Genomic DNA, 144179 nt, shown 5'->3' with positions numbered 1-144179 from the left:
TTTATAGCCATTTTTACGCACACACTTTGGGAAGGTGTAATAAAAGTCACTTGTAATTTTCCCAGAAAAGTGTCTACACTGTGCAGCCATGTTTATATATATATATATATATATATATATATATATATATATAATTTTTTTTATATCCCATTGTGCAGCTTTTTATTCTCTTAAAAATTCTTATTTTATTGTCAAAACATGTGTTACATTGCATCATAAATTGCATCTACATTTTTTTTTTATACAATTTACATCCATGAACTTGAAAAAAAACAAACACTCGTGTCGGTATTAAATTGGTTTTAAAATTGCAAAGGAGAAACTCTTGTAATCGCTGTTAAAATGTTATGACGCGTTTATTACTGGGTCGAATGGTGTGTAATCGTTATAATCATAAATAACCGTGACGCTTGTAAAAATTCTGGTGTATACACACGAATAATCCATCATTTATTTCATATGCATTCATACCAAGTAGTAGAAACTATAGCTTTATAAGCAGGTGAAATATATTTCACGGCGAATGTAATACTATGTAGATGAATGTAGTTAGTATTATTCTTTCTTGCACAAAAAACCTGCTTGAACAGTCAATAATCTATAAATATCCATGTATATATATTACATGAAACAGATTTTGACCGTATGGGCTTCCTAGAGGAGGGCTGCAGTAATTCTGAGGATCTAGGTGGAGAATGTGTAGAGATGCACAGATAAATAGGACTATTAGAAATATCAACTGAAGTCATGGTTCTAATCGTGGGGTCTGAGGAACCCTAAAGGGGTTGCAGATGTCTGGAAATCATGTGGTTAAATTGGAGTAAAAAATTGGTGAAAAAACAATCAAACTAATAAAAATAAAAAAAGAAGAAATCTGTACAGAAGTGGCCTTTGAAATGAATTTGGTGTCACTTTATTTTATTGTATTTTGTTTTATTATTTTATAAATTTTCTGTTTGAATTAAAACTTGATTTCTGAATCTGAGTTTCTGATTATACAATTAATTTTCAATTCCATTTGCTGAATAGGTTTTTAGGGAAACCTGGTGAAAATCTTGCTTTTCATAAACCGTCCACAGAGATTTAAAACTCAATTCAAACTCTTATGACCAATATAAAATGTGATTATAATGTATATGTAAAATAGGAATGTGAGAACGGTGCAGTTTGTTGGTATATAAAATGATATTGCATCCTGTTAGGAAAAAAAGTAATGTAGTTTCTAAAAGAGAGACTATTTTTTCTTCCACCTGATCAAGGTTCATGAAGGGTTCATTCCTCAGCACTAAGCCACTGAGAGTTCAGGCTCCTCAGGGCAATAGTGAATATAAACACTCTCGCTCTCACACACATACACACACTCGAATGCACACCCACATTCTGTGAAGCCCACTCACTGTAAGCGATCAAATACATTTTGTTGGGGGGAAAAAAAAATCTGCTACACAGGATGAAAAAAAAAGCTCAAACATTTGCTTTGTTGAGATTATTGTAAGTGCCAGGTCTATATGGACGACTACGGACGTCTATAAATCCACCTCTATCGCTTATTTGACCTTTCATCTGCTTCCAAATAACCAATGTCAACTCGTGCCGGCCAAGACGTCAGATTTTTCCCCCCGCTAGGATCACTCTATCAGCATGCCGGTGTGGAGGGTAAACACGCCGGAGCCAGGCTTCCTCTGCTCTGGATGTAGATGTAATAGACCGAGCGAGCGGCGGATGTGTAAATAGCACGCAGCATAGGCTGTGTTTAAATCAGGCCAGCGTCCCTTTCCCCTGTCTCCTGTCTCTCTTTGCCTCGGTCTGCGTCTTCATCCAAACGTCGAGGCACTAAAGCTGAATCGGATGCTGAAAGGAGCCCGAGTTCAAATCACGAGTCATGTATGAGACACATGCTGTAAAATCGGATTTCATTTAGCAGCCAGAATGGGATTCTCTTTACACACAACATGCACTAAACAACGAGGCCTCTGATTGTCGTGAAAGTCTACAGCATCGTGGTGTCCGATCGTCGTGAAGTCATTTGCGTGATAATTCATCTAATTGTGGGCCGATTTTAATGCCGGACACCAAGATTTATTTTGTAATTAATTAATTAATTTGATTAATAATTAATAAAAAGAGTAAACTTTTAAAAGTTGAAGGCAATTTCCTATTTAATGTTACCTTCAATTTTAATTTGTTAATAAAAATGACAGTTACAAACGACAACAATTACAGAATTTTAGATATATAAAAGAACAAATAATAAATACTATTATAAAATGTAGCGACACAAATAATAAAAATAAATTGCTCTGAAATACATTTCTATATTATTCACTGTGGAATTTTCCAGAACAATTCTTCAGGTGAACACACTCTTCCTGTATGTGTTCATGTTTGTTAGTAGTCACAAAAATACACAACTTGCTTATACTTTGTGTTGAATTGTCTCGATAGGGATTTTCCTAGGGATTGAACGAAACACTTACACGTGTATGTATGCACTCTTTTACACACACACACACACACACACACACACACAAGAAAAGAGTCGCATCATTTAGTTGGATTATTATGTATGTAAAAACTGAAATATATGAGTTATATTAATACCAATAAGAGAATCAATAACAATTCATTAAATGTCATTAAATTATTAAATAGAGTCTTTTTTATAAAGAAGTAATTATATGGGTGAAAAATTATTATCTTGTCACTCAGATGAAAATGATCATGATCACAGAATATTCAATGTAATGAATGTTGGCATCAAATATAAAGTGTTAAAGCTTTTAGTTACTAATCTTTTGCACTAAAATTAAAATAATATTTATTTAAAGATTTGAAAGTACTGTAATAAAAAAAGCAGGACAGACAAAAACTAAAAGCACCTCTATTTATTTATTTTATTATAAAATTTTTTATATATAAATAATAATATAAAATTGTATCAGAATTTATAGATCATTTATATATAGAATTTCTATATAGAATTTATAGGTCACTAGAATATATTTGTATCTATTTATCCCAGACTTTCCCAAAGTAAATGGGAAAAGAATTAGAACAGGACATGGACATAAATGCTTTTAAGACCCCAATTATGTCTGATATACATTACCGTGCTTCCATCAGCACTGAGTGGACATGTGATAGCGTACGCTTGTGATAGCGTTCACTCAAAGAAAGTTCGAATGTGGCCTTGATGAGGAAAAGGGGGAAGAAAAAAAAGAAAAGCAAGCGGCCTTTGATATGCTCTCTGCTTCCTTCTCGTTCCGTTCCCACACGGTCTGACCTTGGAGGCTCTTTAGAAGTTTCTCTCCAGCCGAATGCGCCTCCACTTTTAACTCGTGCTCGGGAGTCTGGCCGTCGTTCATTGCATCACCGAATCCCTAAGCCTTCTGAGACCCCCCGCCTGAAAGATAACACCTGAGTTTAAGGTCGAGAATGGCGAGAAAGAGTGTGAGAGAGCGTGTGAGTGAGAGGCGAGGGGATAGGGCCGGGGGTGTCAGGTTGGAAAGTCGAGGAAAAAAAAGAGAGTGAGAAACAAAGTGAAAGGACAGAAATATAATTTTACCTCCTCTTTAATCTGGCCTGCAGGAGTCCCTTCTCATCTGTAGGACTGTGGTTAGTCAAGCTAAGTGTGGCTTCCCTCTTCCCTCTCGCTCTCTTTCTCTTTCTTTCTCTCTCTCACTCTATCTCTCTCTCTCTAATTCGAGTCTGAGAAAAGGGCGCAAAAGGAAAGGTGCAGAGAAAATGCACTCGGCCATATAAAACACCACATAGAGTCAAAAATGAAGTAAGCAATCATTGTTTACTGCTTAATTTTTTATAAATATACACATAAAATCATTTCTTATTCATGTGTTTAAACACACAGTGACAGAAAAGATGTTTTTCCTCAATTTTCAGATCTTGGAAAATTGTGTGGAGTTTTCAAAATTTTTTAGCTTTAGAGTTTTTGTGTTGTTTAATTATTTGATAACATTTTTATTTTTTAAAGAAGGAATCGAAATTGACCTGCATAGGCTGAAGAACTGTCGAGTTCTACTAGTAGCCTGGAACAACCCACTAGCATATATGTCTGTATGTGTGTCTGTGTCTTTTTTTGTTCTTTAATCTGCATGGGATTTGACTAAGCATTTTTCCCCACATAAATATTAATGCTTAGTCAAATCCCGTGCTGATTTTTTTAAAGACAAAACTCCAGGAAGCGCACAATCGGAAAAAACCATTAACACCGCTAGTCTATACTTGGCCAAATCCATCACTGAAATGTATTTGTGTTCGGTATTTGTACAATAACGTTTTCGGTGGTGAAATAATATATAGCAGGAAACCCAATTCTACAAGAGGGCCTCGTCACGGCAGTGAAGAGTCGAGAAAAGGAAAACACGAGAGCAAAAAAAGAAAAACAAGTGTAAAGTCCTCCAGGGGGAAACTCTGGAGCGCCGTAAGCTAATAACCCGTCTGCAAATCATCGGGACAGACGGACCATCTCTCGCAACTGATCTACAACTTCCTCCCGAGTCGTTTAAGATTCCAGGGAACGGCGTAATAAATGACGGGTGTAAAAATTCATACACAAATTAAGCGCTAGCTCCTTGTGTTAGAAGGCAAAATCGAATTTATTGTGAAGTCGTATCATTTTCAGATCCGAACATCAGATTACAGGACACTGCTGTAACACCAGGTGTGTTCATCATTAGATAAAAACGGATCATTAACGTTTTTTTGAATAGTTCCCGGTTGTCTGACTGGGTTCAAGGTGTAGCTTCCTCTGAGAGGAAAAGTCCTACAAACGAACCTCTTGCTGTGCTTCAACTCTTTTCTCATCTAAATGTAGCTTTATAGACGTATCTAATGTGTGTCGGGACATTTGGACCCAGTTTTGACTTCACTCTTAGTCCCAGGTTCTCCACCCAGGTCAGGCCTAAACCATGGCGAATCCTGCGCATGTGCGTTTATTTGATTGTGTAAGAACGATTTCCGGAAGCAAAGTATTAGAGTGCCAGAAGCTGCCTTGTAACAATTAGGGGGTTAAATGGCGGCTGGCCACACAGGACGCCACCCTCAATGTGTCAAAGGTTGGGGAACTTTTCAGGAAAAGTCAATTTCTCAAGCACCCTAAAGCAGGTGGACTCCAGGTTGGTAGTGTTTATCCAACCTAAATGAAGGAAGTGGAGGAAAATAGGGGAGAGAATAGCTCATAAAGGAACTGAGATGTTAAAAAAGAAAAAAAAGAATATTAGCCTTGTCTTTCACAGATCTCTCACGCTTTGGCACAAAGGTGGGATTCACCAAATTTGTTTGACCATAATGAGAGCAGCTTGAAGATTCTTAGTTATTGCACTTTGTCTGAGGAGCCAGTTGTTTAAGCACACGTTTATTTGAGTCATTATTCAACATTTGTATAAAAAAAAAAGAAGAAGATTTTCACCTCACGCCAAATAAGTTCAACCGTATTTTTCACTGCTACGAACTCTTTTCCTACACTGAAACTCATCAAGTATTTCTCGAATGTTCTTTGTTTTTTCCCATCCCTTTATTTTTCCCTTATTTGAGATCACTGGGAGAACCCCTTAAACCTTGTAGCTATTCATGTGAACCCAACATCACCTTTTTTTAATCAAAGAGTCTTCCCAGTAAACCCATTCTAGCAACCTAAGAACTTTTTACTATTCAAAGAACCTTTGAAGAACCCTCAAGGAACTTTGAGGAGTGTAAATCTATTCTATTCAATGGTGTATTTTCTGAATAATATGTATCGGACAATAGTTTCTGATAGCTCATGAAATCCGAACTTGATCTTGATCGAAATCAAACCCCTGATTAGGAATGCGAGCTGCAGCTTTAGCAAGATGTTAATTCATGGTGCTCGAGTTTACATTCCAGTCGTGTGGATAAACCTACACTGAAGTGTGCACTCCTTCTTTTTTTTTTTTTTTTTTTTTTTTTTTTTTTTTGCTGCTTTACTGAAATCAGGACCTGGAGATGAACCCTAGCGGGAAGGAGTTAGCCATTGGAAAAGGGGATCAGAGCGTTGTTTTTAGAGCCTAGGTCAGATTGTGGAGATTGGAACAGAGGCATGCCCAATCCTCTTGCTGTTTTCCCTGGGACGTAAACAAACATGTGAAAGTTCCCCCCCACTATGTGCACCTGCAGGAAAGGATTGTGGGTAAAGGACAGCTGCCTTAGCCAGCATGGCCCAAGGGCAAGGTCAGCCAGCAGTTTAGAGAGAACAGCTAGCGGATTGTTTTTGCTTCGGCAGGATACACACACACACACACACACACACACACACACACACACACACACACACACACACACATGCACACACACACACACACACACGCACGCACACACACACACACACACACACACACACACACACACACACACACACACACACACACACACACACACACACAGATTCTCGGAGTGAGCCAGCTGTGGTCAAGGCCTTCAGGCCTTACAGCTTGATTCTGAATTAGCACTATAAAGGCAAGCAGCAATGTTGACCTCTAACCCCACCTTTGGCTACCTTTTAGCTCCCTGAAACAAACACATCAACAGTAGATAGATGGTTCCAGTCTCGCAGGTGTGGATTTGATCCAAAGTCTAGCCGATGTCATGGGTAGTTCTGTTTAAATATAAATAATTCCCAGGATTGATCAGATCAAACACTTTTTATTGGGTTATTAATGCCATTCTTAAATACATGTGATTGTTACTGAATTAATGAATGAGTCTGAAAATTAAACTGTACTGTGTTCAAGTGATAATTCATGCTGTAATTATTAAGGTCAATTAAAACTTTATATGTAAAGCAATACACAATTAGGTTGAATTTCTTAGGAGCAATCTGTGGCTCTAAAACAAATGTCCCATTTAATCTTTTAGACACGTGGCATTAGGAATATGTAAACAAAATAAAAATGAGCTTTTTGAAATGCAGAGAATTGTGTTTGGCTGCTGAAAAAAAAGGGAATTGAAAGGTTCCTGAAAGCAGCAGCTATGTGAAGACGAGTGATGGAACTTTTCCGAAGGCCGCCTCAGGCCTGCTTGGTCCGGACAGTCGACTTCAAAGGGACTATAGCAAATGGGATCCGTTCTCTTGCCGCAACACTCGACGACGGTTTCTTTTCCTATTAAGATATTGAAATGAGGGCCATTGTTCCGTTCGGCTTGGTTAGCACATCATCAGCGTGTTACGGAAGTGTAATTAATGCGCCAAAAAAAATGGCCAACAAAATATTTCACGTCAAAGTGCATAAGCACTTGAAATATTCGACTTGCATTTCCAGTAAACATCGTTTTATTTTCAGAGAAAGTTCTAATTGAATTTTCTGATTTTATAAGGAAATAAGGGTGCGCTTCTGATGCATTTGAGACGTTTTCAGAATGCAGATATATGATTTTTTTTTTGCTTTTTAATAAAAACAAAATAGCAACATTTGCAACTTTCCTATAATGAATTCATCATCATCAGGTTCTATTACCACTAATGAATAACTATTCTGGTTATTATATAATAATAATAATAATAATAATAATAATAATAATAATAATATTCATATAGATAGAATAATAGATATATGCAGTACATGAAGAACGTAGACTTGAACACACTCAACTGCTTTTATAAACATAGTCCAAGCCCTCTAGTCCAAATTATAAGGTAGCATTCAGACAGTTAGGTTTCCCCTACGGAAATTCCCACATAGTCAACTAATTATTATCATTTTAGTGGCTGTAATTGTGGAGGTGTTTAGCTAAGAGCTGTCTGTCGCATGCATCGGTATTTATACATAATCTCACCATTTTTAATACAAACCACAATTTTTTGAAACAAAACAGGAAGCCAGGGCACTCGAGCAGTAAGCTAACGTGCTACACACAGGTTTACATCTCGGAGACAGACATGACATGAGCCCTGAAGTTCTGTCTTTTCATTGCTATGAAGTTGAACATGAACTGAAAAGGCCAATCTGAATTGAAGACATCAATAAGTTGTTTAAAGTCACCAATAGCAGTTTCATCCACATTGTTTGTCTAAGTGCAGACTATGCTTTGCTTCTGTATAGCATCAGATCTGTAATCGTATGCTCCAAACCTATAAATCGTTTTTTCTTTTCATGTCACGCTGTTCTTTTTACACACATTACTTTTATTTAAGCTGGAAAAAACAGGTGGAGTCCTCAAGCACTTTCTGCTCAAACTGGCCCAATAAGGAAAGTTGTACATTTCTGAAGTTGCAGGTACTTTTTCTGCTGAGCTTTAGCTTTAAACAACTGTGACTTTAAACAACTTATTGATGTCTTCAATTCAGATTGGCCTTTTCAGTTCATGTTCAACTTCATAGCAATGAAAAGACAGAACTTCAGGGCTCATGTCATGTCTGTCTCCGAGATGTAAACCTGTGTGTAGCACGTTAGCTTACTGCTCGAGTGCCCTGGCTTCCTGTTTTGTTTCGAAAAATTGTGGTTTGTATTAAAAATGGTGAGATTATACACTAAAGCAAGCATGAGTTTTTTTTCGGAAAGGGCAATACTATGTAATTCAGTGGGTTTATTGTTTTTCTATTTGAATGCTAGTTCCTGGAAGATGACCAGGAGGGTAAGAGTGCACAGTTAGAATGACAACGCTATGCCAAGTGAACTTGTTATGTGCTGCTATGTCTAGACTAGCCAGATAAAAAATCTTGAGGGGATCCAATTTGAAAAGGCAAACTAAAAGAACAAGTAGTAGTGATCTAAATAGATCTCTAAAGGGAAGCTAAGCTAGTCAGTCCATAATGCTAATTTGTATGAAGTTATCATGAAGGCTAGTTCCTATTGATTTCTTTTATATATATATATATATATATATATATATATATATATATATATATATATATATATATATATATATATATATATATATATATGACAGTATGTGAATTAAGTTGCATTTATCCCATTATAGTTTATATCCGAAATAGTTTAATCCTAGCTCATTGAACCAATTCCCCACAAGAGGCCAGATGAATGTCAGGACGATGTTTTTGAAACACAATCCCAAATGTTCTGCTAATATGCTACATTGGCAAACACTGGGCCTGTTCGAAGTCCTTCACACTGTCCCTGTTTTAAAATGATTTTCTCCTTTCTGTTATTTTCACTCACTCTTTCTCAGCATCTGGGCTTGACAGTCTCCATATCCAACGTCCCTTAATGCCAAATTAAGCCCCGGGCTCCTTTATTTTAAAATGGGAAAAACCAGAGAGAGGGGGATAATCACAGTTCTGCCAGAGAGAGAGGGAAAATTAAATGGTCCTTAAAAAAAATTTTACAGAACAGCATATTAAAACCCTTCGACCACAATTGCTGCTAATTGGTAGATTATTCAGCCTGAGGGGGTGAGGAAGAGGAGGCTCACCCCCTACTCCCTATTCCTCCCAGCGACTGGCTCAAATTGTGACTGAAAAGAGCGAGGATTAGCGGTGCCATTGTGGCAGAGCGTGACCTTGAGCGTGAGTGAAGTTCAATTTTTTGGCTCCTCCTCTTCCTCTCTACAATTTCCATCAGCACGTTCTCCAGCACAGTGGGTAATTAAACACTTCGGGAGAGCTAACACGCCCACACAGTACTCAGTAACCTCACCAGAACGGGCAGCGTGCCACATCACTTGGCGTTCCATTCAAAGACAGTTAGGTAATATTAGTGAAAGTGAATAATGGGCCTGAGAAATGTGGAACTGAAAGAAAATAAAGGTCCAAAGCAGATGTTTTTTCGAGTTTGGAAAGTCCATGCACTTTTTATAAAATTTTTAAAAAAATGAAGAAAACGTGCTTATCACATGGGATAACTGAGTCGTTTATTAGCAATCAAGGACACTTTGATTGCTTTTATGTATATTTGAAAACTTTGCCTTTCTCACATGACTGTCTCATCTTTTTTTTTTTTTTTACAGTCACAGTGTTCAGTGCTCGATTCTTATTGGTTCGAATGTATTGATTCATTTTATTTATTACAGCAGCTCCCACAGTTGTTCCAGCTAATATTTATAGTAACCACTTACACATGGATATTCATGGTGCTCCACATTATTGTAATGCAACAGATTTGCAAAAAAAGAATTGTTTATATAGTTCAATTGTTTCTATAGTGATGGACTTTCAGGACACTTCCAGGTGCTTGCTAAAAAAAAAAACTTCAGTTAAATTAATAAATTATAAATAATATAATAAATATAATATAATAAAAATAAACATATATAATCAATTATATTAAAAACAACCGTTTACAGTCCACACTGAATTCCTGGGGGATTTGTTTAAACACTTTTACCCCTCATCCACACAGTCTCTCGGCTAGCGAGGCAGGAAGACGTTTATAGCGCTCTGTCGCTCACCACACCTGCACCCAGGCTGCTTTTCAGCACTTTGGGAAAGTGCACTCTTTCCTCAGTCCTTGGCTTGCGAGTTTTTCCCAGGCCGAGCGCGAACCCGTTGTACAGAGAGAGATGTTTTTCGGCGAGCAGCTTTGGACGAGCGACTGCTTTGCATGAAAAAAGGCCTCGGTTTCCGACTGTAACCTGCAAGCTGATCAAAAGACTTAGGGGGGGTGTAGGGGGCATCTTGCTTTCTCCCCCCTGCTTTTGACAGGAGAGAGGCTCTCCAGAGGCTGCCGTGGCCTTGGAGGTTAGCTAAACCAAGCCCTTCAGTCTGGGCCGGCTCAATGGAGAGCTTCACTCACTACATAGTCCTCAAAGCTTTCACTCAAATAGCATGAGAGCAGCTTTCATGTAAAGTGTGTATGTGTGTGTGTGTGTGTGTGTGTGTGTGTGTGTGTGTGTGTGTGTGTGTGTGTGTGTGTGTGTGTACTGGAATGCCGCTTACTATGTGATCATAGATACAAAAATAATGAGTGTATGGGTTTGTAGTCCAGCTGTGCTTGAAGACTAAATAATGGGTTGAATATGTAACATATATATATATATATATATATATATATATATACTTAAATATATATTAATTATAAAATATATTAATACTTATATATAAACTTTTTTGTTAGTAACTCAAAATGGAAGCAATCAATTGTTGGGTTTTTTTCATATTTATTGACATAAAAAATTAATGTTCATTAAACATTTTTTCAAAGTATGTTGATTGTAAAAATCTGATTTTATAAAAAGTACTTATAAAAAGATTATAAAAAATGCCTGATATTGTGATATGAATTTGTATATATTAATATATATGAAAGGTGGTTCATTCGGCAGAAAAATAAATATAGTAAATAAAAATATGATACTCTTGCTATTTAAATACATAACCTGTAAAATCTTATTTCTTTTTTATATTTGACAGCAGAAATATTTTTCTGTTGATACATGACATTTGCTCCAACATAAGACAAGAAGAATAAAAAAATAATTAATAAATAGTGCGAGTTAATACTCATACTGTTACACTACATTCTATTATTATTATTATTATTATTATTATTATTATTATTAACAAGTAGAGGGAGTACCAGCATGTGGCAATGTGGCTTAACATATTCTTTATATCTGCAAGCAGGACAGTGTGTGTGTGTGTGTGTGTTTCTATGAATGGAAAACTGTCTATAGTTTGTGCTGTACACTGACTTTGCAATATTATCCTATTGCGACTGTGTGTGTGTGTGTGTGTGTGTGTGTGTGTGTGTGTGTGTGTGTGTGTGTGTGTATGTGAGTACCAATCTTGCTTATCCTTCCCCAGCTGCTTTCACTTACAGGACGTGGGGCGGAGGTGCACTGCGGGGGGTCACGGGGTCACAGCGTGACCTCATCAAATTAGCCCTAACCGAGCGAGGTGTTTAGCGTGAGTTAACGTGTGTAATCTGAAGGGCAATAAATGCAAATGCAGCGGCCCATATGCCCACTTCAAACGCCACTGCTCTGGAATACCCCCTGTAGGCCCGTCCCTGCTGTGTGTATGTGTGTGTGTGTGTGTGTGTGTGTGTGTGTGTGTGTGTGTGTGTGTGTGTGTGTGTGTGTGTGTGTGTGTGTGCATTGGGGGGGTATGTTTTTTAAATGACAATTCCTTTCTCTCGAGTTGAGAGACCAGGTCGACCAGTATCATAGCTTTAAATAATTTGAAAGAGAAAGTGTGTTAACGCTATCTCTTTCATTCTTTCCTTCTGCCCCTCTGTTTTTTTCTATCTCTCCATTTCATCTCTCGGCAGACCTGTTAGAAGGGAAAAAAAGCACTGAAAACATTTGCAAAATGCCCCCACATTAAACTGAGAGAGAGAGAGAGAGAGAGAGAGAGAGAGAGAGAGAGAGAGAGAGAGAGAGAGAGAGAGAGAGAGAGAGAAGAAAGAGAGAGAGAAACAGGCAGCTGGGGGTGCAGATGATTATGGGTGAAGGCTGATTGGATGCCCTCAGGCTGTGGTGCATGCTGGGACATATGGCAGCTCCTATGTGCTAATAAACACCTGTGGACAGGGTGAGAGAGGGGCCTCCGCCACCTGTGCCCACCTCTAATACTCTTTTTTTTCACCCCCTTTACTACATCTTCACTTCTACACTCCTTATAATGCTTTCCTGTTGTGTTTTATTATCTTTGATTCTTTATGTATATATACACAGACTTAGCGCGTAACAGCAAACTGCTAGACTGGTAATAAAATAGAAGATAGAGTGAGTGTATTATATAAAGTGTATTATTTTTGTTTTATTATATTCTTCCATTCCAGGTTATAGCCACTTTGAACTTACATCATGGAACTTATATATATATATATATATATGTAGGTATGTCTGGTACACAATGAGCAAAACCTCAAAATACTTGTTTTACATCACAAATGTTTGTCTGTCGCATTTGCTTTGGGATTCAGCTCAGTACTGGGTTATTTTGGCTTTATTTTTAAGGTCATTCTTTTGTTCTGGTTACCCAGATTTCATTTCTGTGCATCCCAGGACACAGGAGCATGTAATGTCCCATTGCTAAGGCAGATCATCAGCAGCATATGATGATGCTCCCACCACCATGCTTCACTGTTGGTGTGGTGTTCCTGGGAACATATTCCTCCGAAAGAGTTCTGATTTGACTAAGTGCTCATTTGAATTTGATATGTTTAGCAAGACGCAATTTTTTTCACAAAGTCAAAAGACATTGTGTGATTTGGGTGTTTGCAATTAAAGTGTAACAATAGAAAAAAACAGACTCATAACGAGAACAATGTTCATTGTGTATGTATTAACCAAAACATTTTTTTTTTAAATACACTACATAACGCGCTCTCTTTCTTTTTTCTTCCTTTCTCTCGCTTGTAGTTCTATCAGAAAATGTTGGGGCATTCTAGTCCTGCTCCTTTCACTCAGACTAGTCTACATTGCATTTTTTTTAAGCTGTCAAAGCACATCAGTTATTCCGAAAAACAGACCTGTTTTATATTCTTATAAATGTATTCCTACTTCATTTTATTGATTTAAGCCTGTTTGTGTATATTTATTTTTCTTTATTGAGTCTGATTTTCAGCATTTTTAAACCTCTTTTATGCAGTTCGCAGATAATAAATCTTTTTTTTTCATCCTATATAACAGCAAACTAATACCTTTGGATCATAAGATTCAATTGAAAAGACACTAAATCACTTCTAAATGGCCCGATGTCTTTAGAAAACCGAATCGGGCGCAGCAGTGCAGGCAGGGATGCCCGTTCTGGCCCAGGATGCAGTGCGGTGGCCAGAAAGCACATGTTGGTATGTGTTAGAAATGGCCCGATGTCTCCGTGCAGGGCCTGAAGCACACAGTCGTGCTCCCTTTGACTTTATTGGTGCCTTTACTGTGGGTCCAGTCGGTGAAACCACATTACAAGTGGCACCCTTTAGAAAATATGTAGGCCCTGTAATCTCTGGAAAATATCGCTTTAGCACCATGAGTGATGGCCTGGTGCAGCTTTTTTTTCTTTTCAGCTTCAAGATGGGGCCTGATAATCAAGCGAAAAATAATTTATTGGATTTCATTTTCAAAAACATCTGGTCCTCATTTGAAGACTTATGTGGCCCCATCGGACATTCCGCGTGTTTTTAATGCGGCTCTCGCCACACGTGAGTCCGTCTGTGAAGGGAAATGAAGTTCACAATTCTGTCACGTTGTCCGAGAGAGCAAATTGCATATAAGCCCTGGGTTAGTGATGCCTGTGATGTCAAATAATTTAAGATGAAATATAAAATGATCCCTTTTTAATCAATACATCAATATACTACCAGTATGTGCTATACTGATCTTTATATACTGTAATATAACAAATATGTTGCTGTCATAATATTAGTAACAATTTCGTTCAGTATATTATAAAATAGTGTTAGTTACTTAATTCAGATACCAAAAACATTTGACTTATTGTGTGCTTGTGTGTATGTGTATATATTTTGCCTTTTCTTTTCTTCTAAGTATTTAAAATAATTCAGCAATAAAATACAGATATCAATGGAAATCAATACAAATGCAATAAGAAACCCAAAACTTCACCCCATATATATTACTTCATTGGGTTGCCAGGTCATTACTTGCTAGAAAAAGCAATTATAATGACAATTAATGAGTTATACTGTACATTATTACCAGTACATCTTATGGTATCAATTGCATCTGATCACATGACCAAGAAATAAAAAAAAAAATACGGAAACTTATTTTAAAAACTTTAACCCACTATGATTACCGTACAACTTTTTAAATTCATATCAAACACACACAAAAAAATAACTTAGTACTTTTTTAAATTGAGAGTTGCCTGAAAAACTTAACGATAAATGAATGTTATGTTATATTATCCTACTTGCTTTTTTCTTTCATTTCTCTTTAGAATATTTTATTAATATTCTAAAAGAAAAAATAATTAAAAAGTTTTATTCCCTTCATTTTTAATGCACTTGTCAGTGTTTCGAAAATGAACCACATTTTACTACAGTTCATCAGTTTTGTGGGGTTTTTTCCTAAATGAGAATTGCTTTTAAATATTCTTTCATTTTATTACAAATGTACGGCAAATAATTGAACAATTAATCGATATCATCAGTGAGACGATTCCATATGTTAAAACTGTCCTGAAGCAATAAGTGCTGGAAATAAGTTTAATACGGAACGGGACGTGTAGCAAGTAATGAAATTCCTGGATGATTTGAGTAAAATAATATTCATTCGAATGAAAAGAAAGAGTTGATACTTGAAGCTTTTGAAAGGCTGAAGGAATCCTTTCATTGCGTGCTTTAGTTCATTCGAATTAGAAATGCACGACAAACATGTTGTTTCCTTGCGGATGCGGTTCTACACCAGTGGTTAGAGAACTAATTAAGTTCACAAAAAGACCTGGTCAAGAGTTACAAACTCTACAAAGCGATGCATTCAAAATCCCCACATCAGCACAAAACGTTTGCCGGCACTTTCGCTGCACTCGTTACCGAGGATAATGAAGTGGGAAATGAATCATATACCCTGACACGACAACGATTGGAAAAAACATAAGCCGTCTCGAGACTTCCACTTGAGAGTGGCTATGTGGTACAAACAAAAAAACAAAACAAAACAAAAAACCCCACAGAGCTTCGTCGCATCACGTCATGGTGTAACTCCTTTGCAGTGCCACCTATCTGAAGGCTAAATGCTCCCGACCTCTAATTCCTTTTTCTTCGTCTTTTATTCTCCAATGAGGACCTTTTGACCCATTCAAAGAGCCACTGCCCTTTGATACTGAGTACATGCTGGCAAAGTGGGCACCCCACCTCCACCGCTATCCCTTCTTCTTTTCCTTATAAATAGCTTTAGATGTAAAGCGCAGGGATCGGCTCTTGAGGGCGAGTGCGGGAGAATGAGATCAAGCCTGCTGAAAAACATGCCCACTTCAGGAACTAGCTGCTCGGACAATGCGAGTGGGGTGGAACAGCGTTCGGTTGAAGTGGCGCTCCATTCAGAGGCGCAACAAGTGACAAAAGAGGTTGAATGTGAGCGTAACCTGCTGTTTGGATAAATAAAGCTACTCTATCATCTCTTATAATTGGCCGGGGCCCTTTTCTCCTCTCCTCTGTCTCAGCACCCCTATTGTCCAGTGGCCAGGCCTGTCCGGCCCCCTGAGATTCTCCTAATTGCTGACAGATTTGATTTCTCAGTGACGGCGGGAGCTCTGGTCATGGCCTTTACATCCAATAATTGCTTTCTCTTGTCCCCCTCCCTCCCCTTGCTCTCTCTCCTCCCCTTCCCTTCCCTTCCCTTTCTCTTCCCGTCTCTCCATCACTCTTGTCAACCCGCCCAACCCCCTGCATCTCTTCTCCCCAAACGGAATTCCCCTCTCTCTCTCTCTCTCTCTCTCTCTCTCTCTCTCTCTCTCTCTCTCTCTCTCTCTCTCTCTCTCTCTCTCGGCCCCGTTTTAATGGTTTCCTTCTATGCTAATAAATCCTCGCCATTTAAATCACATTTAGAGATGTTTTGAATAACTGAGTCCAATTACCCTCGTGGCCTGGCACCGCGACGGGAGCCGAGAGATAAAGAGAAACGGAGAAATCCTTGGTCCAGGATGAAGGCACGGCTGTGAAAAGGTGGTCAAAATGGAGTCTCGAGAAAACAAACCTTATAAAACCCTTACAGTTATTAGATTGAGTCATTTGTACAGTCATACATAATGACATACCACTCTGATGTTGTACAATTTCCCAAAACGTCCCAGACAACATTCTAGAGAGAAGCTAAATTCTGTTCAATTCTGTGATTTTTTTTCCTCTCTTATGTAGTAATTGAGGATATAAAACACAGCTTCCATGTTTTCCAAGAATCCAGAAAAAGTTATCCTGATCACTATCCCAATATCTTGAACACCAACTGACTGAAAGCACTGACACTGGAAACTCCGAAAAGTCTCTTTACTATTATTAGTAGTAGTAGTAGAAGTAATAGTAATATTAGTATTAGTATTAGTATTAGTAATATACACAAATTATGTGAGTGGTTTATTATTTAAACACAGATACTTTGTCTAAGCTTTACAGAAAATCTACACATCCTAACCAATCAGATTCAAGAACTGAACCATATATTTTATATAACCATATTTGCCCAGGTATGAGATAAGGGGAAAAGTTCAAACTGAGATTTCTGTGTTGATTTTCTATAATTTGTATAATGAATTTTCGATTGTTTTTATGGAAACTCAGATGCAAAGATCTTGTTCATGTTATTGTATGAATCTAATTTAACATTTTGTGATTAAAACGTAAGAGCTGTCTATTGGTTGTAATGGAAAATGTCAATTTTATTAAACACATGTTCAGCAGGAAGTTGCAGAAAAGTAGGTTCTCAATTCAGTTTCATTTTATTTATTTATTCTTTCCTATATTTTTGACTGACGAGGTCATTTTGAAAGTTCGGACTTCTTTACCTAACTGCAGATTGAAATGAAATGATGGCTTGAAATTATACAATCATTATCTGAAATTCTCATCACTGCTACTCGAGGAAAAAAGATTAGTAAATAATACAAGACTACAGGATGTTGTATTTCTTACATGGAAAAAAAAAACACAATAAACACTGACAGTGCTTTATTTATCAAGACCGCGGTGTGTGTTTTAGTAGCTTATAAAGCGTTGTATAAAATTTGTTTTGGCTTCTCGTATTTCTCTTTTAAAACATTCCTTAAACGCAGTCTCAGTCTCAAGGGGGGGAAAAAGCAATGCAAGTGACAAATTAAAAAGTGTACATGGCTTATTCTTCACTACAAAGAGTTACACACTAATAAATGTACTTCAACTACTGTATCTTCCTCCAGCTTCCTCCTTACGCACACACACACTTGCACTCACACTTCCCTTTGGGAAAGCTAGAGGGCTCACTTGAAAAAAAAAAGAGCCACAATCACTCCAGCAAACATTAAAAGCCTAATTATCCTGGGAACAAAAGTGCCAGTTTATTTTCACTTAACACAATTAGTCATAAACTGCATTCTGAGTTTGCAAATCCAAGCTAGCGCACCATTCTCTGCCAATTATTCATAGTTTCATAGTTTCACATGCCTGCAGTATTCGCAGTTTCAAAGCGATTTGTCGGTTATTTATTTATTTTCTGTCCCCGGCGTCAACTGTGGGAATGCAAATCACACCACCTACACGTTGCACGATATTAGCCGTTCAGCATCGACCCCATTCGCTTTAATGTATGTAACTTTTTTTGTCAGTTTTTTTAGTTTGTTTTTTATAAGTAGCTCTTTGCTACGTTCACCATCAGATTTGTGCTAATCCCTTTAACTAAGTGGGTGGAATAATTAAATGATTAGTAAAATATTAAAATATTGAATGTTTTCTTGCCTTTTTTGTTCACAAAGCCTCCACGTGAAGCGTTTACAGACAGAGGCGTACACTCGCGATCGCTCTGACTTTTGAGGACCGAACGTTTGAAAGTAATTCAAATGGATTCTGTCAACATGTGACCTTAACAACTGTTGACTTGTTGCTTTAGAAACCTCACATTCGTATTCACACATCCTCCTGAATCTGCAAACGGCTCTGCAAATATCTCCAACTGTCCAACAGGGGGAAAACAATGTTTGTGTGTGTGTGTGTGTGTGTGTGTGTGTGTGTGTGTGTGTGTGTGTGTGTGTGTGTATATTGTTCATCTAATATAAAATAAGCACTACTAAGAAATATATTCCAAGCCAACATTAAATATGAACAAATCTGTTACAATTGGATGCTTTTTATCTCTTTTTTTTCCCCTCCAACGCTAAAGGTCACTTTGTCAATCAAAAATGTCCAAGGAGCTTAATGTCATCTATGTAACCTTTTGTCAAGAAAAAAAAAGAGGAAGAAAAAATAAAACGCCTCGACGATATCACATTTTCCAACCGGAGATGAAAGATGCCCTTTTGTGAAGCCGTGAGACCAACATACATAACACATGATTTTAATTAGGCCGCGTTCGAAGTTTTCCTGACATCGTGCGATGTCACTTCCCATCTGTCGAAGTTACAAACTGCCTCCACGACGAGAACGCAAGAGGCAAAGAGCATAATCCAGAGTGCAGATCCATCAGGAGTAACATCTGGTAACCGCATTTGGGCTCCTTTACTCAGTTAGAACCGAGGGCCTTTTTTTTTTCCTCCTTCTCTCTCTAACACGTCTCGTAGAAGACTGATGGTGACAGTAAAGCAAAGCTCCGTCTCGCTGACCCCTTGGTGCTCAGACCCCTGGGACACCTGCACCGAGTGGACTTTTACTGCTCTGGTGCTAATAGTAGTAAAGTCCTGCGGGACTAAATGGCGGCAGAACAACGCCTCGTTCTGTTTTCAGCAACAGCAATGTTTGTTTAACGAAATAAGCCATAATGACGCTCGAGACGTGGAACGGATTTGCACCTTGATGCAAGAAATTATCATTCTAAAAAGCGAAGCTGTATTAGGATTGACTGGGCAAACCTCCGGATTATTAGCAGATTATAGATTTTATATTCAATCATATTATTGATCTGAAACATCAGTAAACATTAGACTGATATCTTTAAAGGTTTTAGGTTATGTTACACACTTATTTGTAAAACGATAAAAAAAAAGAAGAAAGATTGCACTCCTAGGGAAAGTAGTGTAGTACTTGTGGTACCCCAAAACACTCTCCACTGTCCAACACAGAAAAATTCTTTAATATGTAAAAGTAAAATAAAACCTGAAGAAGAAGAAATGCTTCGAATGCCCACCACCAATCGAGCAGTGGAAAAAACCCATAAACGTTTGTGCTGTAAATGAAATTAAATACAACCGTGATGTCTTTATTCCCTTCAAATATTTATTAAATATTTCTACTTTAGTTTCTGGACAGCATTTTAATACGGATATTCATTTAAAATCCACTGAGTAAAAACAAACAAACTGTACACTTCAGCAATCGCACACTATTAGGAGCTGGTACATTTCCATTATAGTGCATGTTCTGTATTTTCCATCCAATTCATCTAATTACCCCATTTGCCTTAATGATTAAGTGGTATATACTTTACCTCTATGGCATATGGCATTTATATTCACACGTCCTCCTGAATATCTTACAGTATATATTGCCCTATATAATACAGTATACTTTGTTCCAGCAAAAGAAAAATGTACAGACATAATAGAAGCACTCCTGAGATATCCCATAACACCGTGATGTGTGTGTGTGTGTGTGTGTGTGTGTGTGTGTGTGTGTGTGTGTGTGTGTGTGTGTGTGTGATGTGAATAGAAGGTCAAATCGACTCTTATCAGCCCAACACACCACTGTGAAGAAGCACGTCGAGCCCCAGGCTCGTGAACTTTGGCACCCGGTGCTCATAAAGGTCATCAGTTTAGCTAAACGCTGCCAATACGTTGTGTATCGCTTCTGTCGTTCGTATTCAGGAAACTGACATATTTTACGTTTTACATTTTCAATGATACAATTTGGATGGACAGACATCATCCTCCGACACACAACGGTGTCACATTTCCACTATTGTATCCTCCATTCAGGGTCACGTTTCTGATTCTCACAGTTGTGCGACAACATGACGGGAACAGGATAAGGAGTGATATTAATAGCTATTAAGCTGCATATCAGTGATGCGATACGGTGTGTTATATGTAGATTTATGATTCAACGTATTTTGCAGATTAAATGTGTGTTGGTATAAAATGGAATGAATGTAGATTTGATAAAAGGACATGATACAATTAAAGGTCAATTTGAAGAAAAAAATATAATGGAATGATTCAAGAATAATAATATAAATATCATTTTTTTATTTAAATAAAAGCATCCATGGCAATCGGTGATCATTTACATAACTTTTTTTGTCTGTGAGTTTTTGTGTGTCTATCGTACTTCTATTGCACCTTTTTTTGTTTGGTGTCTAACCATGTTGCCATCGTGCAACATGTTCATTTTAACCCTGACTGTGAAAGTTTTCCGCAAAAGAAAAACAGGTGCATAAATCATTTAAGGAAAATTGTACATGGATCTAAAACGGAGCTTGCGTGCTAGACAAAACTGTATAAATTATAATATAAACTATATATTTATTCAAAATAACCAATGGAGACTCTCCCTAAAATTGAAGACTTTCAGAACAGCACATTCTGAAGTGTTTATTCTTTTGTTTATATACCACTCCAAACGCAATATTTCTATTTATTACTGTACTATAAAGGAATATATATTGTTCCAGTTGGCTGGAAGTTCAGAACTTATTAATTCATTGCTTTATGAAGCTAAAAAAAAAAAAAAAAAATGAGCTTTTCAGGATTTCTGAAATAAAATAATAAAAAAAATATACTGGACAATAAACAATTTTCCAATTTTCCCATCTTGGCCAGAATAAAATTGTTGCTTCTCAAAGAAAATCCTGGATGTTTTAAAAAGTTTTGTTAGCACAAACAGTGCATCTTTGCTCTGATTTATTTAGAAATATTTTCAAGTAGGTTAAGATTAAAAAAAACTAAAAAAAAACCCATCCTCTGTCAGCTCTTCCTCACAGCTTTCCATGTGGGTGTCTATTCTCTGTTTATGTGATTACCTCAAGAAACGTCTGTTTATATTTATGCGACGTGTTTGTTTAATTTATTCGCTCAATAGGAGCTGTTTATATCTTAAACGGATATGGCGTTATCGCTGAAAGGAGACATGAAAGCAGCGCGGCGTTTAGTGGCGTGTTCAGCTTTGCCGTGGCTGCTAATAGGCTTTCTCAGGCCTGCGTTTGCACTTTGAAGCCGAGCTGACTTAATGATCCCACAGTGCGCGCTGCCATGAGTCTGCTTCTCGCACATTTCTAAACACTTCATCACTTTGGATGTATAGCCGCTTTTCCTCCAACACTTTCCCCTGGCATGTAATACAGCTTAAGACTGTCGCCGGTATGCAAATACAACAACCGAAATCACTCGCAAATGGAATTGTGGGGCCACTTTATTCCTCACTTCAGCCTCTGTGCAGTGGAGTAACCATTTATTTCTAGGGCCGTGATAAAGAACGGCAAAAAAAAATTACTACATGACTACATGAATATATGTACTATATGTAAATACACTGTGTGCGTTTGTTTTTCAAAAGATGTATATGGTGTGTGTGTGTGTGTGTGTGTGTGTGTGTGTGTGTGTGTGTGTGTGTGTGTGTGTGTGTGTGTGTGTGTGTGTGTTGGTGTGCGTGAGAGTGGCAGAGGCCTGTTCAACATCATGACTAGTTTATCAACTGAGTTTACATAACAGTTCAGTGTGTAAAAGCATTTTATATACTGAAAAGGGATGTAGGACTGTAATCACGCCAAGTGACACAAATATAGTTTGCGTTTCATGCTGTATCTTACTTTAATTAGCATCAAACTTCTTATTATTTAGTTTATTATTAGTGTAACCAAACTCAACGTAGAGCATGAAGACATAATATTTTTGTAAATGTAAGAAAGTAATTATGGTGTTTTAAATTACGTAAGTCATCAGGATACCAAGTAGAACTTTTTTATATGTTTCCACATGGACGGTTTTAATTGCCGGATGCGTGCATCATGGCGGATTTTGGTGCTTGATTTGAGACTTGGCGCATCAGTAAAACAAGTGTATAATAATAAACTATTATTATTAGTTGTATTTTTTTTATCAGAGTAAAGAAAGGACGTGTGAATAAATGTGCGTTATTTATATTTTTAATTAAAATGGTCAGACATAAATGCATTAATCGCACGTTAATTGTGACAGTCCTAATTTATATATATATATATATATATATATATATATATATATATATATATATATATATATATATATATATATATATATATATATATATATAGATATTTCTGGGAAAAGGTGCTGTTTAAAGTGAATACACAATACACCTGACATGGGGGCTACAAACCCCATGCTAAATATCATGTCCTCTTTTTGAGAGACTGTTTATCAACAAAGTGTCTCATGTAATTGCATATTCACTTGACGTTTTATTTATGGATTTGTCAAAAGTAGTCAAGTCAAGTCAAGTCAAGTTTATTTGTATAGCGCTTTTCACAACAGACATTGTCTCAAAGCAGCTTTACAGAAAACAACAGTTTCAAAAGTACATACAGAAGCTGTAAAGATTCTGAAATGGTTGATATTGCTGGAATGCTGAGATGCTAGAGGGCACCAGTCTATAAAGAGCAATAAATTTAAGACGGACTGCACACCCACGACACAAATTATACATTGTAAAGTTCCAGTGGAATGTTGTAGCCTGTAAAATAATGCTGTAAAATCAGACTTGTCTGTTTTAGTGGAAGTGGGGACGGGACAGGACAGGACGTGTGAGGTTTAGGAGTGAAACCCTCCCTGCTCGCTCTGAATGTCATCAGTTGCTGGAATCTTGTGAATCACCAAAACACTGTGATTTAACTTTTAAACGAACACAGTTGTGTCGATTCTGCCAAATACTGCGCTTAAGGGAGATCTTTGTCATGCAGCTTCCGGCTGCCGTCGAGAGTGATATGGTGGCACGTCTGAGTTCCTGTCACGTAAGCCGTTTAAGACGAGTGTGATAAAGGGATAGACTTGCATTTGTGTATTCATCACTGGAGCCCAAATAAATCATATCAGCAAATGAGACAGTTTCAAAAGACAGATCGCGTCAAAGGAATGTACTGATGAGTTATTTTGGAAATAAGAGCAGACAACTGAGGAGAGTTGTCTCTTGGTTTGATTTCACTGTCGCAAATGCCACTCCATGAGGGTGTACTGGTCTATGTCAGGGTTTAGTTTAAAGATAAATACTCTCGTAGAGTTTACAATGTCTGTAGCAGAACCTCTGCCAGCCACATCCACAAACATAACAACTTCAGAATTATGTGTCTAATATATCTATAGGCATGATCTTTAGTTTCACTATACGGTTTCACTAATGATAATATATTCCACCCCCACACACACTCATTTACACACACTTTAAACTTTTTCACATTTTGTAATATTACCACTGAAATGGACATATATATAAAAAAAAAAAAAAACATATTTTGGCTATAACTTCCACATACAATAGCGTCATGATTGTAGACGTATGTGGATAGTTAGACAGAAGAGTTTAGATATTGCTGTTATGGTTTGTTTGTTTGTGTGTGTGTGTGTGTGTGTGTGTGTGTGTGTGTGTGTGTGTGTGTGTGTCAGGATGATACGCGCTTCACTACTCTGCCACCTATGCCACATTAGTATGTAATCACTATCTATACATGTATAATCTTTTTTTTTTTCATGTGTCCTTGATCAAAAGAGCTTTAAAGGCATCTCTTCCCTGCTTTCATTCATTCATTCATTCATTCATTCTCTGATTTTTTCTTTTTTTTTCTTCTCCTCTGGGCACATTATCATGCATCTGAACACTGCATACCTCCAATGAACAGTTACAGACGGAGAGAGGAAGAGGTAGAATTAGTGTGTGTGTGTGTGTGTGTGTGTGTGTGTGTGTGTGTGTGTGTGTGTGTGTGTGTGTGTGTGTATGTGTGTGTGTGTGTGAGAGAGAGAGAGAGAGAGAGAGAGAGAGAGAGAGAGAGAGAGAGAGAGAGAGAGACCTCAGGGCACACACATGTGGGTCTTTCTCTTCTCACATGCTAAGAAAGGCAGAGATTTCCTTTAAACTGCATACAGAGACACCTGTCCTGTCTCACCCCCCACTCCCACCCCTGCCTTCTTCCCCTCCTCCAAAGGAAGACTTCAGCTCAATGCTGTCAATCTTTCAGCATCTCAACATGTGGCACAAGCAAAACCGCTCCATGAGGCATTTAGGTAAAAAGCACACGGGTCTGGACTCGTACACAGCCAATAAAAATGAGATGTGGGCTCCAGATCATCTTTCCACTGGTTCTAGACAACACCATCTAGCTCTCCATTTTTTAAAAATAAAAAGATAAGCAGGCAGTTTAAAAATCATACATTGTGATTTCTGGATTTTTTTTTTTAGATTATGTCTCTCACAGTGGACATGCACCTACAATGACAATTTCAGACCCCTCTATGATTTCTAAGTGAGAGAACTTAGAGAGCTTAGCAAAATAGCAGGGTGTTCAAATACTTATTTTCCTCACTGTATATATATATATATATATATATATATATATATATATATATATATATATATATATATATATATATGTATATATAATGGTGACATTTTTCCATTTCTTACTGCATACTGTATGACTACTACATATAATACTACAGATTTTAATGAACTAAAATTTCTGAACTAAGATTATAGATTTTAAATGATCCAAAACGTCAATTCAAAAAGAATGAGCTATATTTTTTTATGCAAACTGACCTGGTAATTGTATAATTGTAAAACTGTGATTGTATAATTACAGTCAAATTATTCAAAAGTTGTAATTTGGTTTTAATTGGTTCAAGCTCCTGTCAGATAAACACCAGAATTCAAGTTTGAATCCTATTAGTACCCAACTAGTAGCATTGGGTAATGTTAAGGGCTCTAGGTTACTTATCAGAAAATCAAAAGTTCTAACACCCTCAAGCTGCCACTGTTGGGCCCTTGAGCATGGCCCTCAGCCCTATTTGCTGCAGGGGCACAGGGCCATATCATGCCTGACCCTGTTGTTCTGACCCCAGCTTCTGAACAAGCAGGGATGTGTGAAGAGAAGAATTTCACTGTGACAAATAAGGCCATCTTAGTCTTCATGAGTTGTAACAAGACTTGACAGTCGCTATTTCTGAGATCGCCTGGTGTCATGGTCTTACGCCCTGCAGCCAAGATCTAATATCAACTCATTTATCATCCATTACACAATTTACCACTTAACCCTAAAATAGTCAATCAGCCAGGCCATGTTTGGTGTCTGGCTTTTGCTTGGTTAGTTTCGCTCTGGACCTATAAGGCTAACGCAATTAGCTCAACCCCAAGCTCATCAAGAAGTAAATAAATGAGATGTTCAACATGTAAATGTTCATCTGCATGCATCTGTAAAGATACACCGTCATTCTGTCATCGCGTAAATGATCTATCCTGGTCACTGTTGCTTTTATTGGATCACATTCTCAGAAAAAAAGCAAACTGTTGTAGGGAGGCATCGGAGTCGGAACTGAACTCCAGCTAGCGAGCATGGAAGTGGATGCGCCGCCTCGCTGCTGCTTTGTATGCTAGTGAGGCTACGCTGGCATGCGGAATACGACAAACAAATTAAACAAATGAGGGTGATTAAAACAGCTGGATCCACAAAATTGCATGACCAATCCGGGCAATTATAGAGCCGACACATGCAATCACGGCAAATGAGATACACCCACTTTGGCAGCGCTCAGATGTTGCATTAATTTGAGCCGTCTGCAGGCAATTTATAGCACATTAAATTAGCAGCCGAGTCCCCGGCGTCCTCCACGCTGTGGAGTGGCTGTCATCAGGTTGATTCTTTCTTCTCGTAACGGGCTCAATTTATTTATTTTTTTGCATGCGATTTTCATTCCAAGTATTTTAGAGTAATCTGGTAAAACACACAGATTGCTCGTTAGATATCATACAAGGCTATTTATCACTGTGTCCTCTTTAGTTTCGGTTATGACAAAAGGCTTTTCTGTAAATATTGGCCTCAAACTGCTTCCAACTCATGTGGGTTAAAGCCCAGTGTGACTTAGTGTACTCTATAAACATGAGCAAAACCTCGTCATGTCACCTGAATGTTGTAATGAAATGGAGGTTAAACAGCTCGAGTATTTAATTAGCACCAGCAGCGTTCCTGAGATTGGCCACAGGACTACGACAGTCCATCTATGGCCATGATAAGGTCCTTGCAGAATGGCCAAATGATTGACAGGTTTGCATAATATAAAAGATGTACAGTGCTGGACTGTACCCTGTATTTACAGCTATGTACAGTATAGTAGTAGCATCAACATGGAAAGTTTAGAACGTGTTCATGATGACAAAACAAACAATAATAACAGAAATGACGTAAAGGTTGCAGGTCCATCAACCGCATTCAAATACATGCCGTTTAGGAAACAGTAGTGAAGGAAAAAAAAACGCTAGAGTTGGCAAAACAAACAACGTTTATCAATGTGACTCGTGTTTGTGTGGGTAGGGGAAAAATATTAACCGTTTAACATATAATATTACACTCGTAGATAATATGACTGGACCGAATATCCTTTTTTACTAATAAATATGTCACATTACTAAAGAAAAATGAGCGATTCATGTTGGATATTATATTGCAAGTGATATTTCCCTTGTGCTTTTGAAGTGAGACGTCCTGGTGTATTTTAATAGTGCATCAAAAGTTTAGGTAGGAGTGAAGAGATTTTATATTTGAAAACAAATATATATCATTAAATTCACTCAAATGCGCTCAAATGAAAACTTCGTTTGTAGCTTTTCGTAAGTATTTACCCCCTTTGAGCCAAATATTTAAGGTGGAGAAATACTTATACAAGACTCTATAAACTGAAGAAAAGAAGAGAACCAAATCAAATCAGAACCAAACAAAAGAATTGGGATAAATTGGAATTATTGTTTGGACTCGCACCTGTATTCACACACCTGCCATTAGCAGGATCCTCAAGCAGGTGAAGGGATTTGTGCTTAGATCCTTAAGCGATGTTACATTCGAATATTTTTATTAGCTGAAGAGACCGGCTTGGTGTTGTTCGGTGAGACATCCGTTGCTAAGTAGTGATCAGAACATGTGGGTTAGGTAATATTCAGATAAAACATCAAACTTGCGTTCCAGACGACTCACCTTTCAGGAGCCACTCGCACATCTGCAGCTCCATATATCAGCAAGGCCTGTGCATTCCACCGAGCCTGAACTCTGTGTGATTTGTGTGCTTCCCTCCTTCTTCTTCTTTCGGGGTTTTTGCCCCCCTTTTTTAATTACATTTTCATCTGAGATCTGAACGGCTAAAAAGCGCCGCCTCTTAAATCAGTCTCGCAGCCACCGGGACGTTACGCCTGTATCCCATCTCTCTCTCTATGCGCACTTGGACGGTGGATATAACGTTCTGTGCTAACAGATGGGCCAGTCCCGCAGCCAGAGATGCATAAAAGTGTTTAATAAATGTAATACAACCTATGTAGTTTGAAAGGAACTGATGTAAAGCAGAACCAGGTGTGTGAGAGAGGATGTTGCAGGCGCACAGGTTCCTGTTGTATATCGGACACTTTACGAGGACCTGACATCATTTCTTTCAGAACGTGGATCGCAGCCATACGTTAGATATGATTCTGTCTTTTTTTTTCCACGTATCGGTGAGGAACAATAAAAAGGAAGCAGGTCATGTTGGAATGTGAGGGTCTTTGTATGTTTTTTTTATCCCACTCCAGAGGCAGAGAAACACATTACGGTCTTCAAAAGGTGGTACATGGAAATGTTTGACAAATTGTCAAATTAGGGATAAGGGTCATGACCCGGTGTGCAGTTTGTTCACGGCAATGAAGCTGTTTTACTTTATTAAACCTGGAAATAGTTGTGATGTTAGAGAGCAGTAGGATGTTTCAGGGGGCAATTTTTCTGTCAGAACAATTTGACACTATGTACCATAACCCTTGTTTGGCCCCACACCTGTTGTTTGGAGGCAGAAAAGTACTAAAAGACTGATAGCCATCAAATCATGGTCTACCCAACTCCCAAAATACCCTAATCATTGGCACCCATGTTTTAAGGTGGTGAATCGCTTGCTTATCACCGGCTAGCTTGTTGCTAACAAAAAGACCAACATGGAAGCGTTCACATTTTTCACTGAACAAATGTCGCGAATCATCTTATAATCTAATAAAATATAAAATTCTACTGCTAGGTGGTCTCTGTTGTTTTTTTGTCTCATTCGCCCTGCAATGTTTGACCTAATGAATGTTTTTTTTTCTCGAACAGTGTACTTATAAAGCTCCACAATGTCCTTTTATTTTAAAGCAAACACTTCCTGTAAGATTACATGTACACGCGCTGGCAGCTGAGAGAAATTGCACGCAGTAAAAGCAGGCGTAATATACTTTAAGATGAATGACTAAATAAAAGTGTCAGAGGGTTTTGCAGAAATGATCATGGGGTGAGATTGACTTCTATTACTTCATGCAAGTTACTCTAGTCTTCTTGCAGCTCCAGTCCAAATATAGAGAAGCAAATACCAGACACCAGCCAGAAACTAGTGGAAAATGGTGTGAATTTGATTTGTTCTATTACCAAAAAAAAAAAGAACCCTGTGAAATACTCTGGGGTACTTGTTTCCCCACAGATGATTAGACTCGGTTGGATTGGATTAGATTGGACTCGGATAAAAGTGTCCCCCGATTGAGTTGACATTACATAAATGTAGATATACCCGTCAACCGCGTAAGAATCTCGCACCAGATACGTGCTCTTTTTTCCGCCTGGTTTCATTCATCATCCTCATCCATTTCTCATAGGAACCTTTTTTTCTGTACACAGACGTTCCTCCAGCTGTTCGGCAGTGCACGAGACAAGGCTTTGACTCAAAATGGCGCAGAGGACGGCTCCTCCTCGTTTTTAAACTGTCCGAAACACATTTTATACGACCTCATATTTCACAGAGCCAAAGCCATTTTCTTGCGCAGATACACTCCAGATAAGAGTTATAATCTACACGTGATGGATGGGCCGAGCTCGTGCCTCTGACTCCGGCATGTACACACGTCACGGCGGAACAAAAGAAAATGAAAGAGCATGTGTGTTTGGTTAACGTGGACGTGTCTGGTGTGTAAAAGTTTGTGTGTATGTGTGTTTGTGTGTGTGTGTGTGTGTGTGTCTATATGCTTATTCAAATGAAGCACTTATCTGCACTCAAGTGTGTCCCCACTTGAGCAGAACATGAGATTCTGTCAACAGCAGTCACTACATCTTCTGACCTGTGTGTGTAACAGCACATCCTGAAGTGTTTTTTTTTTTTTTTACTCTTATACTACAGCAATTTCCCAACAATTACGATGAATGCATTTGCCAGATCTTGGATGGATCTTGCAACAATACACTGACGAAATAAACGAAAATCAGTTTTTGGGGCCCAAAATGAAAAGCCTGAATATACTTCACTTATCACCGGCTAGCTTGTTGCTAACAAAAAGACAAACATTAGAGCGTCCACGTTTTTCTCTGAACCATCGTCACGACTGCATGGTGCGATGAAGTGAGTGAAGATTCTGGAATTATCCAAAAGTTCATTGTGTTCCCATAACATTCTGAAGTGATTTTTCTGCTCTTTTCCCACAACCATTTCAATGATCACCTCTGCTAGGAGGTTAAACCTTGTCCACAGATGATCTTCCAACAATAGACTGACTTGAGATATGAAAAAAGAAAGACGCAGACATAATGAATTAAATATTAGTCTCTGTATTTGAAGTTTATTGAAAACTTGTTGCCAGAAATTAAAAGGCACAGGATGTTCCTTCTTTCTCAGATCCTCTACACATCTACAGGAATATATGGTGCTGTTCCCCATACACTGGTGGGAGGGTGTGAATACTTTTGAAGTAAAGGAGGAAAAAATGACGACAGGTCTGCCAAAACAGTTCAAATCAGTTGGTAAGCTTTTCCTGAACCATTTATTAGTTTGTGTATTCTTTCCTGTAGAATTTGCAAAAAAAAAAAAAACCACAATTTACCATAATTGATGCCCATCATTATGCCCTTAATTGCTATAATACCTGTCTGTGATGCACCTGTCTGTTATAAGGCGTTTCTTTATATTTAGATATCTATATATAGTTAGTTTCTATAGCTGTGGTGTCATAATGATGGAATTAAGAGGTGGATTAATTCAGGTAAGACACCATTGAAGGCCTAGGAGTGAAACCCTGACACTGGCTTTTAAAGAAAATAGAACACAATTTTGTTAATGAGGTTTTTTAATTCATAATTACAAAGAAATAATTTAGAATTATTTTTTTGCTTGGTGCTAATAAATAACTGCATAAACGCATAAAAATTCTATACATTTATTATATAGATTTGGTCCTGGAAGAGAAGACCCCTCAGTTTCCACGGCAACGGAGGAGGCGCTTGAACTCTGGTTCGTGACATCATGGACGGAAATGCGGAACCAGGAAGTTGAATAAGGCGTTTTTTTATATCCCTACCGGTATTCGGGTAAGTTCCGCCTTCTGCGCCAGGCCTTGTCGCGCTCTGATTGGACAATTTTTGCTCATCGCGTGTAGTCGGGGTAGAAGGGAGTTTACAACCAGCCAACCCCAGAGCAGAAGGCGGGGCTTGAATGAATATGGATGGGGAATAATAACGCCTTGTGTTTCGGGCTGTGAAAATTTGGCTGTAAGTTGAATTGTTGTGGGACAAATAAAAACCATTCAGCGGTGTGGAAAAAGACGAGTTTGGAGTGTTTAAAGGAAGGAAAGGACGTGATGCCGATTGTCAAGTCTTTTCCCAGCCTGGAAAAATGATCTAAAGGTAAATGAATGCGTTTGGATTGGTGTATTGATGTATGGACAGAGGTAGAGATTACATTTCTTATGTAATTCAGTCTCCATAGCATTGTACATGTCCGATATATATTTTTATTATTTAGTACATTACGATTTAATACTGTGAATATAATTTCTGGATTGTTTTCTTCTTTTTAGGCAGGTACTTTGCATTCCTTGGAGCTCCATGGAGGTTGGGATGCTTGTGATGCCATGGCCTCCTAAGTGAGAAACTATGCCCATTAATATGGACCTGTATATTTCATTTCCTTTGGTGCACTGGTAAAAGTTTCCCTTTTTGATTTTTTTTTACAATATTATTACGATTCTAAATTATGTAACAGGCATGATCCACCCCTGATCACACCATGAACCTGTGACCATTAAGGTATTTGACAGTATTTAGTTCTGAACACCATTAAATCCCCATCCATCACAATGTCACTGGGCGAGCAGTCGCAGAAATGGTTCCCCACACACGTCCAAGTCACGGTCCTTCAAGCCTCAGAACTCCAGGCGAAGGGCAAGAGCGGCACAAACGATGCTTACACGATCATCCAGCTCGGGAAGGAGAAATACTCTACTTCGGTGGCAGAGAAGACGCTGAGTCCCATGTGGAGAGAGGAGGCTTCGTTTGAGCTGCCGGGGCTGCTGGTGGAGGGCAACCCTGAGGTTTATGAGCTGTGTCTCATAGTCATGCACAGGTCTCTGGTCGGCATGGACAAATTTTTGGGCCAGAAATGTATCAACCTGAACGAGGTGTTTGACAACAAGGAAAGAAAGAAGATCAAGTAAGTCCCACACCTTCCACACAACGTTAATTCATAAGTGCAACTAATACGAGATAAAATGTGTGGTGTAAAAGGAATAAAACATTCAGGACTCCACCAGTCACACTGTCTGTCAAGAGAATGTTTTTAAGGGGTCTTAAGATTAAGAGTTTGGAATAGTATTCAGGACTCCACCAGTCACACTGTCTGTCAAGAGAATGTTTTTAAGGGGTCTTAAGATTAAGAGTTTGGAATAGTAGAAAAGTCTTCTTGGCTTTGCACATTGTTCCTTTCTGTTGAATGAAAAACATAAATCTTATGAGTTTCATAAGAAGCGGAAAAAAAGGAGAAGCTGCTGAGGGAGCAACTTTTTATAGCCGACATACTGAAAGCAATAACAGGAACTAAGTAACAAGAAAATCTTCAGGGCCGTAACACACATCTGACATGTACCTGTATCACTGGTTTGAACTTCTAAGGTGTAAATAATCTACGTTTTAATTTGCCATCCCTCATATCTGGTTGGTCCACTTGTATACTAGATGTTCAGTGTTCTTAATTTCCTTAACTGAGATGTATAAGCTTTAGACGAGCAACAACAAAGTATCTGGGGATTCCTGCATTGGAAAGCATTGACCTAGTTGACTAGAAAAGAAAAGGAAGCCTGCTGATGTGTCAGAATGAAGCTTTCTGTTGAGTCACTGGAACTCCCCGCCCACTCTCCGACCTTTTCTGAAGGCACGCGTCCTGTTGACGGTGATGCTGGCCCTGATTATCTTCATGCACTTTTTACCGCCATTTCTAAATTTACCCCCGCTCAGTCTACCTTAGGAACAGGTATAAACACACAGTTTACCGTCTGCTGAATCGGTGCTTTCCCCACTGTAGTCATTGCAGGTAACATTGCGTAGGCTGCCTATTATGTGATTGTGACAATTCTGTTTCCTGTGTGAATGAGCATTCAAACAAAGCTCAGTGGCAATACTGAAAAAGGTGTGAAAAACGCCACGGTAGGAGATTTCAGTCTCTATCATGGGTCACAACAACAGCCTTAAAGTGTAGTCCATCCATCCATCCATTCGTCCATCCATTTTTTTTCAATACCACTTATATTTGCACAGGGCTGCCTGAGGCCTATCGCCCTATCCCTGTCTACACCAATCACATGGCACAATGGCTCACACCGTAAACAGTTTTGGAAATGTCAGTCAGCCCTCAATGCGGAATAGATTGCGGGAGGAAACCAGAGTACCACAGGGAAACCCCCTAAGCATAGGAGAACATGCAGTGGCAGGATTATCATATGGACAGAGGACACATATCTTCCATTCGGGAGATGGAAACTATGTAAACCATACTTTTAAAAAAGGTTATAAAGGTGCTGTTTGTAGAACTCAGGGATGATTGTTTGTGTACGGATGCACATTTTTTAAATGATACCAAAAATTCTAATCTTTTGTAAACACTGTATGGGCATTATGTGGGCTTCCACAGATCAAGAGGGCAGAGCTTTTTGTACATGGGCAGGATTGATTTGAATATCAAATTCGAATTCTGAAAAAAAAAAAACAAGTAGTAGTTCATCCACATTTCATGTTTAAAAAGATGAATTGGATATGTGAAAAATGGATTGTAATATTTTGCATAATATCAATATTATATCATTAGCAGCTATTTGGAAAATTAATGAAATAAATTTTTCGAAGATTTCATTATATTTCGCAAGCATGCGCTGTTCATCAGAAACAGGACTAAGACAGCGTGTTGCAACGCTATGCTACATCTTGCAATACGTTTTAAAAAGCTGGTCATTTAACATGCGATCAGTCTCCAGCGTCCATGGAAAAACTTGTCAAACGCCGGAAAGTCCTGGCCTTTGCGGTTCCTTAGCAACAAGCTGCAGGCGGAAAAAAGGACGACTGTTGACGGAATGACTGGTTATAGCAGCTATAGCTTGTGTCTTCGTTCTAACTTGTTTTGTGGCAATGACATTGGATGTAGCAATAAATAGATAAGGAGTATGTATTACTAGTTGCATGCTTGTTATTGGACTTTGAGATTGTAACTGTGATCCAGCTGATCTCAGGATCCAAATTTGGTAGCTTGGGGAAAAAAAATCCCAGTTAGAGTTCATGTGTCAGGGTGGAAAATGTGAAGTGAAGGGAAGATAGCGTGAGACACACCTGCTCGTAAGCAGATGAACGAGTTCGGTGAGGATAATTATAAAAACAATACAGATTTCTTACTGGTTTGTCTGGTCTCAGTGAATAGCAGGTGGATTATTGTCAGAGGGCCTGAGTTTCAGAAACAGCCCCAGTCGAGCGCTCACACTCGACTTTCTTACTTCCTGTTTGCTCAGTAGCGGCTATTTCTGTTTGGTTGGATGCACAGGGTTACGTCTATTAATAATCCTCATCTGTAACTCTGGTCTGGTGGGCGGCAAAACTTTTGCACGTTCCCGGACATTGACCTATTTCTACAAGCATGTGAAGTGCGACGGGTTACAGAGCATCTGCACAGCCGCTATGGTCAAATGTCTGAAAAATGCTGAAGTAAGAAATTTAGGAATTTATATAGTGTTTTATAAGAACAATACAACACGCTGTTGGCTTCTTAATTCTGATTGGTCGGGACGTGTTTATTAAAATATCCAATAACAAGCCATGTTTTATTCCTAATTTTATTCCTCATGCTGTTGATGCTGAGATAGTGACTTGGAAGTTCTGTTACAGCAGATACAGGCCCTTTGTCAAGTCACCAGCTACTTCTTTCTTTCTTTTTAAAGATAATGAGACAACTTAGTGTTTTATCGAGAAGACACAAAGCGCCGTCTCTGTCTGGAAGACGGTGACACCGGAGACTCCTTCCAGGAAAGGGGAGATTTTCTGATGTAATGTGGATATTGTGATTGATTTATGTTGCTTTTCTAAAATATTGTGCATTATTTAATAGATTTGTTTTTAAATCCTTTTTTTTTTTTTTTTTAGAACTGACTGAAATCTTAATCTCGCTAATTAAAAAATGGCAAAATATTTTTCCTGTACATTCCAGCGTAATTCTGTAAAATATCTCGATCAGCATCATCCGTATAATAGACTATGACATTACGAAGTGAACTGGGATGTTTATTTGTTTAGTTACCCCCCCCCCCCCCAGCCCCACCCCACCCATAAGATAAAGACGGCTCTGTTCAAAAACAGATTTCTAGTTGGCATGTATGAAGCTATGAAGCATAACATTAGACATTACTACCATCTGTCTTGTAGCTAATTGTTTATAAATGAATAGTATATTATTAGTTTGTAGCCTCTTAAAAAAAACTTTTCCAAGGTTAACTTTATCGTTCATTCTGCAAATTAGCAAATGTGAACCAAATGCAATGTGTGATATTTTGGGCTTAAATTTTAGTACCATGCTGCTTTTTTTTTTCCAGTTTCAAATTTTGCGGTACACCATAATTACTGTTCGATTCTCGAGAGGATAAGAACACTAAGCCTTGTAACATAGAAAACCTGTTTTTATATATAATATAATATAATATAATATAAAATAAAGAAAAAGAAAAAAAAAAATATATATATATATACATACAGTACAGACCAAAAGTTTGGACACACCTGCTCATTCAAAGAGTTTTCTTTATTTTCATGACTATGGAAATTGTAGATTCACACTGAAGGCATCAAAACTATGAATTAACACATGTGGAATTATATATGGAATTATATACATAACAAAAAAGTGTGAAACAACTGAAAAATGTCATATTGTAGGTTCTTCAAAGTAGCCACCTTTTGCTTTGATTACTGCTTTGCACACTCTTGGCATTCTCTTGATGAGCTTCAAGAGGTAGTCACCTGAAATGGTCTTCCAACAGTCTTGAAGGAGTTCCCCCGAGAGATGCTTGGCACTTGTTGGCCCTTTTGCCTTCACTCTGCGGTCCAGCTCACCCCTAAACCATCTCGATTGGGTTCAGGTCCGGTGACTGTGGAGGCCAGGTCATCTGGCGCAGCACCCCATCACTCTCCTTCTTGGTCAAATAGCCCTTGATGCCTTCAGTGTGACTCTACAATTTTAATAGTCATGAGAAAACTCTTTGAATGAGAAGGTGTGTCCAAACTTTTGGTCTGTACTGTATATATATATATATATATTTCCACAGACTTTTTTTGTCTTATTTGTGCTTATTTTCTACTTGTAAATGCTTTTAATATTTTTTTTTCTTGGAAGAATAATACAAAAATATTTCTCAATCCTAATTTTTTTTTAATGGTCTTTTTTAATTGTTTTTATTGTATTATTGTATAGTTATATTATTCTGTTGGGATTGGGATGAGTGTGTGATAAACCTTGGTCTCCATTTTAATAATGTTTTAAATTTTTTGTATAGTTTTTTTAATGGCCAATAATTGTAGCCTTGCTAGCCAGTGTTTAGTTAAAAATTTTTGACAAAATCGGTAACGTTATTATCAAACGCTTAGGTAAATTTTTTGCCAGCAAGCGAGTAATAAAAAACACATTTCGGATGTAAAGTCGAATACAACTGTAGGTCAGTGTTAAATAATCTGAACACAGGGTTACGGTGACACACACTAAAGGAGTCCATTATGGCATCGGCTCTAATTATCACACACCTGCTCTTGTCGAGTGTGAATTTTCCCAGCAGCCCCTGCGGCGTGGGAGGATTGCGGACCCGAGGTTTATCTCGTCCTTGACGCCCAAAACAGGAGAAAAGGACGGCCTCGCCTCATTTTAAAGTAAAACAAAAACAGTTCGGCGTTTGCTATCACTTACAATATCGATATTTAAATACCCGAGTTTAAAAACAATAAGAGATTCGAGATTCTGTGGAATTTGATTACGGTGTCATCTGAAGGCTGACTTGGGTCATGATGAACTCCAGGTCTGTAGATATCACTGGTATTACTGACCTTACAGTGCAACAGAGTGCGACGACGCAATGCAGTTTAAGGAGAATGGGTTTCTAAAATAATCTGCATCGCTCATGCCAACCCCAGGTGTGTGTGTGTTTGTGTGTTCAGGGTTTTCTATTAATGCAGTCAGGTTAATCAGGTTTTGCTTTTAATGCATTTGCATTGCTTCTTTAAGCTCTTAGACAATGTTGCTACTACATACTACAGTCCACATGCGCTCAAATAGAGAATGTCTACTAATAATATATAATCTATCATTTAGATTTAGGCTTTAAACGTTCTAACTCTGACAACATAGAGGTTTGCTTTCAGATAAGTTTTTAAATAGAAAATGTTTAGAACTGTCTGAAGAACCATTAGACTGAGAATGCATAAAAATGATGAAAGTCCTGCATGAATAGGTTCCTCAAAGGTTCTTTGGCCGGTTTCTCATTGTTCTGTTCTACAAGGGATTCGCGCTCTAATTTGAACCTGCATAAGTTCTCCAAAAGTGTCAAACAGATGACTGCAGATTATAATGAACGTATGGAAATGCGGCATCTGCAATGACAATGCATTTAGAGACATTTAGCTTCCAAACAATTTAGTCCGTCTGAAGGCTCTGTGCAGAACCCAGGAACATGTGGTTTTACTTTAAGTTTTGAAGTAGAACACTTTACCAAATCTACTTATAGAAAAGAAAATCCATCTTACAAATAACTCTTCAGGTTGGTAGACGGGACCTTTTTTTTTTTTTTTTTTTTTTGAGTGTATGCTTTATACGTTTTTTTGCGAAATCACTTTTTGATCAAATAGCTAAGACGTAATGCTTTTTTTTTTTTTCCCCCGCCGCTTAAGCTGTCAGTTTGATGGCGCTTTGGCTTGAAACAGTGTATCTCACCATCACAGTGTTTTAAGTGATCCAGCATGCATCTGAATTTGGCGAAAGTCTGCACGAGCTCCTTAAACAAGCTGTTACAGCAACGTAATTTATGTCGCTATCCAGAAATATTCTTCTTTTTTATAATCTCCCGATGCTGGCGTGAGGAGCGAGGGGAACAAAGGCCAGATTTGTGCAAATGTCACCTTCTTTTTGCCGAGTTATAGCATCAATCACATTACTTCCAGGGGAGAAAGCTGGAGAGGTTAAGCAAACAGGATCTGGGGGAATGGGGGGCGTCTTATTTCTCGTTCTTTATGTGCCCCGAACTAACGCAGTTACCAGGGAATTATGTTTATCCCCGCTATAATATGCGTTCTCAGGCATTTCAAATGGACTAGTCTGTAGATTTAGGTGAAGTGAAATTGGGTTTCTCAGCAGACAAACATATTGCCCTTTTGTATTTTTCTTTTTATAAATTATACATTGGCCTTCAGAGAGGCACTTTCCATTGTGGTACTTTTGATGAAAAAGGGGAAATGAAAGTGTGGTGGGCTGTTTCCATTTTATTTCATGAAGCCGGAGTGCTCTTTTGCTCGTATAAGATGAGTAATTCACTGCTCTGTCGCACACAGAGCCTTTTCTTGCACTGATGATCGCTTGTTTCTAACTCTGAAGCTTTTTTGCTTCCAGAAACTACAGTGGTAACGGTGTAATGAAAAGCTTTCGCAGCAGATCTTTAGACCTGCACGGAGTTTGGAGATTGAAATGGTTTTCTCTAGTATCACTAGACACTTATTACGGGTTCATTTAGTCGTGTATATATATATATATATATATATATATATATATATATATATATATATATATATATATATATATATATATATATATATATATACCACAGCACTGTCGAATTTACGAATAATGTAAATGTGACCGACTGATGAAAAGCAAGACACGCCCTCTAAACACTGTGGTATAAGAGGAATAAAACATTCCAGTAAATGCGTCAGAATGGGAAGAGTAACTCTGCGTTATATTGGGCTCCATCGCACCCCATTGTTAGTTTTCCAATTGCAGTTTTCCTGAATTTGTTCACTGTTATATCTTTATAATCATATAATCGAGTTTTGATATAAATAAAAATGGTAACATAAATGATACCTAGATATCTAATATACATGTATAATAGGTTTTCCTCTTCTCCTCAGCTGGTTCACCCTGGATTCTCGTCCTGGCAAAAAGAAAAAAGAGCGGGGAAAGATCCAGGTGAGCATCCAGTTCATGAGGAACAACATGACAGCCAGCATGTTCGATCTGTCCATGCGAGACAAGCCGCGCTCGCCGTTCTCCAAACTCAAGGACAAGATGAAGGGTCGTAAGCATGACTCGGACGCCTCGTCTGCCATCTTGCCTCGTTCGGCGCAGTGCGATGCCGAATCCCAGCTTCCTCAGCGGGTCTCGGGCCAGAAACCTCCGCACACGACTGCTACACTGGAGCCCAAACCCAAACGCTCGCTTCTCACCGGGACTCAGAAACTTTCAGCTGCTCATTCCATGTCCGATCTAGTAGGAACACACTTCAGGCCCAAGACGGATTCTGTAAACTCGATGGAGGACACTGGTGAGATCAGTAGACATTCTGTATGCGTTTCATTTCCTTCTCAGCTTTGGGATATCCAAATGTCCACTATTCCCTTAACGCACAGTTTTAAACGTTGAGAAGATGATTTCTCAATCAAATTTAGCAATTTGATTGGCGTCACTTCATGTGGTTGAATCCTATGCAGATCTTAGGTCACAGTAAGATGTTGCGAGCGTGTGAAAGCGTTTCAAATTTGCAAATAGAATATTATTGGAAAAAGAAGTAGATCATGGCTCACATAACTAAGAAGCAGTTGTGCTGAAACTAATTCAAGGAAATGGATTTGAAAAAAATGTTTAACTTGTTTTTTACATATTTCTAGATCGAGCTGATAATGTTTTTTTTTTAATATCGCTGATTCAGGTGGCGTTGCTCCCCACCGCCGCTCTCAGAGCGAGATGCCTGGTTACCAGGATGGCGAGACAGGGGGCGACCCATTCCCGGAGATGCCGCCGAAATTCGCCACGCTCCCACGAAACCGCAACCCCTTTGAGTCAGACCAGGGGCAGATGTGGGACAAAAAGGAAAAGAAGGAGAAGGTGAGCTTACTGGAGCGCGTGACTGGGAAGAAGGAAGGGAAGAAGACGAGCAACGGAGGGCGAGCAGGAAGTTCAGGGGACCTTCGCTCTCCAAATCCATTCACCACTGAAAGCGATACCAACCCCTTCCTGCCACATCACATGCCCAGGTATAGATACAAATTTCTGAAGGTCGATAGCATGATTCGCAGTCGTAAATGAACGTCAATAGGTGTGAGAGTGGTTTTGTATTCTCGGAAAGATCAGAGGTGATTCAGAGGTAATCAGTTTGAAAATCAAGAAATATGCAACTTCGCTTCCTGTGGCTGAAAATTATTTTTTACTGCTGATGAAAATCAGAAACCAGAAACCTTCTGGCCCAAAATCAAAAATCCTGTTACGTCAGTAGTTGAAGAACATGTTGTTGCCATGACGACAACTTAAGCAGTTTTCTTTTATACATGCACAGCACATTTTTTAAAAGAGGAAATAATTTGAAATATTTTATTTCGGAAAAATGATGATAAAAAAATTGTACTGGTTCAATCACTAAGGAAACCTTCCTTGAGACCAGAAGTCAAATCGATGACCTTCTGCATCTACCTAAATAATGATGTTTTAGAAACTTGGACTTGGAAGGTGTTTTTAGCAGATTCCCTGGTCCTGCATCAGCCTGCATCAGGGCCTGCATCAGGTCCTGCATCAGGTCCTGCATCAGGTCCTGCATCAGGTCCTGCATCAGGTCCTGCATCAGGTCCTGCATCAGGTCCTGCATCAGATCCTGCATCAGATCCTGCATCAGATCAGATCAGCCTTGTGCCCCTGAAGATTGAGGGGATTGAGAAGATTTTTATCAGTGCCATTAGGTTCCATTCAGGCAGGCTGTTCTAACAAGAGTCTTCCGAGCCTCTTTAATGAGATCTGATAGAGACACAGACAAGTCAATTAAGTATTGAACTGCAGGCTACTCTTACTCTACACAGCTTCAGGTCAACGGTCAGTGAAAGAAGAACATGTAGAGGAAAACGTGATTTTAACAATGTAGTGCCCATTGAGAGTGAGCCGTAGGTGGACCTTTTTTTTCTACATAGAGTCTAAAAGTGACACCATAAACAGACTCTGCTTGTCAAATAGTATTTCTCTGAATACAATATATAAGTAAAATATTTGTCACAATATTTTTACTGATTAAAATCAAGCGAGAAATTTGATCGGAAACACGCCTTTTTACACTGATTGAATGAGGTGTAAAATCAGTTTGAAAAGAAAGAAAATTGTATAAATAGGATACTAAGAGGATGACGTAGTATTACACCACAGCGATTTGTGAACCATAGATTAGTTCATTAGAATATAGAATAGAATCATTTCTTTTGAAGTTAATAATAATAAAAAAAAACCTGTTTTGACTGCTGGAAAAAAAAAAAAAAAAATTCTTGACAAAAATTGGAAGTAAATCTAAGCTACTACAGAAACGATAAAGCTATTCGAATAAATGCTTTATTTTCAACTGATACAAATCTTTTTGAAATTTATTTTGTTTTTATATAATTTTTGGGGGGGTGGTGAACTCATTTTGGTGCCTTGCGTAGTAAAAAAAAATGTATGCCGACATTTTCCCCAACTAAAAATGAACAGAAATGTTTTTGGATATTGTATCATATACGATAAATTCAAGTAATTCAGATGCAAAATGATGAAACGAGGCACTGTGTGTTCCAGTTGAAGTCCGCAGGTCTGTGTGACTCTTTTTCTCTGATTTGAAATGTACTTAGAAGGGTTTATTGTGGTTAATGTCCGAAATGATTGACAGGAAATAGACAGGCAGTTCTCTGTAACAGCGTGGGAGGTGACAAAGTCACAATCTGCTCTCCATTTCCTGTCTGCTCCTCAACCGTCTTTTCTATGACAGCGTTTAAGATTAGACCCACCTATGATTTATACCTTTACCCTTTAAAGTGGCAGAACACACTTTCATTGAGTCATTATCAAACTGAGAGTTCGTGTGTGTGTTTCTTCTTATCCTGTTTTGCAGCGATCCTGCCAAAAAACCTGTGAGCAGTGAAGACTTGAGTAAGAAAAACGTTTCCCCGGAGAAAAAACAAGGAAAGAAGACCACGAGAGAGTCTGTAGGTTTTGTTTCCGTACACAACGCTGGGTCTCATTTATCAAAGTTTGAGTTAAATTGTGTGTAAATGTGTGTAAGTGATGCTCGGAGTGTCAAGTGAAGGCAGTATTATATATTTAATATGACACATACGGGGGAAAAGCATTGTGGTGTTTTAGGAAAGGAAGCAAAAAAAATAGTTTTTACAATAACAGCAAATCCTGAAGTGGTTTATTTCACTTTATAGCGATTTGGCGGTTTATTAAAGAAGTGTTTTATACTTTTTATTCATTTGTAGTTACAGTGAATGCTATAATGTTCCTGTTATTACTAATGTGTAATAGCTAGAAATAATTGCTTCCTTAGCAACCTTTTTATTTTTTCCATCGCCAGAAGCCAAAAAAAATTTTATAATAATAAATTAAATGCAAATACAGTTAACGGAGATAGAATTTCCCGGTTCATAGCAGTGGCTCAAGCAAAGAACCGTCCGATTATATTTATCGCATTTCTCATATTGTTGTAATTTTATTATTTTGGTTTTTTTTTAGCATCCTCAATCTGTAACAACGAAAAGCTTCAGAATATATTTTTGTTTAGTTTTTTATTTAGTTCTTTATATATATATATATATACATTCAAAGGGAAAAGTTCCCGATTTGCCCAAACTTTTAATGAACGGCTTATCGGACGTTGCAGTAGCCGACGCCGATCTCCTGCTGCGCTCTCAATCGTGACACTTTGCTTCCCGTAGCATTTATCTAATTAAGGAGCGAAATAGCCAGCCATCATCTTTGATCCGCGTGTAATTTGAAACGGTGCGATGTTATTAACGTGTTTCTGCTTCTTGTCTTTCCTTCTTTTTTTTCTTTTTTTTTTCTTTTTGAATAATTGGGACGCCGAGGACGATGTGTGCAATTTGGTGCTGATGTGACGGGTCAAACTGCAGGCAGCGTTAAACAAGGGCTTGTCGTAATTGTAATAATGGTTAATGTCATTACGTCCGGAGCCAAGCAGCGTTTAGCTCAACAAGACAGACACCCAAATGTTGTTCAAATGGTTGCCGGTGTTGAAAAATGGCTTTCCAAGAGGCCCGTCTGCGAAAAGGACCCAATTAAAATGCGAGGGGGAGGACGCAGGGTCGCGCCGTTTCAAACAACTCGGGTTTTGCGTTTCTCAGCGCGAAGGCCCTCATTAGCTTCAGTAATGAGACAACTGGAGAATGCCAAGTGCACGTCTTATCTCGACGCTTCTCGCAGATTCGCTCTCTCGCCACTTTTCCGCTTTCGCACAGTGTCGTTTCCCTTTCGTTTCTCCAGTCTTTTTTTTTTTTGTTGATGGCTTTCATTTGCGGCTCGAGGTTTTTCTTGGCTAGCTCGCGACGGTCATCTGATGCGCTGACGGTGTAGATCATGACAGTTTTACTTGCAAGTGTTGGATTCAAGGTTAACAAAAGCAGCAGCTCGTCCAGCCGACATTAAGAAGTTATTGCAGCGCTCTTTTTCTATTCTTTGCTTTGGCAGTTTTATGAAGCTCGAACACCCTTTGTTGTTTCCCCAGGGAAAAGAAAAAGGAATGTCAGCAGCTTTATCTTTATTATTGTTATCGCATGAGGCTAATCTTAATTGTTGCTCTTGTCAGCCGAACGAGTCAAGGTCCTGGGTCAGGCGCAGGCTCGAAGGAAAGGCCTACAAATCCGAACGCTCATCCATCTCCCATAAACACTGAGGAGCTCCTTAATCGGCCTGAGAGAGAGGAGAGAGAGAGGAAGGAGAGAGGAGAGAGAGAGGAAGGAGAGAGAGAGAGAGAGAAAACCTCCCCATGAGTCATTCCTTTAAAGCATATCAGTGCAATTTAATGAATTAACACATTTATTTTCATAATGTCCTGACACATTATTATTTTTCCGTGAGTTACCTCCGAGTTATCTCGACACTTTTTTATTATTTATTTTTTTTATATATATATATATATATATATAACCATAAAAGGTTTATTTAAAAGTTGTGCTGATTTTTACTTTTATTTAGCATGTAAAAAAAAATGTTCGTCTGTGAGTGTTGCTGTAGTAACAGCTTGCAGAATAAATACATCATATGGACAAATGTTTGCGGACACCCATGTGCTTTTTGAACCTCCCGTTCCACATTCGATCCCCATTCGCTGTTATAATTAGTTCCACTCTTCAGGTAAGATGCTTTTCTAGATTTTGGAGATTTGTGCTCATTCGGCTATTAGGGTGTTCTTAAAGTCAGGTACTGATGGAGGTGAGGTGAGGTGAGGTGAGGAGGCCTGGGGGTGGAGTCAAGATTCCAGTTCACTTCAAAGGTTTTTAGTAGGATTGATGTTGGAGATCTATAGCAGGCCGCTCAAATCTTCTACTGAAAAGGGTTTGGGTCTCCTAGTTCAAGTGAAGGAAAAATGTCACATCCAGCGACATCCTGTACAACAACAGTTTGGGGAAGAACCACATATGGCTGGAAAAGGCAGGTGTCCCAATACTTTTGTCCATATAGTGTATGTAAAAGGTGCAGATTACAAATAAATGCAACCGTGTCAGTCAGCAGGAAACTGACAACTGGAATTTGCAGTTTATTGTTTCTTATTAATCGTAAAAGTTTTTTAGTCTGTATCATTCGTGTGTCTCGTTTAATCACCGTCGATGACATCATCATCATAATGGTATCTCTCAAAAACATTAAAACAACACCCCACTGTTGCGTGCCGTCCCAGCACTCGTCTTTGTGTGTCAGGAGTTGATCTGAACCTCTCCCTCTTAATTTCCACAGGAGGCCGAACAGCTCCAGAGCAGCATGGCGGCTTACAGCAGCCTCTCGTTCGAGGAGGTTGTGCAGGAGCTGGTCAAGCAGAAGGAGGTGGTGAAGAAGAAGGACGCGCACATCCGTGAACTGGAGGACTACATCGACAACCTGCTGGTCCGAGTCATGGAGGAGACGCCGAGCATCCTGAGGACACCGTACGAGCCCAAGAGGAAAGCGGGCAAGATCTCTAAGAAGTAGACGTCGAACTCGGAGCGGTATCATTTAGAAACGGTACAGGTGGCGTTACAAAAAAAAGTGACGAGACGAGATTCTGATCAGCGATGATCTCGCAATCACGCGTCACTCTTACGTTTACATGTTGATGAGAATTCCATGACTCGAGATTGTATGACCTTTTAAAAACTGGTGACCGATCGAAAGAACTTTTGTGCCAATGCCTAACACTGGCTTAGAGCTTTTTATTGGGTCTCTTGTTTATACAATGATCTTTGTTAATACGTTGTCCGGTCGTTTCTGTGGCGATGTAGGAAAACCTGTCGAACGTCACAGTAGCCAAAAAATACAAGAAAAAAAAAATCGGTTTTGGTCAAAAATCTGTTTTTAATTTACTTTTTAAGCTTGTTAATGATTTTTGCAATGATTCTGTTTAAAAAAATAAAAACACACAAAAGGGTACAAACAGTCGCTAGCTAAAACCTTACTAGCTGAGTGTGAGACGGGTCATAGAGGGAATGTCAGGCTTCGATCGAGTTGTTTGCTACATTTTGGACAGTTGATTAACATCTGGCAAGATGTCCCCGAAGCTCCTGTTCTGCAGCTGGGATCTAATATTTAAATATATTTTACTCCCTTTTCACATTTGGTCGTGTGTGTATGTGTATATGTATATATGTGTGTGTGTGTGTGTGTGTGTGTGTGTGTGTGTGTGTGTGTGTGTGTGTGTGTGTGTGTACGTATGTATGTATGTATGTATGTATATATATATATATATATATATATATATATATATATATATATATATATATGTATGTGTGTGTGTGTGTGTGTGTGTACGTATATGTGTGTATATATATATATATATATATATATATATATATATATATATATATATATATATATATATATATATATACGTACGTACGTACACACACACACACACACACACATTTATCCATATGAAGAGTTTGCCCAGGCTGCCACACAAATATCTTTTTCTATATAAGAATGTGTTAAAAAAGACCAACATTGCGTTCTCACCGAAACCGACTGTGACGGGCTGATTTTACACAGCATGAATATTTAATACATTAAAACAAACGTTTTGGGATTTTTTTTTATTATTATTTCTTTTTTTTTTTTTTTTTATGCACTTCTCTTCAGCCTTTTGCTTTATGAATCACCTTCATACTAAACATTCCTGTTCCCATGTCAGTCTCGTCTTCCACTTTTTGTGGCCATGTGAGCGAGCAGAATGTATTTGGAGGTGGTCACTTGTTACAGGGTTGTGAGTACGAGTGTCACCTGTTATGTTTACTAGAAAGGGGAGTGTATTTAGCATGACACCCAGCCAACAGGGTTACTACACTGTTTGCTGCAGAACGCATCTGAAACGCTTCCATGCATCCGTTCCTCGGTACGAGCGTTACAACATTGCTGACAGTGCTTCAGTAGCGGATACGGAGGCGCCAACATTTACGGTTGAGCCGTAATTTACAATTTTCACTTTTTGATGTCTGCTCTGAAATTATGAGACACCCGAAAACTGAAAATGTGAAAGTCTATGCACTGAAGTGGAGAGGTTGCGAAGGTCACTGGTAGTTTTGATTCACTGTGAATTTATCCAGTAAAATCTCATCTATGGATCTTGTGAACCAATGGGAAAAAAGTGGGCAGGACTGTGGATTATGGTGGTTAAAAAAACTAGAGAAACTTCTGGAAAAACAAAGACAAATAAGTTATTCCTGGAGAATTGTACAGTCTTGTCCAACAACATGTCCTAGAGAAATGACCTTTCTGCAAGGATTTTCTCTAAGAACATTGGTACCTCGAATTGTTATCACTACGGTCAGTTATTTCTGATGATTCTTAGAGCAGGTTCTAAAATCGTCGTGTTTTCTCTGTACTTGTTATGAACCAATACACCAGAGTGATTCAAGTTACACTACTGAGTATTTAGCCGAACGCTGACTCAAGCATGGCTCATGCTACTAGGGTTGGTCGAAATGTATATTTTAATTGTACAAGGTTTAGGTTTTTATAATATACCATCTACATGTTTCTCTTTCAGATTAGTTTTTTTTTTTTTTTCTGCGAATTTTCATATCTTGAGTGCCGGCTGGTGGAAATGTCAACAACGGATTCCTCCTGTTTCTTTTTTGACAGTTTTTAAGGTGGATCTAAAGTTTGAGTGAAATTTGAATTGTGTTCAGACAACAAAATTTGCATAGATTTTTTTTTTGGTGGTTTTAAAAAACAAAAAAAAAGACTAAGTAATTGGGTTTTTAAATGGCGAATTTAGATCATGTGGGATGTTGACTTATATAAGTTGATCTACACAATCAGAATACAGCATAATTTTTCAATTGGTGGACAAGTTCTAAATCCCAGTGATAACATTTTGATGCTGTGTTTGTTTCCCAAAGACTTTTTAAAAGGTTTGTGCATGTTTCCCGGTTAAACTGTGGCTGTTGGGTCGGACAGCTGTTGGTGTTCTCAGCCATCAACCTGAAGTGAATGCAGTATGGTTACCCCATCATACAGCGTACATATTATTTTTGACCCAATGTCATTCCTAGTGAAGGTGATCTATTAGACTAACAACAAGATTAAAATGTTCGAACAGTATTCAAGGTTAAAAAAAAACAATATTCAAGATTTAAAAAAGTTTTCTTACTATAAGACCACAGTATGCCCTAAATATATTACATGCATTTTTAATTGAGTTTAATTATTAGGCTTATTTATTTAATTATATATAATATGTGTACACACTATATGAGTACACTTTATTGCCAAAAGCATTGGGTCACCTGACCTTTCCTTCTATATGTGCTTCTTTTCCAAACTGTTACAACAAAGCTGGAGGCACTATAGATGCGCTATAATAACATTTTGCATTCACTTGAACTTGGAAACCCAAACCTGTTCCAGCATGGCACTGCCCCTGTGCACAAAGTGAGCTCCTGGAAGATCTGGTTTACATGCTTTGGACAGGAAGATCTTAAGTGGTCTTCTACTGTATAGAGCTCTGATCTCATCCCTACTGAACACCTTTGGGATGAATTGAAACGCTGATGCACCCCAGGTGTTTTCACCTACATCAGTACCTGCCTTTCGTAACACCCTTGTGGCTGATGAAGACAAATATCCATACGCACATGCCAAAATCTAGTGGAACATCTTCCCAGAAGAGTGGAGGAAATTATAAGAGCAAATTGGGAATAAATGTGGAAAGCAATACAAAAATTACATACCGTACTCGTGACCAGGTGAACCAATACTTTTGGACATTTTTATTGTATTTTTTTCTTTTTTAATGCAATATTGGCTTAAATGTGTAACACAATGTTTTATGGAGTGACATGAAATGTGTGTTATGCTTCAAAAAGTTGAAAAGAGTTGCATCTTTCCAGACATGCCATGACAAGATCATAAAGTTGTAACCTACAAATAAGCACCAAGCAAAACATATCTAAAAATATTACATAAAGTGCTATTTTCAGAAATCGTACTGTTAGCACATCGTAGTCGGCTAAACACTTAACACTTCAAATATCAACACACCCCTTAAATGTCATAACATTCTCATTTATTTAAACGCAACATATTGACGGATACGGATGCCATTTGTTTTTTCAGCTGTACACTTTGTGTATTTTTGGAAAAGAAACGTATCCACACATTCGCAAAAATAATACTCCCTTAAACAGAATGGATGTAATCATTAATGAAATTAGTAATTAATATTGTGGTCAAACTAATAGCACGAATGTTCTGAATGAACAAACAAGTATTAAACAGAGCAGTGTGTTTATTACAGCGCTTTAACCTCCACTTTAATGTTGTATGAAAGCTGGGAATCTGATTTATCGGATTTAATTCCATTATCACAGACACTGGGGAAATCAGAGAGATAAAAAAAATAAATCTGAACATGATCTGAAATGAAGCCGAGCCAAACAGCACAGCTTCACGTATGGTTTCCGTATTACGTTTTTGCACACTTCATTCGTGCCACCTGCAGTGTTACATTCTTTTTTTTTCTTTCTTTTTTTTCTTATCGAATTGTGAATGGTGCAAACACCGAGCAGCCAAACTCAGATTTTCTCTGATGTGTACACAATTTTTGAAGACGTTCACAGAAATTTCCACCCGGACGAAAGTTTCAGCTGCTGTCTTCCCCGTGTCTGTAAAACAGCAGTAGAGCAATCAGTTGTGTGTAAATGTATACAGTACTTCCCTGTACAGTAAATTCTCCTTCTTTCTGTTGTTCTCCAACCTTTTTTATTTATTATGCATCTTGGTACAGAGCTGCTGTTTTATACTTTGAATGTGTGAGAAAACATGTCAGTTTCTACTCGCAAATGATGCTTTCGGTTCTGTCCACTTGGCCGTATGTAATGTACCATGTAATGTATCATAAAAAAAAAAACACGTGTCACATACGCAGCATAAAAGAAACGTCCCGTTCGTAACGCTGGATCTGAAACGAGGGCTTTTTCTTTCTTCCGTTTGTTTGTTCCTATTGTTGTGTAGTCTGTATGTATAATGTATATGTATGAAGAGTCTACACATGTGATGTCACATCCATAACTGTGCCACCTGGGGAATAAAACTGAACACGATGCAGTGGTGTAGGAAAATAATCAACCACAGCATGTGTTTAAGTCCATCTCAAATCACAGCAATTTCCTGTTTATTCCTGAACAAAATGTTTTTTTTATCTAATAATAGTTACATGCAATGTTATGAAAAGACTGTACTCGTTATCACAGCTTCATTAAAAATCTTTTTTTTTTTATTTACTTTTTTTTTCTTGCAGCATTTTTACTAAGTGCTTACACTGGAGATTCCTTCCAAAAATATAAAATAAACATCCTATAATAAAAAATGTCACCCTATCTTACTAATATGCTGTTTTAAACAATTTATGCTGAATGTCTGCTATACAAGTCCTTATTGCCATAAACTTGATGAAAGACTGTAAAAAAATTCTTTAACCCTTTCTGGCCAATATGAATCCAGAAATTGGCAGTGCTGTGTCATAAATATGTACATGAATGTTAAATATGGATTGGTGTGCACCCCGAGTCATGTGACTCCGAAACTGTGACGGAAATGTTTGATTATTTCAATATTTAAAATGTTTGTGTATCGTGCGATTAAATTATGAGGATTTCAATCGCAATTACATTCTAAAAGCGAGAAACTCGCCACAGGAAATGACTTTTAATGAACTACAAACTGGTTCAGTGATCCATACGTCTGAGCAGTTTATACACTCGCACCAGCCATTTAATTCATTCAATTATTTTATTGAAATGGAAAATTCATGTTTAAATGTTTACCAGTTTCTGAACACGCCATGTCTTTGTAATTCATATTTTGTCATTCGTTTATTTTTTCCTACCTATAGATGCTTTGTAATGATGGTTAATAAGATAAATGTTGCTACCGGTCCTGTTGCTACTATAAAGGCCTGTTACAAAAACGAATTGTACTCGTATTTGTATAGCATTTTCCACATCCCACTTTCCGTGCATAAATATGAAAACGTTGCTTTGGACATGTGGAAATCACAACGCATTGCATCAACTTGACATGTTCTATTGCCTTATGAAACTCCGCTTGTTTTTGTTTTATATTAATTTCCATTTCTTTTAAGATGCACTTAAAAGATACGGATAAGGTACTGTGATTGAACTTCACTGTTATTACATTAATCTCATTCAGTGTATAACTTCCTGCAAATGACATCCTAATCGTATTTGCTGATTCAGTGCTGATTTTGTGAGTCGTTTCGAAAGCGTGTTTTATTTCCCGGATTGTTTTTTTTTACATTTTTAAACACTCAAAATATAAATCCTATAAATTCCAATTGTGTACAGTATGTGACACTATTAGAGTAGAATGTCAATTTTTTTTACTGTTTTTTTTTTTTTTTTTTTTGCTTTTTTAAAAAAATATAAATTCAAGTATCACACATTTATGTATGACCGCTCCCATCTTAAATTTCTCCCCCATATTCTAGGCACATGGCATGAACAAGAACAACGAAAAAGGGAGTGTAAAGGAAGCATATGATTGTACCATTCTTTTCAATAAACACCCTGTACTTTTTAAAGCCTGTGTATCATCTCATTTCTCACCTATGTTTTAACAAGTATTTACAAATGAAGGAGTTGCTGTTAGAGGAACATAAGCACTGTTGGTGTAAAGCAAATGTACTGTTACTACCCTAATGTTGATATTTAATACAGAATTGGTTTAGTAGTTTTATTTATTAATAATTTACATTGTATTTGTATAGCGCTTTTAACAATAGACACTGTCCAAAAGCAGCTTTTCAGTAATAGACCACAAATATAAATTAATAAAATAGTCCTTATAGGTTTATCCTTAAATACGAGCCAGTGGTGACAGTGGTAAGGAAATACTCCCTAGATAGTTATGACAGAATGAGGTGGAACTCATGAAAGGAACGAAACCCACCCTCATCTGGATGACACCAAATGTCCATATAATGCCATCGTTGTTGAGGTTATAACTGTTCACTGATGGATGAAGCAAAAACGGTTCCTGTAAGTCTAAGCCATTGTAGAAGATTGTTTATATTATTTATAGTGTTCTCAAGTTGAATTTCGTGACTTCACGAAATGGATCATGGACTTCATGGATCTTTGGACTGAGTAGAGTTAACTGCACTTTTGTGGTCTGACCATCAAACAAGTTAGGGTTTTTGTAGCTATCATGTTTTAGTAGGTATCAAGTCTAGAAGTTATTTAGAGAAAAAAATCGAAAGCACGAAACCTGACTGTTGCAACACACTAACACTGGAGACTCCTTAAAAAATGCAAAATAAACTTTAATTGCAGAAAACTTTACCTTATTCATGATACATTAAATACCAATGCTTTTTTTGAACGTGTTAATATTAGATTTGGATTACAAGTTTACATTATAGATGCCAAAAACAAAAGCCAGAAACGATTTTGCTAATCCAATAATCGCTATTATGATTTCATAAATATCCAAATTATTAATCTATCCCACAGAAGGTGAATCCTAGAGACTCTTTAAGCATGTTTTAACTTTTTAACAGCTTCCTATAAAGTTTTTATTGTTCCGTATTAACTGCATGACGCATGCGCAGCACGCCTTCAGTAATTAAGCACACCTGGCGCTACAGTCACGTGATTGATTCACGCGCCACCGGATGGCTAATTTACAGTAGCTAATTGTTTATGAGGAAAATAAAAAAACTAAATGAAGCTACAAAAAGACGGTAATTGTCAGTGTTTATTTACTTATACATTGTTTCATTTTTGTATTTGAGTTCTCACAATATTCACATGGAGTCCCCAGGGAAGACCTAGGACACGCTGGAGAGACTATGTCTCCCGGCTGGCCTGGGAACGCCTCTGTGTCCCCCCGGAAGAGCTGGAAGAAGTGTCTAGGGAGAGGGAAGTCTGGGCATCTCTGCTTAGACTACTGCCCCCGCGACCCGGCCCCGGATAAGCGGGAGAAGATAAGATAAGATGAGATGAGACAATATTCACATTAATATTTTTATAATTAATATTAGCGGACCCGAGAAGCTGCTGAAGGCTGTGAGATTTTGTCGAGATATGTATATATAATATATATTTCTCACCTTCTTTATTTCCCTTCTTTATATCCCCTTTTGAGGAAGGCTGTGTCAGAATATGAGTAATAAAAGTTAGTTTTATTATTATTCTTTTATTATCAGCTCCGTCTCATTAAGGCTCATGATTGTTAGGAGGAGGTTCCCATGCCTTCTCATATAAAACCACTGGTGTGTCCGGGGAGAAGGTGGCCTGTAACAAGTCCCACCTCATTTACTTAAATGTGAAAGAGAAGTGAAGGAACGGAGCGCCATTCTTCTTTTCTTCTTGTTTGCCGTCTCGGCTTTTTCTATCCCTCAGGCAGCTGTGTGGATAAAAAGGCAGACTACGGAGGAGTCTATTGATACACCATTCTCTTTCTTTTTCTCTGTCGAAAGAAAAACCCAAACCTCCGAGTCTTTAACAGCTCCTCCGGTCCGCTCCGCGAACGCTTGAAACAAAGCTCCGTGTGTGTGAGGAGACAGAGAGAGAAAGACAGAGCCGTCTTCTCCTTTCACACACACGCAGCGCTATTTGTTCTGAAGAGCGGATTAAGAACAAGGCGAGCCCCTAATTGGGCTGTTGCTGGACCCCGAACAACGTTTAAATATCTCCGGGTTGATAAATCCACTCTAAAGCAGTGATCCAGGTCCTGCTCCGATACTTAGTGCTTTAACACCATTATCCCGGTGAGACTGTAGAGGTTTGTGAGCCGCGCTGACGTCACAAATCACCAGGTTTACACGTTTAGACTCATTTGCATATTCACCATATCGTCCTGATCATTTGCATATCAAAACACCACTTTTTTTTTTTGAAGACTCTCGAACGTAAAAAAGAGTTGTACTAGAATAGGAAATGAGGTATAACTTGTTTTCCAAAGAACAAAGAAGTGCTTGTTATTCATAGCCTGAAAAGTCCACCAACAATTTATGCATTAAAAAAAACCTAATTAAAATAGGCTTTTTTTTTTTTTTTTTTAACATGGCACAACAGAAAATTGTTGATAGTTTTGAAAATACATGCTAATTATAAAGTTATAACTGGCTAAAATTATGTAAAGGGGTGGAGCTAGTTGTTGCAACATATACATATTTTAACAGTCTTGCTTTTGTTTAATTAAAAATAGTTTTTTTAACATTGTTTGGACATTTCCTCTTCTAAAGCTCATTGTACAATTTTGGGTTCTTCTAGATGAAAGATGATCAACATGAAACAGTCATTGTGATTTCTTTGGTCTTGTCTTCTAAACAGTGGTCCTTTGTGACCAAAGATATCCTGCAAATATTTTCTGACCGTGTCAAGATTTAAGGACTCACAGGAACAGTGTGTTTGCTGCTAGCCAATAAAAATGCAACATAAGATGTTTACTGATCAACACCACAGATCTAATAGTTATTGCAAGTATTCACTTTGACTGTACATTGGATAGGCTTACATTTATGTATGCTTACCTCAAGCTCCCTTTGCAAAACTGATATGCTAAGACGCACCAAAACACGATTCATCTTGCTTTATTAGTTTAAAACTAGTGCATGAGAATGATGTTTTTCTCTTCTATACAAATTTGTGTGGATTTAATAGTTGAAATCATCATACAATCTGCATACACGTGGCACAGTGTCATTTGTAATTTGTAATATTCTTATACGTTTGCTGAACCCACAGTCTGTGGAAGGCACTTTGCTGTGTCTGTTCAACAACAGGTTCCAGTTCACAGTCAACTTCTTAAAGAAACTGAAGCCCATGATGGGCGCTTTCTCACAAAGAAGGTCCCAAATGAAACACATATACACTAATGAATGAACACAAATAAGATTATGTTAAATGTCTCTCTCTCTCTCTTTGCACTGTTTTCTCTCTCTCAGATCTGTTTCTGGATAGAGGAACCCATTTTGAGGAGGGTGTGTGAGTGCAGGTGCTGACTAAGGGCCCAAACCATAAAGAGGACCGAGATGCCTAGAAAACTCGCTTGAGTTCGTTGATATGAACACACTGTGGGGGTAAGTGGAAAGTGTGCACGTGTAATGCAAGTGGGTAATAGAATGTCTTGACTAGCTCATTAAAAGTTTCACACTTGCAGAGTACTGTTTGAACTGAACAAAGAAATCAGTCACAGTGCAAAGAAATGCAGAGATTGGCCCATAAATCTAGGTGTTAAACAGCACCCCTGATCTATTTCCCGTGTTCTTGGAACCGTAGTTCCAGCGTTACTAACGTTTTCCACACTGCCAAATCTGCCAATTTAATTGGCTTTCATATAAATGAAGTGTATCAACCAAGAATACATTGTCTGATGTTTACTTGTTTAGATCTGATAAGAGATAAATGTTGCTACAATTAAAAGAAATATACAGAAAGTGATTCATACTTCATTACCTAATCAGATACATGTCAAAAACAGGTACTTTTATGTTTTCACTTATATGCTTAGCAACCTCCTATTTCTCTTTCTTTTGTTTGAGTTGAGCCCTTTTGTTTTGATTAATGGATTCATGAGTCATGGTGCAAGCACCTTTTTTGGTACATTAGGAAACCATTAAGCTCAAATAGTGTACTGATGAGTAACTGATCAACGAGTGGTGTGCAGTGAAGGTGAGGCTAAGTCACTCATTTGTGCAGTATTGCTTTATAAGTGAGATGTATTTTCTTTGCTGGTTTAATGATTTCAAAAAAGTTAGGAGTTTCCCCACAAACCATTGGTTGGAATTACCCCCGAATCTCGGAAAAGGCTGAATAGTCAATAATGACTCCCACTCGCAGCGTTAACACTGATTAAATGAATGGTCCACCTCATAGTGAAGTTAAAGATTGCACGCAAAGGTGCAATGGTTTATGAAGCAAACATTCAATCAGTTGTACATTAATTATCCTTGAGAGAGGACATGAAATAAAGACCAAAATTTCTCTTGTTCTTTGTTGTTTTTGGTCAGTATTCAGTTCTGAGTCTGCAAGATGTCCCTCCTGTTCAGAGTAAAAAATTAATCATGTTTTTTTGTGTCTGTCCATTTCATGAATTAGCAATGGCTGACGCTCAAAGTGGACACTCCGGGTTTTGTGTCACCCATTCTTTGGTGTCCTAATTGAAACATTTACAATAACATTTACACATCAATTGATTGAAACTCGGCTTCTAGGTGTCACGTCTTATGATATTTAGTGAAATGTGATCCAGTTGCACGATGGTCGGCAGGCGTGCCTTTTAAATATGGCTGCCTTTTAAATATGAATGGGCGTCATGGCTTCAATGTCGCCCAGCACGCGTCCTTTGAGAGAGAAAAAAGTGAAATCCAGCAGATGGATGATCCACTTTGGAGCATGAATGCAGGGGTGTGTCGAGCCCACCGCTCCTTACTAGACTAAACATGACTCTGCACACGCCAGGTGTCGAGGTTAAAGCCCTAAGGCGGACAGTACGCTAATATTAGGAAGCGCGTGGTTTATGGTGTTGTGTTCAACCAGGTGTCAAACGAGCCGAACCCGAGAGGACAGAATCTCCATCAAGCTTTATTGTGTGGCTTATTATGTGCTTAATTGCTGCCACGTGCCATAGAGCAGGTGGATAAAAACCAGGTGACAGTCTAAGGTGCTGAAACAAGAGAAATGCCGTGGTCGAGGCTGCTCTTCAGGTCAAAGGACACTTAAATTCAAATTGCACGAAAAGTATAAAGAATAACTAAAAGAGTCGTAGTAAGATTACCACAATTTTTGTCCAATATGGCCAAAGTCAGAATCGTTGGTTTATGACCATAAATGAAGAAGTGATGTTAAAATGATCAATAAATTAGGCAATTATCAATCAGTCATGGGTGTTTCCCATCCAAGAGGTACAGAATGCTGCACCAAGCAATAAATGCTACATGACTATTGATGAACTTCCATGAATGTTGGGTTGTAATAAAAGGTAAAGGTCCTCTGGAGACTTTATTTGACACTGGGTTCATTTTACCATCAGTGTCTTTATCATCCTGTCTGGTGAACACTGCATCCCCTGCTGAGTGTCATCTGACTGCCCTGTCCTGACGTTTCATCTGCCTCTTCCTCCTTTCTCTCTTTTTTCAGCACAGTCACTTGTCTACAGCCGGCACATCACCCTGAAGCGATGAAAAGTGATCAGGCTTCCTGACACAAATGTTTTCACACCCTGTCTCGTAATTCTTTTCCTAAGGAAAGAATTCCAGGTTTGTGAGGTGTTATGAACAGGCTCAATTGGCAAAAGAAAAAGCCTGTTAACAGTGATTGCAGTCAAAGCTCAAACCTTGTAGCCACCCTCACTATTGTTTCATCAACACTCTGATAAACAGAAGTATGCTTTATAACGTGTTAGTGGTGTTTGTCAATCATCTACATTTAATTAGGAAACCTTCTGTGGAATCTTTTTAGATGGAGAGGTGAGAAATGTGTAAAGGCCAGAGCTTGGTATCAATACAGTGGAACTTTTAAAATGTGTCACTTTGGGGATTAGTAATTAAGGTAGAGTCTTCCTGTCATCTAAAGCCATTTCGGTACATGATCAGCTCAAGCTAAAAATGTTGTGTTTGGATGAGCACTGAGAGAGCCAATATAAATATACAGTACCTTGTAATTGGAATTAATTTGTGCATGCGAGCTGAGAAAGTGACTCACATGAAAGGCTAGCTGTAAAATATTGACAAGATGCTAGTTAATAAATGAGGCTGATGTTTAGCAAGTCAGCACGTAATCTTTAAAGCTTTTACAGTAGATGCCATGGATAATCTAAAAGCACAGTGACTGAAAAAGCCAAACTATTTAATAGAAAATCAATATTTCTGCACTTCCCGTGGGCTCACCACCTGCAGGAGGGACCGTAAGGGACGGTGCTATGAGGATTGGGCAGCAGTCGGAGGCGGGACTGCTTAGACTGCTGCCCCGTGACCCGAATTACGGATAAGCGGGAGAAAATGAATGAATGATATTTCTGCAGTCACATTATAGTGAAGGGGAACTGACTGACTATATGTATCACTGTTTTGTGGAATCAGTATCACTCGGTTCTGGTGAGCAGTCGACTCATGGCACAGTTGACATGACATCACAGTCTGATTAATTTACTGGTGTTCACAGCCAAATACAACAAAGAATCGCTGTGATAGAGGGACAAGGATGGAAACGAAGCTGTTGAGTGGCATCCCGCCATGTCGTAACAGGCCTTCCTGGAAATGTCAAGTCTTGGAGATGCAAATAATCACTTGATGAATAAGCCACTATAAATATGGGGCAAGTTAGAACATGTCTAGTTAAAAAACATTTTTTCATATGTTCATATGTAGATTCAGAAAGTGTTGTGTAAATAATCTTCCTTACACCACAGCACTGCAGAGATTTTTTTAGTAATGACGGATTTAAAAGTAGTTTATCTTAATGTGCTTAATAATGAGCTTAAGAAGTTATTATCCCTGGGGACTGCTTACTTGTTGTATGATTGTTGTAGGCAACTTATTTTTTTGATTAATGCAAAATGTATTTGTATACATCAAATATTTCTCATATATATGATGATGGCAGGCATTTTATTGGCATTGTGTTATGGATGATGGCGCTTTACAAAAGAAGACTGGCATTGTTGCAGTGTCCCTTGCTGTTGGTTTGCATGTTTTTGTTAGCAGTTTGTTAGAAGAGGAAATAAAGAAGCAGAGAGTAATTGGGCAAATTGATGATGCCATTTTTCATACCAGTGTAACAAAAGCTGAAAAAGCAATGGTTTAAGTATGTGCCTGATTGTGTCGAGTGTAAGGGGTGTTCATGTGTGGTTTTTTTTTTATTTTTTTTTATTTATTTATTTTTTTTGTATGTGACGGAGGTGGGTTTTTTTCTTAAGGTTTCAGTGCCTGTCAGTCCATATCAGCCGTAAATCATATTGTATTGAAACACTTGATCAAATCATATGGATCTTGACATGACTACTCCTAATGCATCTGGAATAAAATACAAAATACCTGGGGGTGTCTCTTTTTGGGAAAATAATCAATGACTCCAGAGCCAACATAGAAAACTGCACCAATAATAATTACTGTAGCATATTTATGAGGCAGAGTGATACCTGCCCCAGTGCACATCAGGTATGTCTTGTAGCAAGGTGTAATTTCCCACCACAGCAAAAGTGGCAAAGTAGAAAGAAGGGAAAAAAAACCTGGATGCCTTCACAAAAGCATTTCTTTATAAACACATGTTTAGAAAAAACGTTTGCTGCACTTTCACAGTTACATGTCTGTGTGGCTTTTGGTTCTGTTAGTGAACTTCAAACATTCATGCAGCAATTTGGACTGAAATTGTGCTTCAAAAATACCAGGCAATGGCAATTAGTGTTATCAACAAACTGCCCCAAGTTGACCACTTGCCTGTGCAAGCTGAGGGACTTTTTTACAAGATATACTGTAGTTTTTTTATAAGTGTATTACTAGTGGCAACTTGCCCTTAAATGTGGTATTACAGATCGGATTTCTGACTATTACATCGCTAGAAAATTGGCTAGCAGCAACATGAAATTCAAAGTATATGGAATTGAGATGCAAGTATTTATTTTATTTACATATTAGTGTTTATTTACCAATAAATAAAAGAATGCCTTAGTATTATTAAGACTTTTCAAATGTTGTATACTGTGTATTTCAAAATCCAGAAAGTTCTCCTTTTCAACAATTGAAAGTGATTGGCTGTTTTCGAAATTTTAATAACATTTAAATAGTTTTTAATTAGCATGTAAAAGGTTGTTCTAGGCAGTAAGTGGAATATTAGTAAAATTACTTTTTTCTGTTATCTAGCAAAATCGCTTTAATGAAGCTACATATTTCCTCAATGCCTCTATACACTGTTAAGAGGCTTAAGCTATTAAAGGGCCAAAGTTCAAAATATTGACCTTGGCTTTCATTATATGTGGAGTCTCATGATAAATTGTGCATTTTATAGCAGTTCATTATTTGATAATGAGCTCCTGGAAAGTAAGTGCTTTTGATACAGTTTTTTTTCCCCCACAATTGTGAATTTTTAGTCTTCTAATCTGCTCTGTCAGTATGAATACCAGTTCACCTCTATTACCTCTCATTACGTATTAAACCTTTAACAGTCAATCTCATGCGAATACTGCAGGCATATAGGTGTCAGGGTGCTTAATGTAATTTCACTCTAATCCCTCATCCTCTCTGCAGATGATACAACAGGAGATATGATTTTACCAAGATCTAGTTTTACATTCAATGCTGCCAGTTCAAAATGAGGAGTAATTAGAGTGGTTTTATAGATAGAGTTGAATTGTGGGAAAAAGAGAGTGGAATAAGGATTTAAGGGATTTCTGATAATTATTTTCTTTTTAAATAGCGAGCTATGTATATTAAATATTTTTTAAAGACTCTTCAATTAATTTAAAGAATACAAAGTTTGATGTACATACAGGTTTTCAATATCTTGAGTGGAAAAACTTAGAATTACAGATATATTTGTTTGGTAAAAAGCACTGAAAGTTGAGACTCCCACCAAAATTGTTAAATTAACATCTTTTTTTTATTTTTTTCCCCCATCTTTAATGAGTGTAATATAATACTTACTCTACTTTTGTCTTGGCATTGCTGCCCAGGTTTAACAGCTGGAGTAACTTTAGTGAACTCTCCAGCTGTTTAACAGCCGCTAGTTGTGAGTGTTTTTCTGCTCCTGATTGCAAGGATTAATTGTCTTATTTATTGTTGCGTTGCGTCTTCGTCATTAAGCTGACGTGCACCATTATTAGTGCTAAATGCATGGATTTAAATTTAATCACTACTTTCTGCGATGCTTAGAATAAAAAGTGCCTCTGCTCCTCTCTGATGAAAATCAGGGTCACTAAAGGAGGCACCCGCTTTGTTTCTGTCATTAAGGAGATGGAGCAATTAACCAAGTGACCAATTAATTATAATGCTGTAATCTACAGAAATGACGTTCTGCAGAGATGTGCTGCACCACACACGGGATTTAACAAAGACTTCTTAATCAAATTAATCTCAGATAAACAAACGGAATAAAAGAGCTTCCAGTCAGATTTATACCGGTATTAAAAAATAAAAAGGGTAATTAGCATTAAACGTCTCTTTCTGTTCCCTCAGTCCCTCTGTGCTCCCTATGGCTCTCACTCTTTTCATCGCACGCTTCTCTCCGGCTCTCTAATTTTAATGTCTTTTGCACATTTTATGATTATGTCTTTAGTTCTTTCTAGCTTTTTCTTCATATCTGTCTCACTATCTCCCTATATTTCTCTCTATCAGTTTTTTCTAAAGCTGTCATTTTTAGCTCTGTTCTCTCTTTCCTTCACTGTCTTCATCTTCCTATCTCCCTATTTTTACATCTGTCTTTTTGATTATTCTCATTTTCTAAACCTGTCACTCTCCTCTGCTCTACATCACTCCTTTTATCACTTTTCAATCTCCTCGGTAACACTTTCAAAAAATTTTCCTGTATCACTCACTCTTTCTCTGTTTATTTTTTATCTCTTTCTCTGCTCTTTCATTCTTAGATTTTCTTTCTTATTCACTCACTCGTGCTTGCCTTTACCCTCCACACTCTCTACACTGGACATTGTCTATACGTTTAGATCTCATTTTTGTTTCCATAAAGAGTCATCAGTGTCAGTAGTTTGTATCAGTTAAAGACTTTCTGATATGGGAAAATCTCCAGCATTGAGGAGTTTAAACTTTCCTGTCAGCTTTAAAAATGTTTTATTATCTTCATGGCAGAGACAACATGAAAACCATGGTCAGGGAATGACATTTATAGCTGCTACAACATAACTGACAAAGGTAATGTAAGTGGAAGTTAAAAATAAATAAATAAAATATCATTAGCCACCTTATTGTTGATTGTTTTTTTTCTTAAGCTTCCTAACAGCACATTTATGTTTGGCTGTTTGGTTACTGATAGCTCAGACTAACAGCTAGATGCTACTTTCGAATATCTAATACATTTCTATTTGAAAGAACTTACTTCTATTAAAATTCTTTCTATGCCGAAAGGACTGGTACATTGATTGATTTAGTGGCACATTTTGTCTAGAGATCTGGTGTTAATTTAAATCTCTGCTCTTAACCAATCAATTTCTCATCTCCATTGCTCCACTAATGAGACTCTTAGAAAAGACTTTATAAAGCTCATCATTTTCTCCACTCCCACTTACATACTCTTGTAAGCAGTCTGAACGTTTGACGTGAAAGATGTTCAATTCCTAACGAGCCCAGAGGCTTTCACATGCCCTGCAAACAAGCCAAGGTTTATTTTATAAACATGCGAAAGACGGGAGATAATGACCGAACACTTCTCAAAACATCCCAGGAACTGTGTTCCCCGGCCCTTTCCCCTCTCCATATGTTCTCATTAGGCTCTTTGGGATGGAAAGTATCCAGTGTTTATTGAGGGTCATATGGCTTTGAATGTTCTCGACCGCCTCATCCTCGTTTTATTTTTTTATTTTATTTTTTTTAGTTTTTTCCTCCCAGGACATTTTCCAAAATTTGCAAGTGAAATGAGTATAAGGGTCGACCGAGAGAAAGTACTCGCACAGGTGGCTCGATTTGAAGCAGTATTTATTTATTTTTTTGCTTTTAATACCATTAGGACGGCAGACAGTTTCAAAGAGAGACTCTGTTCTAGTTGGGAAAACATGAGTAATTAATTATGAGGCATCAGTTCTGACACGTCTAGAATTATGTTGTCAGAGTGAGAGAGAGTTTGGAGACATTGATGTCTTCGTCTTGCAGAGGTAATTGGTGCCTGTCAGTCACATACAGGAGTCTAGTGGACTGTAGGAATACACCTGCATAGAAATGCTGGAATAAGAGGCCAGCACCAATAAATGTGTCATTAGTTCCCTCAAGAAACATAAGACCGTGAGATCATGCGATCCAGTACCAGGCTTTTAAACGTCCTTACGTAACTTCCACTTTTTACTCATCTAATCAAACCAGTTCATCACCAAGTTGGGTGTTTATTTTAGAAAAACACACATAATCTGTCAGAAGACCAATAACATACAGCTATTTTTATTTATTTTATAACTAAAAACTGTTGATATGGTGTACATTTTGTATTGGTCAACAAATTTTCCTCAGAAAAGTAATTAATTTTAGGGAACTCATCGTATAACAGTGCACTCCCTTCCTGATTTAGTCCTTCTGTTGACAACAAATTATAATGCATATAATACATAATTATGTAATGTATTAAAAAGAGTGCATATGTAAAGTAATAAATATTTAAAACGGTAATTTTAATGGTAATGGTAATTATTTTAGAGGAAGAGTGTATATGTGGTATTGAGTGTGGTGTTTGTGAGTGCGTGTGTGTGTGTGTGTGTGTGTGTTTAAGGTGGAATGCTAGTGCTATGCCTCCGTTTGATTATTGAGGAGAACAATAGAGCTCTTGTGGTCGCTCTCGCGCTCCACTCTGCTCGGTTCTGCTCCGTCGAGTCACAGGGCTTTCCGTGTTCCTGACTTACACTCATCCGAAACTGCCTATCTCTCTCTCGCTGTCTCATTACCCCATCTCTACCCCAGCCTCTATCCCTTCCTCCTTGCGTCCTATCTGCCCTTATTTGCGTCTCCATGCCTTCCTCCTTTCACTCAAGGCCCATTCCTGCCTCATGCCTCGTGCTCGTATGTCCTGATAAGCCCAGGGACGTCGCTTTCCTAATGGAGTGTCTCTTAATCACCTCATAGCAGCAAAGAAAGTATCTTTTACGTGGCCGAAAAAATGTCATGCATTATGCATTACGATCTTGTCTGATTGAAATATATACAGTAACAAAAAAAAGTCTGCGCTTCAGTTTTAGGTCATCAGCTACCAACAGGTGGTACAAAACAATCAGTAGTCAGTATTCAAGGAATCTGAAATCGAACTTCTGTTTTAATGTAGAAAGTAAAAAAAATAAAAAAATACATATAATTGGCTCATAGGCCCTGAGTTTGTTATCCTACATTTCTCAATTTTTTATAAATATTATTTTACTACACAATTATAATCACTCAAATTTAATTTATTTTTTAATGCAATAGTTTTTCAGGCCCAAAAGCCTCAATTAAATTAAAATAAAAACTCATTGATTTTTTTTAATTATTATTATTAATTGAATTGGGATTTTTTTTTTTTTTTTTTTATTTTGTGTTGAAGTCTGTCCCAAGAAAAATAACAGCGCCTCTGTGTAATGTGCAAAAATGTTGACCTTACCACAGTGAGAAAGTTTTAGCTTTACTCCAACTGTTACAAATCACTGACACGGGAGACGTCTTACACAAAACTTCAACAGTTCGTTTTTCTTCGTATAACAGCAGGACATTTTTTTATTACAGGGGTTTAAATTATGTGGCACATTAAATGATTAAGAAGGGACTGTTATTAGTGAAATTATACTGCATTCGAATGAGATGCTCATATAAAGCTGTGAGTTGAATTGCAGCCAGAACTATTGTCCGAGTCACTGCTAAACTATCGACAGCTTTTGAGAGAACTTTTTTGAGCAACAGAGCTGCTCTTCTGTTGCATATATGATTTATCATGTCTGCATGTACACCTTATGTAGTGAGCATATACCTGTATTTTTTCTGTTATAGGAACACATTGCTATATGCTACACGCATGCTCACAGTGCTTTACAGACCTTCACAACCTCGTGCACGCATCAAGACATCACGACACATATGGACTAGCACACATAAGCACAAGTACTCTCTTCTCTTCAAATAAACACGCTCCCTCTTTCTCTCACACACACACTCAATGAATGCCATGCAGCATGAATGGCCTGCTTTTTTAGCTGGCAGCATTTGCCGATCAGGCCGCGGAGAGGATGTGTTTCTCTTTCATTAACGCGATGAGCTCAGCACTGTGTCCAAGAGCACACAATAACCTCCAGAGTTTGACCTCTGCACACACCCATGTCTGCCTCTCTCTACTCTAACTCCAACTATACATCGACCACTCATCATCTCTCCATTTCTCTGTAGTGTACAGTCATTTTTGCCCTAATGCGAGCCCAAGTTTCAACTCCTCACAATAAACAGAGACAGAAGTAGTCCCTTGTTTTATTTTTTTTCCTCCTCCTTTCACACACTTTCTGTCAAAGAAGACAAATAATTACCAAACACTAATTATGCACTGCTTGCAATGGGTTAGAGTTGGTAGAACATAGTTAACTATACTATAGAAAGATGCACTGTGTACTGTTGGAAAATAAATAATGCTGCCACATCAGAGACAAGGACTTAGGTACACTTTTACTGGGAGGGTACAGAAGCTTAAAAAAAATCAAGATTTTCCATTTTAGTGGTTTCTCATGTTCATCCAAAGGACTCTTAAGATGCAATTCGTTTGAAGGAGCTTGCTTCACTGACATTCATTGCTATTCTTTAATCTTTAAAAGATCATGATTGTTGGCAAAGTGCTGTATTAAAAGTGAAATAAAACTTTCAGCTGGTAACAGTGGCTCTTGATTATTATTCTATAAGTACCCACACAGTCATGTTCTCTTCCTGACATAATGCACTGCTCAATTCAGATGTTAGGAGAATCGCTGGATTACATGTGGAAAAAATCTTACAGGATAAAATCTGATTAGGGGGTGGGGTTTTTTACACAACTATATTGTATTTCTTTCTGGAAAATTTACTTCTACACTTTTACTTCCAAAGCACCTACATTGTAAAAGCTGTAATGTCAACATTTATTTTTTTCTCCTCAAAATTATTACCTGTCTTTGAGCTTCCAGAAATACTTTTTATTGCACTCGGGTTTGTTTTAGAGAAATGCAGGTTAAGACAATTGCTTAAAAGGTGTTATGTGCTTAAATGATTTAAAATGATACTATGTATATTCAATTAGTTTGCAAAGTAGAGCTTTAATTAAATGATATAATGGTAAATAAACATTGTTTATTCAATTACAGGAAGATTCACTTTCACAAAAATGCTTCGAAATGTAAAAATCCTGAGTTTACGGATTAAAAGGGGGAAAAAAAAGATTTACGAGGCCTCTTTTGGAGACGGAAGCATTTATTTCAAATCTGTGTAATGAATGTAGCTCTGATCACCCTCTTTTCTCCAACATGACGCCTGAGGCTTACGCCTTTTCCTCCTCTTAATGCCACATGCAGCATCGAGGCAGAAGGAGGCAACAAAAGGCCTGTGAGTCACTTCGTGTCAGCCCTCCTCTCCACTCTGTTTTTCCTCTCCCTCCTTTCCTACAAACACATTATTAATTGGATTTAGATATTTGGAAAATGATCTATTTAATGGGATTACTACTGGTATAATGATCTTATTTGCAAGGGAATGCATCCAGGCTTTTGGGGGCAGGCTTGTACTCTTCACTCCTTGTGTTACTTTGTGTCCCGGCCAGAGAGAGAGAAATAGTTCCGGGGGTTTGTTGTGAAAGACAATCGCAGGCTTAAAACAAATACACATCCGAATGTACATCCGAGGAGATATTACAGTAACAAAGACAGAAATATCCCTCATGGACACGAATAAATTAAATTGAGTAGCACATTAAAGGTTTCACAGCCCATGTATTGTTTTTTCTTTTTGATTCTTGAAAGGTTAGCATCTTGACATGATGCCCATAACAACAACAAAAAAGTCTTCAAATTCATGTGACACACTTAACTAAGCACTTGGACAGTTTCTGCTTAAAAATTCCTCTAATTTATCTCCTTACTTGTATCCAAAATTCAGTCAGTGTACACTAATTCCTTTGGAGTGCACAGCACATTTACTGACATTAACATCTGAATGTGTTTTTTATTTATTTTTTATTTTATATAAATGCGTTTTAAAACACGCTCGATTTGGTACATATGAATGATAGTCCAATGTGATTATGCTAATGGGTCGTAATTTGCATAAAACCACAGGATATTTTTTAAACCCGATTAAAATGACTGAATATTTATGGATTTGTTTCATTTTAATGTGTTAGATTTTAATAAACAAATACGTATGGATTGCTCAGAGGATTTTCCAGTCTGAGCAATAAATGTAATCATTTAATATTCAGAAATTGCTGCACATTTAAATCTTTCTGTTTGTCATGTGTGTGTGTGTGTGTGTGTGTGTGTGTGTGTGTGTGTGTGTGTGTGTGTGTGTGCGTGTGTGTGTGTGTGGGTAATCCTCAGGTCTAGTCTCAAGGTGCATGTGTGTACCCATCCATAAAGGGCAGCCTCACAGGCCTCCATTCACCACATTAATCTGAACACAAGTGTTTTTTTGTGTCACTCCACTCCGATTTTCATCGCCATCAATTTGGTACACAGATTGAATGCGATTCTTGCTATCGAATTCTACACTCGCACGCATACACAGGCGTACACACGTGCCTCGACTCCTCTGACCCATTCCATCTCCTGCTGTGGATTTAAACTGGGTCACAGAATGACTGTAATGTTCTGCTTGTACAGCTTCACTCCAGCCCCTGCGCATTCATATATATATATATAATATACGCAGTCACACACACAATCGTATGTATGGACAGAGAGATTAAACCTGACGTGTTTACATGCAAAATGAAGAGTAAACAAACCTGCGGATGCATTTACAGCTTTCCGTGTGCACACTCCTATAGGTTTATGTGCGACGCATGCATGCATATATTTTGACACCACATAAACACTATAGCGCATTCACAGTCTAGATATGAACACGAGAGAAACAAGCGGCAAATACAAATAAATATACAAATTTCATGGAAGGTTACATATATAGAGAGAGTTTTTTGTGAATGTTTTTTATATAGATAAACTACTAGGTTACATAAAAAAAAATAGATCTTTAATTCCACATCTCATACAGAATATTTATTTGCAAAAATCCTGTTTTTGATATCTCATCATTGTGTCTCAAAACAATGGAAACAAATGCGGAAAAATAGATTGCGCATCTCCCAATGCAGAAACAGATATCCTGATTGATGTATTCTTCTATATTCCTATTATCAGCTCTATTGTATTAGTCCTATTCTCATTGTTTACTTCTGCTGAAACACAACCGCACACTATAGACAAAGGAGAATGTGTGGATAATGCACATAAACGCTTGTGATTCCAGTATGGTTCATCCATTATACATATACATTCCCTCAAATTAAAGCTGACATTTACAGCAGACACTCTACCCTTTAACCTTATCAGCATTTCAGTTCTAACTCAATGTGTTGGAGTACAGAGCCGAAATCGGTGTCGTCGTCCAATTATTTATGAACCCGTGTGTATATGGTTTCTTCCATGCTCTTTGTGACTGAGCCTTAAGATAATACGAGCATTGTTTCAGCCGCATTGTGACTTTAATTTGACTTTAATCACACCCTCTCAAACACTTAGCAACTCTCCAATGTCCATCCAGCCCTGCCCTTTCCTCAAAGGTAATCAAGTCTGGTGAATTAAAGAAGAGAGCGAAGCATTCAGTGCATTTAAACGACAGCATGAATTATTTAAACGTTTCCTTCAGCAGCTTTTAAAGGTGCATTGGAGAATTAACAGGATCATATTTAAAGTAAATGACATTCTGGAGTTCTGACATTATGCCAATCAACCAGCTCGACAGCTCAAATGGCTAGTTAAACCACCTAATTTGACTTGATCCTCTCCTAGCAATGCTGTAAAGTCATTGCAACATTTCTTGTGGTGTTTTTCTCAGCCTTGTGCATATAATAATAAAAAATTAAATAAAAGGTATTAGCGTATTATCCTATGACTGAGTGGCAGAGCAGTGGCTTTTGTACACCTGGAAACATTATAGTATGTAGTAAATATCAGCTATATTAGAAATGACATAATCTGGACAATTGAGTGTCATTTCAAAGAAACCGAACTAAATTTGACTGACAGATAATCGAGAAAAGGTTTCAAGACGTTTCATTTACACTTTAAAGTCTATTATAGATGAGTGCAAAACGTGTGAGACAAATGAAGGCTGAGTTTCATGGAAGTTTCTTCATCACATATGACAAAAGTAGTCAAATAAACAAAAGCGGAGTAGTGTTATGGTTTGTTCAGACCAGAACTACATTATTGCACCTAAAACTGCTGCTTTCAATCAGTCAACACCCTTGTTGATAAATCAACAACATTGTGTTGCAAGATATTCAAATAAAATGCAGTTTAAAGAGTTCAAACTTCCTTTTTTAATAATGATCTAAAGATTCTGTAGCATCTAGAAGTCCACTCTTTGCCTTTAGAACCGCATCTGACCCTGAATTACAGGATGCATGCAGTGCAGTATGTTGTCTTAGTCTTGTCTATGTCAGTTAGTTTGTTTTTGTATTAATCCTTTGCTATCTTGCACACACAAGTAAATACAGGTTGCAAGAGCACACATGAAAAAACAGCTAAGAGAAACCTGTTCCTTTGCTTTTCTTTTTTCTTTTTTTGTCTGTAGTTTTCATCTTGGTGCATTGAGAATCAACGAACAATACAGAACTGTGATTCCCTAATAGTTTTCCAGTAAAGACATAAATTCACTGAAATATACTCATGTTTCGCCTTTTTTCTTTTCCAAACACAACTTAATTGAGTGATGTTGATCCGTTTTCATTCCTTGGCAGGTCCTGCAATGTTTTCTACCTGTATCACGAGGGGATTGAACCTCTGCACTACTGAATGACACAAGCAGCGCTTTCACATGTATTCTTCTGTGAAGTCCCAGCACACACCGAGTAGATCCTAAAACGGCAGCAGACGAGCGTCTCGCAGCAGGTTTGGATGTTGTTCACTTCAACCGTCTTGTATTTCATATTAATCGTCCATCTGACATGTAGAATCCAGTTAAAGCTCTCCACAGGCCGCCTGTATAGAAACGCATGCAGCGATTAAGGCCGCTCAGGGGTGTATGACAAACCACAGCTCTTTCTCGCTCTCTATTATTAATATAGCTGTAGATGGAGCATGCACTGCAGCAGTAAGAGACCTCAGATGTCAGGATTAATGGGTGAAAAGGGTTTTGAGGGGAGTGTGTGTGCTCTGTGATGGCAAGTTTTTTTTTTTTTTTTTTTTTTTTTTTTAAATCACATCTGGGATGAATAACACACTTACACTGACCGTTTTCTCCCATCTGCTACATCTGCAGACGTTGCTTTTTTATAATGAATTCTGAAACGATTTTATAATGATTTTTGAACAGACCTGCTGGGAGGAGTGAATGCTTTCAGCTTGTCCGGAAAAGAATCTCACTAACACTTCAAACAAGATGTGTTTCTCAAATACACTGCCCCTACTGGTGAGAGGAAGAGCTGCAAGCACTTAAAGAACCCAAAATAAAAGAAACAGTATTTGCTTTTTTTCGGTTTACCCCACCTAATGATGCTTTGTTGTTTTGTGTACCAGGCTTCATATTTCATTCTTTTCCCTGTAGATAGTGTTCCTGCGGTTATGTAAACGGTTTGATGTTTTAAACTGAAATGACAGCGTATGCTAAGAATCCGAACCTGGCAGTGTATTGACTTTCTCAGTGACAGAATTAGAATTTGACCCTGGTTTGGCCATCGGGACAACCCGTTTTACATTGTTATTGTATTAGTTTCATTCTTTTCAATGATAAATCTTCGTTCTCGGCAGAATATATTTCACAAAAAACGCCACTCCTGAAAACGCCACCATCCATGTTAAACAGCCTTGTGTTCCTGCAATATAATATTCTAATAGACACTGGGGGTGCTGGGAATGTAAAAAATAACTTAAGCAATGTGGAACTTTTTAAAACAAAATTGCAAACCTCAGAAAGGAAAAATAGGGCTGGTGTTTTAGACTTGACATCAAAAGCATCGTCCTCATGGCAAATTGCTCTGAATCTAACCAAATGCAGCTGTGAGCATCTCTTCTGCTTTATCACAACTTGCAATTTATGACTTCCTAACCAATTGTTCAACAGGTGCCTGTCTGTGTAAACCCAAAGCGAGCATTCAGCATCGGCGAGCACATTAAATGGCATCGCTGCTGCGCTGCACCGCCATCTCCCCCTCTTTTCTTTCTTCCTTCTTTCGCCATAGTTACAATTTTGATGCCGATTTATGAAGTGTCCCGCCGTGAGGTCAGCGGCCTATCTGAGATTTATGAAACAGCCACTGAGAAGGAGTGCAGCAACCCAATCTATCAGCCTTTATTATTGTTGTGACTCTGCAGTTATAACCTTCCTTAAATGCATAACTATCAGTCAACTGAGCAGTGTTTTTTTTTAAGTCAAGAGGCAGGCTATGCACAATCTGCACAGGCGGCATATTTCAGTGTATCTGTGCTGCCTCGCTCAAATGTCTCCTCTTTCCATTTTGAGGCATTGTTGCCAAAGCAACTGAATTTTCACTCTAATTGCTGTAGTTCATCATGGTTTTTTTAGGACTCCTTTAGTGTGTGTAGAATGGAGTATGATTTTTAACATTCAGGAATACATGCAGGTGGGACAGCTTGTGTTTCTCTACAAGCGAAGCTTTTCATAATACATAATAACACGCTTTAAAGCAGCATCGTACACACAGAGCATGCATGCATTTTTACATAAGTGAGAATGCCTCTTGGCATAGCGATCCTCATCAAGCTGATTTTAAATAATGTGATTGCTCATGCAATCTTTTTGATTTACTTGCATATAAATGCTTTTTTGTACAAAAGGATGCCACTTTAAACCAAGATCTCGTGGGCAATCTCACAAGCAAGAATGCCTTTTGGCCAAACAGAGTCATGATCAAGCTGATTTAAATGTACAATCGCTCTTTTTGTAGGAAAGGCTCTGGGTTTGTCAGTGGGCTTCTTCCTGCCCTGCCAGTTTGCAGACTGTTTCTGCCCCAGATTGATGAATAAAGTCATATTCTTGGTTGCGTGGGACGTTCCGCTTGGCATCTGGTGCCGACACGTGGATTAAGCGGAGGCCGTGGCATCGTTGAATAGCAACTCATCGCCATGGCGACAAGTGTCGCTCAGCATCAGGACCACGTTCCAAACATTTGACATTCAAGCTCTCAGAAGGACGTGCGACAAACACGGTGACAAACAGCAGCTTGTTTCCACCTCTCCCTTGCATAGGTTAAATTTTTTTTCTGAAGTAAATTTGGCATGTCTAAAAACTAGGATAATGATGATAAATGTGACAGCCTGAAAAACTAATTACAATTGTCTCACTGCATTCTCCAACGCACGCCTGTATGAAAAACTCATTTAAATCTTCCACAAGTCCAAAAGACAGTCTTGCTCTAAAGCCATTTGGCACACTCACTCACCCAGTTTACATTTCCAGAGGATTAGCAGAAGAGCTTGAAATAATCATGCCAGATGTCTCCTTACACCCAGAAAAAGAGCCTGCCCATTGGGCATTTACGTTTTTATTGTATTTTTTTGTTTTGTGGGTTTTTTTTTTTTGTTGTCTTTTTTTTCTATCACTCTTAAGTGCAAACACTTTAGCACCCTCTGACTGCTTGGCCTCATGTCATGATGTCATGTAAGCAAATTAAACCCCTCTCATGTTTAAGTTTTATGACATCAGTATATTTAATCATCACTCCTGTTTATTTTAGGGGGGGTTTAAATAGTAGTCGCCTAGCCGAGTAGCAGAACAGACTTTTGTCTTGGGGAATGTTTCCAAATAAACCTAATCGAGCACTTAAAAGACCTGTTAGTAATGCGCTTGCAACTCTAAGGGTCTCTATAGACTCATTTTGATCAATATAGAAAATGTTACCTAGCAACTTCTCAGCATGTTTTTGTTTTATGGTTTTTCTTTGGACCTGAAAGATATAGAAATTGCAGGTGGACAAAGAAACATGCACAATTCAGTTTCATGTTGCTGCTTTAATCAGTATGGAACGGTGGTGCAGTGAGCAGCATTGCTATGTCACAGCATAGGGGTTATTTATTTGATGCAGAGGTAAAGCTGTAAACTAAGGGTCAATGACAAAGTCTTCAAGACAGACACATTTTTTTTTTCCAAGAATAAAGATCCTGTTGACTGAATCGTTGTTTATTGTATTTAAATCAACAATAAAGTGTTTGACAGTTGTCACACAATGTTGAATGTAGCTAAAATCGGATAAAAAGTATTGCACTCTAAACATCGGACTGCATCATACCATTTCGTCATTAATTCCTTCCCTAGTTTATCTTAAAGAGGATACACTAATGTTAACATCATGTTAGTGCACTAAAGGAAGTAAAACCATTTTAAGTCATTTTATAATGTGGCAAAATAACAGAACCGAGTTGTAAGTGACAGGTTCCTGCAGTGTGGGACAAATTCGGACAAGGAACTTGTCTAGATCTTCATCTGGAGACTTCCAGACCCATTTTATAGTAGTGTAAATGCGTCTAAAAAGTGGTATTGCGGATACAATAGTTACGTACCACAGAACACCACCGTGCATTAGCAATTGCAATAAAAATGCGAGAAATATCTAAATAAAATGAATGACTCCTCACTTGACCTCTGAAATGCAACCACAAGCCTTTTCTTTTAGTAAATAGAGACATGTGTTTTATCGCTGGACGTGAGTGCTACAATGTTTGTGGGATGGGTGTTTTTTTTTTTTCTCCGCTTTAATGAGTGCGGCAGGAATGCTCTGTCTCCCACATGTCTCAGAGGAAGAGGGAGGGCGGCCATCTTATTGCTGCCACATGTGCAGCGTGCTCTCTCTCTCTTTCTCTTTCTTTCTCTCTCTCTCTCTCTCTCTCTCTCTCTCTCTCTCTCTCTCTCTCTCTCTCTCTCTCTCTAATGCTTTCTCCCTCTCCTGCAGGCCGGTGTGGTCAGCCAGTTCAAAGCAACCCGTCTCATTTGTTATACACTTTTACGTAACAACGTGCTGATTCCTCCCTACGCCTGCAAGGCAACAAAAAAAAAGGGCAACAAAAGAATGCCTTCCTGTTGTTTCTCTTTCTTCTTGAATGTCAAATTAGGCTTGTAAACGTGTGGCTTTAATTTCTAGCTTGTCTGTTGAAGTGATTAGCATGTATTAGCATGTAGCATGATGTAGTGTTTGCCTGGCAACTAATTCTCATTCCCTTATTTTATTTTATTTATTTATTTATTTTTAAGAATAGTTTTAAAATGAGCTAACAGATTTTCGCCACTTTTAGATATGGGCACTATGTTTGCAATTTGAATAGTGAGTTGAGGAACTGTAAGGAGGGCAGTGTAGCACATATGGCAACAATCTGCCTTGCTAATCCAGATATTAGACAAGTTTAGGTTCAGGCTTCTGCAATCCAGCACACTCCATCAAGGGCACTACATACCATCCTTCACCGGGAAAACACAGTCACCAGTCAAATAGACAGCAGCGGTTAGCTTGAGATTGAGTAACCGCTATTGTCGGTGCTCTCCGAGAGGGTCACCAGGGGGGCGGGTGAAAGTGCGATCCCTTTCACACAAGTGAATTATTATCATTCTTGAGAGATGTTATTCTTCACCTGGCTGAATAGATGTGCAAGATTAGGGAGTCGATATTGTCAGCAAATGTTTTTTAGAGTGCTAATCAACCAGACCCATAGGGCATTTATCCCCTCCTACCTCCATCCACCCGTGTGTATAAATATAGCATAAATATAAATTTGGACATGCCAGTAAAGATGGAAGTCTAACTAGAATTATTGATCTTTGTAGTAATTCACTTGGCTCACCTACTTTCCACTGCTCTTTTTTTCTTTCCTAAACTCAGCAGAGATGTTGTTCTTTGTCTCGTTCTCTTCATGTATCCATTGTTCACCTAGATGAGCCAGCTCTAGTAGTCCGAGTACATTTCATAATTTAACAAAGAATTTGGCATTATATGAATATGTGGAATTTTGGGGTGGTCCTTTTACTCCTTTTTTTATGTCATGCTGTATCACACCATTCTGCTGTTGTTTTATTTTAGATTTTATTAATGGGTTGAAATTGAACTAATAATTTATAATAAGAAGAAGAAATCGGGCTGCAGCTATCAATTGTTTTATTTATCGAATATTTTGCTTTTTTTTATTTTAAGAAGCAGTACTAAATATACAATAGCATATAAGACGGGTCTCTTAAAATGAACCACAAATTGTTTCCTTTTTAGAAAAATGACCAGTTTTATTGCTGAAATTGCATGAAAGATTATCTGTGAAAGCTAAACCCATTTAGTGCATTTGAATGCCAAATTACATCAAAATGCAAATATAAAAATCAATTTCTAAAAATCTGATAAAGGTAAACGCACTGTATGGTGTTTTCTATATGGTTTGGTTTGAAATGGTACAAATTTTGGAAACTTTCTGTCGTTTTCTTTGACCTTTCTTTTTCGTATTCGAATTACTCAAGTCACTCGAGGAAACGTTTCGGCCCTAATACGAACTACTGATGAATCTAATGCAGACTTTACATCATTGGCTCTGGTCAGGAAACATTTTTGGCCAAAAAACTAATTCCAACCATTATTTCAGCCATGTTCTATAAGATCCTTGCCTGTTTGCTCTCTTCTTCATTTGGGGTGTCTTTATCTGCGTGGTGCAAAGCCCTCTGGGAGTCGTCAGTGCCTCTAAATTGGCCCATCCCCAGGGGGCTGCATGTGCTGGCTAGCCAGGCCATTTGCAATAATCTCCTTTTTACCGTTTAGAGACTAATTTGGTAACATTACACCTGCCTCTGTGAGCCACCGCTTTGGCAATGCTGAGGCCTTCTGTGGCTTCCTTCCCCTTGATTTATTTATTTATTATTATTAATATTGTTTTAAGCCTAAAGCCCAGATCTGCTTTGTGTCATGTAGGATGTGCTGAGGTCTTGGATCAATAGAATCAAAGCCATGAGCTCCAATCAGCATTAGAAGCAGATGAGGAAGACCTCAATTTGCGCGTTTCCCCCTCTTTTCCCCGACCCTCGTACCCTCCCGTCCCAGAATCCTCTCTGCGTGTGACTTGGACGACATCCACCGCTATCAGACGCAACATTGTGCGTGAGCTTTGCATACGAAATATCTTTGTCCTCCAGCCTCAGTGTTTGCTTACCGACCGTCTCTTCGCACTTTTTCTTTATCTCGCCGTCCGGCTCCTATTTATTATCGGATCAAACTTCTCCCCGGACGTCACTTTGTGCTAAAATGCAGATGGATTGGGTTTTAAAAAATAAAAAATAAAAAGCTAGCATTCCCCTTGTCCCATCTACCATAAAAGTAGCTGCGGTGAAAGCTAACACCACCCTGGCTGTCTTTGTTTAGCAGAAATATTGGGTTTCATACCACAACTTTAAAGAGCCAGACAGTGAATCAAGTTAACTAGAGCTGCTTAGATGGAGATGCACGAGACAGACATCCATAAGACATTCATAATAACACATATGCCGCCTCAGCCTTTGTTCTGCTTAATTTATGCTAACCCTAATGTCCTTGCAAGGCAGACAAAGGACAGAATGCCGGACATGCAAAAAAAAAAAAAAAAAAAAAAATTAAAGTAATACAAAGGGAATGAAAATAGAGTAGAGTAGTATACTTTACTGGACAGAAAAACAGCAACCTCACCACACTGGTCTCAACCCAAAACCCACAGTCCACTCTGCAAAACCCATCGAACCGAAGCATGTCGATATTTCGGCCTTCCTTTATGCAGCATGATGTTGATTAAAAGTGTAAGGGTTGGGGTTAAGGAAAGGGTGAGGATTAGTATTATGGGCTGTGACTGGGGTTACCATAACAGCCTGGTAGAAGAACTAGTAATAACAACAGTAGTAATAATAATCACTGACTAATTGACAGAACTCTGTGTGCTTCCTTGCCCGAGCGTAGATGTTTTGACAACGGCCCGGTATTCCCTTGAAGTTTATGGACTTAAATCAAGTATAATGAGGGATACTTATATGCCATGTTTTTTAAGGATGAGATACTGGAAGCGAGAAAACCTTTTTTTTTTTTTTCGATAATAAATTCCAAAAAAAATAAATAAATAGACTCTGTTTCAAATAATGAGAGAGAGAGAGAAAAAGAGAGAGAGAGAGAGAGAGAGAGAGAGAGAGAGAATCATTCAATTAAACATCACCTCTGCCTTTTTCAATGTCATTGTCTTTTTCATTGGTCAGCAGCAATAATATACAAGTGATTTGCACTAATAATACAATCATTAACTAATTTGGTGGTCACATGACCGTGTCTTGTTTTTGAGCTTTCAAACGATTAAACCGCATACATTATAAATCTCCTATTGTAGATAGTTTGATTATTAATGACATATACACCTTTACTGGCTTATTTTAAGGCATCAGAATTTTAACTTAATTATCCGGTTATGTGCATGTGTGTAAATATAGAAAAAACAAATCTCTTAAAACATTTTGCATCATGTTCTGTTTCGAAACGAATCTGATTGATGTTTAAAGGGATTTATGTGTGGTAATCAATGTGGTAATCAAAATGTTAATGTCATATATTGTATTATAGTACAAATGTCTAATGCATATTATAGGCAGTACTTTAAGACAAATTGACTTGTCAGAATGGTGCAATTAAGGTTTTCCAATTAAACCAATAATGCAAAACACAAAATATTATTCATTGTTTTTGGGTTTTTTTTACCAAAAAAACTGCTGTTTTATAACGGTAGATTATTTGAGAACTTGTAGTGAACCATATCTGAGTCAAATTGGTCGACCTTTGATGACCTTTTATTATCTTAATAATTTCAAAGTAAAATGGAGTGAAAATAGAAAAACTTTTTTCTTTATTTTTTAATAATGCACTATGCTGTTTCAAAAGGAATTTCAGCGTTTGTCATGTGACCACTATGGTTTCTTGCTCAGTGCATTTAAATTTTTAAATCGTATCTCCAGCTTTGTGCAGATCGACATATAATTTAGACCTGAATAGTCATTTTGAAAACATTACAGCCTGGTGATACGACAGCATTGGTGCTCTCTCAACACGTTTTAGAGTGTGCGAGGCGCAGGCTTCGACTCCCTCGTGCCATTTCGAGAGCACTCCTGTCACGCTGGAGGAAAATCCCGTTTGATGTCTGGCCCCTGTCTTTCACACTCCTGCTAAAGCTGCAGGTTTAGCGCGTCTTCCCGTGCAAAGCCCATGTCCTCGGTTTTTGTGGCTCCCTCTCTCGCGGCTCCTTCCTATTGTGTGTCGTCCTGTCACCGTGCCCACATTACACTGTGTGAAAAATAGGCCCATAGCCTTGGGGCATCATGGGAGTTGTAGTTAGAGAGGAATGGATGTGCTGATTCTTGGGTTTGCAGAGAGCTTTGCTGCTGCTCTTCTTTTGTTTTTGTGTTAATTTCTTTTAAAAACATTTTCAAAACGAGTCCTAAATAGCAATGTTTTTTTAATGCGTGCAATTAATAATCTTTATTAGAATGGCTGCTGAGATAGATCCTCAGTCTGTAGGTTTTTTTTGTCTCTTTTGTGGGCATTTCTGATCCTGGCTTCTTTCTCTCCTCCGCCTTTTGTTAACCTCGCACGCCCATATGCATGCTCCTTATCTTATCTACGTGAATATCGCAAACATTTTCAGCCAAGCAAATATTTAAACAGGCCAGACACAAAAAAAAAAACGAGAGAGAGAGGGAGATTTAGGGGAAATGGGGGGAAAATGGGGGTGGCCTCGATTTTGTGACGCTATTTTCATATTGAACGTGCCACATGATCCCACCATAAAGAGAGTTCCTGAACCTGCTCTCTTAAACTGTAGCAGGCATATATTACCAGGCTTAGAGCTTGGCAAGCGCTCGCATTTCCCAAAATAGATTTTTTTTTTTCTTCTCAACAATGCCACACGAGGATGCATTAAATAAATCTGCGCCCGGCTAATCCAGAGAGCAGCTCATGTGTTAAAGAGCGAGAAAGAGAGAGAGAAAGATATGCGGGACAGACGCGTTTCAACACATCTTTAAGAAGGAGGGGTAAAAAATACTGTTAATGTGACAGAAACGTGAAAAAGCGAGAGAAAAATAATCTCATCTGCATATCGATAGTTCTCATGTTTTCTTTTAGTTGCTGTTTTCCTGCAGTCTAAACCTAGGCCTGAGCTAAGGGGCCGTTTAAAACACATTGTAGATAAGTGTTAATCCACTTCTCTAAATCTCCATAAATAGCACACTGAGGTTGATCCCTTTCTCTTTCTTTTTCTCACCATTGAGAGAAAATTACAGTAGATGAATTAGCTCTTTTTCTTTCTTTCTTTTTTTTTTTTTTTTCCGCGCCATGCACGTTTCGTAATGAAAGCTTGGCTCCTGGGCTTTCCTCAACAAAGCCTAACAATTTTTCCACTTCTCACCAAAAGAAGGACCTGTTCCACTTTTAATTAATAGTTCTTCATTAAGAGCCGACGGCGTGCTTTGAAATAGATTCGTGAACCAGAGAAAAACAACAACATTTTCTTTGAGGTGGCAGCGAGTAATTTAATCATTCAGGGTTCAAAAGATCCTGTTTCTGATGTGATAAATTCTTCTGAGATGGCTACAAGTGTACTGCTTTGTATATCATATTGCATATTGCTAACCGAATTGGCTATGAGCCGTTTTCCCCTTCATTTTTGAGATTTTTTTGCCTTTGCCTAGGTGCCATTATTGTGGATGGAAATAAACGCGCCTGCTCAGGTCGGGGTGCAGCAACGCAGCATGATTTTGTGGTCATCACACAGCATTTACCGTAATTATAATCTAACGTGATGTGCTTTAATACTTAATTGGTAAATGTATGTGAAACAGATTATTTCTTGCCATCACTTACATTATAGCAGCTATAAACATCCATTTAATCTCTTTAACTGAAAATGAGCCAATTCATCATAACAAGGATATAAATTTTAAAGCCTTATTATCTGACATGATAGTGCACTCATTTTAATACATTATGAACCTGTTAATTGAACTGTAGCTGAAACTATTGTCAGAGCTGCTGAGCACTTTCTGACCAATCAGAATTGCAAGTTCGGTGCAATAGTGGCTTTGATAAATGAAGTGGTTAATACTCTGACGTTGTGTAGCGTATGCTTCTAGTGTAGCGGTGTGCAACAAAAGTGCATATTAGCGCTTTTACAGCCACCATATGCATCTCTAAACCTGTACAGGGCCACTGACATAAATGAATAAATAAATAAAAAGCTCTTGAAGTGAGTAACAAAGGAGGAGGCGACGCTAGCACCCACTTCAAGCTGATGTTTGTTTAGGGCTCGGATGTCCACACTCGGCTAACGATTAGCATACATCTGCCTCAGACGGCACACTGGACTGCATTATGTACACTGCTGTCGAGTCCTCTCACAGACACCACTGCGCAAACAGGCACGTCTGGAGGAGTGGATGTTAGCTTGCCTCTTCTAGTGACCTTAAACAGCAGGAAAGAGTGCAGCAGGTCAATAAATGAATTAGTCAGTGCTTAAGTATAGGCTTGGCTTCAATGCGACACAGGTCTGAACGGATAGCATTAGCATTAACCAATTAGCAATGATAAACCGTTCATTAAAAAACCTTTATATAAAAAAAAAAAAATGTAGTCTAAAATTAGAATGTTCTTAAAAGAGGGTTATTTGGGTAAAAAAAAAAAAAAAAAGTTCACTGCTGTTATATTATTTAATCGTCCTTCATGATCTATCTCTGATTTCCTTTATTTATAAAAACAAACTTTGTTTTCCTCCCCCGTGACGTTAAAAGCTGTGACGTTGTACAGCTTGGAGTGGTTTGGTTGCGCTGTATTTGGCGCTGTCAGAACAAATCGACGCTGACACTGAACAGAGGCCGAGCAGGAGCAGGCGCGGAAGTCCCACTTTAGAGACGTGGCTGATTTCGCAGAGATTAGCGTAAATCACATGGCACTTAAGCTTATTACCCCGGTGGCCAATAACACTTTGACACCTTCATGTTACTTTTACGATGTTGGTGATCACTTGTGTTTATTATGATTTTATTTGTATTTTTTTTAAGCTGACAGCATTGAAAGATTCAAGACGTAACGCATTTCCAATTTCCTGAACTAGAAGTTAGTTTCTATTTAAACATGGATTTTTGTTTTTCCCTTAGAACAGGAAGGCATTAGTTTAGAGACAGTCCCATCTCCTTGGTGACAAGCCAGTTACTTGTAGTAGGCAAGAAGTGAATATTCAATTTTTCAGAAATCATGATGTATTATGTTTGTAAAATTGTCTTCTAAACTGTGGAACTACTGAAAAGTGCATCTAAATAAATCCTGAGGAAAAAATTCATAGTAGATCTTTTAATGTTTCAGTAAAAATTTATAAATGTGGACATGTGGAACCAAGACTCACAGCTGTTTTACACCTAATCTCCTGAATGGTAGCTAGCATTAAAACAAACAAGCTAAATGCTAATCATTGAACGTAATCCTCATAAAAGTTTTTAGGAATTTGGATTGACCCCTTGATGCTGCCTGGTGCGACTTTTAATGATTGAAAAAAGGAGGTGAAAAAGGTGTTGTTGTTTTTTTAAGGTCACATGAAAGTCTCATGTTGTGCCAATCGAGCACTATATGTAATCAAGTATGGAAAATAAATAATTCCCACCGAATTAATGCATGGAAACACGAAGGAGTGGAAATAAATGTGTACCGTTTTACTTTACATGTTAAAAAAAGTTTTCTAGTTGTTGCTTGGGATTCCTTATGCTCTTGTGCCTTTTCCTGTAAGACGTGTTCTCTCATTTGTATGCTCCCTTTTTCATCACCTCTCTGATGATCTTCACTGTTTAGTTTCAACACCGTTTTGAAACACAGCCGTCACACATGTCCGCTATTTAGAGAAGGACAGAAGCATTCATATGTTCTCATTAGTCTGTTGACATTATGCTAACCACACACTTCCTCTTGATTCCTTTTCTTTCTTTTCTTTGTCTTTCAGAAAAATTCTCTCTCACCCTCTCTTTCCTGCTCTCTTTCTTTCTTACTCACTCACTCACTCACACTCTCTTTCCCCATGTGACATAAAAGCATAGGAGACTGCAGGAGGCGCAAGAGAGGGAGCCGAGACGGTGGCATTTAAGTAAATAATTTGTATGATAATTCATTACAGCACCCTCTTTTTGCACTTTAATTGCCCCAAATTATAGACATTTCACAGTATTTAGTTTTAAAAAAAAAGAAAGAAAGAAAGCTAAGACCATCCTAATGAAAAGAAGAGGCCTGCCTATCGGACTTCAGAGGTTCGCTCTAAATGAAAATGTAATTGCAGGCGGAATGGTACGAGAGGAGTCGACCCAGCGCACCAGATCGGCGGGTATCTTCAGACGGCGGCGCAAAAAGGCTAATGACGGAGCAATTTGGAACATTTACTCACCCCAAAGACTCTCATTAAGTCAATCACAGGCTTAGCCGAAGCTCACTCTCAGCGGCCGAGCGAGCCCGAGCCGCTTATTCCAACATCAATCAGAAGGGCCGTCTCTCTCTCTCTCTCTCTCTCTCTCTCTCTCTCTCTTTCTCCTTCTGTCTCTCTCTCCCTGAGATAGCAAAAAAAAAAAAAATGGGGGGGGCAAGTAATTTATTCGGGATCTTTGAGAGGATAATGGCCAATTATTTGTTTATAACACTGGTTAAATTTTCATTAGGCAGATTAATGGAATATCATGTACTGTCAACAGTGGACCGAGGGGTGGTGTGTCAGAGATAAATTTGCCTGCAGATGATGTCACTGTTGGTAAATTGGTTTTCTCCCCCTCTCTTCCTCCTCCTCATGTCCGTCCCTTTCCATATGGAATTGTAAAAGGAGGGATTTGGGTACGCCGTGCTGATGAGAGATGAGAGGAAACGACAGTATAATGCCTGTTTACGGGCTCCCTGTCTGTTTTCCTTCAAGCGTTAAGAAATCCAGCTGATGGTGAAACTTTTGTATTGTTTCATCAGGTTTTTTTTTAATGATTTTATGGAATAATGTGAAGGAGGAAAAACAAGCCATGCAAATAGGATCAGCGAATAAAGTATGCAATATCCTTTTATTTTGAAGTACCTTCAATTTTCTGGTATTTATATGCATCTCTTCTTTTGGGCATTTACCCTGCCTTTATTTCCATGCCTCGATTTATAGTTGCTTTAAAAATTTCTGAAATATTTTAAAGTAAAGCAAGCGTACAGGATGTGTTCTGCCACCTATCAGGGAGCTGATCCTTTTTACGCTTTTATCATTTTCAATTTAAACTCAACACTGTGTATTGGGAGTGCAGTGGACCCGCAGCCGACCAAGCTGTTGGTGCTGTTTAAATGATTCATTTCAACAGTTTAAACTTTCAGATGGGCTCATAAATTGATTCATGGACTCATAAATAGAGCTTTTCGAGCCGTGACACGAAGGGGACGGTGTAATCTGACATTATGCAGCTGACTCCATTTCTGCAAAAACGGCAGTCTTTAGTGAAACAGCCACTACAAGGAGAGCGTTTCTGACCCCACTTGCTGATAGGATGATAAATAATGGTTTGAACTGAGAGTCAAAGGTCCATAAACATCCACTTGAAACATATCTGAGAATTCCTATTTTCAGCACAAACCTGTGGCCTGAGGCATATCTATACAAACACACACTCACCCCCACACATACACAGATGCACACTTTCAGTCTTTAAAGAAAAGTTTTTCAAGCCTTCTAAAGTAACTTGGGGCCAATGAATATTTGACAGACGGAGACTGAAAATGTGATAAGGACCTTCTTATTCAACTGAAAGATGTGAAAGTCCAGCTACTTTCAATTCCTTGCTTATATAAGTTCCAGATAAGCAGCTAACCAGATAGTGGCAATAGTTACCTTATAATGCCTTAACATTAGTGGCTATTGTGGCTGTTGTTTCACAGTCACCTCTGTTGACTTGTGCCACAAACTCTGACCAGTTAACGCGACTGTTTTAAACATAGAATAGAATAAAACAAACGATAAAGCAATAAACAGACCAGAGAGGGAAAATGGAGCAAAAGTCTTGGACAGTCTGTGGAAATACAACCAAATGCTACAAAAGCCTCAGCGGTTCACATTGCATTCGTTTCTGAGTATTTTATTCTGCCCTGTAATTCATGCTCTCTTTATCCAAACTAACACAATGCTTTAGAAGTAGGTGTGGCTTTCTCAGGCAGCTGTAACGGCCTTCAACCTGGCCTGTTGGAAGTTGTTGTATTATAGGAAAGAGCTTACTGCTTGGTGGGTGGCAGGTGGCAGGAATTGGAAGGTGACCAAATTGGATGGAATTGAGGAAACTTGTCTAACAGGAACCAGTTTTGTTTTCACACGTAGCTTGATTCTGCAACACAGTTCTCAGTTTGATTCAGTGACATGCCACTGCAACCTTGTGCACCAAGTTGACTTCTATAAAAGTTTAGTTGACGTACATTAAATTAATGAAAGCTTTTGATGAACTGATTTCCCACCCAAGGCATGTTCCCACCTCAGGATAAGATCTGTTGTGACACTGGTCCAGGATAAAGTGCTCATTGATCATGAATCAGTTGAGAATTTGGAGAGCACATTTGGCATAAACAAGAAAAGAACAAGAACTGTTAGCTAGAGGCTGCATTATAATTTTTTTTCTGCAATAGGTTTTTCTTCCTCCTTCACCAGATATTCTTGATATTGAATTCCATTCCACATGTCTGATGATTCTTCTGTTGGAGTAGTGGTTGGTCGACTTAAATGTTATTTTGTGTTTCCACAATATAATAATCAGTAAATATCCATGTTGGATTAACGAATCAACTCTAGTATTCACATCCACTAAAGCTGTCCAGTTCTACCCAAACAAAACAATTGTTGTTCTAGAGGTGATGGTTATCACGGGCCAAGCTATCTGCGACTGGACACAGCAGGACAAGAGGCCCGTTTAATTAGGCCTGCTGCTCTTCTCCGGTGCGAAAAAGGCTCTCAGGCCGCTTTGATTCCCCCCGTCGCTCGCCCAGCAGGAAGTGCCTGGTGATAATTGACCTAGGATTTCCTTGTTAACCAGCCACAGACTGGCAGGATTAAAGTGATAGAGATCTCAAGACGAAAGTGGCAAGCTAAGGGGATAAGGGGAGGAGTTGTAGTTGTGGAAGTAGAGAAAATGGAGAGCAAGTGAGGTGGATGAGGGAGGGGTGTATGGGGGGAACTAAGCAGCTATTTACCACTCTCAAGAAACCAGAGGAGGAAATAGCAATAACAGGTCCTGCCGTGAGTTGTAGCTTCCACTTATCTTGGCCATTTCAGCTTGGCTGATCAAAGATTGGCTTCCATCCGAATAACCTGGGTTCTAGGCTGAGTGCATGCTGCCATGCTGGAGGTTTTTTATTTTTTTGTAGCAAATTATCACTTTTTTTTCTCTACTTTCCACTGCCTTATTGCTCTGAAGATGCATTACTGTTTGCAGAATGCTAGAGAGATTATCTCTTTTTTTTTTTTTTTATTTAGACAATTATACACTAGTACAAAAAAAAGAAGTGCTTTTGTAAATGGAGCAGTTTTGTTGGCTTTGTACTAGCGGGTCATGAGCACCAACAAAGCTATTACCATGCAGGAAGAAAGTGAGAGTGAGTGAGCAGTGCTCGACTAGTCATTGGCGAAAATAAGGATTCCAGTACACCTAATCCAAAATAATTTTTATATTTTTCTGTCCACTTCTACAGAAAGCACACACACAGGATGTCCTTCAAATACCCATATGTGGACAAAAAAACGACAAGGAAATGTCCGGACAGAATGTATAACATTTTGTTGTTGCCTGTGCGATTTGTAAATTCATACCCTATCTATAAAATTGCTTTTACAGTCCATGAGCTTTCTCTTTGAGTATTTCCATATATAGAAAATGCCTCTTGTAAATGTCATCAGTTTTTATTAATGGCATATTTGTGCACTCAACATTATCACCTTTTTTCTTTTTAAACATTTGCCTGAATGCTCGTTTTACCCCTAGGCAGGGGTATAGAAATCTGTCAGCTGTAAAAATCACACTTTTGCTTTATGAAAGAAAAAAAACTGTGGCGTCGCCTCTGTTTATGCAGGCCTCTGCTTGTTTATTATTGCACTTATGATTCATTCTTTACGTTCCCAACATTTATATTTCATCACATCGCAGTGAATGCTCGATTCGGATTAGTGCGAAGGTGTTGATTAATTTTCTGTAACGGCGTGGCCAATTAATACATTTTCTTTCATACATTATTATTTCTATATTAAGGATGAATCCTGCGATGTATATTGCAGACGCTCCACATATTTGTTAGAAGGCTGAAAGAGATTAATTTAGCATTTCTGGAAGGAGTCTCCAGTGTGAATGCTTTGCAGTACTCCAGGTGAATTAGCTGAACACACCAAAGACTTGATATGAGCTGGACAGGTTCTCTGATATCACACCTATCCGCTAAAGCAGTGATATTTCAGTGATATTAGTAACAAAAGTGTGTGTAGTAAGAGTTGGACGGAATCCGTTTGCTGTGATTTTATTATACAATATTTCTAACCCTTCTAATTCCCACTCTCACAAAAGTCAGTAAATGGATGTTTTATGGCAACGTCTCAGGTGCCTTATCTTGTGTTTCTTTCTCTCTTAATTAAAACAAATCCACAAACTGTAACCTGTATCATTTTTTGTGTGATTACCTATATTCATTTCCTGCTGATAGCTAATCAGAAACACACTGTTGTTAGTGCTTGGTGTCATGGTTACATAAACCGTCTTTTGTCCAGATGTCCCGACCTAAGAAATAAACAGAAACTTAGTGTAATCCCATTTATTTATTGTCCTGCACTAGCTACCAATGAGTGTTGAACTTTTGTTTTTTATTTTAACTGCAAAGAACGTGCAGGGAACATCAGAAGAACTTTGCAGCCTAATCAGAAAGCTTATCCACGTAACTTTTTTTTAAATATGGTACCTGACCAGAATGATGTATATGAGTAAAACATTATTGTCCAACACTGGAATTTCCTCTGTAGGTCAGGCATTTGACCCTATCCAGAGTCCAGCTTCATGACCTCTGAAATGCAGGGGTTGAATCATTGCTCATGAAGGTTCAAGATGAATGTACAAATTGAAATATGAAGCGGAGTGCTGTGTAGATTAGTGCTACAGACTTATTTCTGTGTCTCTGCTTTGTGTTCAGTCAAAAGAGCTGAAAGAGCAAGTATCAAAAATCTGTGATCCAAGTTGATGTACACCATAGTGTCATTGTGATTGAGATTGTGCTGTCATTGTTTCTACAACTAAAAATGAAATGATCACGTAACACAGCAGGTTAGTAGAATTGAGTCAGAATCGAACCAAATGAAGAGTTTCGTCAGCAGAATGTTGTCGATTCATTTTCAGTAATAATTCTGGTTGCAATGTTTTTTAATAAATGGCAAAAAATTCCATAGTAACCACTTGCACATGAACTTGTCTACAATAATTTAAAGCATTTATCATATGCTTAGGTTTTCCTTTAGGAGAGGGCTATTTAGCATTTTTGGAAGGAGGCTGCAGTGCCTGCGTTTTATAACCGTCAGAGGAAAAGCTGTTACGTTCAGTTTTTGACATGCGAAAGTGCTGGGTAACATGAAAAGCCGTGTTTTTCTTGTATGAGGTTGGCGAGCGAATGACTGCTGTAATGTAAGCGAGAAATGAAACAAACTTCTTTCACGGATATTCCTCAGCATTAAACGCAGATAGTAATAGATAAAAGTATAACATGTTCTGTAATGGAGAAAGTCATCCGTGGTGGAATAGCTATGTATATGTAACTTTACTAATTCACTTCAAGATGTGGTGGTGTTGAAAATCACTAATGTTCAGGTTTGCAGCAATTTAAGTCACTTTGCCGTAGTTTGCATCAATAACAGCTGCATTACAGTATTTATTTGTTAGTATATTATTTAAAAGCATGAAGTTGTTTTATTCCTCCTTTTTTACCATTCGTTTTTACATTTAATTGTGATTCATTTATCATTAATTAAGGATGTGTGTTATACTTCAGGTAAATAAAAAGTATCACAGGCATGTTTTTAAACACTTGAAATGATGGTAAGCGTTAAGTAAAGTAAGAATACAGAAAAAAGAAGCACATAAAAAAAACCCTTTAAACACAATATCCCACTTTGACAGAAACTTCACCTCAACACCCCGGGACTGTTATCAACGCCTACGTCTGCAGGTACTGAATCTAAACCCTGCTGTAAGACTTCAATATGTGAGTATTAACACGCTTCAGGGTGCTTGAGTTCCGGATCCAGAATTGCTTCCGAGCACTGAGGGTGGAGAAGCAAGACAGCGGTTTAGAGATTTGCCGTTCTCTCTGACCAAAGTAAATATGATAGGCAGGTAAGGCAATCATATAAATGCACATATGTTCCCCTATCAGAAAACACAGGAGTCTAGATTAAGATTTTGTCATGAGTGAAATCATCACTGGTTAATTGAATCGTGCTGCAGATAAAGTCCTCGGCTAAGATAAGTTCATCGGCGTCACACACGGCCTCAGTTTCTTTTTGCCAGGAGATTCAAGTTCAACAAGCCCAAGAGGAGAAAGAGAGAATATGAGGAGTATTTAGCTTGGTTTTTTTTTTATTCTGTCCATTGATTGCTTAATTATCGATATTCGTATTCTAATTTTGTGTCGATGTTTCCTTTGTACATCGTGAAGTTTGCTATAACAAATATCAATTCTTGAATCTTATTGGTCAGTATGTGTGTACATCATTTGATTTGGTGAAGCTTTGAAGGAGAAGTTTTATATTTATGGAAGGAGTCTCTGGTCTTCACTGTTTGTTTGATTAACTTTATAGAAGTTCTAACTGATTGTATTTTTTGAATGATCTTTTAAAATATATATATATAATTTTTCTTAGAGTGAACAGGTATGATGTTAAAAAAAAAAGTCATTTCTAAACAAGATGCACTATAATCCTGTGGTGTCACTTTCTAGTAACCTGTGGACAAATTCGATAGACCACAACTGGGTAAGATCATTAAAATTGTACGAATAAAAAAAAATTTAAACAAAGTTGGAAAAATCAAAGATGGTAATTTGTCATAATCACCAAGTAATTTCCTTGCGAATTTCTACAAATATTTAATCAATAGATAAATATTTAAGAAATGTCTTTAAACAATTTTTGGCAACACATTGTATTTTAATCAAAGCCAGTGATCAAGTGGATAATTAATTTTTTGAAAGTGAACTTTATTGTCATTCAGCCAGGCAGCAATGTGCAAAATCAGAACAAAATTGGGTTTCTCCAGAGTCTCCAATGTCTAGATGAACAGTCAGCAGGCCAGACAGGTAACAAATAAACAGTACAATAGACAGTAGACAATAGACAGACGTTTTCTCTTCGACTGGAGGCCACTCTGTGCAGCCTGGGACGGTTTCTCATCAACACCTTGGGTGGTTCCATTAAAATTCCGGTGTAAGAACGGGAGCTTTGAGGATGGATTGGACTGTAGATAATGTCAACAGTCTCCTACACTGACTCAGGAAAACAGTTCGCTTCTGATCATCATCACTGCACCCCGCAACATTGTATATCTGCTACAAATGGACATTCGGTGAAACCCAGATGAGGATGGGTTCCCTCTTGAGTCTGGTTCCTCTCAAGATTTCTTCCTTATGCCATCTCGGGGAGTTTTTCCTTGCCACAGTCGCCACCGGCTTGCTCATCAGGGACAAACTTACTCATAAAGAACATATTCACTTTTAATCACCACATTATCTGTGTAAAGCTGCTTTGAGACAATGTTCATTGGTAAAAGCACTTTACAAAAAAAAATGAATTGAATTGAAATTAAATTAAATAGACACAAAAACACACACACAAACAATTATGTTCAAAACTCTATTTATTTTGGATGGTTAAAGATTATGTGATGCCACATTAGAATATAGCAAAGATTGGAGGCAGTGTATTAAACCATTTTATGAGCAATCAAAATCCAATTATTCTAGTGTTCTTCAGTGTTACTCGACACACATAGATAAGATCAGAGGAAACACTGGGATCGAGGATGAGGGTGAGGTTTGACCAGCTGGCCTAAGTGGCTTAAATACAGACATCCCAGTAGGAGTAGAAAAGGTCATGACCTGTGACGACCAGTGCTCTTCAGCCAATAGATTAGTGTAACAGTGCTGGCTGATGAAGCGCAGAGAAATCAGAACCACCTGCATGTGCAGAGCCAACCTGAGGCAGGGGGCAGAGGTGCTTATTTGTTTTTGCTAAATTAATGGAGCCTAATTAATTCCATTGCGTCATTAGGGAGGTAGGACACAGAGGGCAGGGGAATGTTGCCAATCAATCTCTGAAGAATGCAGAAGATGCCCAGGAGACCTAGGCGATATAGATCTGTAGCACTAACCAAAAGCAGACGTGCTAGTCTACTATATCTTTCTGGTTCCCGGTACAATAGCATGCTACTCAAGTCCTTCTTAGGCATGATGCACCAGTTGGAGCTGATGCAAGTATGCCTACGGGTGTTTGCCAGTGATTGCATGGGCCTGAATTAGACAGGGGTCCAACAGACCCTAGGGGGCCAAAAGCTTTCCAGGAGACAGAAACTTTGAGGGCACACTAACCAAGACCAGAGACATGTTGGGCCATGCTGGCTAAAATACAGGTTGTAGAAGAAGAGTTCACATCATCTTTTTCATTAAATATGACCCCTTTTCCTGACCAAAAAAAGGTGTGGAAGTGTGATAGTTTGCAACAGCTGTAAATTTTGAATCCGGTCGTGAAACATTAGCTCAGTGTATGAGTTAGCGTAAACTTGCTCGTTTGCTAGAACGCGAGCGGGTGTTGAGAGAACAGCTGTGCGTCCATTGAATGTGGAAACGCTCGAGCGCTGGGCTTCGCTGGTGATTTAGATGACAGTTAAAGGAGGCAAAAAAGGCAAACGTGTTCATTATAGTTTTCTCCACTTCCCTATTGCTCCCCTAGGAGCAGTCCGTGAAATGCAGGAAAGGAATCAGAGGCCGTGGTTCCTCTTCTTCAAAACATATTAGAGAGGCCCAAGGATGAGAAGACCGTCTACTATCCTGGCCTCCATGTCCTCGACCCTTTGTCAGGAGGTCGTACTTTTTATTTTTTTCCTTTCCTTCATCTCTTTTCTACTGCCTCATTTCAAACATTTGTATTCTTCAGTTCTCCCTAAGCTCTAGTCTGACTAGTAAAAAATTGCAGAGGAAAGTTGCTTGGTTGTAAAATGGAACGATTAGAGAGCCTCTGTTTTTAGCCTAATTGGATCAAGCTGACTTACAGAGCGTTGAACAAGCTGTCACTTGTCCCTTTGCTGATAGATGAACAATTGATTAGTGCATAATTAAGTGCAATGGGAAGTGTCATTTTGTATCCTACTGTTGAGAGGATTTTTATTTTTCTTGTCTTTTACCAAAAAAAACCAAACAACAGAGTTGTAGGTAGATTTAACATAAGTTTGTAATCTATCATACCAGAGTGTAGATTTATTAATTGATAGAGACTCAAAGCACATTTGTACATCTGCTAAATGCCATAAATGTAAATGTACAGTTGCAGCAAACATTAAAGACTTGTTATTGCTAAAAATATTATTGTTTACATTGCCAGAAAATTATGTTTTACACAGTACAAGCGACGCGATAACATCAGTGACGTTCCACCATATCGCCATTAATCAGATCTTCTATCAAGATACACAAATTCCAAGTGCTTAAACGCAAGCTTGATTTGTTCAGCTCTGAGATAACGTACCGCCTTCGCACCTGTAATCCGCTCTTGAGCAACACGTGACTCATCAAGCTGAGCTCGCACGTCATTAAACTGTCACGGAGGACCTCCAGAAGGCAGCATTTCACTCGGCCTGTCCCGGCTCAGCGACCGAGATAAGACCCTCCTCCTTTAATATGTGAGGGCCGGCGTTAGCATGCTAGCACGATGAAGCGAAATCATTTATCAAAAGCTTATTTTAAAGCTCCATGAATGTCAGCTTGTGTTGCTGCACTTAATTGAAATGTAGTCAGCCAACACCTGAAATATATCGTCCTCCAGCTGGCTGCAAGCGGCATGTTTTATAGCGATGCTCGCGACACCTGTTTAATATTAGCGAGCGCCCCTTACAATATTTTTTACATTCCTTACGTCGCTCTCGCCTTGATTTATACCCAGGGAGGTCGAGCAGAGATAAAAATGGTTTATTCATACTCATTTAAACGTTGTGTTTCTGATATTTGGAGCTTGGGCAGAGGTTCCTTTTTTTTCCCGAGGTCTTAATGAAGAAACAGTGTGACGCTCCTGGAGCGGTTTGCGGATGCTCGCCAGGGGATGGTCATCTGTGAGCGATTCAGGTTGGAGGAGTGAGATTTTTTAACATGAAAGTTCAAATCACATGCCCAGGCTGCAGCTGCACTGGGGAATCATTAGCATTGCTTGCTATGCTAATGCTTGCTATGCATTGCTTGCTATATTTTTCCCACAGGTTTAGTTTAGCTGTGGCTAAAATGTAAGTAAAAATAAAAATGCTGTTACTTTCTTGAAAAACCACAGCTCTGTAAAACAAGATAGACGTGTGCAAAAAGCTGTCACTTACAACCTGTGCTCTTAAACTTTGTTGTGTCTGTTTTGTTTTTTTTTTTTTCCTCACTATCTGCCCCTTCCCCCTCAGTCAACCTTAGCATAACCCCGGGCTCCTGAACTCGCTTGTACATTTTAGTCCCCGATAATAAACCAACATCTGCAGAACTTACAAGTGCTTTACCCCGAGTTAATTGAGTAAATTGAAGCAAGCTGCGGCGCAGTAGTGATCTATGAGTCCCGGTCCGGGGCCCAGAAGGGAGACAACAGATTTACTGCGAAGACAGTGGGCGGCCTTTTGTTCAGGCACTGGTTCATGGGAAGTTTGAGGTCAGACTGGATTAAAATATCTCCACGAACAAATGGAGTAATTTGAGTATCATATACAGATAGCTGTGCCAGTTTCCACCAGCCATCCAGGTGTGATTTATTTGATTTTAACCCCCCCCCCCCCCCCATCCCCCCTATTTTCTTCTCTGTATTTCTGCTCAGTTCTGTCCAGGATTTATAGGTAAGGCCCTATTAACAAGTCCTTTAGTTATGCTCGACGTGTGTGTGTACAAATGCATGTCTGTGTGTGTGAGGGATAGAGAACGATCCGTAGCAGGGATAAATAAATACCAGCGGGGGATAACCTCTACAAGGGGAAGCACTCGAGTGATTTCCTCCTGCGCTTGTGCCCTCAGGGGTCGTCAGCGCTAACGTGGTCTTCGTCTCCAACTACAGGGAAAAGTGCAGAGTTAGAGCGAGAGAGGGGGAGAAAAGAGCGAGTGTGTGTTTGTGTGTCGCAGGATTCCTGTCCTCCCCGACGTGGCGAGGAGGTCCACTAGTGCAGTGATTGCATTAAATTGAGCATGCAGACCCGTCGCTCTAAGGAGCTATAAAACACGAGCATGTCGAGGCGAACGACAGTGACGGAACGAGAAACAAATTCCTCTCCATACACGTACATGTGATTCTACTACTGGGGGGAGTCTTTTAGCCTCATGTAGCTCTTAAATAACATTTTATTTCATGGTATTTTGCCATCAGTGATGAATAAAGAACATTTCTAGGTCAGCATTAAGCCGATATGATATTTCTTCAGTTACAATTTGCTCTTAAATGCAATAGAGGTTAGCAGCATCCACACACAAAATGTGGTTACCTGCTGGAACGTTTTTATTTTGTTTATTAAAATAGTTTCCTTTCAGTGCACGTTTTGTGTAGCAATGTGAAAAACAAAGAAATTCCTCCCATGACCTGAGCATTATATCAGAACTTCTTGTGGAACATGTGACTCATCAGGAAGTATGTTTACTTAAGACATTGCCATACGTATAATTGAAGAGAAAGTGTAGTTTTAATGATGTGCAATATACCTGTGTTCAGTGGTGGACGAAGTACACAAACCATGTAGTCGAGTTAAAGTAGAGATACAGTGGGTAAAATGTTACTCCAGTAAATGTAAAAGTGCTCCTTTCAAACTTTCACTTGAGTAAAAGTATTTGCCTTCAAATGTACTTTAGAATCCAAAGTACTATGATTTCTTATGGCTATAATGTTCCTATTAGTTTTTGTCACAAGACTCTTTACTTAATCAACTCAGTTTATGTGTAAAGACCCTAAAGTTACTCTCAGCACACTGATCTATTAATAGAATGATAATGAGTCAAACACTGATTGATATCTGTTAAAATGACCATGAGCCCAAAAGCTTAAAAAATAGAATCTCCCAAATAAGGCCACGGGTGCTGTGGCGAGTTCGAGTCAGGAGTTTCCTCCATCATTTATTCCTCTCTAAATGTTCTGCTTGCTGTTGAACTCACACTGAACTGTATGTTTGTGATAAGTAAATACTGCAAAACAGAAACAACCGATTTCGCAAAATGTAGTTGAGTAAAAAATAAGATATTTGACTGTGAAATGCAGTAAAGTTTATGTAAAAGACTCCCTAAATGGAAATACTTCAGTAAAGTACAGATATGTGAAAAAGCCAATTAAGTACAGTAACAAATTACATTAACTTCCCTACTGTCCACCACTGCCTGTGTTTAGAGTGCCGATACCTTTAATTACACATGAACGAGACACAGTTACGCATACCCCTAAAGTTCAATCGGTTTTGAAACTAGAATCTTTCACACTTATTCAAGCTCTTGATTTCTCCTCTCTATCTCTATTAAGACATGTGTGTTTGTTTTAATACCTGTTTTCTCAAACTCAGCATCAACAAGCATCAGATCATGTCTAAGATTTATGCTTTCATTTCCATTCTTTGGCAAAACATTTAGTCATTTATAGCCTCGGGAGTGTTTTATACGCTATGTAAATTTTCTGGAGTATTTCACAAACAGCTTCGCTGAGTATTTTTCCTGGAAACACTCGATTACACTCTCGAGCGTCTATAAAAAGTGCTTGCTTTGTAAAGTGAAGTGTCGGACATAAATCTCCCACAGAATTATCTAATGTGAGACAACACCGTGTTTTCGTAGCGCGCCAGTGCCTGCGAGCTAAATTCAGGCCACATGCTGTTGATTCTTCCGTGATGGAGCCTTAAGAGTAAAATACTATTCACGTCCGATTTCACGATATGATATTACGCTTTGAATTTTGGACCGTTTTATTGTTGAAGGCCATTGCTCGCTGTACAGGATTCTTATATTATTTCTAGATGTTGCGTGATGCTAATGACAACAGTACAGCATCTGTGCACAATTAACACCTCTATGATTTAACCACCAATTCATAAAAGCTTATAAAGGGGAAAAAAAGAACAACCCACAAACGCACACACTGACACCGCTGTTGGCCCCAAAGTCTGTCCTTCACACACCAAGCTCCTAACAGCTCTAATAAGGTTTTACGAAACATATGCTATCCTTGCGGAAGATCATTTAGATGTTATGTTCATCAGTTGGCGCATTTCCCAGACTGGCTTTATTAGTCATCTCCTTCGGGCATGCGCGATCTGTAGAAGCAGGCGCAGCTCCTGCAGCGTTAGCGCCATGCTAATAAACACCATAGAAGACGATGGCTTAGATAATTAACTCGGCCTGATCAGTGGCTTATCAGACCTCCTGTGAGCGCTGTGCTTTACTCAAGAACATTCACATTTCTCTCGACTACCATGGGATCGAGCCTTTTACAGTTTTTCTCAGTTGCTTTGGAGCATTTTTCATATCATCCGTAATATTTGCAAACCAGTAAGTGCATTTCTCAAAACAGTTTGTATAAACAGCACAAAACATTGGATTTTTTGCAAAAACCTGTACTTTTTTCAATATCCTTAGTTCATCTCTCAAAAGTAAGTATTTGTGTCAACGAACATCTTATTCCTGTCAGAATAACAAGTCCTTTTGTTATTATTCACAAACACGGTCGTCAAAATGTTTAGTCATGTTGTCAGTATGACGGAGCACAGTTTCAGTATTTCCTGATGTAAACTACAGTTTGGGTTACAATGACTAAAAATGCACGAGGCTGAATTTCTTCTGTATGGTATACAGTATTTGAATTTCATCAGCACACTTTTTTATTTAATTGCAAATTTGATTTATATTGATTGCATGAGACCGAACAGGATTCACACTTTTACTGTACTGTATTAGTGTTCATTCATTTCTCGGTTGTTCATCCATTTTCAGAAATTGTAATTCTGTGTTTTCCTCTGTTGCCAACTAAAGGCTCACAAAATTCACCTTTGACCTGTTTTTGAGAACTAGTTATTGCTTGATTTGATGACATAATCTCGCCTTCATAAACTCGTGAAATTTATCTCCACAATTCATCAATTCAAGACACATTTACACAAAAAATGTTAAATAGAAATTTAAGCATGACAGATTATGACAACTGGTTTAACCATTTTGGATTTAATAACTTATGCAATGAACTGATTCCAAGATGTTTTGGGGGTTAAAACTATTCAGGTGAAACCAGTATAATATATTTGAATCAACATAAACAACTGATAATGTTGGAAACAGCGGACACTTGTACACAATCGATTAAATGAATGTACAAAATCATTCGCAATTTGATCGAAGGAACAAGAAATGTTTTTATGATGTGCACAAGAGAAACAATGACGTTGAGTTTTGAGAATTTCATTTCTGAGAAACGCTCCAAAGCAACTGAGAAAAACAGTTAGGTTGAATCAAAAATCAAACATCTTTTAATGGTGCCTATGGAAAATAATCACACAGTCATATTGATATTTGAATAGGACAATATAGGAATTTGTAAAAATGTATGGCAGTGAATAAAAAAAAAAAAATACAAAAAAAAAAAAAAAACGAAAGCTAACTGACTCAATACACAAGGCTTGACACACTATTCCTTATGATCACACATTCCCTAATTGTATATCTCATATTTAAATAAACCTGTTAATATGCAGCTCTTGTGTGCTGGTGACTTTGTGGTACATTTACATACCGCTCTAAACCCTGCCATAAAATTATTATGAATAACCATTTACTTTATACTGAAAGCTGAATGTTTACCTATTGTTTATACAGACAGACAGATTTAAGGAGTCAGTAATTTTTCAGCTGTTTTCCTAGAAATAAAAAAAAACTACACATCTACTTATAGGTACATGTAATGTCATAGAACAGCATGAAGCTATAATAGCCACTTCTAGATCGTCTCCTGCAATTAGTAAGACACCAAAAAAGTTCTATTTGTCTTGTTATTAAGAAAACCACAAAGCACTTGTCGTGATGGGAAACATTTTTACCACTGACTGTAACTGGAGACTCCTTTCATAAATGTTAAACATACCTCGCCTCAAAAAAAAATAATAAAATTGCGTATTGACACACGTTTACTCATGCGTGTGTGGAGCCATGTAAGTAATTGTCATCAAACAAAGAAACGATAATATTAGAGTAATTAGAGTGAGCACATTTATATACATCCGCGATGTGAATTACAACTGGAGTATCTGCAACCTTCTTGCAGTTACTATGTGTTTATTGACGGTAGTCAGTGATGTAAAGTGTCGTATTGTGGCAATGCGGGAGCCCTTTTGCACATAGTTTTCCACAAACCATGACTAATCATAGGTCTGTGAAGTACTGTACATTCTGTATAAATAAATGCACGAGTCCCATGTAGGGTGAAGCTACGGCCAAGATTTGCAGCTTCTTCACAAATCCACTTTTTTCCCCCTCTCTCTTTCACTCACTTTCTGTCCAAAATCATGTTGGAGAGGGAGGACCAGAAGGCCGAGCTCGTTTTCCGCTTGATAGGTTAGCTGCGGAGAATGTGCCTCGACGAGGTAAATGATTAAGGAGCGAGGGAGGGAGTGCAAGAGAAAAACCTTTGCTGCTCTGCCATTATGCACTTCAAAGGTCCATTCGGGCAGGTTAAATGAAAAGCAAATGTGTTGCCCTGCCGAGCAAATACCTCGAATGTTTTAGCAGGTGCAAGCAATGAGAGAGGTGGGCAGTGACGGAGATATGGCTGCACCTTGCCTTAGAGAGAGAGAGAGAGAGAGAGAGATCTTCTCATCAGTGTGGGAGGCAAAACTCCAGCTTGCTACAGAGGGTACAGGGAGGTCGAGAGAGTGAAGGTCACAGAGTTCAGGAAGTATTAAAAGTAGCACTGGTAGTTTTATTGAACATTTAGGCTATAAAACAGTGTTCAGTATTAATTTGTTTCCGAAATCAAAAGTCAGGCTTTAACTTTTATAAAATTAGAACATGCACAAGTAGCGAGCGGTTATAGTTCAATAATCTGTAGTTTGATTTTTTCCTCCGTTCTGTCTCTCCAGCAATTCACCCATTATTACTTTTTTATTTATTGATGTCATACTTTTCATCCATTTTCGGTTATATTGAATGTTCTGGAAACAGCAGAAACAGTGCTGTGATATGCATTTTAGTCAAATCATGTCACCCTATTTATCATGCAATTTTCAGTCCACTAGGTCAAGGGTCATTAAACCTTTATTTCTACCAGATGATTCTATAAATATAATATTAACCCTTCACAAATATTTTGCTTATTCAAAAGATACACTCATCTCATTTATGTTTGGCCTCTGACTTTATTTCTGACTTTACTCCCATTCACAAAAACTATACCAGTTACACTGAGTAGGAAAAAGATACAAAATGGGTCAAATTAGCAGCACCTTCATCATTTGGTAAACTTGCAGTTCAGATGCAGAAAGATTCTTTTAATTGATTAATTATTGTGATTATTTCAGAGATAATATATAAATGAGATAAGATAGAGATAAGATAATCTGGTTTAGACTTCAAATTTCTAGCTGCAAAAATTGCAACAGAAGTTGATACTGACGAGATCATTACAATCATAATTCTAAGTTTACACATTTCCGCATTAGATTTAGTATTGTGACTATTCATATATATTGCAGTTCTTCTGCTTTGAAGACTTTATTTATTTATTTATTTTTATAAAAAACCTTTTTTTTTTTTTTTTTTACACAAAATAACCACCTGCCTAAATTATCTAGAAACATTCTTTTAAATTAGTACAGGAAATAGTACAAGTACAGAAAAGTCAGACATGTTCATTACTACAGAATGAAAAAAATAAAGATGCTGAGTAAGGGATTTCATGCAGATATTTGAGTTTCACTGTAAGCTCATGGGTATTCTGCTTTGTGTGTGTGTGTGTGTGTGTGTGTGTGTGTGTGTGTGTGTGTGTGTGTGTGTGTGTGTGTGTGTGTGTGTGTGTGTTTTATCCCAAGTTGCCAATAGTTGGCACTGTTTCCTAGACAAGTCGATAACACACTCAAATGTTGAAGCATGAGAAAGTGTCAGTCAATAGTCAGACCTTGAGTAAATAATGTGGGGTGGATGCAATTGTTTAAAATGTTTCACTCTGTTTTCTTGTCACATAGTGTGTCACATAGTGAGTTGTATTAAACATGTTCTTGTGTATATACAACTTTTTCCATGTATAAAAAAACACTGCATGCATTTCATGAGTAATGTCCAAACACATGGAAAACAATGGCTTGAAATCGCAACTAATGTCAATCGCATCTAATGGCGTGACTCATATATGACATTGTTTGAATATGTATTTAATAAAACGTGGGAACTTGTGAAAATGTTTTCATAATCAGCAGTCATTCCTGTAAAGGTATTGCATATAAAAAAAAAATAATCTAAGTAGCGCATAAAAAATAATAAAATGTAAGAAATAAAAAAGTAAAAAAATACACTGTGAATTTTCTTCACAATTCCATCACGGTTTGACTGTTCTGTTCTGTAAGGGTTGTCCATGTATGGTGTGATTGACCATCATGCTGGATCTGATAGAGAGTGGATTATCCTGTCACTGCCTGATTTTCATACCTATTACCGCTAACATGACCTTCGCCTAAAACACTTCACCCCCTACGTGATTGAGATAATACTTCCAGCGTGGGGCGTTTCCTTCATGGCAGTCCTGCAGCAGCGCTTTGCATTTCCACACAATCCAGGTTCGTGTTTGTTTATGTTTAAATCTGGCTGCCATTTGCAAATCCATATTATGGGTTGCCAGGTGCAGATAAATCCCCTCGACATTTTCCTCAAACGTTCTGCACCCCCTCGCTGACATTTTCTCATAGGGCGTCGTGGATTTGCGAAGCATCTTTGCGGAATTATAAAATCTCTTTAAGGTTTTCCTGATGACTTTGGCTTGCAAACTGGCCTGTGTTGAAACCTGCATGATGATGTTTCAGGATTCGTGCTGCTTGAATTTGTGGGCGTGGATCATCCAATAGAATAGTTGCTTGTGGGCGTGGTCTGTCCTGCCAGGTAAATACTACAGATAATTAAACAATTTTCCTATAGAATCAATAAAGTATTCTGATTCTGATAATGTGCACCTGTGCCCAGTCTGTACAGTAAATGTCCTCTGATTTGCAGAATTATATCAGAATTGGAATTCAGATTATACTGATATTAAACAGGAAATTTGAACAAACCTAGAGTGCAGATATCATACACTATATGGACAAAAGTATGTGGACACCTGACTATGTGCCTTTTGAACATCCCATTCCATATTTAGTCTCCATTTACTGTTATAATAATCTCCGCTCTTATAGAAAGATGTTCCACTCGATTTTGTAGTACATTTGTAGAGATTTGTATACATACCCTCAAGGGTGTTAGTAAAGTCAGGGACTGATGTAGGTGAGGTGAGGAGGCCTGGGGCGCAGTCAGAGCTCTATAGCAGGACACTCAAGATCTTGAACTTCCACCCATGTAAAGCATATCTTTATGGAGGTATTGTCATGCTGGAACTGGTTTGGGTTTCCTAATTCATTTGAATGAAAATTTTAATGCTACCAGTTCCAACAACATCGTATACAATTGTGTGCAAGTTTGTGGCATAAGTTTGGGGTAGAACTACATATGGCTGAAAAAGACAAGTATCTCAATACTTTACATATGTTGTAGCTTGTGAGATCAACATCACTTGTGGTCATTGTTTGATGGTATAAATTTATCTATATAAAATGATAGACTCTCCTTGACCAGCTTGATTGAATAAACTTTGCTTAGTTCAAAATGATAGGCAAACATATAGTAAGTATCACTTATAATGTAGTTCTGATTGGTCAGAAGGTTTTGGTTAATTTTCTATAACAGAATTTAGTAGTTCCAGTTATAATTTATATCAGTTTTAATTTAAATGTGCTCATTGTAATATGTTGTAATAAGTTAGTTAATTATTAGCGACTTCGTTATTAACAATTTTTCCATAGTAACGACTATACAAAAAATTTCATTGCTTGCTGTCATTGTGGTAAATTAAGTAACAATTTTGTTTAACCTGAAACCAGGTAGCGCTTTGCAACAGTACTAGAATGTCTTCAGCACATGAGTGTGCACTTTCTGGTTTCCTGTCTGTTGAGGTTCGTTGTATTGTAAGTGGTAACTAGCTAGTTTAATGAACATTGGTCTAAAATGTATGATGTCATTAATTAAAAGATTGTAATTGATGTCACTTTGGCACAGCTGGACCATGTCTTGTACGTTATTTTTCCTATAACAGAACACGAGTTGTGCTTTAAGTTTCTCACTTAACTAATCGCTTTGCTTTCTATTTACTTCTGAAATAAAAAAATCCATCGTTTTTGAACAATTTAGGCTGGAAAAAAGAACTATCAAACGTCTCATCGGATGACTCGCACGAATTAAAGAGGAGATATTGATAGCATGTCATTTTTTCTGACATTTATACTATCCATAATTAATCTGACCTTAATTGCAGATGGGTGTTGGTTAGCCTTCAAAAATATATATGCTTTGAGCGAGGGTTTCAGGCATCGTTATAAGTAAGGCGATATCTAGATATCGGCTGCACCTAATGTCAGGGTTTTGTTCATGACAAGGCGTTTTGTGTTTCTGTAATTACGAACCAGTTGGGAATGTTCCACATTGTTGAGGGCGGGGGGACAAAAAATGATGGTGTTTTTTAGCCCACCTCCATTCGATCTCTATTGTGTCAGGGCTGCTAAACACGGCCCGCCCTTTCTGCGTTCAAGTCTACATTCAGGAGGATCGATCAGTTTTTCCTGAGAAAACCGTGCGCGTTTTGGGTTTAATGTAGGAAATGTTATGCGCAGGGGCAGGATCGAGGACGAGGAGGGTTTTATTTTCTCATTTGAAGAGTCAGGGAGGTTTCTGACGCAGGAGAAAGTGGAGAATCTTGGCTTTCCGGACTTATCTGGTGAGCGCAGCGCAGGGCACGTTTCCTCCCTCCCTCTTCCCTTCATTTCTGCTCTATCTCTGGCACCGAACTTATCACAATAACGTCGAGAAAGATCATTTTTTTGGCTCGCGCCTGACAAACCTGATATAAATTTCCATCTGACTCTGACAGAAGTTTTTCATTTTGCCAAGAGGGCAGAAAGTTAAGAGAGAGGGCGAGATATACACGTTGCGTGAGCACAAGCTAAAATGCGAGGATTTTTCAGGATGGCTGAATCAGGTTTTAAAAACCTCGACCTAAGTAGGATCTTGCAGAAATTAAATTCTTAAATGAATGAAAAGTTTGAGAGGATTTTATTTCTGGAATAATTCCACGAGCAAAAAAAAACTGCCGTCTTACCAAGCCATGTGTGTCTTACTTATTTATTCTCAATGTTCTTATCATAATGCGTTATGCCACGAGTGTAGGTCAAAGGTCGACAATTAGCGTAGGTGTGTGAGTGTGTTGGTTGCCGCAGTGGCAGTTTCATGGTGAAGTCCATCTCCAGCCACATCCAGCTTGGCACAAACAGCACAACAGGGCAATCTAGCACCCTCATTACATACCTGCCACTCTAATTACAAGCTGCTCAAGAGATGTTATTCTACACCCGCCGGTGACAATGACAGCACCTCCGTCTCCCCGCTCCTCTCCACCTTTGTGTAACTGGGCTCCGAGTGCAACACAACACCCCTGTAAATAAATGAAGCCTCCACAGCAAGCTGCTTTGCTGCAGGAACAAAAACAGCCTCTTCATTGTTGTATTTATTATTCTTTTTAAACAGCAGGGTGTGGCAGGACAATCCTGTACAAATGAATAAAAAAAAAAAAGCCTTCACCTTTAATTAATTTTGTTTACACTTTTGTTTAAAAAATAATAATGAACAAATAAAGACCTTCTTTGAGCTACAAACATCACTAATAAACTTTTAGTATGTAAACACTCCCGGCTTCTATCGATCAGTTTTTTTATTTTCAACACTGTTATATTTCTTCTTTCGGTGTCACAATCCTGATCCTGAATAATTCTTAGTAGTTACAGAATAATAAAAATTTTCGAGTTTTAAGTTTAGATTTGAGTATTAGATTCAGAGTATTACTACCACATCAACTTGCCAATGCTAACAATGTTTTATTTATAGATATACTTTATGTTTAACATTGTGGAAAAGAAAAAAACCGGAAGCGTGTAGTTTATGTAATCAAACCTGTCAATTTCCCAACCTTTTATTCTTTTCCCCTTTTTCTATCATGTAGAGTAGAAACCAGGAAAGGTTAAACCCCTCTGTTCTGAAGATTTCCTGTAGTGGAAAACCTGCCGGCTGTAACAAATTGCTGGCAATAGTTTTCTTCTGTAAATGTTGAATACAAAAAAAATTTATCCCAACACGATTTTAGTGATTATTCATATTCCTTTGTTCAATAATCAGTGTATTTTTGTGAATGAGCTGTTGTTATAGAAACGAATGTCTATTAAATACACATCATGAGTGATTTATCACCTTACTGTAGTTTCCTATGACAAGACAAAACCTCAAATATAAACTAAGCACAGTACAATAAAGTTGTAAATGTTGCCAAATAGGCACGCATCTCTGTGCAATATGCATCCTTATATGCTTAGGTCACGTCTAGTAGGATATATGGCCATTTCAACCATATACAGTGCAGTACACAGTGAAAGCACCCAGGTGCTACATCAAACAACTTAATCGGATTTTAGCGCCGAACCGAGAAACTTATAAGCTAATACTTTTGTGTTGTATAATAAGCGTCCGACTGCATGACTTTCGATCGTGTATAGGTACAAATAAATTCCTCCTCGTTGTCAAACTGCAAAAGAAACCGCTCCCTTTTCCCGTACATGGAGTAAATGCATAAACGGTCCCCCCCCCCCTCAAGAGTCCACATTAGGCAGCATGGATGGCTCTTAAAAGGCTTACGACGGCCGTTTAGCATCAGTAGCGCCAGCTTACCATGGCCGTGTCAAGATAACATGCAAGCATCCGCTGGGTTTTCATTGGCTGTCAGATGTGATTTTACAGTGGCAGCGAGGAAGAGCAGTGCAGCGCTAAAAGATGCACTCACAAAGCCAAGACAAGGACAGGGGATTTAAAAATAGCAATAAAAAGACAGGGATTGTGTGTGTGTGTGTGTGTGTGTGTGTGTGTGTGTGTGTGGAGCTCACAGATGATTATACTCTAGATTAAATTGGATACATGGTAATATCAATGAATTGGTATGATCCCATGTACAATGAGTGGTACATTTTGAAGCGGACTGAGTGCTTGTAATAGCGATGCGCTAAAGACCCGCACGTCCCTTTTTTTACTACTTAACTAAAGGGTAGGGATGGATATTTGCACCTGCATGCTGCTGATAGGCAGCCTAAATCCCCCCCCTGTGTCCTAGCTGGGGTCCAAACCAGCAGTCCTTGGCCTCTGCAAATCACAGAGTCTCACTTTATCACATCAACCACCTCTCTAGATCACCAAGTGCTGATTACACCCTTACACCCTGCTACACAATACAGTATAGTGATGTACTGCAGGAAGAAAGCCATTAACTTCTGGGAGGAAATAGACCCCCACAATGCATTGCTGTTTTTTTTGTTTGTTTGTTTTTGTTTTTTTACTGCAGTTTAATCAGAAGCCATCAAATTACTGTTGGTTATGTGGTAAAAATAGGGGGTTTTTTTATGCATTTTGAGCACACACATACGTATTGATTACACACATCTTTTGAAGACACTTAGTACCCAGACATAACATATCAGAAGCCCTCCACGGTCACCATACATCATAAGTGCTTTCTGTGAGATGCCTTGATAGCTGCATAGTCAACAAGCAGGCGTATTAGCCTGCAAATCAGAGGCTTGTACGTTATCTGAATAAGCATCAGCTGTGAGGTAGAGCTAAGGAAGCCATTTCTTTTTAACCTCAGATAATCTACAAAATGGAAATAACATGCTATTACCCGCTAGAAATAACTACACGAAACATGTATCATAGCCAGCAAGTAATGTGTTCGTGATTTCCCTGGGATCGTGTGAGAAAAGAAAAGCAGGTGAAATGCCTGCCATAGACCTTTTAGCAAGTAATGCACGTATCTGTTGACAAAGTGGATGTATGGCTAATGCTAGTACGCTAATTGGAGAGGAGAGACCGTAAGCCGAGACAGCGGGGTGTCAGTGTGGCGCACACACCTGCTAGTGTGAACCAGAAGACGGTAGTAATGAGTGTTAAGGTGCAGGAGTGTACCGCAGGTCCATAGAAGATGCCCCATGTCAAGCATCTTTAATCTCCGTCTCATTATCCAGCTCGAAAATCCAAGAACTGCCCATTATGTCGTGAACGACCATGCATTAGAAGAAATCTGTGCACTAAATAATTGCCCTCGGTGTGAAACTCTTTGTATCTTCAGTGTGTAATAACAGGGGTTTGTGGAGAGATGAGTAATCTGGATGGTTCCTCCCCTCGCTACAGGCCGAGATAATAATTGCCGTATTAATTGGTGTTGTCCAAGCTAGACGCCATGTAAGGGATCCCACTGGGGCTAATAATTAATGTTTTTCCCCTCTCTCCTCAGTCACCTTCTACTTTTTTTTCTCGCCTACCTGTCTCCTTTCTCTCTTCTCTTCTATGGTTTGCTCTGTGGTATCATTAGGAAAAGGATTCTTAGGAGAAACAACTCAGAGTCTCATTATAGAATTTTAAGATAAGGCCTCAGCAACAAGAGTATTGTCAGCACCTTATTATGTTTGTTTAGATTCTGTAATCTTTCGTTTTCTAAAATGATACACGTGGTATTAGGCTAGTGCTGGAGTTCTTTGCTGTCTACCGGGATGTAGACTCCGATAAGGGCTATTACAGATGCGGGGGGGCTAAATTGAATATCACCGGTTCTACACGAGCTTGGCATTTTAGACAAATCTGCAACAGACTGGGAAAATTCTATATTTCAAAAGTCTGTGTGTTTGCGAATCGATGTTGAATGCGATTGGACAGAATTTGCTCAGTCGATCACCAAAAAAAAAACGCTAGTCCCTTCCTTGTAGCTGTAATATTAAGCTATGTATACTATGCAACAAGTGAACATTTTGTCCTCAGAGTTGGTGTGTTAGAAGCAGGAAAAATGTACAAGCGTGAGGATGTAAGCGAGTTTGACGAGGTCCAAATTGTGATGCTCTAAACCCAGTCAGTCTAGCCATCTCCAAACCTGCAGCTCTTGTGTGCTCTTCCTGGTCTGCAGTGATCAGTATCTATCAAAAGTGGTCCAATGTAGGGTCATGGGTGGCCATGGCTCATTGATGCACGTGATCCGATCCAACGGACGAGCTTCTGTAGCTCACAATGCTGAGGAAGTTAATTTTGTTAATGTTTGAAGGGTTAGAACTGTTTTGACAGCAAAGGGGGAACAATATTACTGTAGGTGGTCATAATGTTATGCCTGGCCTTAAACTAACTTGCGAAACAGCCTCACAGAGACAAGTAGGTTATACAATTTTTACTTATAAGTTAAATGCCTATTAGTTTATCCTTAATGAGCGAGACCGTGGAAACAGTGGCAAGGCAAGACTCCTTGAGATGGTATGAGAAAGAAACCTTGAGAGGATCCAGATTCTGAAGGGAACTCATCCTCATCTGGGTGACACCAAATGTCCATTCATTGTTAAAGTGTGCTGTTCAGTGAATTGTTCACTGATGGACGCCTAAACGATGCCAAACGTCTTTTTAATACATTCAGTACTGCGTGTCTTTGCTTTTCCACACCTGTACATTTATGATACCTCAGCTGGGTTTTCTCACCATCGCTGCCTCTGGCTTGCTGGAGATCTGAATTTGCATCATCCTTCCCTTAAAGCTGCTTAGTTGCATTGTCTATACATTAATCAGTGCTAACTTGGAGCATAAAATCCAATCATAGCCTGAGTTTTTGTTTAGTAAGTGAATAGAAATAATAGCAACTTTTCCTGCAGTGCATTTTGAAATCAGTGAACCTGGATTTGTAGCAGTAAATCTAATAATCCTGACCTCCTCCATTTCCCCTAATCTTCAGGGCAGCAGTGCGTTAATAAGATTCATTAAACTGTCTCATTAGTCTTTTTTTCTTGATGTGATTCGCTTGGTTCAAAAGGCCACGTTTTTTTCCAAATCGTGCACTTTATGCATTTTCTTACTCACTGAGTATACAAAAAGAACAAAAACACTTTCAATCATAAATTATTTAACAGCCAGTGTAATAAATCTGAGAGCAGTGATCAATTTCTTGTATTTCTGTAATGACAGAATATGGAGATTAAAATGTATCTCGATGTAAATTGCAAATTTCAAAATTTTTTCACACCTTTTCATTTATTTTACAAGATTTTGTCATTTAAATGAATCCAGTGCTCATTTATCCAGTGCTTATTTCTTATACTGTAAGAAAAGTGATCAGCATTTCTGAGGCTAAGACGGTTAAGATGCCCACAGGGCAAATCAAATGGCTGCTTTCCCAGCGTGCCTTGCTGCGTGAGATAGTGGTAATTAACTTAATGGGGGCCTTGAATTGTAGTGGACGGTTGATGTGCGGCATGTGTTGACGCCCCCCCGCCGGCCCCAAACAACCACTTGCTGCCTCGTTACAGCCTGTGTTAATGAACATGATAGCAGGCTGCATTGGGAGCTCTCATTATTGAGCCCGCCATATTTCTCGTTTTAGCGCTGCGCTCATGTGCGTTGCCCTTTCACGAGGTCACGTCTCAAACTTTTCTTTTCGTCCGGTTTCTGTCCATGAGCACGTCTATTTGATCCTGAGAGATATGTTTGGTTTTTTTTCAGCCGGCTTCCAACACAGATATTGTTTTCATCAAAATGGTTTAACACCCATGCACATAGATCATTTGTTTCTTCATCATTTCTCTCTTAGCAAAGGAACATTTTGTTTTTGGTAAATCTGTCAATATGACATCCAAGTCTAAAGTCCACAACCAAAACCTGTTTTCTATTTAATCTTTTTTTCTTTTTGATGTCAAGATTACACCATTATTCATTATTTAAACGTTCATATTGTTCATACTGACTGAACACAGTGTACACAAGCATTTACTCAGACAATATCAGATTTATTTTTTGTGAGACACAGCACAATGTGTTCGAACCATCCGGGCGTTAAATGAAACGGAAAATCATCAGCACTGGCAGAACAGAAATAAATAGTGTGTAAATAGTGACAGATCTGTTGCTGACAAAGTAATAAATCTGATTACACACATTTAGGTTGATTCTGACTAATAGGAGCTGCTGTAGATTAAACCCACTGCTTCATTTGGTCTGAACCTGCAATAAGACTTCATATAAAGTGCCAGTTACACCAGTGTTCCATTGCAATAAGGAATAAAACACTTGGATAAGTGCTGGTTTGGGAAAATAATCAAATGGTGGTGTGAAGCATCCTGACATGAAACAGAGTCACTCTTAATACCTCAAAGTTTTTTCCATGCAGCATCATTTGTTTGTGTTCGAAAATATTCCCTCACTTAAACAATTAACAATTCTTAACATATCAGCCATACAAGACCATATACATTAGCTGTTGCTATAGAAATGGTAAAGCACTAGAGTAAAGACAGAACTACAGTCTGAGCTGCCTTTATAGAAAATAAATGGACACCATCTGACCAATCAAAAAGGAAGAATTCAGCAGTGCTGTGGTATAATAAAACAGTATTTACTCCCAGAACCTCTAATTTATTATATAAATTATTCATGCTCATGCCAATAAAAATTATAAATATACAATATTCAATCAATGAGTCATGTGATTTTCAAACCAAAACTGGCCAAACCAAACTACACATTTGTTTAATTGCAATGATCTCATTTAGTACTAATCAAACATATTATGTACAAGGCTTGGTGGCATGCATAACGCTTAAGGTCTACCAGTGGTGCATCTAGGGTCATCTTGTCAATAAGATAATGCTGTAATATAACAGGCAATCAAACAAACCTTGTCTGGGTTTTTTTTGTTTTTTGTTTTTTGTTTTTTTTATAATGAGGGAAAAGGAGAACTTTTTGTGTAGAGCAGGAGGTTGTGTGAAGCAGCTTTCAGTCAAACGGCCAACCCAAGCTATAACTGCTGTTAATTAGTCTGATAAATTATGTTCAAAACAATGGCGAATTTAAACGCCTCATTTTAGCTCGAATCCTAAATGAGATATCGCATCAAACAGCACAAATTCCTTGCCTTTTTTCTGCCCAGTTAAAGAGCCAGCGTGCTTTCCTGAAAGCATTTTTAAAGGTTACGATTTCCTTTGACGATAAAGCGGTACCTTTTAATGAAATTCTAATTAGCAATTTTGTGGACTTTGTTATTAAGCGTATCTGATTAGCGCACATTTCCACAGCCAGGCTTTAATTAAGAACAGTTACAGTACAGTTTCAAACAATTGCTTTTTTTTTTTCCACATTTATTTTATTTATTTTTTGCAAGAAAGCAAATATGTTAAAAACCTGTTTAAAATCTAGTAAACAACAAATGTAGGGTTTCTAAGTTTTAATTAGGTTTAGAGCGTAGTTCTGCTTGACTTATAATTTCGCCGCTTTATAAGAGTTAAGTGTTTGGGGTTGTTTTTTTATTTCCATGCGCACATGTTCTTGTAGATGTTACCTGCAATTTTATACCACACTGGACATTTAAGCATTACTTTGTTTTCTATGTTTTAAATTCAAGAAGCTATTCGGAATCATTTTTATTCACAACAAAAGTGTACAAAAATGATTATATGAGAGACTTTGCCATGACAGTACTGAAACACATCCAGCACAGGGCTCTGATTCTCACTGCAGCACCTGTGACAGTGATTTGACCAGTATTGCTTCCACTCCAGGCCTCAGTGGGACTTTTGTGATCCCAAAGCTCTGAGGTGTCCACAGTGGCGATTTGTTGAGGCCCATGACTGACACCCCTGTTGAGAAAAGCTCATTTAAAACACCCAGAGAGCCAGCAAGCCCTTTCCCCACCTCACAACCATTCCTTTAACATGGGGTCCGGCATGTCAAGTCACAAACGGGGGGACCCATAATTTGGCCTAATAATTACCAGACATCACCACAATGAAACATCAGTGTCTGAACTTCTTTGGGCCCAACTGAATTTTAATACATTTGGAAAAGGTTGGCCGGAGGCAGGGAAGAGGAGAACACGCATGTGGAAGCACTTTAGGAAGTGATAAATGATTTGAAATCCATCGCGTCCCCCCGAATGGAAATTAGGCCAAACAGGTGTTAAATGGTAACCAGTGGTACATTTTTAATCGGGGGGCAGGAAGGTGGACCCTGGACTTCGCAACCAGATGTGGAAGGGCAAAATCGGGTATCTGTGCAGTTGAGATAGTAAAGCTTTTCGTTTAATACTTTTAAACGTTAATACCATCATAGAAAAAAATAATTATTAGTTGGGTTGTGTGATGTTGCAGTTACTGTTTCAACCCAGTATTTACCAAAGCAGTTCCAACACAGCTTCTAAGATTTATATTTATATTTTTTTCTTCAAATGAACAGTTAAAACATTAAAAGGAGAATCGATGACTGCACAAGCAGTAAACTTCTACGACCAGTGAATTTGTGCTGCCTCTGAATTTCTAACAACCACAATTATAAAAGATCTGCCTAATTGGATAATAATGTGACAAAGTTTTGCAGCAGTAAATAAGTCGCAAATCACTGCTGTCCGTATCAGTAATGGTAAATAGTAAAAATTGAATCTTTGTTTACACTCATTTTGATTCCTGCCCGTATATCATCCTGCGATCAATAATTCATGGCTTGTCTATACATTTTAAATGAGATGTATTTCAAATTCATTTTGGTGACTTAGCTTCCATTTTTCTTCTATCATAATAATTAAAATGCTGTCGTTTATAAGCTCATCTGTAATGCACTTTAATGATGCATAAATAACAGTGACACACACACACACACACAAGCCCAACCTCAGTCTCAACACCTAAAGCACCTAAATCTCAGCACCGCTTATCCTCTTTCACTCCATTACAATGTACACTTTCTCTCACCCACCCCCGTCTCTCCATAACCTCATCCTCTCACACTCACATTCACACACTCATCATGCACTCGACTTCCTGGAAAGTTTTGAGGCTGCAAAGCTGACTGAATCGTCCTCTTGTTTTAAGTCGAAACCCTCTCAAACCCGTTCGCTCACAGCTGTCTAAACATCATGATGGTAGTCAGAGAAGGGGGGCTGATGAAGATGTGTTACATTTTGACCTGACCCATGTACATCCCAGAATGCCTTGCAGCATGACGTGTGCTAATCAGGCACAGTGGGAGGCTGAGAGATAGACAGCTCATAATTCGCCTCCATTTGAGTCATACCTATAACCTGGCACAGCACCAAGTCGGGAATCTAATCCTGTGTGTATTTGAACCGAGATGATATTTTTTCCTGGTGACCATGCAAGCGACCCAGGAAGTTCTGTAGCTGTTGTTTTGCCTCGCCCACCACTTTATGGGATTTTAATTGGCCCTCCCATTAATAACACAGGCAAACTAATTTAGCAGGACCTGTCTGCTTTAAAAAACTACAGGAACAAAGGCAGGGCGGGTAGAAATCAATCTTAGCCCTGGGACAGAGCCGGTGACCCCTTTAGTCTTTGAAGATGGTCGCCCAAAAAAAAAAGAAAGAAAGTGAGGAAGAAGGAGGAAAAAAGAGGAGGAGGTGGCTGAGAAGGAGGAGGAGCGGAGGGAAGAGAAGAAAAAAAAGAAAGGAAAAAGGCATCTGAGAAGTTATTTAACTACAAACACGGCCTACCTTCCCCATTCCAGCTGCATAATCGAGCATAATAAGTGCCCTGCAAAGGTCCACTTAATGTATTTTTAACACTGCAGAGCAGCTAATCCTGTCAGAGAGAATAAAACGGAGGGAGGGGAAGCATATATATATATGTGTGTGTGTGTGTGTGTGTGTGTGTGTGTGTGTGTGTGTGTGTGTGTGTGTAAGAGAGAGAGAGAGAGAGAGAGAGAGAGAGAGAGAGAGAGAGAGAGAGTTTGAATCCTTAACTCCATAACAGTGCAAGCAAATGGGCCAGCTTTAGCAGACAAAAGAGAGAGAAAGAGAGAGAGAGAGACTCATATTTCTGCCCAAAGTGCGGATTCGTTTTTTCCGCTTTAGTGGCCATTAAGGAATAGAGATAATAACAATAACAGTGACTGCCAAGCCAAGCAACTCACTGACTTTACACTTTGGATGAAATATGCTTGACATTAAACTGGCCCTGTAATCACTGCTCTTGTACTGCTTCTATGCCGAGGTCAGTGTACGCTTGCATATAAGACGCATCATACACATCTCAGGTGCACACGGGCAAAGCAGCACAATGACAAAACTGCCAAAAGAGGACTATAGAAAAGTCCTGCAAACTTGAAGCGTCCAGGGGAGTAGAAATATACATAAACAGCAAAACATTTATATATCTATAATACGGGTGATTTTCAGAATAGTCCATTTACAAGACTTAAATCTTAAATGAGAAATGTCACGTGATTGTGCACAGCAAAAAAGATTTGATGGGCATCTGCTGCTGGAACAAACATTCATCATCATGTGTTGTTCATTTTTATTACCCTAAAATGACTTCCAAAAGTCATACTTAACAATCCTGTTTCATAATGATGCTACAGCTTATCAGGACATTTATCTAATTTGTCCAACAGTTATGGGCTCTGAGTGTGATGGTCAGGTGTCTACTGTGTTCTTTGATTGATATTATTTAACTTGAATGAATCTCCATCACTAGAACATGAGCATGGCACATCAGTGCTTCTTTCCAGCTGGAAAAATACTGTTCAGATGAGAGCGAAAGATTCAAAGCAACTTCAGTCATCCTACATTCAATTGTTTGACCTATTTGCCTGTTTTCTATTGTAGAGGTGGGGACTATTAATTTTGCTTTCAGCATTTTAATGCAAGAAGATTTCAGGTCTGCATTTCTTTGGAAACAACAGCAGTCGAAATCAGATTGAGCGTATGCACCAGGTCTAATGGTTAATCGCAGCTGCTGTCTTTGTCGCGCATGAATTTGTAGTTTTATTCCAGAATCTGTCAAAAGAGGGATTGAGGATCAACACAATGGCAAAGCAAAAACAAACAAAGACATCAGGGAAGACAGACAGACACTCAAACGCATCCAACACTCAGTCCTCCTCACTTGGCTTTGTCAAAACACCTTTTTTCCTGCGCGCGTTAAACTGACAGTGCCTATTAGTAGCTCAAGCATATAATCACATCTCTGTAATGAGTTATTAATTAAACCAAGGGCATCTGTTGCCCTGCTAACAGCCCTCCTAAACAATCAACTAGAGATTTGTGATTTTTGACTCGCTGACACTATTAAACAGATCAATAATGGTTGTGTTTTTTTGTTAGTTTTTTTGTTGGGGGTTTTTTGCAAGAAAGCATGAGTGCTATGAGCCTGGTCTCACTCCACTCTTTGCCAATCAACCATGTAGAATACTAATAAGGGAATTAGCCGCTTCATATTCAGCATGTGGCCCATCAAACAGATCTTTATCAACAAGGAGCTGGAGACTCATTTGCATGGAGCGAGACTGCTTTGTAGGTAAAGATTTCACAATACGTTGCTCATTATGCCCCCGCCAATTTTGTCTCTCACTTTTCCGCTCCCCGTAGTCCCCCTCTCCACATGTGTATACAGACAATTGTGGAAATCTGGATTAAAAACGTGTCGGCCCTATAGCAAACGTGTTTATCCTGCTGTGGAGGCTCTTGAAGATTTCTTTTAAACAACTTACCTTTCATGTGGGGCGCACAGTGTTTATCATATTTATTTATTTGCCTTGTGAAGCATCCCGATTTTTTAATGAAGTCTCTGTCCTTCCTTTGAAATCCTGCAGCTGGGTAGCGGAGCTTCAGCCGTCCCCGTCTGGCATTCTGCTCTTTTTGATAGAGGCCGTAATCTCGACTGATAAACGCTGCACTTAGCGCACCTAATGATGACGACTGTTTACAGCACAAGAGGAGATGCTCTTGGTCCACCTTCATGTCGCTTGAATGAGTCACAGCACAGGACAGAGCGCTAAAGTGATAACATTTTTCATGTCTTATACCTGAAAAATCCAAGGATTGGCATAGAATCATGCACACTGATGCTTGCATAGGATTGCGTTGAATGAAGCTCATGAAGGTAGTCAATGTAGGTTTGTTGGATATTTATTGGATATAATATTTAGACTGTCTTTTCTGAGACATTTATATGCTCCCTGCAGTTTGTTAGTGTAGAAACATGCTCACAATGCTGCTAGAGACAATGAATCAGCACCTTCTGACCAATCCGTTTTGTTACTATCTCACTGTTGTCTTCATTGCATTGAAAGAGAAAGAATTTCAATCATTAAAACAGAAACGTCAGCCACATTAGGTGTAATTAGAAGGCGGTAGCAGTATGATGTAATTTATTAATTAAAAAAATAAGCATTTATTTGCGCTAAAAGTACTATGACACAATTTAGGACATGCTGTTAGTAAATAATAACCGTTGCAGTGCAAAGCATTATGTCAGGCCGCACAATTATGTGTTTTACACAAGTACGTTGTAATATTTTAAACCAATTTTCTCTCTTAGATTTATAGTAGTTTGAAGCCTATTAATCCACATCACTACGGATTTAATGTTTACTTTTGTTAGTATAACTTTTTAATCCAATCCAAAGGTATTCCAAAATCTCTAATTCTCTTTTTATATATATATACTGTATATATTTACTGTATATATTTATACTGTATATATAGACACACACAAGAGGTGTTAAACAAGGACTTTTCATTTTACAAGTATAATAATGGATGCTAGCATGGCGACACTACACGCAGTTGTAAGTGGCTAGTGTGTCCTATTACGCACACGTCACGGACCAGTCCACAGACGTTAATCAAGTTGGCAGACAACAATGTTAGTGCGTGCATTGAAGAACGTGCGGTGATAAAATTTGTTGTTAAAGAAGCCATAAAACCTGCAGATATCTACAAAAGACTTCGAATACAGAACGGTAATGAGACGCTCAGCCGCAATAAGACATTTGAATGGTGTAAACATTTCAAAGATGGCCGTCAGTGGCGATCCCCGTCGTGGTGGTTTCCTGATGACGAAGTGAAGCAAGCTGTCCTAGGATGGTTCAGGAGTACTGACACATCTTTCTATACCAAATCTTTCCAGGCATTAGATAAACGCTGGGATAAGTGTGTAAATGTAGCAGTGCAGTATGTTAAAAAAACAACTGCAGTTTCCACTCCTTGAAATTTGTTCTTTCATTTTATAAACTGGAAAGTCTTTGTTTGACTGTGTTTGTGTATGTGTTCATGTATGTATTGTGTATATGAATGTATATGTATATATACGTGTAATAATGCGTGTGTAATAAAATATCTCAGTGATTTTTCCTCAAGATCTTACAGTGTTGTTCACACAGTGTTAGTCCTTCATTTAGCCAGCACTCAGCTGTGCTTTGTAGTCTGTAAGCCAGCCTCTTAGCACAGGTTAAGGATATAATGATTCTCCCCTCCCCCTCTAACTAATCCTAAAATGATTGCCCAGGCATGGGTTTTGGTTTCACCAGATGGACCGAGGGAGAGGAGGAGCGTTCATTTACAATGCCCCAACATTTCTCCACGTGTGTGGCCATGACCACGTAGATCACCACTGATTGCAGCGCCAGCGATGCTCATCGTCCATCATTAACGAGGTGGGCGAGAGTCCTGCAGCATGACAGAAAGAGAAGAGAGATGACTGGTGGTCTGAGGATGACCGTTTTGTGATTGTGCTAACGTTCTGAGTGGTTGAACTTGCATGTGTGTGTACGTATCATTTGCTTCATGACGTCTAATGATGCAGAAAAGAGGCTCATTTATGATATAAGGTATCAATTGTAGTCAGTCTATCCCAGAAGATCAAAGTGCTATTTTCTTTGGGGGTTGGTCACAAAGAAAAATGATGAAGAAAGATGCTCTGGGAGAGAACAAGAAGGAGAAGAAGAAATAGATGAGACCAGACATGTAGAGGATGTGAGAACGTCTTGAATGAAGAGGAGGTCAACCCAGTCCCACTCCTTGTCTTCTCATGATGCATAACGTTGCAGGATTACAGTGGGACAAAGTGGGCGCCGGATGGTTTTGGCAAACCATAAAACCCACCCTCCTCTGGGTCTCATTGAGAAATGATTGCCAGTGAAGTGTTTGAAGTCTCTAAAAGACCAATGTGCATTGACAGAGAGAGAAAGAGATGAAGAGAGAAGTGACAGTGAAACTGTATCTGTCCTGCTTATGCAGTCAATTTTGCCTCTCTTTATCCCTCTAACAGCGCCAGGATGTGTGTTCTGCCCGTCGAGGTTGCCAAACTCATTTCACCTTCTGGACCTTGACTTGACTTGGAGCCAGACGGCCTGAAGTGATAAGGCCGCTGTAGAGCTTTGCTCCTTTAAAGGAACACTATTTGACAGCCAGCGAGACAGACATTGTTCCGAGCCATATTTCTAGTGAGAACAACAGGTAATGCATAGCCAGATTGCATTTATTTGCCTGACATAAAGACTGACTTGATTTTCTTAAATAGCAGCACAAGAACGAAGTGTCCCTTATGTCCATTCCGCATTCGGGGTGCCATTTAGCTGCTGTAACAATATGCATATTCCTGTTCAAAAGCGACATGTAATATTCCGATATTTTTTAGCAGTAAACGTTTATATTTAAGAGCGATATTTACAGGATTCATAATGATATTTAAAGATGTATAGTGGGCTCTGAATGGCAAAAAGCTGCTTTGGCAACCTACTTTTGGAATCACCCAAATATAGAGCCACTGCATTCCTTCTTCAATGTGTTGCATTAAATATAACTTTTTTATCCCTCGACTTCAGGACGAATCGCCATCTACTGCACACTTTAATTTTCTCTGTGTTTGGATCAGCACAGGTCATTCTTTTAAAATAAACGCAATACATCATGTGTCACTTTAGTAAAAACGGTACGTTTCATATTATGAATCACCGTTCCAGATTCCTGGTCCAAACATGTTACTCTATAACTCATTCGATAGCCTTTAGGAGTCATTTGACTTCAATATGAAGTCGGCAAACGGCAGATGAGAGCGACCTTGCCCCGAGTTTAAACTCATTCCACTTCGGTATTCACATTGTCTACCTCACCAATGGCATGGGCTCATTTTGGCAGGCCCATTGCTTGGGTGTCATGGACAGCGGTGACAAGTGCAGCCCAGAGCTTTTTTACAATACTGTGAAAGAATTCAAGGTCCTCTGGTCTGTCTGTTACAGTCCTCTATGGAATATTATTGAATTATGCTTCTTTTTTTTCCATTACAGCATCAAAAGCGCAACTATTCACAAGGTGATCGTTTTCTTCTGCATAACACATGCTGAATGTGAAGAACAAATGTGACTGTTGGATGTCGCAGTACGCTTGCAGTGGGGTTACGCAATTCACAATATGGATTCTGCAGTTTAATGAAAGGTTATATCCACATTCTAAAGTTTCAGCTTGACTGTGGGTCACTGAATCTGGCAGATTATTGAGACTTACACTATCCCATGTTTTAGAGTCAGCAAGTTTCAGGTGTAATCGAGTAATTGAGTAAAAAATCTAACAACTTGGTATGCATCTATTAGTAAAATTATCATTGTGGGGGTGGTGTGATGTTATTGCTATTTTTATCTATTTATTTAAACGTAATCTTTTCATCCGTATACAAGGACTTATAACAAGCTACTCTGTGAGGACAAAGTGGTTTCTCAGAGCCTCTGAGGTGTTATGCAGTTTATAATATATATTTAGAAATTTCCCCACTGTGGGACGAATAAAGGTATATCTTATCTCTACATCTTATTGAAAATAAGATATAATATAGTCATTGAATGAATATAATAAGGCCACAATTTAACTTCAGTATGATTTTAAAAGGTATTTTGTGTGTCTAGGTCTGTAAGACTTGGTTGCATTCCAAAGAACTGACATTTCAAATGTGTCAGGGAGGAATTGCTGTTCATCCCAGGTGATTTGCATCAATGTAAAAATCTCGTAAACTCTATGAACAACAATTGGAAAGACATTTAGCTGCATGACTTGTTTTGACCTTTTCTAGGTTCTCCCATACTACCCAACTGCTATATTCCTTCCACTGGCTTCCCTGAAGCTGCCTGCATCAGATTCGAAAAACTGATGCTCGGCTACAAAGTCAAAAATGCACCAGCAACCCTCTCCCTCACAGCACTTCTCTCATCCCACACTTTACCATGCTTCAATCACTGCTTGACTGGTCCCACCATCTCTCAGGCCTTAGGGCTGTTTCTGCACCTTCCAAAAAAAACCTCTCTTTCTCTCTCAACAGAATTTAAGCACCAAATTTAGAGTTTAAGCACCAGAGTCTAAGCACCAATCGATAAACCGATAGATTATCCAATCTATCTAATATTACAGTTATTGTTATATTATTTAATAATACACTCTGAGTTCCCTTAGGAACGTATTACGTGGCATATCGCAAGTTTATTTAGTCTCGCACTTTGAATGCGTTTTTTTTATGATTACATTTTAAAATATACACAAAGATGCCAGGAGTATAAAAAGAAACTAGAGAGAGCGCAGTGTCACTGTGGCTACTCACTCCATACCAAAAATAAGATTTATTTTTGCACATGCATGAAAATGCTAAAGAATCCATAGAGCTAGCATTAGCCGCTAACTAGGAAGAAGCTAGCGGCTAATGCGAGCAATATGGCTTCTTTATGTGCAGGTTCAAGAATTTTTCTTGAAAGAAGAAAATCCTGAAAATCCTGCATATCGAGGCAGTAAATAAATAGAGGGAATAAAGACACACACACACACACACACACACACTCACTTACATACACTTTTGTATTACCCAAATGGGGTCTAGCAAATGTAAAATATTGAATTACATTTTTCCCTTTACTTTATTTCATTTTTATCTATTTAATTGATTGTTCAATTGAATCAATATTATAAAAAAAAAATTTCTATTATATTTGTATAAAATATTTATAATATAATTTTATAACATATATTTTTTAACCAAGCAGACATTTTGTTTTAAATAGTTTTAAAAATGTAAACTGTTGTTCACAAATGTTAATAAAATGTCTGCTTGTAATAAAAAACTGAGTTAATAAAAAAAATAAAAAAAACACACACACAAGCAATTTTATGTTTCACAATTCTTCCTTCTATCTGGACCGAAATTGAAGCGAACCGTGATTTTAAAAACCGAGGTACGTACCGAACCGGGAATTTTGTGTACCGTTAAACCCCTACTGCAAAGTAGTAAACAGATCATGAGAGTTATCAGAGTGACACCTGACTCATGTAATGACTCATTACCCGCTAGTCAATTGCTTTCTTTTACATTTTATCTTCAGTACCTAAAGGCCTGAAGGTGACTTTGCTTATCCCAGAGAGGCAGCTTTAGTTTAACAACTGTAAGGAGATCTGTGTTGGGGGTATGTTAAGTAGTTTGTGCAGTATGGGTTTGGAGGGCAAGGGGTGAGGAAGGATCCTCCTGCAAGGGACAGGTGGAGGAAAGATGATCCAGGTGCCACCCAGGCTCAGGCTGAACTTGAGACGTGTCCTCATCATCCCAGGTCAAGGGGAACGTCCAATCAGCCGGCTCTGTTTCACCGACTTGGGTAGGCCCAATTAAGACTCATAAAACGTCATCAAAATTCTAAGGGCCCTCATCATGGATGCCATTACCGGGGGTGGTCGGAGCAGCGAGGCCAGAGCTGATATCGGTTAATCAAGTGTTGAAAACAGACAGACTTCTGTTCAAGTCTGTGTGACACTTCATTGATTCTAAAATAACTAAAATAAGTGCTTTGGGCCCTATTTAGCGAGACACATACAAACATGTTATCAGCATGGTTATATCCAATTTAACGACATATAGATGAACATCTGAAGATCACCTGAACATTGTTGTGCTTGTCATAGCTGGAAACTTACGCTGAACCTAATCTCCCAGATTGTAAATGTATTATAATTATTTATTTATTCGTTTGTTTAGTCATTCGTTCATTCATTCATTCATTCGTTTATTTGAATAGACAAGAAACGGCTGCCTCTGTTTCACTCAGTGGTTGGAGCAGCAAGGCAAGAGATGATATTTTTATTAAAATGTCCAAAAAAAAAAAGAAGAAACGCTTCTGTTCTGCTAATGTTGTACTGTAAATCTGTACTTCTTTTATCTAAAGCTATGGGGATGGATTAGTGCTAAACATTGCAGAATAGATAGACAGAATAGATAGACAGAGTAGATAGACAGAGTAGATAGACAGAGTAGACAGAGTAGATAGACAGAGTAGATAGACAGAGTAGACAGATAGATAGATAGATAGATAGATAGATAGATAGATAGATAGATAGATAGATAGATAGATAGATAGATAGATAGATAGATAGATAGATAGATAGATAGATAGATAGATAGATAGATAGATAGATAGATAGACATTGTACACACATACTGTACAATGAACTTCAACTAAATGTTCAAAACAAATTTGTGTGTGTGTATATATATATATATATATATATATATATATATATATATATATATATATATATATATATATATATATATATATATATGAATGACTGTTTTTAACAGCAACATTCTAAAGTTAATTGAAAAACAAGAAAAACTGAAAAAAAAAAGGATTGACTGACATGAATGTGAGAGAAGATGTCAAAAGGTATTTTCTTATTGTTCTGGTTTTCTCGATGCTCATTATACCGGATTACACAGTAACGTCAAACACAAACAGATGTTTCATTTCTTAAACGTGCTTCAGACAAAGAGTCCCAGTATACAAGCAGAGAATAATCTTCCACCCAAGCAGACCTCGCTGGCCTCGGGCAGCACCTGTGCTTGACATCCCAACAGGACCGGATTCAACCTGCCGTCAGCCTACACGCACACAGCCCTCGGCTCGACACCTGTCCAACAACAAACACGCGGAAAGGCACCAGGCCACTCGCTCAGCACTCACACCCCACACACTACAGTCTGCATAGTTAGGATGTGTGAGGTATGTAGGTGTGTGTTAGCATGAGTGTGAGCAAGTGTGTGAGCCCTGAGGTAATAGCAGAAAGTTCCTTTTGATTTTGAAACCTTTAACGGGGCATAAAAACAAATTCCAGTTTGATGAAGTTCCTGTCCACTGGCTGAGACTTGTCCTTTAATGACAACTGTGGTGTTTTTTATTTTTTGTTTGGGTTTTTTGGCTCCTAGCTGTAATTGGTTCTCATTGGTGCTCATTTATATTATTTTGCCTTTTATTAGTTATATTGTTCACTGTGTTTTAATTCTCCACATAACTTAATGAAGCCACAACATGCTATATTGATGCCATGTACTTTTAATCACCAAGTTTTAGTAAATTTGATGTGCTTTTTTGTGAGAAAAAAAAACAACAGTTCACATCTGCTTTACTTGTTGCTTCTACACTGGTGGTGTTGCTAATAATTTGATCTTCCATATAATTGAGATCAGATTCGAATGCTCTTGTTGTGGTTTTTTTTTTTTTAATGGAGCTTCATATTCAAACATCAGTTACATAAAGCTGTTACACTGTGGCATGAGACTTAATACTACTTCTAGCTTGAGCTCAACAGATAGTTGCCAACACTAAATCATGCATCACCTTGCATCACCTTTATCTTGTATGAATAGCAACAGATTTTGAATAGCACTGAATACGGGTGTGTGCATAATTTCAGCAAGTTGTAACAAATTCCTAACACGTGTTTTACGTGATATCTGGATGTGTTAACCAGGGTGTATTTTTAAATATTTATTAGGGTTTCTGTTCTCAAGAATGTTGCCCATCATAGTGCCGTGAAACTGAAGAGGAGTTGCTCAGAACACACACCGCTGGTGGCATGTCCAGCTGCCATTGTCCACGTTAGAATCACATGTAAAACACCATCTAAAATAAGCATGTAATCAAATATCCCTTTTGTACTGAGCATTACTACAGCCAAATGCAGTAATAAATCCTTATGACTGAATGTGGAGTCTCGGGTTAGACTTTCACAACACTGAGAAACGATCCAGTCTGGCTCTGGAAGATCATCCAGCCAATGGCATGCGAGGGAACATAATTGCCTACTATCTTTGAATAGGTGTGGTATTAGTAGATTTCTTATGATTTATTGCTGAGCAATTTGGAAAATCAAAAGACTGGCTGCATGATTATCAGCTGCTCTACACACAATACATCATGAATAAGCAGGATCTCCTTACAGCCATGCAGCCATGTGAGCTAGCTAGCTATGTTGGAGGAAAACTGGGAAGTTTCATTTTTTGCAGAGAAAATATTACTGACATTAACTCAAGTTCAAGTTTTTTAAGTTTATAGTTGGTGATTTTTTTTTTTTCGCATAACATAAAAGCACAAGCGCTTTGAGTCCCTCTCCAGGCTAGCAAGGGTCGTGTATAAGAAATTTTTTTATCAGAAAGCAAATATATGTGTAGCTGTCTATTAGTATTATGTAATGCTCACAGCTATAGTTCAGGTTACTTTCTTTTGAAGTAAAAAATGGTTGAAAAGAGAAATAGCTCACGACTGTGTTTGAGGCGTGCTGTTTTCATACCATTGTGTCATTACTGGTGTCTGGGTCACTGTACAAGAATGTGCTTTAAAGATGTAGCCATGTAATAACTCAATTAGTTTTGTTTAATAAGTATAAATGAGTTCATGTAACGCACTCCGATTATCATCTCTGCATCTTAGCGCCTCGCTTGTCAAGCATTCTCCTTTTTGTGTGCCTAGCTCCTTCAGCAGTGTAATCGAATCGGAGGGAAAATAATGCACGAACGCATTCAAACGATCTCAAACCCTCAACTGGACACGTTCTCGAAACATCCATGTCACTTCCTTCGACTATGAACATTCGTTTGAATGTTGAGTTTATGGTGAGTCTCTGTGATGTTCAACAATTTCATTCTTTTCAAAAGATGAAAACCTGGAAAATATTTGAGTCTGGGTTTTTTTTTTGTTTTTTTTTTACAGTTACACATCAGACCAGAACAGGCGTATAATTGCACTTTTAGAACAATATTCCTGCAAAAACATTTAAATTTCTTTGTACTTCAGTTCTCTGTGTCAACACGGCATTTGTCAAGGTTTTCAGGCCTAACTGCACCGTTGAAGCTGCTGTGTGAAAGCGTGTTCAGGGCCAAGTTTATTTTTCCTCTTACACCTTAACGCTGTCATAAAGCTATTTTCTGCTCCAGCGCAAATCCTAATTGATCGCCCTCAATCTAAGCTTTACATTGCATGGGAAGATGATATCATTTGATACTGATATTTCTCTCTCCCTGCTATTTTCTCAGCTCTGGAGGAATAGTGTCTAGACAAAGGCGTATGTACACAAGAACACGCTCAGGATAAATGTTTAGACAGTCATTATTGTAATTTAAAAAATGTTAAGGTTGACTTGCTTTAGAGCAGCTGCGAGCGTGAAGCCTTGGCCTCCGGCAGTGCTGAGCCTCACACACTTATTGCTGTCTCTCATACCAGCCGTGTTAACAGGCAATGGTCTAATTAGATAAATAAAGATCTGCTCTTGTTGTCAATCACTGAATGCCCAAAAGCTGCATCAGTGTGTTTGTGTGACCGAGACGATTCCTTAAAATACAGTGACAAGTTGTCAAGAGTTTCACAGACTCATGCAGCTGTTGTTTAGGCAATATGTTAAAGGATGTGTCCAAATGTGAGTCTTGTGTTCTAGTACATATCAAACATATTTTTCATACGTCAGCAGTTTAATTGTTATTAAATCGATTGATAATATGGTGGCAAATCTGTGTGTTGTAGTAGTGATGTAGAAAAAAAAAAAAAGTGTATATATATATATATATATGAATACTGAAACAGACATAACCCTAATCACTTCAGGATCATAATCATGTACTAAGTCTCTGAGTTGCATCTCTTTTTTACTACCGAGTTTAACTTAACTGCTACAGTTGAGATGAGAGAAACATATTTTCCCATGTGAATTGTTTTCCTATGAATAACATGCAAAGCAAAAGTCCACGCTAGGCGCCTGAGAAACACCATATCCAATTGTTTCCTACCATGGAAAATTATTGCTTACATTAACAAAATTATAACTGTTTGATAGAAAGAAAAACCGTGTAAGAACCTGTCGAATTTGCCGAAGAGTTTAGCAACCTAACGTGGCCCGGTGTATTAAATGCTGAGCTGTCTGACGATAAACCTTTCACAACTCTACAGTGACGAGGCAACACGTGAGTGAAATCAGTCACAGATGTTTTTGATGAGAAATCTACTTAATTCATGTGATACCGTTCTCTCCAGGACATATATGGCAACATGAATGTCAGTACCATCTAAAGTATATCACTGAAGATAATAGCTTGCCCAGATGGCAGAAGCAGTCACCAGCAAGTCAGCACCTCGGGCAGCAGGTGATTCATTCAAGCCTAAAAGGCCATGGATGAAATTAGAAAAAATGAAAGAAAGGGTGTGAGGAATGGAAATGCTCGTCTCTGTGTTGTAAACTGCTTCAAACATTTTTTTTTTTCATTTACTTCTTCAGTAGACAAGGAGGAATGTCCAAGGCAGTTTAGACTAAGGGTTCACAATGATTCAAGAGTTATGAAAACAGGAGTCCCAGTGCTACAACTAGAATATAGTAATCCACTGACAGGCGTATACACACACACACACACACGCAGGCTTTCCGAGGGCTTGCGCTGAAGGGAAACAGAGTCTGTCGAATGGATCGAGCTGATCAGAAAAACACACGTCGGAGGATGTTGTCCACGAGCCCTAACGAAAGCTGAATTATTGAGTAACAGGAAATTAAAAAATTCCTGCAATGCTGATCCACCACTCCAAGCCATTGTGCTAGGACTCGACCTGTCCCCTGTTTGAACTCCAGCCACTAAGAAACAGCTCTTTATTGCCCTCCTTTTGGATTTTGCACTTATCTTCCCCTGACCAACAATAAGAGTTTTCTACTACAGCAAGTACAAAAGCCAAGATAGTTTTTTTCCCCCCAGGTACCTTTACTTTTTTTATAAGCCACACATGGGTAACATGCATGAAGAAGACAAGCATCATAACTAGCGGGTCCAATCGTTTTTGTGGTGCCAGAGCACCATGCAGCACATTAAAACCTTTACTCGCCTCGTTTTTGATTTCCTCAACTGTCATTTACAGACAGCTACATTCCTAATCAGGGCAAGTTTCCTAGTGAGTGAGCATTGTTTTGGGTGGTTGTTATGACAACGGTGGGAGAAACACTGAGGCATTGAGACGCAGCCGCAATTTCATAGCGCACAGTGAATAATAAAACACTGAAAACTGCCCATGCATGCGAACTTTGCACATGCAACGCACAGGCCAACATAATTGTGTACTGTAGGGCAGGATTAAAGTCATCTAATGTAGCATTAATGGCAGGACGCAGAAGTTGAAAAAACACCCATTCGTCAAAGCCGTCACAAGGAACAACGCCGTAAAGCAGTAACTGCGGAAACCTTTGAGATCCGAAGCCACCGGTGCTCGACAGGCCACGTAAAACATTAGCAAGGGGAAAACTACAGATGTATGATTGCACTGCTTCGACAACATGTGCAAATAGTTAACCGAAACGGGTCGAGGCAGGCTGCTAATTTGAGATTTTATGGGCCTGTTCGCTAACGTTTGGTGAAAGGTTATTCGGTGGTCAAAACAGTCGTATGCATTAGCAAAACCTGGGTGTGCTTGGAAATTCCAGGTGAATCTTACATTTCAGAACATGTTTATGGGAGGGCTGTGAACACCCACCCAGGAAATTAGCTATGACTGCATTACACACATCATCACGACCACTAGGCCGGTGCACCGACGTTCTTCTCGACCCCTTTCCTCTGCTTCTGCTTGTGATTAGCTATAAATATGACATCACTCAAGCAGGAGAAATGGGATTCAAAGTCGGTTGTGACCATGAACACAGAGCTTGTTGTTTCACTTTTGTTCACTTAATCACAACAGCTCATTAATTTTGAGAGAGTTTTCAGAATCCACGCATGTATCAAGTGAATATATATATATATATATATATATATATATATATATATATATATATATATATATATATATATATATATATATATATATATATATAAATGTAAAAAAGGCAGAAATTCTGGTGACTCTTTCTAATGATGCTTCTTCGTAATCACAGGAAACAAAATATATCGCATAAAAAAGAGGCTATTTTAAAATTTCAAGATTTTACTTGTATACTAATGTCCAAGATCTGCCGTATAAATGTTAACAGGGGGTTTATCTTCAGTTTGATCCGGGAAATATTGGTCCCCAAACACTTTAAATGCGTGTGCATGAGTTTCAGGGGAAGTTTTAAAGAGAAGGACAGTGAGCTTTTTAGCTGCCAAGAATGTGAATGTTTCATGAAAGAAAAAGAAAAGAAAAAAAAAAAACACTCTCCCTGAAGTAATTATTGCCTTTCACTCATGAGTGCAGTCTGGCAGGTTTGCTGTTTGTGTTTATTGCCAAGCAGTGACAGGTGCAGGGGGAAAGAGAAACGGTTCAAAGGGCCGTGCCTGACGTGCCGAGCGATCTCTCCTCACTCATTATCTCCCCTGCGCCATATTAGCACATAAATGAAGCTCCACTTTGTCTCCGGCGTGCTGCAACTCACGCTGAATAAACCAGTCGGCCCTTATCGTTAATGGGCAGATTTTCCGACACCTTTAAAACCTTCAGGCCAGTCACATCCGGCGCTTTTTTAATACGCAAGCAACGCGTTCGAGACGCCGCTTTTATCCGAGCCGCGATGAGTGAGTCTGTGATTTATAATCCTTAATATGCATTTAATTGACATCTTATTATACCATAACACTCAATGTCTTTTTAAACCTCCTTGTATATGAAATACTTATACATTTTTTGGCCTGAAGTTTAACAGGCAGAACTTAAGCATGAGTTTCAATAGCATTAATAATTGAAAGGACGCAATTTTGTCAAATTACAGTGCTCAAACAAGATCCAATCTTTCTTCATTAATATAAATTTAAAACCATCTAAGAGCAATATGATTAATAATGCAGAAGATATGAAGGGCTCGGAAAGGTATTATATAAGAATGTGTTACTATTTGAATTAAATATGTTCGCAGTAAAAACAAATTGAACCTCTTTAACCACCCCGAAAATGGCTTTGTGCATCCCTTTCTGTTTTGCTGTGATTTTGCTGAGAAATCTTTTTTTTTTTTTTTTTTTTTACACATTTGTACATACACAGAATTCATGGGAACAAAAGTGACACAAATGCTGTATAAAAAAATAAGTATGCTGTATATAAATAATGCTGGTGAAGGAAACTAATCGCTGACGGTGTCGTGTGGTGTGACGTGGCCCGGCACAAATGATAGCTACGGTTACAAGTCAGATGTTTTTGGGCTTTGAGAACTTACAGACTGTTACACAGCACTGACACTGGACACTCCTTACATAAATAATACTAATACTGTACCAATTTTATAGAATGCTACACCATAATCATCATAATTTCTTTGTTACATATCACAAATTCAATCTGTTAATTGTTAGCCTTAGATCACGTCTGGCAAACAAGTTTCTTGTTACTATAGAAACGATACAGACAAAGTCTAATTGAAACCTTAATTTGAAATACTGTCAGAGCTGTTCTTATAACTAATCAACAGAGTCTGACCAATCAGGTTCACAGTTCAGCAGCGCTGTGGTAGAACCTTGTATATGCTCACTTATGTAATAACAGTTTATCCGGTTGTGTGCTCAATTTTTTTTCCCCCTTTTACGCATGTTATTTTGAATGAGATCTTTGTAGTAAGGCTTTATACTGTTTTTTGAATAGACTCTCATAGAAGCGGAATCTGGCAGCACCTACAACCCCGTTTCCCACTTCATATTTCAATCTTTCATCCACGTCATATATCTTGGTTACGTCAATTCTTTTTATAAGCCTAGGCCATCCGCAGCCGTGTTGCAGACTCATGGTGATTTGGCGTGCATTAAAACATTTAGTATTTATTTTTTGCTCGTTTTGTTGTGCGTTTTTTTCCGAGATGCCAGATCTGACAGCTGGCACAATGGAGGCCGAAACTTGTAATTGCTGCCTCCTTTTTCTCTTCCTTTCTCTGCCGCTGTGTTAGCTCTGAGAGAAAGAGTTTTTTGTTTTTTTTAATTATGCCAAATACGTGCGACCTGAAGAATGCAGGATTAATCAGCACATTAAGGACAGCTCTGCATTGGAAATAATTATTTGGAGGCTAACAAGGTGCCGAGATGCCAAAGCCAGCTCCTTTCAGGAATGCATTTTAAAAAGCAGTTTAAAAAGCCCTCAGATGTCGGCATTATCTCGCGTGACCAAATTAGGGGCAAATGAGAAAAGTTTATCTGGCATTTTGGAGTATTGAAAGAGCTTAGGCTTTATAAATTATACAGAGTGTGTGTGCCTGTGTGTAAAAAGGGGATGGGGAGAGGAGAGAACTGTGGGTAAATCCCTTTCGGGAAGGGGGGTTTTGACGAGGGAATCGAGGCCTTGGTGGATTAAGAGCTGAGCGTTTTGTTTCTCTCACCATCCTTCAGTCTGCACGGAAGCAAGCCAGCACAACTTTACAGGCAGATTAAGCAGAACGGCTGTGTAAAAACTCTCGTGCAAATGAGCGCAGGCCAACTTAACACGCCGAGAAAAGCCACGCCGTAAACTGATTATAGCTGACCACCCATGAAAAGCATAAAGGAAAGAGAAGAAAAGGCGTGATTTAATAAGCGCCGCGTTTTCTTGCTCGCTGCCCAAATCGCACTCATCGCAGGGTCTCTGAAGTGAGGGAGCTTATTGGGCACTCATTTCCACCTAGAAAATTATATCCAGTATCTTTTCCTCTGGAATACATTCAAGGTTTTTTGTGTTTGGACGGCACAATGGTACAGTGAAGATAGGCAAAGGTTCTACCTCGAGCTTTTGCGTGTTCTCCCAGTGCCCATGGGTTTCCATTGGGTTCACTAGTTTCCTCCGAAGTCTCGAAAACATGACAAAAGGCGGGTAGGCTTATTTAATTTGTGCTTCATGTAAATGAGTATTTGCTTGGAACCCAGTAATGGATTGCTTCTCATCCAGGGTGTATTTCTTCATCCTGCTCAGTGTTCCTGAGATTGACTCCGGATCCACCCTGCTTTACATATATGTTTTTGTACATCTTTTCATATGAGCTAATGTTGACTGTGTTACCGCCCTACCATGGGTTTAACTGGGTGAGTCATTCACTTAAAAATAGATTAGTGTTTAAAACAGACTCTGGGGAATGATCAAAGTACATTCAGCTGTATTTAGTGACAGTTTAATGCAAGATTACAAGAGGAACTCAAGCAGCTCTTAAACAATACAACAGAGATAATAATACCACATACAAAGAACCATGTGCATATCAATATTGGGACACCTGACTTTTCCAGCCTTATGTGGTTTTTACCCCAAACTCTTACCACAAAGTTGGAGGCACACAATTGTACTTTTTGTCTTTGGATGCAGTAGGATGAAATTTTCTCTTTACTTGAACCAGGTGACCCAAATCTATTCCAGCATGACAATCCCCCTGTGCACAAATCAAACTTCATGAAGATATGGTTTAGATGGGTTAGAGTAGAAGATTTCAAGTGGCTTGCTATAGAGCTTCGATCTCAACCCTCTGATCTGAACACCTTCTTGTAGAATGAATGTGAACGCTGACTGCACCCCAGGCCTCCTCACCTCACCTACATCGGTACCTGACTTTACTAACACCCTTGTAGCTAAAGGAGCACAAATCTCCACAAGCACACTTTAAAATCTTGTGGAACATCTCCCCAGAAGAGTGGAGGTGATTACAACAGCAAATGGGGAAAATGGGGAATGAGCTGTTCAAAAAGCACATTCCATACTTATAGTTAGGTGTCCACAAACTTTAGTCCATATAGTGAACAGAATTTCTGTTTTTAAAGCACCTTTAACAAACCCTTGGATTTTGATAAGCAACACCCTCTAAAGAATGATAAATGTAAAAAAAAAAAACAATGCAGAAAAGACAGAAAGGAATGAAGGGGAAAAGAAAACTCCCTCACTGGTAAAGAGATGACAATAAAGATAGGTTTATTATATTTGCAAGAATACTGTGTTTTATATAAAAAAATTTATCTTTCACCCCAGCTTTCACCCCAACTTAGAAAAGGTGTGTGTCTCCGTCTTCACCAGTCAGTTCAGCTCAGTGGAAAACTCTCCCAGTATCTCTCTCTCTACAGAAACATGAATCGTTTACTGGTCGTAACGTGGACATTTTTATGACGATATGAAAACAGCACTTTGAAGAAGGACAGTGAAAAGCATCAAAAGCAGCAGGTAGAGGAATGCTAAACACTTGTTTGATCTTTAAAAGCTCAAAAGTAAAAATCCTCCATCAGATATGATCAGCGTTGGATAGTGATCTCTATTGTTCCTGCTGTGCTTTGCTTCAGGCCAGAGTCGTGTAATGGCTGACTAAACACCACTCCACTTCCTCTAGTTCCAGCACTCTTCTCTCACAGGAAACGTGAAAAGTGGCCATCAGGAGGGGTTGAGGATTTGTTTATATATGTGTTTTTGTTAATCTAGACACAGCTCATTGATTGAACATTTAAGAATTATATTTAAGAATAAGAAATAATGCAAAATGTTTAAAAAGCATAAATGCTCTCAACCAGCTTAATGAAGGGGAATCACCTAAAATACTCTGCTTAAAATGATCTATTTATAATCAAAGTACATTTTCATAAAATAGTTATTTGCAAAACTACTGGTTTAGTCAAATGTATGCATGTAAATTAACAAAACAATATTTGCAACGAAAAACAAAAATGAACCTTTCTCTTCAAATTAGTCGAAAAGTATATATTATTTTGTGTATCATGTATACATTTATTTTTTTAAGTAGTTAAATTACTAATTTAAGATGAGTGTATTAACAAAGTGTATGCTTTTATCCACAAGTATCCATAGATACAAACAAACATTTGCACATTAATAATAATAATCAATTGCCTTTAACTTTTGAACATGCTTATAGACTCCCTTTTTTTTTTAGCAACACACACACACACACACACACCTGCTCACTCGTACATTTATTCGATCAATTAATCAATCGTGTGGCAGCAGCACAATGCATAAAATCAAAGCAGCTCCAGGTCAAGAGCCCAAGATAATGTTCATATCAAACATCAGAATGATCTCAGTGACTTTAATTGTTGCATGAATGTCTTTCCGCCTCAAGCTTCAGACTGTTGGGGTTTTTGAGAGGTTTTTCCGCATACCACGGTTATAAAGAGCACTTAGTTTAGTGGCTATAGACTTCCTGTCAGCTAGCTTCCAGTCTGGCAATTCTCCTCTGACCTTTCCGTGTTTTAAGGTTTTAACTCGTCTAAAGTCCTTGACGTGTCTCTACATGATTTTATGCATTGGCACTGCAACCACACGAGTGGCTGATTGGACAGTTGCACTTGTGAACAGGTGTAAAAGGTGTTCTTATTAACATTGTTGTTGACCGCATATTAAACTCTAGCGGAAAAAAGCGCAGTCTGGGTTATGTTTAATACAATCTATTATGGAGAAATATGTTTTCTATAGAAGGAAAATAATCCCAGTTCTTTTTTTTTTGGAAAAAGAATATACAGCTAAAGGCATTTATTACTCAAGATACAAAATACATAGTTTTCATATAGCTGAAATCTTGAAATGTGTATTTTTGAGGAACGGAAAAGAAAAATCGCATAGATTCCACTTTTTTGCCTCTGGCTCATATCCACTCTGGATTGGCAGAAAGTTTGACACAGATGTAGATACTTACATTGCACAACTCCAATTTTTTCCCAAGGTCAGTGTGGCGTGTGAGTTTCTTTGTAAACATTTATATATTCCTATTGTTGGTTCTCTTTAGCCTGAATGCGCCATTAAAGATCTTTCCCTGATGTTAACCACATTGGAGTTGTAATTTGCACATAATGATGATGATCAGTGCAAAGCCACGCATGCTTTAATGAACTTGGTTTCGCATCCATAATTTGCTTGTGTTATTAGGACCGGAGCCGGGCTTGTCTTTTCCCACAAAGTTGTGATTATGAATAAGTTAAAGGAACTCATGTGGAACATTTGCTGTTAATGCCAACTCCTACTCACTCAGTTCACACATATTGTATTAGCAGTAGAAATAAGAAAAACACACCTAGGTTTGTACCTAAACTTAAGATTATTAAGGTATATTTCCTGCTAGTTTTGTTAGCAGTCCTCAGTGGGGGCGGGGTCTATGTCAGCTCTTTCTTATTCGCCAGTTTTATCCAGTGCACCATTTAAAGTTAAACATCACTTCATGTACAAAATAGGAGATTGTTTTTATTTATACACACTTACACCTTAAGTTTTTTAAACTGTTTGCACAGTAAGTATTTTTTTTTATTTCCCAAACAGCAACTCAAACTAGTACCTGATGTAAGTTTGTCTATTCACAGGTTATTATATTAAAGATCTCTTTGTGATATAGTATTGTTGCTATAATAACCGCTAAATCACAAGCTTATAGAATAAACAAATGCTATTTAACCAAAATGTGTACACATGATATGTGAGGATTTCTGATATGAATAAAGATTCAAACCTTTGAAGGTGTCTTCAGGGTCAGTACTTTGAAACAGGTGTCTGACTCAAGAAGGGTTTCAGGACGGTTAGTTTACTTAACCTGAGTGAACTTAGGTTTTAAAATATTGGATTGCTATCTAAATTTTGGATTTTATATTAATAAATAATAATAAATAATAAATTTAAAAAACTAAAAATTTTAGATGTTAAACTTCTAAATGGCATGATATCCGATAATACGTTGTTTTTTATGTTAATTTTGAACATGTTTAAATTTTTTATGAGATAACACTGTTTCTCTCTCTCTCTCTCTCTCTCACTCTCTCTCTCTCTCTCTCTCTCTCTCTCTCACACATGCAGGTTTTCACACCTGGTGTACTGCTTGTTTTCTAAACTCTTAAGCAAATGTGTTTTTTAAGTTGCAAAGTCAATGTTTAACATTCTTAGGCTTAGGCTTTGTCTAAGGTTACACTTTTGATCATTTTTGTCAGGCGTGATGTACAGTTGTGGAGCCAAGATTACTATAAAGTAATTTTTAAACTACTAAAGTACTAAAAATGTTATAATTTTCTTTTTTGTTTCTTTTTTTTTATAGTGTTTTGCTACTATTTTTTTGTAGCGTTTAACATACTGTGACTAACCCACATTTATTTTCTCTGCTCTAATGCATATTGGTTATCTACAGAGAAGCAGCAATCACCTAGCCTCGTGGCTATATTTAAAGTAAAAATAAAAAATAAACGGAGTAGCCATTACTGCACATCAGGTAAGGAGAAGTTGTAGCTTGAGAAAAGGTTATGATCTGTAATGATGAAAACATCGTATTTGGGAGGAAGGCCACAAAGCGATATCATTTTCTAATTTCAGCACCTTTCCCATGTTAGTCCTCAGTGCTTTAATGAACTGCAGCGCAATAGCTCTGATCCCTGTTATCACCAAGACTCTCGGCAGTAATTACCATCCGCTTCCTTATTAGACACCCTCGGCCATGAGGTGCTGGCAGTGAAGGGGAGAAAGATGATTTTTACTCCTCTACTTTCGCTTACATTACGCCGACTATTACATAAAGAGGGGAGGATATGAATGCGCCTTTCCATTCTTAGCATTTGCACAATGGGTTGGATTTTCCAGGGTGGTTTTACGCTTGTGGTGCCATTTCACCATAAAATGAAGACAACATGTATTTTACAAATATATATATATATATATATATATATATATATATATATATATATATATATATATATATATATATATATATAGTGAGACACAAGATCTGTTCCTCTAAAATTAATTTCAGGGTTAAATTGTAACTTCCATGTGACTTATAGATTATTCTAATTATCTTATAGAAGTAAGTTTGTCAGGGTTGAATAAATATTAAACATTATAGTCCAGTAATTGATGTATTTTTATATATATATATATATATATTATATTCATAGTACATATACATCTGTAAATTACTGCTTATAGTTCTATATTCCATTCTATTTGTCTTATGTAAATCATGTAAAAACTGTATATCCGGCACTAGCTTTTCTTCCACTCTGGTTGGACCCAAAAGTTGCCTTGTACTTGTACATGTGTAATAACAATAAAGCTGAATCTAATCTAATTTAATCTAATCATGGAAAAAGACTTTCAATGTAAAATAAATGCAAAAAAAAAAAAGAATAATAAAGTTGCACTTTGAAGGCAAAAATATGATTTCTGGAATATATGTGTAGTAATAGAGCTGAACTGGTTATTAATGTAATGAAATATCAGTCAGACACAAATGGCACCCCAGTGACTGAATAAGACATTAAAGACACTTTTAATCTAATGAGTCGTTTTTCTTGAAATTGACCCCCGTCCTTATTAACTCCATCTTGGTACATGTCAGTCATATAAACGGTTTCTGGCGCTGTAACACTGGCAATAAAATCTTTACGCAACACAACAAGGACACCTTCACCAATCCTGTCATTACAATAAACCGAATAGATATGGATCTGTTTTTTATTTTAAACCAGCCACACCAAGACAAGACACCCAATAGGAATGTGATCCTTGATGTGCTGGCTCAAGAGGCTGTCTTGACTGCTTAGTACCGAAAAGAAAAAAAATACAAACAGTACTAATGGTTCCAAATTCACCTGAGAATCCCAGCACTATAACCTGTCACAATTTCAGCTACATGGTTAAATTGCTATTTTTAAAGGGCTTCAGGTGGGCCTTTAGGGGCCTGAGAGGAAGGAGGTAGAGGGGTGTGAGCACACTCGTTTACTCCTCCGGCCTCTCGCCTCAGCAGTGGTGCTGGTGTGGATTTGGCCTATTAGCTGAATGTGGTTTAATGAGAGGAGGATTGGAGCAGAGGCTCGACTCCTGCTCTGCTTTAATGAGCCAAGTGCGAGGCTGTGGACCTCAGACCGCCACAGCGCTTTGTAGACGCCTAATGACACCAGCAGTCCCTGCGGAGATGGCGCCGCTGAGGCAATCGTCTTTCGCCCCGTGTGGTGAAATATCCAAGCAACACCTTTTTGTCACCCCGGGGTCACTTCTGGACCAGCGTTCGTGATCAGCTTAAAGGGAGAAAAAAAAAGAAAAACACCTTCGGGCTTTAGAAGTAGTATGAGAGAGCCTAATGAAAGGATTTTGTGTTGTAATCCAGCATGTGAAAAGAGAGCACTTCAGTTAACATTGCTAAATCTTGGCAAATGAGAATGCATTTTATGACTACAGGATTTGCTTCTTGGTGGGGTATGTACACTTCTGTGCATAGTACTGATTTTATTCTGATTTGTATCTGGGTCCCAGGAAGTATTTTTGTTTCATGCTGAGAGAACTTGGGGTGAAGATTTTGAGGAGCTAAAGATAATAAAAAAAAACACACCGGGTCATAATTTTAGAGAAAAATGATCAATAATGCGGCACAACACGAAATATAGTTAATCCTACCACCCTGAAGTTTATTACTTTTAACAGCATTTCCTGTTGTTATATAAAAAAATGGACACATTGTGTTTTGTATCTATTTCCTGTTATTAAGGGTATATTATAAAAGCTATAAACTTTCTTCCTTTCATCAGCCATTTTCTATCTTACTATTAATAAAACAGAAAACTGTTGAGAAAAGCACAAAGCTGTTGACACTGGACACTCCTTCCAAAATGCCATCAAAATGTTTTTAAAAGTCTCATTACAAAAATCATGTCACTAGTTATACTTGTTAAGTCCTGTCAGAACATTTTTTTTTTTTTCGGATAAATATAGATGCTTATCTACTTTATTTTAGAAATAAATATTTTCAAAAAAACATTCCGAAAACATTTTCTAACCAATCAGAACAGAGCTTTCAACTGTGCTGTGGTATTAAAAACTTTTATTGGGTGTACATTTTAACATTATAATTTTTTGCCTCTTTCCATTAGGAGAGTTATTTTCTGAAAAAGGCAAACCTTCAGAAAAATTTGTATCTTGATATATGAATTCAGTAGCTTCTGAAACCTTGTTCATCATAGACTCCAGCGGTCTTCACCTGGAGGTACTGGGGGGTGTGGCCACACCAACCTTGGCTCTGGTCTATTCTGGGTTATTTTATGCTGCAGGGTTTTAAGTCCTCATTAGTCAAGCCTCTCTAATGTTCATGCGACTTTTAGCGAACATATACAGGAATATCATGCATATGTGTGATTAGTCCTTTCATATTAAAGAACCTTTCATTATGAATCTGTCTAAACATCATGTTACGGCACCTGTTACTGTACACGCAGTGACTTCAATGAGCTCATTGCTGTTCATCAGACACCAAATCGTGAGCTGAAATGACGACCTCATAATACCGAGAGACATGAGCGCCTGTCACAGGAGTCTTAAATAAATAATCAGATGTGTAATAAATGAATGAGGGCTTTTATGCAGTAATAAATGCAGCTCACAGCTCAAAAGTCAGGATAATTGCTTTGGACGTCAATGCAGATTCGGGTTTAGTCAACAACGCAACATCACCGAGCGCCTGTGGTCCTATTCAAAGATCCTGACGCACAGCCAGACCAACTAAAACAAGATTATTCACACGGGGCAAGCACACTCACACTTAGCCTTGTGTGTGTGTGTGTGTGTGTGTGTGTGTGTGTGTGTGTGTGTGTGTGTGTGTGTGTGTGTGTGTGTGTGTGTGTGTGTGTGTGTGTACAGAACTACAGCCTTGCATGTCAGATGAAAATAAAAATCGCACTGTACTTCTATGTACAATCAAACTGCTTAAATAAGCCATGTACTGTAAACAAACTCTCTTTTTTCCTTTCTATTATTGTCTCCCTCTCTCTCTCTTCCTCTGTCACTGTTTCTTTCTTTCAGTATCTCTCTCTCTCTCTCTCTCTCTCTCTCTCTCTCTCTCTCTTCCTCTCTCTGTCTGACACAGTTCCAGGTTGTTTTGTGGTCAACTGTTCTGCCAACCCAAGTTTGAACTGCCAAGGAGAGAGGTTTTTCTCTTTCTATTTCTCCTTCTCTCTTTTTTCACTTGCACACACAGTCATGAGGCAATGTGATTATGGTTCTAGAATAAGGAACGGTTCTCACTCTTGCCTGAAGCAGTCAATGGTCAGATATAATGTTGAGTGCAGTGTAAGTAGGGAGGGTTAACGTGTTTGTGTGTGTGTGTGTGTGGGTGTGTGTGTGTGTGTAAGGCCTTGTGTGATGTGTGTGCACATACTCTCCAGTTATGGTTTATGGTTCAAAGAATATTTCATGGCTTTGTATAGAGTTTGAGGAATAAGTCTGTTTGAAAGTTGATCCTTTAGGTTTAATGGGTTTTTGTTTGACAATATTTAACAAATTTCAAATAATAAGAGTTGTTTAAGTGTTTTTTTAAGATTTAAGCTTAATACCTACATTTAACATTGTGAAAGGTCCAATAGTTCCAGTTATTACTTAAAAACACAAAGTTAATAACAGAGAACGCCAATGTAAAATGAGACCTTTTTTTTTTTCTTGAAGACTCTCCTGTGGTGGAAAACTTTATAGTTAATTTTGTTGTAGCTTCGCCCCCAGACTGCTACACATTGCTATAAGGAACCTGGCATTATGTGGAGACCCATAATGGTCTTGCTCTGGATCCTCACAGTGCTGGGATTGAAACTCATAACTGTGTGAGCTCTGGGCCACTGACTCACCACACTATATTCAACATTCATCCATAAAATGTTTTTTATCGTTAGATTTGAAAATAATAAACAGCAAAAAACAACCAGTTTTACAATTTAGAGTTAAAATACACTTAACACAGACAACTGCAAGCGCAAGTTCTATAAAAGCTGTAGGCTATGGCCAAAACTATTCAGATGTGTGGATGGGGCCAGGCACTATCAGTGCAAAGAAAAGATCACATTGAATGGCAGGTGTATAAAAGGTAGATTGAGTTTGGTCCTGTCTGGTTTCTTCCTTTTAGAAAGATCAAATTGTCTTTTAATCACTTTCTTTTAGATAGATAAAAAGGTTGCACACCTGTGAATTGAGTCATAGTGCACTAATAGAGAATTCACTTACTGAGTGACACGCTTAATAAAAAAAACAAGCTGTCACGGGCAAAATTGGGAGCGCTCGCTGAGTGAGCTGTAACTCTCAGGTGTGGACGATCTTTCATCCTCTGCTTTTCTTCCCTTCCCCTTTTCCTATCTCTGGCTTCATCTCGGTCGAGTGTGCCGCCCCCGGGGCGAGGCTTAACTCCGTCTCTGACAGACGAAAGGCCTTTTCCTCCTCCCCCTCCTAACCCTTTTCCACCTCATCACACACCTCCTACAACAGGGCAAATTAGGGCCAGTTTAGCAGATCTTACAACTCCACTAAACACCGCCCCAGATCACAAACTGATTGCTGGACCTGACTCGTCTCACACACACCTAGTGCTTATCTTTGCCTTTGGCCAAAATCTGCTCCTTCACTCCCTTTCAATCACTCTGTGGTGCCCGAAGAAAATATATAACTGGGTTATTTAGCTTTATCCCAGAGATAGTATCAGTTCAGGGAGTTTCCCCTGTCAGGAACTACAGTTTGTGGCTTTCAGAGGATGCCTTTAATTGCTCTGTTGACTCTTTTATCTGCACTTTATATGAGGCTTGGATTTGTTTGAGGTGACTTCTTCATCTCCCACACACACACCAGATTCACCGTCCTTCCATTTTTACCCCCGAATGGCTTTAAAATGTGACAAATATACGTGTGACACAAGCACTAATAGACTCGTCCTTTCAGCCCTGCTGAGTTCGCATTGAGCCCCATTGCAGGAGGGTGTGGATTTTCATTTCTTCCACTAAAGAATTTATTACACTGTTTAATTGGCAGCCGATGGCACCGATCAACCTTTCTGGCTAAAATGTCAAATCCCTTTGGTTGGGTGAGATCATTTGTCTTTCTTGTCACCTTCCTTCTGCTTCCCCCCCTAATTTCCAAACCCTCTCGATTTCTGAGCATGCTCTGTGAAGCCGTCTTATAAAACAGCTAGGTTTGTTTAACCTGCACCGAAGCCATGAAAAAAGTAAACATTTATGATGTGTTTTGGCAGAATTTGCAATTGAAATATCTTTTTCACCTGATTTTCCATCTCATTATTCTGTAATGTTATTTGTGATTCATTTTTCTAGTGTGATTTGTTTTTATACAGTATTCGGTAAGTCATTTTTTATTTGATTAATCTTTTATTTATAAATATATTTTTTTTTTACGCATTTACTTTCAGGGCATAACATGTTAAATTCATGTTTTTTATCGCATTGGATCACATTTTACTTACCATCATTTAAAAATATCTGTGATTTTTTTATTTTATTTTTTTTGTAAGAGAAAGCAATATTACACTTCCAGGGAATTAGACGTAGATCTAAAAAGCAGTGGGTTTTTAGGTTTGACCCTGAGGAGAATCTCCATCTGTCAGTGTTAAAAATGTGGAAATATCCCAGATTTATAGTTCATGTTTGAGTGAAGTTTTCAAAATGGTAAGAAAAGGAATTATTTCCTTCTGCCCGAGGAGACGTTTGAACATCTTTTGAAGTAGACTTTCAGCACGCTTAAATTGCCTCGTTGCATAAAAAGGCCAGATGCGTTTTGGATAGTGGACATGAATTGTCTTTACACACTGAGCTTTTACAAGCACCCGGCAGCGATGTACATGCTCTTCTGTCTTTTTTTAAAGGCTTTTCATCCAAGATGGACAGCACTCAAGCAATGAGAAGAATTCGCATAACTTGTGTAGCTTAGCCAAACCAATAATTTGTTATAAGACACAAGATTTGGGTTTTCCAACAACCCAGTTTACTCTGAATTAAAGAAATCATTTGGAACACAAACCTATTAATGCAAACCGTTCCTGTAAAACCATTTGTTTTAAACTGCACAACCTGGACTCCTTTTATAAATGGCAAAAAGGCTTTTAGCACACAACATAAACAAACGTTCTAATTCTAGATAATAGTTCACCGTGGGTGATGTTCAGGGAGCAGCAATGGCCAGTCTCAGTGGTTTCATTATCACTCTAATTTGTATTAGTGAAGCTGATCCTCTCAGGAATAATTATGTATCTACTGTTTGCTCTCCTAATGAGGTTAAACTTAAGTCTTTACTAAGAACAAGGGCCCAACCTAAGAAGTTGTGAAAAAGCAGGAGAGCAGATTTTGTTACTGTGCTCCGTGTGGTTTTTTTTGTTTTGGTTTTTTTTCCCCATCCTTTTCTTTTTAATTGATGTTTGTTCTCTGCGGCTTGTGCTCACAAACACACCTGGTCTCGCTTTGCACTCGGAGATCTGCAACAATAAGGAATAGATTACGAATATTTATCCATTAATCATCGCAGAGAATTGTTAATTAGGTCATATTAAAGTAGCACATGTTTTTATAAGGATCACATCATTTGTCATGCGTCTGATGGACGAGATTATACCGAAATGGGTTTGGTCTTGGATTTATAATAATACTGACATTTGTATATCATATACCCAGAGTGTTATGTAGTACAGAAAAAAAGACTCCATTGAGGATAAAGGAATATTTATTGTTTGCAGTAATAATCTCCATCTTGTTCATGCTGGCACCATATCTGGATGTGAAGTCACAGGCCTGGTGCACTGCCCTGTTTATACTTTGGAATTGGTTGCTCATGGAAAGAGCAGTCTTGCATTAAAGGAAGGAGTCTCCAGTGTCAGCACTTGGTAACAATCAGAGGTGAAGCTGGAGTCAATACTACAAAGTCTTTTGGCTTTTTTTTTTCTTTTTCTTTGAGTGGGTTTTTGTTTTTTTAACTTTGTAGAGAGTTTCAGAAAGAGGCAGTGTGTATTTGTATAACTGGTTAGATTTGAAAAATTGTTGTGATGTAAGAGGAATTAAAGTTTATGATGTCCTGTTAGGAAATCCTGATCTTTAAGGTGCAAAGTGCACTGCAGGTATAATTGGACCACATCATGATTCTATAATTTTCGTGGCACGGGCGGGTAGGAGCTTGCAGGTAGAAAAAGCAACGGTTATGTTATGCCTATTATGCAAGAATCCCCCTTACGTGTGAATTTTGCTTGACTGGAAAAAAAAGATACTTTGGCTCTAAATGTAGATATCAGTAGTCTAACACTAGCTCCACGAACATCCAAGAACACATAAAAAAAAAGATACAATCGTAGATCCTTGCTATCTGATCAGTAGTCTCCTCTCATCTCTCACCAAGCCAACAGGTTAAGTCTCCACCGAGCAACTCCAACGCTAAACGTTACTAAGAGTTTATACGGTGCTTCCTTATCACAGGTATCAGAAAAGTCTGAGGAGGATCTATATCAAAATTCGCACTTTCAAAGACGCTTGCACCTGCAGTGAATAACTGGCTCTTAAAGTCTTGTGTGTGCAATAGATAGAAATTAACCAGAAACAAAACCATATTAGACCGAGCTCTAAAAATGCTAAATGGCCTCCAGTGAACCGAGAAACAGTACCAAAAAAAAAACCACTACCCTGTCCAACTCTTCCTTCCTCATTAAACGCACGCTTTTGTTTTCTTTGCTCTCTGCAGTTCAGAAAGAGCACCACCTTATCAGCGATGAGGAGGGGATTTATTAGTGCAAAAAAAGATAATTGCTACCCATAGGGCCATGGGAGCCTGATTTACAACCATTACTTTTTAGGATTCCTTTGAGCAGGCAGTCCAAGGCTCTTTATCTCCCCCCATGGCGGTGGCGCTGAGAGGCGCTGGGTCGAGGCCGGACGTTGAGGGATGAGTGGCGCCCTGGCTCACTTGCTCACTCGCTCACTTGCGGCACTTTGGCATCAACTAACGCAAGAGGAGGAAGCAGTATGTCGAACATCTGTTAGGGAGCTGACAGGCACCTGCTGGGAAGCAGACAACGTTCCAAAAATTCCAGCCTCGTTTTCAGCCTTTGTTTTGGAAGGCATGCTGAGCTCAGAATGACTCATTTATTTTCTTCCTGAGGAGAGACTCGTCAACCGAGCTTATCAGAATGTGATTTAAGGGCAGGGGACTGTGAGAAGACACATTTTACATGTTTTTTTTAGAACCTATAGAACCACAAGGTCATGTATAAAAAAAAAAAAATTTTAAGATTTTTCAAGACGTTCCAGAAACTTCTGAGGAAGTAAAGAGTTCTGTGTGTATAATTTTATTTTTATTTTTACGGCAATTAGGGCAAAGCATCGAACATCACTTCTGAGATTATATTGTTCTTTGCGTGGAAACGATTCTAACCGTAATGTAACACGCAACATTAAATACAGATTCTTGCTTTATTATTTTCTTGTGCTAAAACAGAAGCAGGAAAATGGCAGCAAAGAATTTGTCATTTGTTAAGTTTGCATTCACTGGTCATAGGTACAAGTGAATCTGTCATCTAAACATCTATAAGATATTGGATTATTCTATGCAGGATTTACCTTCACAAGTGGGCTCGCCAATGTTTGGCATCTTGGAGAGTGACTTGCCCACCATGTCAGTGCAAAAGTGTTCTGGTTCCGTTGAGGAAGCACATGTGGTATGGCAGAAGGCCTCTTTCTGAGATTGAAGCACAGTGTTTCATGATAGGCCTAGTCACTCAGAAACTAACCAAATCTCAGAGCGAACGTTCCAGAAGGAAACATCAGCCATTACTACTGGCATTTTATAATGTCATATGGTCACCACAAGACTTTATGTTAGTCTTAACATGTGTGCACATGAACACAAGGAAGGTCTCCAGATGTTGAAACACTGCCCCAGGCAGTTATCCAGAGTTCATAGAACATGGTTACCTAACTTTTTTGAGAAAAAAAATTCCTGATCCCTTAAATTGTGTTTTGTAGCAAAAAAAAACACTCTGTTTAATAATAAATAAATTCCACCAAAGCGTTCCAGCAGCTAAAACAGAGAGACAAATGATCCGACATCATGAGCAAGAATGACTTTGATAGCCGAGAAACATAAAACCTTAAAATATCAGCGTGGCCCATAAGCCTTTTCCATTTGTGGATACAGCTGTGCTTCTCTTCCTCTGACCTTTTCCCTTTGCCATGTTATGGCTGCTATTACCTGGGCACAGGTGACACGTCTCGAGGGCTGACTACATGCTCCGGCACAGCCGGGGGGCCAAACAGGATATGAAGAACGGAGATTCTGTCTGTCCGTGCTGATCCCTGAGCTTCGGCCGTGAGGTCAGTGGTTCAAATCCCAGGTGTTGTGCCCTGCAGCAGGGCACGTCCCGTCTAAACAGTGTAAATGGTTACCAGGAATGTCAAAATGAACCCACAGATCAAAGGGGCCCCGGTTGAGCACCAGATCCATGACACATACAGTATGAGAGATCGGTATGGACTTCAAGGGTGGAGCACGAGAGACTGTTCATTTTCGAATCTGGTAGAGGAAGCATTATGTTTAATAAATATTTATCATCGGAGAACCTGCTTGTGTTATGATCTTAGACAATAAAAATATTTGAAACGTGTTAGAGTTGGAAATTATAGAACCTGGGCTGTGCTTTTGTAGATATTAGGTCTGGTAAGCAAAATATATTACATATAGTATAGTACAAATAGTAATATAGTACAATTGCATACAAAAATGGATTTAAATATTTACATCTACATTGTCTCATTTGCAGTAAACAGATGGTTTAAAGTAGACTATTATGCACTGGATGAAGGAGGCATTATCATTCTTGGTTGAGTGAACATCTGTCAAAGATACAGATACTGGATTTCTATGGAATCATCATTGCAACCAGCAGATGAGCTGATTAGATTTTGGAATGAAGCCAAATGGGGTCAAGGTCACAGCAAGGTCAAATCTGCTCATTCAAGATCAGGAGCTCAAGGTCAAAATTCTGGCTAGGAATTCTGTTCAGATGTCTATCAGTAGGAAATTATTGCATCATCTCAAAAATAATTGGTTAA

The 144179-nt window shown here is 38.4% G+C and overlaps 1 protein-coding gene and 2 long non-coding RNA genes across 12 annotated transcripts; 2 read left to right on the top strand and 1 right to left on the bottom strand.

The window, feature by feature from the left end:
• The first annotated feature begins 31222 nt into the window (after positions 1 to 31222).
• rab11fip2 (RAB11 family interacting protein 2 (class I)) lies at positions 31223 to 45892 on the top strand. Of its 3 annotated transcripts, XM_083540581.1 has the most exons (7): positions 31243 to 31401; positions 31575 to 31640; positions 31760 to 32206; positions 39193 to 39605; positions 39990 to 40314; positions 42180 to 42273; positions 45041 to 45695. In XM_083540581.1, exons 3-7 carry the CDS (start codon positions 31854 to 31856, stop codon positions 45269 to 45271), a joined length of 1416 nt encoding a protein of 471 aa, XP_083396707.1. In that variant the 5' UTR covers positions 31243 to 31401; positions 31575 to 31640; positions 31760 to 31853; the 3' UTR covers positions 45272 to 45695. The 3 variants fall into 3 exon arrangements, with proteins under 3 accessions (XP_083396706.1, XP_083396707.1, XP_083396708.1); XM_083540580.1 differs by having other exon boundaries at positions 31223 to 31401; positions 31575 to 32206; positions 45041 to 45892; XM_083540582.1 differs by having other exon boundaries at positions 31579 to 32206; positions 45041 to 45892.
• LOC310725594 lies at positions 31711 to 35333 on the bottom strand. Its single transcript, XR_014533440.1, has 2 exons — positions 32388 to 35333; positions 31711 to 32311 (listed from the first exon to the last, which is right to left on the bottom strand). It is a non-coding gene; the product is annotated as an uncharacterized lncRNA (long non-coding RNA).
• A 6600-nt stretch (positions 45893 to 52492) lies between the features above and the next one.
• On the top strand, positions 52493 to 118382 carry LOC310725546. Of its 8 annotated transcripts, XR_014533401.1 has the most exons (5): positions 52493 to 52544; positions 69448 to 69598; positions 115632 to 115779; positions 118024 to 118097; positions 118188 to 118382. It is a non-coding gene; the product is annotated as an uncharacterized lncRNA (long non-coding RNA). The 8 variants fall into 8 exon arrangements; XR_014533402.1 differs by lacking the exons at positions 118024 to 118097; positions 118188 to 118382 and adding an exon at positions 116394 to 116673; XR_014533404.1 differs by lacking the exons at positions 115632 to 115779; positions 118024 to 118097; positions 118188 to 118382 and adding exons at positions 87867 to 87915; positions 88687 to 88711.
• The last annotated feature ends 25797 nt before the right edge of the window (positions 118383 to 144179 follow it).

The sequence above is a fragment of the Silurus aristotelis genome (assembly GCF_946808225.1).
Source record: "Silurus aristotelis genome assembly, chromosome: 4".
In the NCBI taxonomy this organism is placed as follows: Eukaryota; Metazoa; Chordata; class Actinopteri; order Siluriformes; family Siluridae; genus Silurus; species Silurus aristotelis.
This window is presented reverse-complemented; position numbering and strand designations above follow the sequence as displayed.

Coding starts and splice junctions, on each gene's coding strand:
- rab11fip2 (XM_083540580.1), top strand. CDS start 31,854: ATGTCACTGGGCGAGCAGTCGCAGAAATGGTTCCCCACACACGTCCAA. Junction 32,207..39,192: donor AAGGAAAGAAAGAAGATCAA/GTAAGTCCCACA, acceptor TCTTCTCCTCAG/CTGGTTCACCCTGGATTCTC. Junction 42,274..45,040: donor AGAAGACCACGAGAGAGTCT/GTAGGTTTTGTT, acceptor TAATTTCCACAG/GAGGCCGAACAGCTCCAGAG.